This window comes from Vidua chalybeata, chromosome 23 (assembly GCF_026979565.1).
Source record: "Vidua chalybeata isolate OUT-0048 chromosome 23, bVidCha1 merged haplotype, whole genome shotgun sequence".
NCBI lineage: Eukaryota > Metazoa > Chordata > Aves > Passeriformes > Viduidae > Vidua > Vidua chalybeata.
The window spans coordinates 1,004,456-1,142,251 of NC_071552.1; the positions used below are offsets into that span (position 1 = coordinate 1,004,456).

General features: G+C 58.2%; 4 protein-coding genes across 6 annotated transcripts in view; 1 reads left to right on the forward strand and 3 right to left on the reverse strand.

Moving 5' to 3' along the window:
- Positions 1-680: 680 nt before the first annotated feature.
- On the reverse strand, positions 681-96,613 carry DSCAML1 (DS cell adhesion molecule like 1). Of its 3 annotated transcripts, none has more exons than XM_053963544.1 (33): positions 96,533-96,613; positions 87,674-87,991; positions 85,152-85,298; positions 30,354-30,500; positions 28,842-29,120; positions 27,873-28,148; positions 27,052-27,348; positions 24,858-25,130; positions 21,567-21,845; positions 21,236-21,355; positions 20,935-21,111; positions 16,275-16,474; positions 15,903-15,999; positions 15,662-15,790; positions 15,119-15,286; positions 14,877-14,947; positions 13,771-14,011; positions 12,719-12,865; positions 12,489-12,644; positions 11,807-11,946; positions 10,535-10,688; positions 10,226-10,343; positions 9,972-10,135; positions 9,680-9,778; positions 7,813-8,001; positions 7,442-7,729; positions 7,199-7,354; positions 7,048-7,078; positions 6,583-6,686; positions 6,300-6,452; positions 5,902-6,096; positions 4,887-5,198; positions 681-1,552 (listed from the first exon to the last, which is right to left on the reverse strand). In XM_053963544.1, the coding sequence occupies exons 1-33, from the start codon at positions 96,573-96,575 to the stop codon at positions 1,098-1,100; spliced, it is 6,123 nt and encodes a 2,040-aa protein (XP_053819519.1). In that variant the 5' UTR covers positions 96,576-96,613; the 3' UTR covers positions 681-1,097. The 3 variants fall into 3 exon arrangements, with proteins under 3 accessions (XP_053819519.1, XP_053819518.1, XP_053819520.1); XM_053963543.1 differs by having other exon boundaries at positions 6,583-6,701; XM_053963545.1 differs by lacking the exons at positions 681-1,552; positions 4,887-5,198; positions 5,902-6,096; ... (21 more) ...; positions 21,567-21,845; positions 96,533-96,613 and having other exon boundaries at positions 25,071-25,130; positions 27,059-27,348; positions 87,674-87,740.
- Positions 96,614-103,868: 7,255 nt separating this feature from the next.
- FXYD6 (FXYD domain containing ion transport regulator 6) lies at positions 103,869-117,435 on the reverse strand. Its single transcript, XM_053963231.1, has 13 exons — positions 117,309-117,435; positions 110,865-110,927; positions 110,643-110,684; positions 110,457-110,531; positions 110,295-110,331; positions 110,014-110,063; positions 106,746-106,899; positions 106,540-106,628; positions 105,864-105,902; positions 105,686-105,760; positions 105,048-105,084; positions 104,870-104,900; positions 103,869-104,717 (listed from the first exon to the last, which is right to left on the reverse strand). The coding sequence occupies exons 2-12, from the start codon at positions 110,920-110,922 to the stop codon at positions 104,876-104,878; spliced, it is 681 nt and encodes a 226-aa protein (XP_053819206.1). The 5' UTR covers positions 110,923-110,927; positions 117,309-117,435; the 3' UTR covers positions 103,869-104,717; positions 104,870-104,875.
- A 4,199-nt stretch (positions 117,436-121,634) lies between these two features.
- TMPRSS13 (transmembrane serine protease 13) lies at positions 121,635-131,316 on the reverse strand. The gene is made up of 13 exons (XM_053963352.1): positions 131,269-131,316; positions 126,374-126,548; positions 126,027-126,128; positions 125,223-125,345; positions 125,016-125,145; positions 124,731-124,823; positions 124,605-124,648; positions 124,192-124,351; positions 123,936-124,108; positions 123,508-123,606; positions 123,133-123,275; positions 122,880-123,032; positions 121,635-122,776 (listed from the first exon to the last, which is right to left on the reverse strand). Exons 1-13 carry the CDS (start codon positions 131,287-131,289, stop codon positions 122,762-122,764), a joined length of 1,431 nt encoding a protein of 476 aa, XP_053819327.1. The 5' UTR covers positions 131,290-131,316; the 3' UTR covers positions 121,635-122,761.
- Positions 131,317-134,387: 3,071 nt separating this feature from the next.
- The window catches only part of IL10RA (interleukin 10 receptor subunit alpha), a 3,415-nt gene continuing 6 nt past the window's right edge, over positions 134,388-137,796 (forward strand). Inside the window, exons 1-7 of the mRNA XM_053963351.1 lie at positions 134,388-134,451; positions 135,192-135,312; positions 135,402-135,580; positions 135,827-135,993; positions 136,302-136,452; positions 136,613-136,737; positions 136,858-137,796. The exon at positions 136,858-137,796 is cut by the window's right edge and continues 6 nt beyond it. Coding sequence (XP_053819326.1) covers positions 134,388-134,451; positions 135,192-135,312; positions 135,402-135,580; positions 135,827-135,993; positions 136,302-136,452; positions 136,613-136,737; positions 136,858-137,796 — 1,746 coding nt within the window. The remainder of the gene's footprint in view (positions 134,452-135,191; positions 135,313-135,401; positions 135,581-135,826; positions 135,994-136,301; positions 136,453-136,612; positions 136,738-136,857) is intronic.

A 137,796-nucleotide genomic window follows, 5' to 3' on the forward strand; every position in this document is an offset into this window, starting at 1 on the left:
CCCCGTGTCCTGGGGCTCCTGTGCAGTGCTGTGCTGCCCTGAGCCACATTCACCAGGATCCAGGGAGGCAGAGACACCGTGGGTCAGGGCTCTGTGCTGCATTCCCCGGGCTCCAGGCTCTGCTGGATCCCCCAGGGCGCGTTCCAGCGTGACCAAGGACAGCAGTGCTCCTTCTCCTGCTCCCGGGTGGGGCTGGGACACATCCCAGGGAACAAGACCCTGCTTGGAGGAGCTGCTGTGCCTCGCTGGGTGCTGGATCTGATGCTGGAGCCCCCCTGCACTTACCGTGAGCCGCCGGAGCCGTGCTGTGGCTCACGAGGGTCTGGGCAGCCGTTCGCCCCTCTGGATGAGCTGGACCGGCATTCCTGTTTGGCACCATGGTTTGTCCTGGGCTGGAGCTGGACTTGGTACTGCTCTCTCAGTGCTGTGGCACACTCTGGTCATGACTGGTCTGCCCTGCTCCATGGAACCATCCCCAGGACCCTGCTCCAGTTTCTGACCCTCCTCCTGCCCCACAGCTCTGCAGGTGGATACGTGCTTTATTATTCTTTAATATTCAACCCCTTGTCTTTGTATTTCTGCACTTTGGCTGCCCTGGGCTGTCCCTCTCCATCTTCCTGCCCTGTCCTGCCCCAGCCCTGCTCTGCCTAATTCCCTGCTGACTTTACAAACGCCCCACGTATAAACATAACCTTTATTGCACACAGCGCTGGGTTTTTTTTCATAGAAAAAGGTATTAACACATAAGCATTTGCAAATTGAAGCAACTCCTGCTGTTTTCAGAACAGTAAAATAGCATGCAATGTCTCGGAGACGTTCCTTTTTTAAAACCACCGACAAGATCAGGGAGAGAAAAAAAAAAAAAAAAGTCGCTGAGTCTTTCCTTGTGCCCCTTTCAAAATGATGTGAAATATATATATATGTTTACATATATATTATATTTTTAAATCTGTAACATCAAATTCTTTGTGCCCTGGTTTCTTTTTCTGTTCGGAGAAGAAGAAAATAGCTTCATTTATACAAAAGAGTCCGTTATGTACAAGTTTGTTAATTAAATATAAACGGCGCGGGGAAACGAGCAGCATCCGGCGGCGGCCCTACACCAGCGTGTAGGACTTGGAGTAGGCTCCGGCACCCTGTTTTTGAGACCTGCCTACCCCCGACGTGCTCATCTCCAGCAGCGAGTCCCTGGAGCCCCCCACTTTGGAGTGCGTGGGCACCCGCGCCTCGGCAGCGGCGGCGGCCACGGGGGGCTCGGCGGCCACGGGGGGAGCCGGGGCGGCGCTGGCGGCGGGCGCGGGTGCGGGGCCGGCCGGGCCGGGCATGGGGAGAGTCCTCTGAGGTAAGGTGGTTGCGGCGGAGGCCGGGGGAGGCAGCCCCAGGGGCTTGGCGCCGGGCTCCAGCGTCATGTGCCGGGCCTGCGCGTGGTACGCCCGGGCCAGGTTGCGGATGGAGGCTTCCCGCGGCGGCACCACCGGGCACGGCTCGTGCGCGTCGGGCTTGCGGAAGAAGGCCTCCGACTTGACATACAGCGGGAGGTTGCAGTAGTCACCTGCCGAGGGAAGAGCAGGCAGGTAAGGCTCTGCAGGGACCCTCTTTCCCCCCACCCTCTGGACATATTGGCGTTGGGCTACGGAGAACACGTTGGGCTACGGAGAACACGTTGGGCTACGGAGAACACGTTGGGCTACGGAGAACACGTTGGGCTACGGAGAACCTGTTGGGCTACGGAGAACACGTTGGGCTACGGAGAACACGTTGGGCTACGGAGAACACGTTGGGCTACGGAGAATGAGTTGGGCTATGGAGAACCTGTACTATGAAGAACCTGTTCTATCAAGATCGTGTTGTGCTACAGAGAACATGTTGGACTATGTAGAACCTGTGCCATGGAGAACCTGGGCTTCAGAGAACGTGTTCTGTTGAGAACATTTTGTGCTACAAAATGTTGGGCTATGGAGAACCTGGGCTACAGAGAACCTGTTGTGTTGAGAACATTTTGTGCTACAGAGAGCACGTTGGGCTATGGCGAACCTGGGCTACAGAGAACGTGTTGTATTGAGAACATTTTGTGCTACAAAATGTTGGGCTATGGCAAACCTGGGCTACAGAGAACGTGTTCTGTTGAGAACATTTTGTGCTACAAAATGTTGGGCTATGGAGAACCTGGGCTACAAAGAATGTGTTGTGTTGAGAACATTTTGTGCTACAGAGAACATGTTGGGCTATGGAGAACCTGGGCTACAGAGAATGCGTTGGGCTGCAGAGAACGTGTTCTATGGAGAACGTCTCGTGCTACACAGAGCAGGCCCTGCTGTACAGGGAGAACGTGTTGTGCCATAGAGAACGTGCTGTGCTATAAAGAACGTGTCACACTGCCATCCCAAAATTGTCCTGCTCCGTGCAATGCAACGCCTGGGGTGCGTCAGGCTCTAGCGTTCAACGCTGTACACGATGTCCTGTAATGTGTCGTGATGTAATAGTGTTAATTATAATGCCAAATGTACAGTGATAGATGTTATAATGTGATGTAATACTGAATGCACAGTGTCATACACTGTTATAGTAGCAATAACGTGATGCTGAAGGTCTGATACAGGACAGGCACAGATCCTGTTCTGTACAGGACGGGGGAAATGCTCCTTGTGCTCTGTGTCCCACCTGTGCCAGCACCCAGCAGTGGGAGTTGGTGTGTCCTAGACCCAGCTTTACCCTGCCAAGGTGAGTGGCTGTGCTGCCATAAACCACAGATTCTGCTGCGTTGTGTTATGGCATCATCTACAGTTAGTGCCCTAATTTAAGGGTTTTATGTCTATGTATGGATAAGAGCCCGCGTTGTTATATTGGCTGTTATTGGTGTTATAGGGTTTATTCCTGTTCTATTACACTGCTCCCTTTGTGTTCAGCAGCATCACCTCCAGCTGTAGGGCCTTAATTTAAGGATTTATATGTCCATAGATCTAAAACCCTGTTATTAGTTTGCCTTTTATATTTGCAACATATAACACCTCTAGCCCAAGAGCGTTGCTCCTTTAATTGTATATATTGTGCAGTGTGTGCTGTAAGGGCACGCTCCTCTCTTCACAGGATGTGGAGAGAATGTAATTAATGCAGGATCTGTGGTGTTAATATAGGATACAGCACATATACATATGGGATTATATGTGTCAGTACCTTAATTTTAGGAGTTATGGTTATGTGTATATATATAAAGTTTTACATTAAAAGATAAATATTATTTTTATATAAATAAATATTATATGTAATAACATATATTTAAATAATAAATATTATATGTAATAACTATTATATATAATAAATATATATAATAACTATTATATATAATAAATATTATTTATATATTAAAAAGTACATAATCTCTATATAAATACATATAAATGTCTATATTAAAATACAAAAAAAATATATAGATATATACATAAATCTCTATATAAAGATATTAAAATTTACATGTAAGTATTCAAAAACCTATATATAAATGTATCAATTTTTATATGGCAATATATAAATTGCTATGTAAAATATAGAAATTTGTAGATCAATATATAAAATTCTATATTAAGAATATAAAAATTTATGTATATTTTATATACATGTATATATTTGCATATAAACATATAAAAATATATAGTTAAATATATAAAAATAATATTATATAGATTTTTATATATATATAAAGCCCTGTGTTATTATATTGTCTCTTAGAGGTATTATATTGGTGTTATTATAGCACTATTGCCTTAAATCCTGTATGCTTTATAATAGGTTCTGTAAATTCCTTTTTTTTTTTTTTTTAAGGTTACAACTGTGTTATACCTAATACACTCTGTGCTACTTAAACCATGCCATTAAAATATGTGGTCTAATTTCAGGAGAAAGATGATCCCATTATATTGTGTGTTATATAATCAGTAAATAAATTAACTATCAATTCCCACCTATGGTTTTTTCAATCTCTCTTCCAGGTATTGTTCTATTTTGAGGTAATAAAACTCCTGGGGGTGAGAGATTGTCGGGGTTCTAGCACTAAGGATAGGGAAGAAATACTGAGGAATACCAAGGAATACTGATGAACACTAAAGCAGGGGGAAAAATACTGATAAACACTGAGGAATACTAAAAACGAGGCAGGGAAATACTGAGAACACCAAATAATGGGGAAGGTACTGAGGGTCTGGGGCAGTGCTGAAAAATGGGGGGGAGATAACAAGGAATACTGATGGATATTAAAAATGGTAATGAATACTAAGGAAGGGGAAGGAAGAGTAAAGAATAGCCAGGGATACTGAAAAATGGGATGGAACACTAAAGAAGGGAAAAGAATACTAAAAAACCAACAAAAATAATGAAAATATCAATGAATGAGGAAAGAACAGTAAGGATGCCAACAAATAGGAAGGAATCCTAAAGAATGGGAAGGAACAGTAAAGAGTAGACAGGGATATTGAAAATGGGAAAGAATAATGAAAAAAAAACATGGGGCAATATTGAGGGATGTGGAAAGAACAGTGAGGAGTGCTAACAAATAGGAAGGAATACCAAAAAGTGGGAAGGAACAGTAAAATACAGGGGGGAAATATTAAGGTATGGGAAGGAACACTAAAGAATGGGGAGAAATCCAAGGAACTTGGCAAAAACCCCCCGAAGATTGGGTGGAATACCAAGCAATGGATGGACTGCCAAAGAAAGGATGAAATACCAATAAATGGGGAACGACATTAATCAACAGAGAAAGAACATTACAGCGCGGCGAGAAATACCAAGAATGCCGAGGAGTACAGGACTGGGAAGGCCTCTTAAGGATTTTGGGAAGCTCTGGGGCGCTGAGGCCGGGCAGGACCCCCACATAGCCCATGGGAACCTACTCTTGCTGGCGCGGTGTGGGATGGGCACGGCCACGCCCTTGCCGCGCTCGCTGTCCTGGGGCTTGGGCGGGGACGCGGTGAAGCGGCAGATGCCGGGCTCGGACGGGGTGCTCATGGAGGTCATGCTGTCGGCGTTGTCCGTGGTGCCCGTGGTCATCTGGTCCGAGGAGCTGTCGGAGATGAAGCACTCGGTGATCTCGAACTTGGCGTGCTGCAGCTGCTCCTCCAGCTTGGCGTGCTCGTAGGCGCGCGCCAGCTCCTCGTAGGTGGACGAGGCGCTCTCCGTGGACACCATGCTGTTCCGCCCCTTGTCTGTGGGGAGAGGGTGTGTCACCTACCTGCGAGTTCTCCCTGGCCTGGGAGCGCCTTTTTCCATGTCGTGGGAATGCCCAGGCTGTCCCTGCTGGGATACACCTGGCCACCTTCAGGGACAGGACATAGAGCAACCCGGACTAGTGGGAGGGTGTGGATATTCTCAGTTCAGTCAGAGAGAAAAAGAGAAAGATTTCTGCCAGACTAAGCCTGGGAAAAAATCCAAAAAGAATGTAAAAAATCTATTATCTTGCCTTCTGTTCACATTGTTTATAGATATGTTCTACCACGCTGACCTAAGTCCAGTGTACCAACCAGGTGAAATGTTTTTACTCTAAGACCAATGGAATTAAAGTTCACGATGTTCTCTATAAAAGAGAGAAGTGCTTTTGAATAAATGCTCATTTTGCCTTCTTGAAATCATGTGAGTCATTTTGCCTGTCCCTGGCTCAACAGCGTCAGAAGGGTGGAACAAGATGAGCAATAAGGTCCCTTCCAACCCAAACCACTTTGTTTTTTAATGATCCTATCTGTCCCCATAGCTGGGCATCGCCCTGGCTGCTCAGAGCCACCAAGTCGCGGTTCCACAATCCCACTGATAAATTCTGCCGTCACCCTGAACTCACAGTTCGGGGTCTCTGCGAGCCCCAAAGCAGCAGATTGCTGCCAGCAGCCGTGCCAGGGAGGCGGTGGCCCTGCTCACCTGTGTCCTGCGAGAGGCTGGCGCTGTAGCTGTCACTCTCGGTGACCGTGATGCCGTGCTGGGAGCCCACTGTCCTCCAGTCCGAGGTGAGGGTCCGCGCGGGGGTGGACGCCTGGCACTTGGTGAGTGTCCACTGGCTGGAGTACCGGTTGCGGGTGCTGTGCGCAGACTTCACGCTCTTCCTCGACACGGGGTCTACGGCACAAAGGCGGCAGAGTCACGGTGGGGCCCTCCCACTCACAGCCAGGATGCTCTCCTCTCTCCCTGGAGCACAGCCTACCCCTTCTTCCTTCCCAGCAGCTGCTTTTGGGCACAGCCAGTGCTGGAGGAGAGTCCCCCCACACCTGCCCCGTGTGTGCAGCCCCCAGCACAGCCAGCCCGGCCCCACACACACTCACTGGTGCCGGGGCGGATGTCGGACATGTCGATGAGGGGCCCCGTGTTCTGGATCAGGGCCGGGTGATGCAGAGAGACGCCCGTGCAGAAGCTCTGGGGGTTCACTGCCTGGCTGAACTCCGTGTCGGTCACCGGGATGGTGGCTTTGTCATCCCCTGTGCGAGGGAGCTGGAGCTCAGACCTCTCTGGCCAGGCACTGTAGGCACCTGCTGGCCCACACTCAGTCCATCCATGGGACCCCAGCGCTCTGGGGCAGCAGGGGATGGGAGCTTTGCCTGTGCTTACCCAGCTGCTTGATGCCCTCCTTGTCCTCGATGAGGAGCTGCACCCGCGGGATGTCGATGTGCAGGCGGGGGCCCTGTGGGGGCCCCTTCACCGGCGTGTCAAAGCTGCGGTTATTCTTGCTGTGAGGTGAGAGGGGACGCAGACCCGCCCATTACCGGACAGAGCCCCGGCGGCTCCAGCCTGGCACGGGCTGGGGATTGCCACCAGCCAGCCCACCCGGGGCTCAGCTCTGCCCAGGCAAGCTCCAGTGTGGGTGCTGGGAGCCTCGGGCAGGCAGGAGCATCCAGCAGCACTGGGCTGCTGCGCCACAGAGTCACTGCCGCAACCTTGACGGGTGTGAGCGTGAGAAGGTCTGAAACTGAGTGAGGGCTGGACCTGGGCTTAAAAGCAGCCACGACCACCCCCAGCACCACCTATTCCCTGCCTGCCCACCCAGTCCCAGCCACAGGCAGATGCAAGACTCACCTGATCAGCATTTCTGCCAAACTCTTCGCATCTGTGCAGGAGACACAAAAACCAAGAAGTTTTTTTGTAAGGGAGCAGTTTAGGGCACAATGAGGCAGCCCAGGAACACAAACTGGGGTCCCCTTTGCTGTGCCTCTGAATCCCATCTCACCTCGAAGCCTCTTCAGCCGCTTCTCCTTCCTCTTCTTGCGGATGATGAAGAGCAGGGCCACTCCCAGCGTGGCCAGGATCACGGGGCAGGCGATGGTGAAGAGCTTCTTCACGTCATCACCTTCCCCTTGGGCAGACTTGATCGGGGGGATGGTGCCTAGGGCAGAGCACGGGCAGGTGGGCACTCGGCGTGCCGGGACCCCCCGCTCTGGTGGCACTTCCCCCAGCCCGTGTCCCCACTCACTGCCGTCGTAGTCCAGCGTGGCGAACTGCGTGGTCTCGTTGCCGCAGCCGGCGCTGTTGCAGGCCTTCATGCGCAGCTCGTACCAGGTGGCCTCGCGCAGCTCGGTCAAGAACACCTCGCTGGAGCTGTTGGTGCGCAGGCTCTGCCACACCCAGTTGCCCTTGGGCCGGTACTCCAGCACGATGGCGGTGATGGGGCAGCCCCCGCTGCTCCAGCCCTGCAGGTTCAGCCTGGCGTGCGTGGAGTTGATGTGGGTGAAGAGGTGCTGGTCCTTGCTGAAGGAGGGCTCTGCGGGAGAGGAGCTGTCAGGAGGGTGGGGAGGGGACCCCCGTGGCCTCTGGCGGGGCAGGGACACCGCAGGCCAGGCTCACCTCTGCCGTGGGTCTTGGCCTCGATGATCTCGCTGATGCGGCCGGCGCCGACACTGTTCTTGGCCGCCAGCTTCACCTTGTACCAGGTGCCACACTTGAGGCTCTCCAGCTTGAAGGAGCGCTCGGAGGAGCTGATGAACACGTCCTTCCACTCCTCGCTGTTGTCCACCGAGTACTGGAGCACGAAGCCTGTGGGAGCAAGGAGGGGGTCACCTCTGGGCACACAGGCGAGGGGAAGGGGTTATGGCTGGCACAAAGCCTCTGCCCACGTCCAGCACAGCCTTGCAGTGCCAGAGCACCCATCAGACACCAATTCCTGCACTACTCTGCACTCACGAGCGGTGGTGGAAGCTGCTTGCTGTGCCCACCACACAGAGCCAGGCAGGAGCCATGGACAAGAGAAGCGTGGGCACACCCAGAACCTCCTGAGAGCTCTGCCAGCGCCCCTGGTCACACCTCGCCTGCCCCCAGCATGCCCAGGATGGCCCCACTGCTCATTTCCACATGGGAGTGCATGCTGTGATTGACTGGTGAGAGGCTATAAAGGGAAAGCTGGAATTAAGCAGCTCCCTCGGGAGGCTGCAGGGAAGTTGCTTCTGTCATTGCAGACCGCCTCCTCTCCCGTGATGAAGAGTATTAGGAAGCACACTGTGTCCTAGATGAGCAAACCTGTTACGCTGCCATCAACAAGGCACCTGGAGACGGCTGGTCTGGGCTTCCCGGGAGAGCACAGGGACACAGGGACAGCCCCGAGGGCATCGGGGCACCTCGGGACAGCACATCCTTGCTGCCCTGGCCATGCCGACCAAACTTTCCTGGTGCACTGATAGGTTTGGCTATTTCTGCAGGATATTTAGCCAATTCTCAAATAAAAATAGCAGGGAAGAGTAGGCTTCCTGCCTTGCTGTGTGCATAATGAGCTGCACCAGGCAGGGCTGGCAGGATGGCCCCGGTGCCAGCACCACCCAGGTACCACCGTGGCAATGCCAGAGGGTTCACGTGAAGGAGCTCTGTGAACACCCAGCTCCAGCTCGGGCAGAGCAGTGGGGACACTGCTCACACCTTCCCACCGCCAAGGATTCCCTGTGGATGGTGACACCAGAGGCTTCCCAAAGCCATGGGCGTGTGATTCCCAGCCATGTCCACACCAGCCTTGACACCCCCACACCATCCACCCTGGTGCCTGCCACTGCTTATTTATTTATTTTGTACATGCGGTTTGTTTTTAATATTTCTAATCCAATTATAACCAAATTTATCAACAGAGTCCGCTGGAGTGAAAGGCTGCTGGCTGGGGAGATTTGCTTGTAATTACTTTCATGCTTTTAATTAATTGTAAGCGAGGTCTCCTTCCTCGCTCCCCGCTCCCCCCTCTGCACGCAGCTGTTTCAACCTATAATTCATGAGATGAATCAGAGCAGAAAGGAGACTTGGGAAAGCTGGGATGCTCCAGGAGCCCTCCCAAAGCCCCCAGCCTGTCAGGGATGTGGGACACCTGCTGCTCTGCTGGGTTCAGGGTGGCACCAATGCCAGGAGACACGGAGCAGCATTGGGGCTGGCCCTGGCCACCACCACTTTAGCACCCAGTGATGTGCCCTTCATTAGCTACATCAGTCCCTGCAGCTTGTCCAAAACCCCTGACCAAAACCTGACAAACCCCTCACCAGGGCTGGCAGCCCCTGCTAAGAGCTCAGAGGCATCAACCTTACTCTGAATCATTTCTGAGGCATTTTGGAGAGGGGGAAACTGAGGTGCAGATACAAAAACGTGGCACAGTGTGCCTGAAAATATGTTCCATGAGAGCGAAACCAGTCATGGTTCTGGGGTGAGCTGCTGGCAGCAGCCCCATCACTCACAGCAGCCCTACCTCGGATGGAGCTGCCCCCATTGTCCCCAGGGATCCAGGCCAGCGTGATGGACGATGCCGAGGTCTTGGAGACGGTCAGGCGGGGCTGGTCTGGGGGCACTAGGGAGGAGGGAAAGCCCATGAGCACCTCACAGACGCAGAGTGCCCCAAACTGTGCCCCCCAAAAGCGGCAAGGAGACCTCGCCCTCATGCCTGGGCCAGCAGGAGCCCCTGGTGCAGGACAGACCCCGGGCACCGGTCAGTGGGGATGGAGCGTGTCCGTGCAGGGCAGGCACGGAGGTGGAACCCTCACCTTGCACCAGCAGGTTGATGATGATGGTGTCGAAGCCCCAGGTGTTGGTGGCAGTGCAGGTGTAGTAGCCGGAGTCCTCGGCTTTCACCGAGCGCAGCACCAGCGTCCCGTTGGCCTGGATCAGGCGATGGCCGTCCACTGTCACCGGGATGGCAGAGTCCTCGCTGCCCAGGAGGAGAGGGGGCACGTCAGCCGTGTGTGGCACAGCCAGGGCTGGCACTGGCCCCCAGCACGGCTGGCAGCCGCCTCCATACCTGTCCTTGGTCCACTTGATGGCAGGGACCGGCTCCCCGACGGAGTTGCACGGCAGCCTCACGTCCTTCATCCACGGCGTGGTGACGGTGCCTCCGAAGGAGATGATCTTGGCGGGGGCTTGGGGGCAAGGAGGAGGTCAGCCTGGGGGGCAGGCCCCGTGCACAGACCCCTCCCCGAGGTGTAAGGAGACCTGGGACCCCCAGTGCTGCCCCTCCTCTGCCCTGGGGTCACCCAGCCGTGGCTTCCTGCGGGCCACGGGGCAGGGCACAGCGGCGGAGCTGTCCCCCCAGGCTGGCAGCCCACCGTACCTTTGCCCGCAGGCTCGATGGTGACCTTCTCGCTGATGTTCCCGCGGCCGGCGGAGGTGACGGCGGCCACCCAGAGCAGGTACTGCTGCCCCCGGTTCAGGTGGGCGATGCGGTAGAAGAGCTGGTCCGGGCTGGTCTCGTACTCGCTGGGAGCCTGCGGAGGGGGACACGGGAGAAGGTGAAGCTTCTGTGAGACCCTCAGCAGCGGCTCGGCTCCGCTCACATCCCTCAATGCCGGGCAGAGCCAGCTGGTGTCGTGATTCCTCCAGGGAGCCGGGCTGGAGCCCGAGGAGCAGATGGCTGCGCCGGCATCCTTGTTCCCGGGAAAGGACGCTGCCCCGGCCCCGCCGAGCTGCAGCAGAGCCAGCCTGGAGACAACCCCAGCCGGGATGGCCCAAACCCTCTGCGGTCACAGCGAGAGGCCAAGGGGCCCCCAAAAAACCCACGTGGGGTCACCGCATCGCCCACAGCATCTTCTCCAGCCCTGCGGACTGTGTGCAGGCACTGGGGCCAGTCCCCATCACAGCGGGGACAAAGTCGCCCTGCCCCACGAACGCCACGAGGGGAAGCACTGCCTGGCACAGCACCCGGCTGTGCCACCATGCCAGCACCGGGCAGGGATGGGCTCCACGACCCGCGTGGCACAGGATGGGTCCATTAAAACATGACTTGGCAGGTACCTGTGTGCTCACTGTTGGCACACGTGTGCCCTTGTGGGGACACGGATGTGAGCGTACCCCAAAGCAGACACACCTATATGAATATTGTATAGTATACATAATTTTTTTTTTTACCCAAATGACAGTTTTGACAAGATGCCAAGAAAACAATATCAGATCCCAGCGGTTTTACCAGTTGCTTTGATGAAAAGATTATGTTGCCCTGGAAACCAGAGGCTCAGATAGTGAAATGAGTTTGAGAAGGAGCTTTTGATAAGCACTAGTCTGCAGACCTCCCATCAACCTCTCCCTCACCAAGGAGGGATGGGGCCAGGTTGGATTTCTATTTCATTTTCGGTCAGCTGCTGGCATGTTTCCCCCTCTGGAGCAAGCACTGAGCAGGGCAGATGCCAGAGAATGGGAACAGAGAGACGATGGGACCATTCCCTGCTGCACAGTGCCCATGGATGCCCTTGGACAATTCCGCAGTGCACCCCAAGAGGTCTTTGCTGCGGCTGCTGCCTGGCATCAGCTCTCCCTCCCGTTCCTGCTTGGCCAGCTCAGCATTCCCTGGCACACTGTGGCGATTCCCAGCCCCGTTCCCATCGCGTACCGGCTGCCCCGAGCCGGGGCTGGAGCAGAAGATGGTGTACTTCCGAATGATGCCGTTGGGCTTGGCCGGCGGCAGCCAGGACACCACCACGCTGCTGGCAGAGGACGGCACAGCCTTGATCCCAGCTGGGGGACCTGGAACTGAGGAGGGACAGCGTGGCAGAGCTGGTGCCAGGAGGTCTCCAAGGTGTCTGCCCAGCTGGGAGATGTGACGGCACCCTGCTGCGGGGCTGGCATCCCAAGCGCACCCTGGGGAGCAGCTGCAGTGGCGGTGTCACACACAGGCAGGGACAGGTCTGCCTGCAGGACACCTCTCCACGGGTGGCTCCGGTCCCCGTGTGAGCCAGAGGCAGGAGGGTTAATTGCAGCCCAAGCTCTGCTTTAGAAATCATGATTGGCTTTTAATGGCCATCTCCTTAATCTGTCAGCCGTACCCTGCCCAGCTGCGCCTCCCTCCCAGCATCTGGCGCTTCCCTAGGACACAGGCCCAGGGATGCTCTGCTAGCGAGCTAATGGCATTAAAGTAGGGCAGGCGGGGTGTAAATATTTAAATATCCGCACTTAAGGAAAAGGAAAAAAAGGGAAAGGGAAATGCCCTGCCCATGGCTGTACACGGGGGGTTTCCTCTGTGCCCCAGCAGCCGCTCCAGCCCCTGGGCACGAGCGGGTGGCAGAGCCACTTACTGTCCTCCTTGGTCTGGATGTAGAGCACGCTGCTGCGGACGCCGTCGCCCGCCTGGGTGTAGGCCAGCACCTGCACGCTGTAGTTGGTGAATTTCTCCATGCCCCGCAGCTCCACTCGCTCCCGCGTGGTCGTGATGTTCTGCATCTCGCCCCACTCTGCGGGAGACGGGGCCCGTCAGCCCCCGTGCCCCCCCAGGTGCCCCTGTCACCCGCTCCCCACGTGTGCTCACCTCCGTCCATGTAGAGGGACCAGAAGATGACGCGGTACCCCTTGAGCACCCCGTTGAGGGTGCTGCGCGGGGGCTCCGACCAGGAGATCACCGCCACGTCCGAGGTGATGGAGATGGCTCGCACGTTCTCGGGGGGCTGGCTGGGAACTGGGGAGGGGAGGCACGAGGAGGAGGACAATCAGCAGGAGGCTGGAGATGCCAGGCTGAAGGAGCCGTGTCCCACACAGCCGCCCTGGCTGCACCCACACGGACCCCGCTGTGCTGCTGGAAGCCCTCAGCCAGTCCTGCCCAGCAGTGCTCTGCCTCCAACATGCAGTTTTCCTTCTCCTGGGCCAGCGAGGTGGGTGTGAACCCTGTGCTGGTGGTGACAGGGAGGATGCTTCCCAGCGAGGGGAGAGTGGGAGAGCTGACTGGATGCGAGGTAATTAGATCCCATTGCCCCGCAAGAGGTAACTCTAATTTTTATGAGCATTTAAATGATAATACATCACCGTAACGATCCTCTTTGAAAATGATTATTGTTTCATATTACTTAGGTGCAAAAATATAAGCACCATGTAATTAGGGACAGAGTATAATAAACTAATACAGATAGTCCGTTTGAACAAAATGAAGGTAATATAATTATGGAAAAGACACTATTGCTAAAACAGGGCCCCTTGAATACCCCGGGAGGAGTGCTAATGCAGCCAGGAAACGATCACGGTTTGACAGGCTAACGAGAGCCTTAATTAAGTATGAAAAACTGCTGAGCAAACGCACTGCAAAACTTTTTCCTCATTGTTTTTTAAATGACCGAGGCCATCAGTGACCGTGTCCCAGGCGGAAACCTGCCTGGCACTTCAGCACTGCCAAAATCCACCTCGCACCCTTTAGCTGTGCCACGAACCCAGTGCCACGGGTGTCCTGATGGCCCTGTGCTCCCGGTCCCTTCCCAGGGAGCCGTGAGGGGGCACACAGCCGCCGCCCCACACCTGTGTGACGGGATGGGCATCCAGTGAGGGTCCCCTGGGTGGCACCTGGACCTGGTGTGGGCACTGGGCCATCCTTACCGTCCTCCAGCGTGGTGGCGTTGATCTCGCTGGACGAGGGCCCCGTGCCCGCGCGGTTGAACGCCTGCACCACCACCCCGTACTGCGCAAACTTCTTGAGGTTGTCCAGCGTGTAGACCTCGCTGTCCCCCGTGGCCTTCATCTCCACGATGCTGTACTGCCCGTTGCTGCCCGGGCTGTTCTCCCGGTAGCCAATCTGGTAGCCACGGATCACCCCGTTCTGCAGCTCCTTCTTCGGGGCCTGAGGGACGACGAGGGCAGGACAGAGCAGTGTCACAGGGGTGGGAGGCTCACAGGGCTCCGTGCCCCAACCTCCTCTCCCCAGTGGCTTTTTTCAAGGCTTTGAAGGTATCTTCCCTCCCTGCTTTTCACTGAGCGGCAAAATAGCGATAAAAAAGGTCCAGCGGGTCCTTAGAGCCACCAGAGAAGAAAGTGCTGCCTGGACAGCAGCAGTCCTCAGCTGGAGCAGGAGAAATCCCAAGTCTGGCAGCCTGAGAGGCCAGGTTGAGATCAGTCTTAACAATATTTCTCTGAAGCATTAACAAATCAATAGGGTTGATTGCAAATTTATGTTACAATGCCAGGGCGATCCATCTTGCTGAAATACTCCTAAAATGAAGTGACTTATCTTTCAAGTGAATCTTACTTTTCATTAATCTGTTTTTCAGTGCTTAAGGGGAGGTGGGGGGAGAAGCTGGAACCCTAAATTTATTGACTTAGCAGTTCATTCCCAAGTTCTAACTTTATAATCAATTTTATTTTTCATTAGGCAGCTTTGGAAAAATAAATCCAATTCTAAGTTTTATTGATCTCTGCTCAAACACTTTGCAACCCAGCACCTGAGTTTTACATATTTATCCTCTCTGCCCCATGGTTCCCCACGGACACCCTACGAGATAATGAGCTTGTTGTAAAACATGATTGATAAGAGCCCTGAGCAATAAGGTGAGCTGCTTGCCCAGCCTGCAGGTTTTCCTTTTTCCTGAGGAATTCTTCCTGATTCTTGTAACATTGATGACATGCTGGGTCTCAGGACAAGCTGGGACAGCATTTGGCCAAGCCCTCATACCCAAAAAAAGCCCACACACCATCCCAGCCTCGCTCACCTTCCAGGTGACCTGGATGCTCTGGGACGTGATCGGCTGCAAGGTGACATCCATGGGAGGGCCGTCGGGAGCTGAGACAGACCAACACGAAAGGGCACATTGAGAAGGTTCAGGAGCTCCTCACCAGGAATTCCCCTGGCTTCAGGAGAGCTGTACCTCAGCCAGCTTCCCCCCCAGGCTGCAGCCCCTGTGTTCCCCTGCCCACGATGCCCACCACCCAGGCCAGGAGCCCAGGGAGGCACCTGCTTCCTCGGTGCTGATGGTGAGCTCCTTGCTGGGCTCGCTGCGCCCGATCTTGTTGAAGGAGTACATGCGGATGCTGTACACGGAGGCGGGGTGCAGGTCCACGATGTTCGCCTGGTTGATGGTCGGGGAGATGTTGCGTGTAGACTGCTTAAAATCCCAGGAATCTGGAAGAGGCAGAAGGGTCAGAGCCTGAATCCCATCCAGGGTCCGCAGTGCTGAGGGGGCCGTGCTCAGGCAGGTGAGGTCCCCAGGCTCCTCCAGCTCTTGTACCCCTGGAGAGGTGCTGCTTCTCTCTCTTGCTGTTGTGTGCTGGGGTTCAACTTTTTGCAAATATTGTCTCTTTTAATATTCCCTTTCAAATGCTCCCATCCAACCGAAATTACCATAATTCATTAATGCTGCTCTCTCCTTTCTTCATCAAAGGAACCGGGATGCAGAATATTCCCTTGGAGGCAGCGGTGGGGCAGTCCCACACCTGCCTGTGCAGGCCAGCCCCCAGCCCCACTGCGGCGTGGGGAGGGGACATCCCTGTCACCTACCTGACTTGTTCTTGTACTCGATATCGAAGCCGGTGATGATGCTGTTGCCGTCGAACCGCTGCGTCCATCGCAAATTCATACTCCGGGCTTTCACCTCACGGATCTCCAGCTCCGGCGGGTCAGGGGGCTCTTGGGGACACGTGGGCAGGTTAGGGACACAGGCAGAGGAGGCCCCCAGGAGCAGGGGGACCCTCTCAGGAAGGCTTTGCACCGCAGGGCTCACGCAGGGGGGATGGAGTACCTTGGACAGTGAGCTGGATCAAGCCTCTGTCCTCGCCATAGGAGTTGATGGCGTGACAGGAGAAGAAGACGGAGTCCCCGCGGTCGGCTGGTTTCAGCTGCCAGTGTTCCAGGGAGAGGAGCCAATTGAGGCTGAGCCACCCCAGCACTGTGCCCTGCCATCCCTGCCTGCTCCCACCACAGCACAGTCCCTCCCATGGCACTCCTAACACCCCTCTGGGCTCAGCTTTGCTACTCAGGGAGCCCAGCGCAGTGCCAGGCTCTGTGACACCCCCTGGGGACCACCGCACCCTCCCCACACCTTCCCTTCTTCTCTCCAACACGCAGCGAGACCCCCGGCAGCCCTGGCAGGTGCAGGACGCCCAGCCCTCACCTTGAGGGTGGAGATGACCTCGTCGCCGTTGTCCTTGGTGGTGATGGCGTAGCGCATGTTGCGGTCGGGGTCGATGACGGTGTCCCCCTTCTCCCAGCGGATGATGATGGGCCGCTCGCCCCGCGCCGTGCAGTTCAGCTCCTTGGTCTGGCCCTTGATGGCGATGGTGGTGTTGGGGTGGGAGGTGATCATGGCCGGGACTGCGGGGAGCCAAAGTGTCACCTGTGTGCCCGGGGGGACGGGCGGGTGCCACCTGTGGCTGCCGGGCCCCGCAGAGCCCGCGGGCCCACCGAGGACACGGCGCATGCGGCTCTCACCGAGAGGCCCCGCGGCCCGAAGCGGAACCGTCTCGCTGCATTATACAGCTCAGGATCATAAAATAATGAAGCAGATAAATTTTATAATGCATAGCATTACATCGGGGTAGACAATAAAACGTGAAAGACAAATAACCAAGTGCACACTATAATGAAGAGAAAGCCTCCAGTCTGAGACTGCGGGTATGAATTATTGACTAAGGTTTTACACTCCCGAGGATGAGAGGAAGAATGTTTTCCATCACGGATTTGCATAATTCACTCGTATAAACCTGGGCAGAATACAGAGTGTGATTTCCCATCAGCAAGGCCGCCTTTGCATTGCAGATGCCAGAGATGATTTTTTTTTTCCCATAGCCACCCCAATATACAAGCGGGGCCAGTGGGGACACCTTGTGCCGTGGTCACCACCTGGCAGGGGTGCAGAACCCTGAGGTGCTCGAGCAGTGGGTGCAGCACAGATGGGGATGGCTGATCAGTGAGGGTGCTGCACTGATCCCTGGCCTGGCTCTTCCCTGCTCCAAGAGCCAAGCCCTTTGTGCCACCCCAGTGCCGTGCAGTGGGCTGGCTGTGGCAGGCAGCACACAGGAGGAACGGGCTGGGGGACCGAGGGCAGGCTGGGTAAGCAGAAAAAAATGTAATGCATAAACAAACAGCAGTGCTGAGTCCTGCAGTAATGTATGATAATGACAATCCGCAAAGGCAACACACACTGTTCTAATGGGACACAAGAGGCTCTAATGAGCTACGACTCCTCGGCTTTCTGTGGCAATGTAATTCAATTAGCAGCGAAGGAAACCTTTCCTCCGGAGCTGCTGGAGTTTGCGGGGAGCAGGACAGTGCAGTGCCCAGCCTGGTGCCCGTGTGACAATCCTGCCCCAAAGGGAGCACGGCCACGCGAGCTGGCAGGGGCTGGCAAAGAGCAGGGATGTGGGGGCTGCTCAGCCTGGGGCACCGAGGGTTACAAGAAGCAGCCCAAGACTTCTCCAAACTCTGCCCTGTCCCACCCCCAGTGCTCTGACGCCTCTGCCTGCCCCAGCCCCAGGTCAGGGACACACCGGGACAGAGGCAGGCCTGGGAAGGACTGTCCCAGCCCAGCAGCCCATGTCCCATCGGGTGAGGACAGAGCACAGGGACAGCTGGGGGCTCTTGCACTTGCCCCAGAGCAGGGCTGACTGCACAGCACAGCACAAGGGCACACACAGCTGGAGGAGGGGCTCAGCACCCAGTCCTGGCACGATGGCAACCTTGCCAGGCTCCTGCTCACTGTCCCCTGTTCTCCTTTTCCCTGCCATGGAAAAGCATCGAGGGGCCACCCTGCTATTTGGCAAACAGGGACACTGGGGATGTGGTCCCTGCACGCAGCCCTCGTTCAGGCCAGGCTGGAGGGTAGTGCAGCAGCAGAGGGTGTGGGGCCGTGGGGCCGAAGGGGCAGGACAGCCCCTCAGGGCTGCAGCAGCTTTGGCTACACCGGCCCCTTCCCAGCGAGCAGAGGCCCCGGGAGAGGAGCTCCGTTTCAGGCTCTGCTTCACTGAAATGCACTTATTGATGTTTGATTAAAAGCAGCTCCTTGGATGTAAACATATCAACTTCTCTCAATTGCAAGGGTCCCACGGGAGCTGCACGTAGTCCAGAGCAGGAAAAGAGCAGAACAAACCCCAAGAAAACCCCAAGCAGCTGTGAGGCTAGCACAGATTGGGGCATTGGTGCCTAGCACCTGCCCTGGAGCAGCTCTGCAGCTTGCAGAGGGACCACATTGCTTGGGACTGGCTGCAGGGACCTCCAAGGATGGCTGGGGGCTGCTCCTAACCAGTCTGTGATCCCTTCCTGGGTGCAGGGGCATCAATAACCTGGCATGAGCCACAGCTCACGCAGCACTCTGGGCAGACAGGCTTCCTTCGAGGAGAGCTCACCTCCAACGCCTCCTGTGCCCTCCATTCTGTGCCCACCGGGGCGCACCCCACCCACCCAGCCTCTGCCGGTGCCCACGGCCTTGTTAACAAGGCCACAACCAGGGGCTGGTCCCTCTGGCTGGGCAGAGATGAGCCTGGGAACAAAGGAAGGCGACAGCCACCAGCACGCTGCCGTCCCACACCCGGCTGGGGCACGAGCCGCTTGACAGAGCGCTGGTGACAACTGAATGAGAACGGTGACAAGGGTGACAAGGGCTGTGCCTGCCTCCCTCGCCCCCCTCTTTCTTGTTTGGAGCTGGCTCTGTGATGTTAATTTGATTGCACCCGTCTCAGCTTCCTTTCTACACTGATTAGCTGAGTTTCACCTGAAGCATGAGATTAATTCAAATTGCATGGAAGCAATCAGTTATGCTCGTGCTGTGTGGCAGCGAACTTCCAAAGAGGGCTGTGCCATGGCCACGGACAGAGACCCCTCTGCCTGGCCCCTGGCTGGGCCCCTGGCATCGAGGTGCTGGCACGGAGCAGGCAGAGGAGCCCCCTCCCCAATGCCCAGGGTGCTGCCGCTCCGGCACAGCCGGCAGGACCCCCGGGGACGTGACTGTCCCCATCCCACACGCTCCCGACAGCCGGGCAGGTGTGCAGCCATGTGCTAAATGGCATTTATCACGCGCTGCTGGGCCCCTCACCTGCGCCCAGCCCAGCCCGCTGTCCCCTCGGGCACACGCTCAGGTACTCCAGCACTCCCCGCCTTCCACTCCCCACTGGGTGCTGGTGAGTTCCTTGCCGAGGCAGGGAAGGACAGGCTGCCATGCTGTGGGAGCCCAGGGGCCGTGGCACCCAGGAAAGCCTCAGCCCCATGGGTGACATTCCCCAAGCAAATCTGGTGGCTTTCCCCACCCCCCACGCCCTGACAAAGGCAGCATCCAGCTGCTCCTGGCTCTGCCAAGCCCAGGGAGCTCAGGCACACACTGCCCAGCGTGGCACCTGGCTGCCCCAGCTCACCCCTGGCGCCCCTTGCTGTGCCAGCAGGGCAGGGGACGTGTGACACCAGCTGGCTGTGGCACTGGCCTTTCCCCTGCTGACCGCCAGCACGCTTTGTTTGGGCTCTGATTAACTCTCATTTAACTCAGTCCGCAGTGGCCTGACTTTCAGGGAAAGCCAGTGCTGATCTCCCTTTAATTGGGCTGACATTTCGCTAAACAAACAAAAACCCCAAAATGAAACAAAACAAAGAGCCCATCTAATGCTTAATTGGCTGTGGCGCTTTGTCTACCTATTCATCCAAACCTTTTCAAAGGCAGCGAGGGCTCCGAGGGCTCGGGGAGATGCAAAAGCACTCGCATAATAAGGTTATGTGCTATTCAAGTCAGCAAGCAACCTGTCCTGGGATGCAATTACAGGAGATAGCAGGGACACGGCACCAGCTCGGGCTCCCAGACTTCGCATGCTCACTCGGGATTAATCGCCTCGACTTTGTACCTGCACCTCATTGAAGTGCCTTGTTTGAAGTCGCTGGGTTTGATTCATCAGTTGCAGGGATAAATTAAACAGCTGACAGGGAGGGGAACAGGAACCTGGGAAGGCAGAGGCTGGGTGGGGAGGGGAGAAGCCCCTGAGAGAAACAGCTGCTGGTGTCAGGGAAGAAAGCACCAGGCTGGGGAGGGGAGGCCAGGCCGTGGTGGTGACCAGAGAAGGCTGCACGTCCCCTCTGCCCACAGCATCCTGGGTGGACAAGCAGGGGGTGGTGGCTCCCACGGCTTCACCAGCAGCCTCCATCCCCTCTGGCACAGCATGCTCACTGCCTCATTCCCATGGTCAAGGCAAAGTTTAGTCCTTCTGAGCCCAGTCCTGACCCCAGCCCCTCCTGGAGACACCAGGAGTGAGGGTGATTGCTCTGGACCCCCTCCACCACCTCCTTGTGGAGGTTTGAATGCTCCCAGCGGCAACGAGCCCAATAACTAACACGGAGCTGGCAATTATACATTCTGCTGATAGCAACGGGAGAGCAATCCAATAACACACACAGTTCAAACACGGTGTCTAACAACACTTCCCAGCCCATCCCTGTCAAAGCAGCCCAGCTATTTCCTTTCCTCCTGGATGATGTAGATTGATTGCCTGGTTTTATTAAAGACAAAGTGTGTTTAATAGAAAAAGGGAAGCAGGTCCCTGGAGGGGAAGAATCAATGCCCTCCCGTGCCCTGCATTGATCGTGGGGATGCGTGGGGCCGAGGCTGGAGCACGGCTGGTGTGGTTGGAGCCCTCAGAACAGAGAGGGAGGCTGTGCCAGACCAGGCTCTGCTGGTGACCCCATGTTCCAAAGACACCCTCACCGTGCCCACCTCTGCTCCTCGGGTCACCGCTGTGGCCATGCCAGGAGCAGATCCCTGTCCCTGTGACGACGCCCCTGGCACAGCCCTGGGTACTTACTCTTGACGGTGAGGAACATGGACTTGCTGATGTCTGTGCCCACGCCGTTGCTGGCCTGGCAGAGGTAGTAGCCGATGTCCTCCTCCAGCACGTGGCGGATGAGCAGGGAGCTGTTGGGCAGGATCTGGATGCGGCCCGTCAGGGGGATGGGGTGGTACTGCTGGGGGTTGCCACTTCCTAGGAGGGGACACAGAGCCACAGAGTTCAGCTGAGGCAGAGCAGCTCTCATGAGCTGCCAAGCCCGAGGGACTCTCCCCAGTGTGCACTGACATCCCCACACACTGCCATGACCCATCCCTACCTTTAGCGTGCTTCCACATGACTTTGGGAGGGGGGTACCCATCAACAGAGCAGTTCAGCACCCCAGCTTTTCCATAAATGCCATCTTGGTTGTTGGGTTGGACCACAAACCGAGGAGGCACTGAGGAGTTTGGGAGAAAGGACGGTCACTGCAGGAAAATCCCCATCAGATCCCTACCACTCCCCACTGCCTGTGAGCACGGGGGTGCCGTGGCTCAGCCTTGCTCCTCACCCTCCCAAATTCCCTCTGCTCCCCGCTGTGCTGCCCTCCCTCCCTCCCTCTCCCACCAGGACTGGGGGGGATGTGGTGGCCGGGTCACCCCCGGGCTCACCCCGCACGATGAGCTGCCGCTCCCGGCTGACGGTGGCAGCGTCGTTGCTGGCGATGCAGGTGTAGTTCCCGTTGTGCTTGAGGGAGACACTGGAGATCTGCAGGGAGCTCATGAACTCCTTGCTCTCGATGGTGACCCCAGAGCCGGAGAGGATGACGTGCCCGTCCTTCCTCCAGGTGATGTGGATGGGCATGTCCCCAGAGGAGACCACGCAGGGGATGTAGAGGAGCTGCCCGATGGAGGCTGGTGGGAACTCGAAGGGCTGGATCAGCGGAGGGACTGTCGAGGGGAGAGGCAGAGAATGCTGGAGAGCCCATCCCAGGAAAGCCTTCCTTTAGTGGAGATGGGCTGCAGTGGGGCTTGGGGAAGACGCTGTCCCGGGAGGAGAAGCAGCCAGAAACTGACAGGCTTTTGATTCCACCAGGAACAAGGCCAGGGGACAGCAGGAGGTGCCATCAAGCAGAGAACAGCAGGAAGACTTCTCCCACCTGGCAGGGCCACCCTGCTGAGAGTGGTGTAGAGAAACGCTGACCCTGCACTGGGGAAAGCCCCGGCCACCCCCAGCACGTGCCACCCGAAATTCCACCTCAGCATTTATCCACTCCCAGAAAAGCCATTATTAGATGGATGCTTTTCTTAAAGGCGCTGGATTCAGAACCAGCCATTATCTTCCTGATAACTTAATTAGGCAACTGCAGCATCTCTGGCAATGTGGGAGGGGGAAGAAAGCGGAGAGAGGGAGACAATTAGCTTAACAAGGCTCAGCACCTGGTAGATGAGATCCTCGTTCTGCAGTCTCCATAATTAAATTAGCAGCCTGCCAATTGTCCCTTCGGCAGCAGGGAGCTGCCCTCTCGTGCAGGCACGGGGCAGTTCCCTGTACCCCCACGCACTTCCCTGGGCTCCCACCTCCATCCTGTGCCCGTCCCATCACTCAGGTATTGGCACTGCTGCCTGTCCAGAGCACGGCAAGCAGAGGCTGTCACTGTCCCCCAGGTGGGAGCCATGCCACGGGCAGGCAGGTACAGGCAGGGCTGGCCTGTCCCCCTGCCCGTGACAGCAACGTGGCTCGAGCTGCCAGAGCCATGGAGCCAGTGCTGCCTGTTTTCCATAATTAATGAATAATTAATTGGGAATGCACTGCAGTCTATTGCAGAGCAGGGATGGGCTTGTGGACCACGCCTCTCCAAACACGCCCCTCCGGCCGCTCTCCCTGCTTCAGCTTCCCACAGACAGAGCTCACAACTCCCCTTTCCTTCCCAGATTGCTTCCCACTGCGATTCTCCTTTCTCCAGAGCTTCCAGGCTCTCACTTGCCTGCAGCCTGGAGCAACCTGCTCTGCAGAGCCCATCCCAGCAGCTCCAATCCAGAGGTGACCCTGCGAGCAGCCTCTGCCTTCCCGTGGGGTGAAGCATCACCCCTCAGTGCCCTGGCACTGTGTCAGCCCCATGCTCCCCGAAACTGCAGCTACCCGAGCAGAGCTGTGTGGGAGCCCCAGGACAGCAGCAACCCACATGGGATTAATTAAAACCTTCAAAGATGTCTGCAGGAGTAAGGAGCTGTCAGGGCACCTTGGAGGAGGCTGGATTTTGGATTGTGCTGCTGCGGAAGCGCAGGGAAGAGGCTCCAGCAAAGCCCTGCGGAGCGGGGAGGTTTGAAACTGGGAACCTGGGGGTCCCTGGCTAAGCAGCAGCAGCTACACCTGGGCAGGAGTTTCCCTCAGCATGAGATGGGGATGAGGCCTCGTGCACAGGGCTGGGGCTGCCTGCACATCCCTGTTCCTGGGGGGAGCAGTGCCACAGGGAATTGTAAAGCTTTTACTGCTGCGAGATCGGAAGGACCTGCATAACTCACCGGTGGAATTTCATGTGGTCACCAGGCACTTGGGGCTGTAAAAGCTTTATGGTGCTCCACGCCACCCCGCGCTCCTTGTGCTACACAATTTTATGTTTATTCACTCTCTGACTCTCTTCTAGGGCCTTTGCTATTCTTTTCCACAGGTCTTTTATCCAAGGGCCAGAGGAAACGAGGAATTCAGCCAGCGGGGCTGGGTGTAAATCTCCAGCAGTGGAATGAAGACGTCTGCCCTGTGCTGCACCATGCTCCAGCCTGCTCGCCTTCCTCAGCCTGTCACTGGCCACTAATCGAGGCAGTAAATCCACACTGGGAAGGGTTCAGTGGCAGTTGCTTCCCAGGATTCACAAATCCTCAGCTGAACTTCAGCATTCTGCACCCTCCGAGGGCACCTCGCACTGAATCCCGTTATTTAAGTGCTCACAAACACCCTGAGACGATGTTCCCACATCAGCCCTGCCTGTCCCAGCTGTCCCAAGACAAGACCAACATCTCTGGCCTCTTTCCAAGCCTTGGGGCTCCACGTGGACAGGGATTTATGGGAGGTGAAGAAAGCAGGGCTGGCCAAGCCCTGCAGACCCCAGGGGCAAGAAGACCTTCCTGCACTGCCCTTAGACGGGTTATCCACAGCCTCCCCTCCCCTTTGGAAGCCTGGGACAAGAGCATCAGCTAATCAAGTGGCAGCATCTCTAATCAGCTTGCTGCGCTCTCTCGCTAACCTGATTCCTAATAAGAAAATGGTGGCTGGGAGGGGAGGGAGGGGGATCAGAGTAAATCCAGTGCACGAATCCCCCGCTGGGTGAGAGGCAGGATGACAATTGGCCAGCTCTGTCCCCAGCGCCACCGTGTTTGTCTGAATGATTTACAGCCGACAGCGAGCTGGCGACGGGCGGAGGCGACCCGACAACTCCTGAGGATGGGAGATCCGGGAGCACTGCGCGCTCCCAGCGCAATCTCAGCCAGTCACTGGGAGGGAATGCATCCGGCTCAATTCATTAGGACTGATAGCTCCCTCAATGGGCCTGAATAATTGATGGCCTGGAGAAGCTTTTAAGATGTTCTGTGTGCTCGGAAGACCGAGAGTATTATTTTTTTAAAAGCTAGCACACACAGAAAAACATCGGTGAAGGTGATCCAAGCAAAGGTTAGATGTTTTAATACGTTATGTTTACACCACAAATCCTTGCTCCATCACTTGTAAGGGGAAATGGATACGGTGTGGCTCGGGGCAGCTGCTGGTGGCAGGCAGGACCAGGTAGCCAAGCCAGCTCCCGAGGGCTGAGCTCCCATGCCTGGTGACTACAGAGCGTAGCCACCACCTGGCCATGCAGTTCCCCCTGTGGTGCCCCTCTGCCTCCATCCCACTTCAGGGAGATCCCAACAGCAACCTGGATGAGCTCTCCCTGCCATCCAGGGGAAGCGTCCCCACCCTCTCACCTTTGACGGTGACGTGGACGCTCTGGCTGATGGAGAGCTGGGGCTGGATCAGCACGCTGCACAGATACTCTCCTTCATCCATGCCTTTCTGGACATCCATCAGCTTCAGGGTGCCGTTCTCAAAGACCACTTGGCGGTGGTTATCGGGCAGCAGCAGAGAGTCCTTGTACCACTTGATGGAGTAATAGGGGTACCCGATGACCCTGCAGTTGATGAAAGTGTCCCTACCCGCGACCGCTGTTATGTTCTTCATGGCGCGGATGCTCGGGGGACCTACATATTCGGGAGGAAGGAAGAGGCAGGCTAGGTTAATTCCGAAGGGCCATTTGCTTGCATGCAGATCTGCTGCTATTCCAGAACGAGCTTCACAGGCAGAGGAGGTGACCAGGGCAGGCGGGAGCCAGCCTGGTTTGGGCGAGGAGGCGGCACGGGCTCCTCTCAGCTCGTGTGGGGACAGCTGCTCTCGGCTGCAACCTCCAGCTACAGCTACTCTCCCTCGCCTACCAACAGGGCTGTGCTCCCGGGGCACAGCCACACTTCAAACAGCAATCCCACCCCAGTGCTGGGGGAGCTGAGCCCACACACGGCACTGCTGCCCACTGCGGGAGGTCGGATGCTGTCCGTTTTCTGCTCTGGGCACTGTGCCTGCCCAGGGTGCCTCCGCCTGGCTCCTCTGGCAGCACCAGAGATATGGGAGAGATGGGGAGAGCTCCCCCACCATCACAGCCTCTCTCTGCCTCTCCCAGGGGGAAGCTGCCTGCATTGTGCCAAACATCCTTGGCAAGAGCCGCTATGGGAACCTGACTTCCACTGTCAAAAACTCTTCACCTCCTTGAACCCCACCTTTCTGCACCCCCTCTGCCAACCTGTGTGCCACTGCAAAGCCAGACAGCCAGCAGTTTCTGTCTGGCTTTGGAGCTGCCTGAGGACTGGGAGAATGCTGCAGGTGAGCCTTTAAACGAGAGGTTTCATGCATCAATAATTACATTGTTCTCCCAGTCGCTGCATAAAATAGCGAAGTAATCTAAAGATTAACCCTGTCTTGACTCCTCATCCTGAGGGTGTAGCAGGATAACAGCTTAACAGGCACTCAGGATCAGCTGATGGACAGTGTCTTTCATTCTAGGACACGTTAAGAGAAGGAGCAGGAAGAAAGGAATTAGCATCTCGGGCCTGTTTGAGGGACACGCTCTGTGCCGCTGAAAAAGAAACCCGAATCTTATCTAGTGACAGCCCATCAAGAGCTGAGAGAGGGGGAAAAGGGAGACAAGGGAACATCCTCATTGAAAACGCTTGCTCTGGCTTCTCCTGGCTGAGGGATGAACTTCCTCCAAATTCAGCAGTAAACGGCAGCAAAATTCCGACTCTCCTGGGATCCCAGCCAAAAAGCCACTAGATCCATTTCAAACCTGAGACACAGACAAACACAGCCCTTCAACCCTCATTCTCAGCAGACAAATAAAGGCTCCCTTATCTTGTCTCGCTCCCACCTGTAAGCCTGGGAGCTTTAATTGGGGATTATTAATGGGCAGGGGCTTACAGCACACCCCGTGCCTGAGAGCGCTCCCCGGAACGCACCGAGCAACGCGCTGCAGCCGTAATAACACGGTGATTAACGCGGCCATGGCTTTTAGCAGACAAAGAAAATACAGACATGACAAATCAAAGCTCATTTTCCACAATTTCACGTGCTGCCTCATCATCGTTTGTCACGGAGATCCTGGTGCCGCCAGGCGTGGTGGCTGCCAAGGAGTGGGGCTCCTGTAGGGAACGGGGGCAGCTGGTAGAGCACAGGGGACCTGGGACACTTCTGGGCCTGTCACCTCCTTCTCCATGCTTGGGGTCCCTCAGGGGGTGCCTGCCCACCGTGTGCAGACCCCAAGGCAGGGCTTGACAGAGTGAGAGTGGACCCCAATGTGGACAGTGCTGCCCTTTGACTCCTGCAGAGCTCTCTGAGCCTCTGGAATTGCTTTCCACTTTGTTGAACTCCCTGCTTTAAGGATCAGAGAAGCTCAACCCTGCAGGTGTGCAAGGAGTGGGGCAGGGCTCAGGGAGTGAGGCTGGGGTAGCCAGGGAGACCCACATGGCCGGGAAGAAGAGGGAGAGGCGAGGAGGAGCGATCAGCCGGGGAACAGAACCAAAACCAAAAAGCCCAGTAAAAGTCCTATTCTGATATTTAAAAGTAGACAGGCACCTCTTACGTTTATTCGCGCTTGGTATTCGGCGCTGCCCACCGAGTTCCGCGCGGTGCACCGGTACACGCCGCCGTCCTTGATCTGCGGGCTGGTCACGTTCATGTGGCTGACGGTGGTGCCATCGGACATGGTGTACTGGTTGGAGCGGTGCCCGCTGTCCCGCGGGATGGGCTCGTCGTCCAGCGCCCAGGTGACGGTCGGCGGCGGGGCCCCCTTGGCGGCACACATCAGGGAGAACTGCTCCCCGGGGTTGACCACCTTCTCGCTGAAGGAGGAGACGATGCGGGGGGTCCCATCTGGGGGGCACCCAGCGGGACGGGGGTCAGGGAACGGCAGCCACAGGCAGCAGCAGTCACCCGCCAGCAGGACGGCACTGAGCTCCCACCCCAGGTTCCGCCGGGACAGGAGCCCAGCTGGTGACACACGCATGGCTGTGCTGGTGTCCCTGTGGCAGGGAGATGCAGACGGGGGCGAGGGGACACGGTGGCTGATACAGAGGCCAGCTTGAGGGGACACCTCCCTCAGTACAGCCCATCCCTTGTCCAAACACTCGGGGGGTGGGATCAGGGAGGGCTGCCTGGTGAATGGGGTGCCCAGGGGCTGGGGATGGCAAGTCAACACTTACTTTGGCCCTTCCCCATCCCAGCCATGCTGTGCCCCTGCACACAGCGCACAGAGCCCAGGAACAGAGTGGCAGCAGCCTCAGGACCCCCACCCCAGCGCCTGGAGGGCCTGGAGGTCCCTGCCCTCCAGCCATGCACAAAGCTTCCCCTCAGAGAGGGGCAGAGGAAGAAGCCCCCAGCGCGGGAAGCCTGCTCACCCTCCAGCGTGATGATGGAGAAGTCCTGTGCCGTCTGGGACTTGCGGGTGGCGAAGCACTGGTAGGCCCCGGAGTGGCTCTTCTGGGCGGCCGTGATGAGGAGGGTCTCGTTGCTGATGCCCCGGATGGAGATGTAGTCATCCACCGCCACCAGGTCCGTGTTGCGGTACCAGCGGATGACGTACTCGGGGGACCCGCTGAGGGCACAAGAGAGGATGACGGTGCTGCCGATGCCCGTTTTGAGCTTCTTTGGTGTGAGGGTCACACGCAGAGGGTCTGTGAGAGAGGGGAGAGGCGTTGGCGGTGCCGGGCAGCGCCGCGGGAGGCAGCTCATCCCCGCTGCGCGCTCTCTGCTCCTCCTGGCCCGGCAGCAACAGCCCGGCTGTGCGGTAAATGTCACCGCACAATAAGGCAGGTGGCCCTGCCACCGTCCTCGCTGCTGACAGCCCCTGCTTTTAACGTCAGCCCCAGGCCCCCGGCGGGGGTACTGTGGGGAGGTGGCAGGGTGGCTGTAAGAAGATGTGGTCCATGTGACAGGCGCAGTGCTGCGCTGGGGACACACCAGGCTGGCTCCCAGCAGGCTGACGGGGCCTGGCTGGCACCGTGCTCCAGGTAAGGCAGGCACAGTGGCTCTGGTGCTGCCAGGATCCCGGTGACAGGAGGAAGCCCCAGGAAAACAGCACGTGATAAATGCTTGGCCTGCCCAGATGGTATTTACTATTTGGCTAGAGCTTATTTTATGTAAATCGACATAAATTTTATGTAAATCAACAAAGCAAAGCACAGAAGCACCCAACACGTCGGACATGTGCAAGACAGTGGCTTCCAGCGAGCCGAACACTGTGCCAAAGCACAAGGCTGTTGTTTATACAGCTGTATAAACCCCTAAAGCTGTATACTGATAAAGGCTTTACGTGTCAGGAGGCAGCAGGTCTGAGCCCCCCACCGCTCCTCCCCGCCGGCTCTCACCTATGACCGTGAGGGTCCCCGTGACCTCTGCGGAGCCGAAGGTGTTGGTCACCTCGCAGATGTAGGTGCCGCTGTCCTCCACGCGCAGGTCGCTGATGGTCAGCCCCGTGATGCGCTTGGTCCAGCGGCTGTCGGCGGGGAGCGGCCGCCCGTCCTTGATCCACCGCACGGCCGGGTTGGGGTAGCCCGAGGCGATGCAGGGCAGCTCCACCAGCCGGCCCGCCTTCACCTCCTTGGATTGGAAGCTGTCTAACATCGTGGGGATGGACTCCGCCGGGTCTGGGTTGGGAGAGGAATTGGGCTCACCCGGGGAAGAGGAGGAAGTGAGGTGTCTCAGGGACACTGAGGGAGACCCCCTGGCATGGTGACACCGTGCTCAGTCAGCACCATCCACGAGATGGTTCTCCCCACTCCCCTGAGCGGGTGGCTCTGCCACACAGGAGTGCAGGATGCACCCCGTTATCCTTGCTGAGCATGGGGTGCCCTGTCCCACCCGGCCAGCACAGCCCTTAGCAGCCAGGACAACAGGCACGGGCGGAGGTGGGAGGAAAAACACATCCTAAATAGCTGATGGGAGGAATAAACTCAGCATCGGAGGAATTACTCAAGGTGACACCTAATTGGTGCAAAATACACAAATTTTGTGGCACATTTCAAAATTTACAAGCAAAAGGGCCCATCAGGCAGCTGGGAAAGGAGAAAATTAATCACTAAGTCTCAGGCGTGAAATTAAATTCCAGGGGAAAGAAACCTCTTTCATTACTCCCAAGCAGAAGTAAAACGCCGTGACGTGTAAATAATGACAGCGACCAGGAGGGGACCGGGCCAGATCGAACCGCGCGGATTTGGGATGATACACCCGGCGACGCCCACGCACCGCCGGGACGTGGGGCAGGACGGGCCCGGCTGGGACCCGGGGGTCCCCGGGAGGCAAGATTCGGCAAGCCCTGCCTCTCTTCCCTGCCCTCCGGGGGGTTAATTCGAAGAGCCGGTGCGGGAGCACCCGAGGATGGGAACAGCATATGGCAGGGAGCGGGCGCGCTGCGCCGAGCGAACTCCCTCCCTCCCGAGCGGAGTAATTTGGGCAGTCAGCGGAGCCGGGAGCGCCCCGAGACACCCGGCACTCCGGACTGCACTGCCTCCGCCGCAGTATCGCTTGCATGTTCGTCACATCGCGTCAGGCTGCTCACATCGCGGGCTGTCACATCGCATCGCCGCGCGCCCCGTCGCCTCCCGCTCGGGGTGACGCGCGGCACTGCCACCGCCGCGCCCGGCTCGGGGAGGGGGCTGCGTGCCGGGGGGCACAGCCCAGGCACTGCCAGCCCCCTGCGCAGCCCCCACGGCACCTCCCGCCCCGCACCGGGATGTCCCCTCGCTGCGGGGACCCGAGGTGGCGATGCCGGTGCTCTCAGTGCGGGGAAGCAAGCAGGAGAGTGGACAGCGGGCAGGGCTGGGCCCCCTCCCCGGCACTGGACCCGCCCCCCGCCCACGCTGGCAGCCGCACGGGCTCACCTGAGACGGAGAGCCGGGCGCCGTTGCTCTGCCGCGTCTCCCCGCTGTACTTGTGCTTGGTGATACACCTGTAGGTGGACAAGGCATCTTCCTTCTGCACGTCCGATATGTACAAACCTCCATAAGAAGTAATAAAAAACCTATTTTCTGGAGACACAAAGGGAGGAGAAGAGTGAGCGAGCCTCCCCTGGCCCCAGGCTGAGCACCCGGGTCAGGCACAGCCCCTGCACTCCGAGCTGGCACCGGAGCTGTGGCAGGGAAAGAGGGACCCCCCTCCACCTCCCTGCACCTCCACCACATCGGGGTGCAGCTCTGGCTGAAGTTTCAGGCAGGCTGGTGAAGTTGGGTGAGCCGCAGGAACCTCGTGTGTGCAACAGCAGCCCCGGCGTTTGCAGGCACCGCCTCCCTCCATCACTCACCCTGGCCAAGCGCACACACCTGCCCAGGTGTAAAGGTAGCTTTGGGGGGTCTTCACACGCACCTGGGCTGCCAGGGCTCGGATTCAGGCAGGCCGTGGGTGAGCAGAGCGGGTGGCACGCAGCTCCGGCACACGCTGCTGCGCCGCGGTGCCACGCGTGCCATGGCAACGCCGCAATTAAAAGTGAATCCGTCCCGCTGAGTTAATAATTAGCTTAACTTACTTAGAATCATGTGAAAACAAATAAGGGCTTGAGCTGATGTTTGAGCCCCGGGAGGAGGGTGGCAGGAGAGCAGCCCCCTCAGGGCAGCTGGTTTTGGAGCCTGGCACAGGGGGAAGGAGTCTTTGGCTGGCTCCTGACCCCTGTAATTCATCATGAATTATAACAGTAATTAGCACCAATAGAAAGGCCTGTGTAGTGGCTACATGGAGAGCAGGATAAGCCGAGGCTCTGGAGAGGCTCCCTGCCCACCTGGAAAGCACTTTGCCCTGCCCCTCTGTGCCAAGCAAGGCTTTCACCCCCAGCTCTGTGGGGCTTTGGGGTTTATTCCAGTGCCAGTCTCAGCTGGGATGGGATGCTCCATCTGCTCGGCTGCACCGTGCTGCCAGCCAAACCACCCCCTACCAAACCCCTCAACTGCAGAAGGTAATTTAGTGCAGCTGAATGCTCAGAGTGAAAACCTTTAAACCCAGCCTGTAAATCAGCAACATCTGCAAATGGCTCCCTCAAGTCCTGCACAATGCCTGCTAAGCCAGGATCTAGCTGATGAGGCCAAACAACTGTTTCTACTTCCAGCACCTTTTGGAAGCACCTGGATATTCTCAATTTAGGCAAGAAGAAAGCTCCATGGTCAAACTCAGGAGTGCAGAGTAAGCACGAGTGAGAGAGGACAAGAGGCAGAAGCTCCCAGAGCACTCTGGCTCCCACACCCTGGGCAGGACCCCAGGCCCAATTCCCTGCAAATACTGCAGGTGACAGAGCAGCAGAAATCAGGGATCCTCACCCAGGGAACCAGGGAGATGCCCTGGCACGAGCCAAGGCAATGGCAGTGCCAAGCTGTGCTGGCATCACCCATTCCAGCCGTGGCTCAGCCAGATGTGAGTGTTTGACTCCAACTGCTCGATACAAGACAGTGGGGGACTCCAAACGGCAAAGAAACAGCAAATAATTAATCATAACGCCAGTCAGCTGTGGCTAACAGAGGCACAGGCACCCGCCAGGCTGGCACCCTGTGCTGATCCTCCCTGGAAGCAGTGGGAGCAGGAGCTGCCATCCCCACATCTCCAGGGACACCCCTGTGACTCCATCCCTGCTCGTTCTGGGCTTCACCAGCCAAAACCTCAGCCGAAACCTCCGTGCCGTGGCATGTCGGCACCAGTGTGGCAGCACGTGGCCCGCAGCAGCCTGCAGCTGGCCCCGGGGGTGCGGTGGTGCGGGCGTTGTGCTCCACCGCCAGCGGGAGCCGCCCCGGGATCTGTGCGACCCCCGCGGAAGGGCAGGGGGAGTGGTCCCACAGCACCGCAACAGCATGCAAATCAAACATTAATTTTTCATCTCCCATCAAACCAGTAAGCGGAGAACATTGGCTGCACTGGAATTTGAGATGGGGGGAGCCGGTTTCCATGGAAACGGGGCTGTATTTTGCGAAGTGCTGGCAGCCCACACCCTCACACGCGGCCGTGCCTGGGGATCCACAGCCCCGTGCTGCCGTGCTCCGGGCTGGAAACAAAGCCTTGTGCCCGAGATCCAGGCTCTGCATGGGGCTCCAGCCATAACAACCTCCCCGGGGACACGAACAGGCAGAAATCCTGCGGGTTTAGGATCCACATCTCCACCGCGGAGTGACAGGAGGCATCTGCCTCCTGCACGGTGTGGTGCTACTGTTCATCACGTGTGAGATCCACCCAAGCTGACAGCACAGCTTCCTTTGCCTTTTTTTTCTTTTTTCTTTTCTTTTCTTTTTTTTTTTTTTTTCTGGGAGGGGACAAGTGGCTCTGTCGAGGAACGTTCTGCTGGTTCAGGGGAGATGCGGGGCTGTAACTGATGTAAGCGGCTCCAGCAGACCTCACCCAAATGATTTATTGCTGAGTTTGCCAGGCAGATTAACGTCAGAGGTCTCCCAATAAAATCAGATCTCTCTGCCTGCCAGGAGGTGGAAAGGCTTCACAGGAAGCAGAGGACGAAGCACATCCGTGGCCAGGCTGGAGTGGTGTGCCTCTCATAACTCCTCCAGCTAGACTTGAGCTGCTGCCTTTGGAGATACCTCACCAAAGCCCTTGGATCAAACCAAGAGCCCACCACGAGCTAAATTCTACCGAAATTCCCAGGACCTGGCCCCTCACCTGGGGAAAAGTGTAAGGGGGAGAGAGGGGCTCTCCTGCGTGGTCTCGCTGAGTACACACACACACACACACACACCTCTCCCACATCCAGCTGCCAGTGGTGGCCCTGAAACCCCAGCATCATTCCCAAGGGGCTCCCAATTCCAAGAGAAAGATTACAGTCGATGCAGGTTACCAGCTCCTGCTCTATCCAACATAGATTTATCAAAACAACGGGGTCAGGGCTTCAGGAGGGAGCACGTTTTATAGTTCATAAGACTAATGAGATAACTTTCCCCTGGTACTCTGCAGAATCAATAGGTGCCTGCTTTTATGAATTAGCCATACTCGGAGCTTGTGCATCCCAAGGCATCCCGGACAAATCCAATAACTGTTTGGTGCTATTTCTGGCCGCGTTTAAAGTGACAAACGCCTCCCGGGGGAGAAGGCACGGAGGGGGAAGCCCCAAAGAGCAAAGCCTGTAATTTTCCACCGCTGCCACAGCGGCACTTTTCTGCTGTGGCTGCTGCTCCAGGATGCCATTTGCCCGGCATGGAGCTCGCCCGGGGGCAAGGAACATCCTCAGAAAACCCAGCGAGGATGGAAACTCCTGCCCGCCCCATGGCACTGATCACCACCTCCCTCCCGGGGACAGCTGGAGCCCTGGGACGCAGTGCCCAGCGGGGCAGGGGACACAGGGCACAGGAGCGGGCTGGCATCGGTGGCCACGCACCAGAGCTGCCTTTTATCTCAGCAGGCTGAGCCCAGTTCGTGCCACAGCAAATGCTGAGAGCAGGGGGGCCCTGGACCGGGCACTGAGATTAAAGCTCTCGCCATCCCTCCCCGGCGGAGATGTTAAAGAGGAGCTGTAACCTGAGCCCAATGCAAATTTCATAGGACCTGCACAAATCTGACAGATTTATTTACGTGTTTGCCTGCCGTGGGGATCCCAAGGGAGCTGTAGGGCCGTCGCTGCTCCCAGCCCTTCCAAAGGCAGCAGAGCTCTCCCGCAGAGCCGGGGCAGCAGAGCTGTGAGCTCAGCCAAAGGTTCCCACCTGGAAGAGTCACGGGCATTTGTAACGCGAGCGGCGCCAGCTGAGCCAGCAGCTCGGGCTCCGCACCAAGGGGCTCCTCCTCTCCTCCTCATCCTCCTCTCTTCCTCATCCTCCTCTCCTCCTCATCCTCCTCCAGGAACAGTGTCCCTTTTCCCGACAGAAGGACCTGATGGTTTCTGTAGGAGTCAGGGCAGAGGGAGCAGCAGAGGGGGGTGGAAATGCGGGAGTCACGACGGGCTTTGCACCTCTCCTCCCTAATCTCCTTAATAAGCATGGCTCCATCTCCTCCCGTTACAGGATTAACACCCATCTCTCATTCTCCTCCCGCAACAAGATTTTATTTCTAATTACGCTGTAATAAAACTGGGCGCGCTCCCAGGGCTCCTTCCAAATGACTTGTCGACACTCGGCGAGATTGAATCCTACTCGGGCCGTTTCCGGCACCTCTGCCGGCTGTTCATTAGGCATGCATGAGGGAGAGGGTTTAAGAACAGAATTACATTTAAATGGCTTTTCTGAGAGGGAGACGTGAAACAAGAGAGAGAAGCAAAAAGCAGGAAAGGTTTACAAGGACGGTGTCACTGTCACCTCCGTGTCACACCGCTGTCCAGCAGATGTTGTGCCAGGCCCTCCTGGTGCTCTGGGAATCTGACAAGCCAAAAAATCCAAAAGGAAACACTGGAGGGGATTTCTGAGCATCAAATTTTTGCAACAGGATGGCGACCAGGGACATGTGTCACCGAACACTGTCACCCTGCCCTGGGGGGTGCCCAGGACACTGCACACCGACTGCTGTGCTAGTGGAGAGGTTTTCCAGCAAAACCAGGGATTTTCTTATCAGGGCTCAGGGAAACACACACCAGAACAAATATGGGATGGGCATAATCAGGAGCTGGCGCTGCCAATCCTGCATCCAGGTGTGAGCAGCCAGCACGTGGCTGGAGTGGAGCACCAGGAACACCGTGTTTCCCAGATGTTTCCCATCCTCACTGGACTCACTGGCAGTGGGCAGTTTCTGCTGCCTGGATGCTGCTTCCCAGATGCAGGCTCACGAGTTGGCAAAATTGGGAAAACAGATGTTAGGAAAGATCTCTCTCTATTAGCTCCCTCGGAAGTGAGGTATCCTGCAGGGCTGGCAGGAGTTATTAAATCAAGAGTCATTATTTACCCAAGGGCCAGACTTGCAAGTCATGTTCCTAGAAGTAAATCCGGAATTATGCTGCCCACGGAAATGGATTCACACGGGTGTGAGGGAGAGCACAGTTTGCCTCTCCGGGTTTTAATCCACCTCTGAGTCACCGGGGCGCTTGGCAGTGAAACCCAGCAGTGTTTGGGGACACTTGGGTTTGTTTGCGTAAGCGACTTTGGGAGTGACACACTTTCACTGAACCAGAGCACAGAGGAGGAGGAGGAGGAGGAGGAATCCCCTGGGTGGGAGCCACGGGGCCGGGGCTTGCCCATGGAGCAGCCCCCTGTCGCCAGCCACGCTGGCACTGCCAAAAGAGGAGGAATTCGTCTCCCGAGGTGGTCCGGAGCCGCCTAATACCAGCAGAAAATTACAGACCACGATGAAGAGCATTACAAAATGAATAGGAGGGGACTAGAGATTTCCATGGCTAATCCTGTTAACGAGACAATTTCTTATCAAACTCATTATGTGGTGGAAAGCTGGGAGGAGGGAGGGGCTGGGCAGGGAAGCTGGGGAGGGGGAGGGCGATGCCGGGCAAAAGGCATTCCCGGAGCATCGGGACACGGGGCTGGCAGGGGAGCAGGGCAGCTCCCGAGCCCGGCTCCCCACGCCGCACGCCAGCGAGGGTTGGATTTCTATTTCCGAGCAGAGCTGAGTATTACTAGAGTGACATTTACCACAAAATAGTGCCTTCTGCTCCGGCTCTATCACCAGCCCTCTCCCAGCGCTGAGCTGCAGCGGGCTGGGATTACGGCAGGCATAAAAACATATAAAATCCACCAAGAGAACACTCAATTCAAAGAGGGATTTTTGGAGCATCGCGTTTTTCTTTTTTCTTTTCTTTTTTTTTTTTTTTTTAACCTCCTGTTACAACGAGTGTCGTTTTCCTGGAGGAAGCAAACCAAAATACTGCTGTCCACAGGCTGAACCTGTGTGTGCCCTAGCACAGGGTGGGCGGGCTGGGAAGGCAGCGCAGGGTGCCGGGGAGCTGGGCAGGGGCTCTGCCCACCGGCCCCTCCGCGCTGATTCCCGCAGCCCGCTCAGCCACGCGCGAGCAAAGCTGAGCAGCCTGGCGTGGAAAAACGCGGCTGTGGCTGAGTGATTCCCAAAAATCCTCGCCAGCCCCTCCACCTTCTGCCCCCGAGAATCACGGCGGGGGGGTCTTCGCCGCTACTTGTGCACAGCATTTAATTTTCTTTTTTTTTTTTTTTTTTTTTTTTTTCATTTGCTATTTAAAAAACCGCGGAACTAGTCAGATTTCATGCTAATGAGGAGAAAATCTGGATCGAGGACTGTGCAAAAATTTGCATCTCAAAGAGGAAAACAGGAAGTCGCTAAGAAAGGAAATTCCACGCAGAGGTAGCGGGTATGGCCATAATTAGGCTAATGCTGCCTGTGTTCTGTCAGCTCGCTTCCATCAGCCCCGGGGTGCCAGGGGACAGCAGACCTCCCTGCCACCACGCCGTGCTCCCAGCCCCGAGAGGGATGGGGAGGGATGCTGGGCACCAGGCGGGCAGAGTGGGACGGAGGATGGCACGGGATGGAGGATGGCATGGGATGCAGGATGGCACGGGATGGAGGGTGACATGGAATGGAGGATGGCATGGGAAGGAGGATGGCACAGGACAGAGGATGACATGGGATGCAGGATGACACGGGATGCAGGATAGCATGGGAAGGAGGATGGCACAGGATGGAGGATGGCATGGGAAGGAGGATGACACGGGATGCAGGATGGCACAGGATGGAGGATGGCATGGGAAGGAGGATGACACGGGATGCAGGATGGCACAGGCTGGAGGATGACACAGGAGAGAGGATGGCATGGGAAGGAGGATGACATGGGATGGAGGATGGCATGGGAAGGAGGATGACACGGGAGAGAGGATGGCACGGGAAGGAGGATGACACGGGATGCAGGATGACACGGGATGCAGGATGGCACGGGCTGGAGGCTGGAACACGGAACGTGGTGGCCACACTGCCCTGGGAAGGACGGCTCACAAGGAGTCTGGAGATTCTGGGACAGCACCACCGATGGCACGGGACTGCCCGCAGGCAAAGGAAGAAACCCCCAGCCCCAGCCCCAGCTGCCCAGCCCAAGGCAGGGTGACCCCTCCACCACCGCCTGCCTCAGCACAGAACGAGCCGTCGCTGTCCCCCATCTTGAGAGGGGCTGATTTGCAGTTTTGCATCAATTTTCCTCTGATTTTTTAATTGGGTTTTGCGGCTGCTGCAGACATTACTGTGCAAACAATTCCGAATGGCTTGAACCAAGATATTTGCTCATAAAAATCCATCACCAACGCCGAGAATGACAGAAATGGAAAATGCCTAATGAAAACAAAGGGGAAAACAACAGGTACCCTGGTCCTTCGCCATCCATCACCAGCCTCGGATTATTGATGGGAAGGGAAGGAAATTCTCCCATCTGCAATCAAATCTTGAGAAATCTTGAAAAGCCAAACACCACATAGGAGGAAATTCTTTGCCCCCACTTCAGTCTGCAGGAGTTTCGCCATAATTATAATAAGAGTGAGGCTGCTGGATAACACGAGAATTATTTTCCCCACTTACATTGTCAAATGATCATTTTGCCCTGCAGTGAAATCTCAATAATTATAATGCCGAACCGTGAAAGAACAAAGAAATAAAAAAAAGCAGTGTTTTCTTCCAGGCAGAGGGGGGAGGGGGGAGCCGCCATTGCAGAACTCAAAGTGCATCCTTCCTCTAATTATCTTTTCCAGGGCTGTGCATCCCTCACCCTTTCCCCACGGCCTTGAGCCCCCCGATAACTCCCTCAGCTGGAGGGGGCCGTGTGGATGGGAGCAGCCACCTCCATGCCCAGCGTGGCAGAGCCTCCCCACTGAGGAGTGAAGCGGGGAGCGTGGTTTGGGCCCCGTGGCATCGCCCCCCCAGCCCTAATCCCAGCCCCCAGCTCTGCCAGGAGCTCCCCACAGCGGCTGCCCATGGGGTGTGGGGAGTGCCATGGCAAAGCCAGTCGTGGCTCAGTGTCCCTTCACACCCATCCCAACACCGACAGCCCCTCGGCAGGGGAGAATCAAGGAGAGAGAAGAGAAAGGGGACAGAAAGCAGAGGGGGGCGTGGGGGGGTAAAGGAGGCGAACAAGAAAAACAAGACGACAGAACGCTTGCTCCACAGCCCTCGGCTAAATTACAAACCAGTTTACTGAGGTGGAAAGCTGCAGTGAGCTGAGGAGGAATATGTGGAAACCATCTGCAGATTTAAAAATAATCTATTTTACGATCACCCTCGAACATATTCTTTTGCAGAAACCAAATAGGATTTGTTGTTGTTGTTTTGTGCAAACTGTTAGGGAAAAATTACTAGAAACATGCAGGGGGTTTTGCCTTTTTGAGTACTGAGAGGCTAAATATGCCCTTCCTTATGTTTAGAATAGTAACAGTCATCTTAAAATTAACTTGGTCTGCATCAGAGCTTAAAACAGTTGCAATTCAGAGCCTGCAAAAGCAGGACAAACCTGCGCTGGGATATCTAGCGCTTCGAGCTGACAGATGTCTTCCTACATACAGTAAATATAGGTCGTCTTTTCCTACCCAGAGAACTGTAGATCTTAATTAACCAGGCCACTAGCAGCATATGTAATGATTTTTTTCAGCTTGCTAAGTAAACCCTCCCGTGATGAGACGGAAGGAAAATCAGACGCACGTGAGAGGGACCCCCTCTCTGGCTGCCGCGGTCAGCGCAGCCCTCGCGCCGCGGCGCCCGCTCTTATTTCACGCTATAAAATCTGGCTAACGAGATGGGAAGGGTGTGGAGTGCCACATCCTCCTCCCCGTGCTCAGCCCAACTGTGCCCAGCCAGCCCTGAGCTCTGAGCCCTGAGCTCTGAGCCCGGCTCAGAGGGGCTGTGGGGCTCCGCAGGCTAAACCGCGCTTCGCCTCGTAAGCCACTCCGGGATTGAATTATCTCCGGGCTCAGAGGCAAACGGGCTAATGAAATTCATGCTGCATTATGATAAAGTCGTGCCGAGCCCTCGTGGAGGGGCTGGGGTGGGTGAGGGCAGGTGGCAGGGCCTGTCACCCCCAGACAAGTGTCCCTGTGCTCAGGGGCTGAGCCTGGGCTCGCCACGTCCCAGCCCTGGCCCAGGAGGAAGGCAAGAGCTGGGTGAGGTTTTACCAGACCCTGCCTGAACGAGGGCACCCAGCGAGCCCCCCGCCCTCCCAGCAGCTCTCACATGCAGGGTGCTCTGAACTGGTTTTTAAAAACACTGGATTGGAAGGAAGGGAGAGCAGAGCCCACAATCCTCACACAGTCTGGGTTTCTACAGCCAGGAGTGTGCTTGGCAGGGCAAGGACAACACACAGAGCTCCGTAAAGAGCAGGACTGGTGCAGGCTCCCCCCCAAAAAAACTACCCAGAGACTGCGGGAAGGAGTCAAGGTCAGAAGCTCCCTCTGCAACGTGGAGAACTGCAGGAGAGCTGCACATCACTGCCCTGCACCAGCTCTGAAAGAATCCTGCTGAAGCCAAGACCTTGTTTTGATCTGATGAGGAAACCCAAAAGCCTCCCAGAAGAAACTCTGTCACCTGAAGCTCAGGGGTGAAGCGGGGCGATCCCACACTGCCGTTCGCTGCCGTGGTCCCACGTGTCCACGAGACACGGTGCCTCCCATCCCCTCCTCCCCTCCCCGCTACTCACTGGAGAAAAAAATTCAGTGAACGCGACTCGAACAAAGAGTAGAACTTCCTCCCTGCTCATTAGTGCTGGAAAAGCAACAGAAAAAAAATCCCCAGGACATAACCTCCTCTTCAGCTCTGAAGTCTGAGCGGCTTGGAGAGGGTGGTTGGATTTATTCTTTGCCTTTCACCTCGCTGGAGTTGGTCTGCACGCTCTGATTATGGAGGCACAGAGAGGAGCCCACGCCGAGGAAGGGACCCCAAACTCGAGTGCTGGCTCTGCACAGCCACAGATCCCCACACGTGTGGGCACAGCCCCATCAGCACCTGGCTTGGAGGCTGGAGGCAGCTTGGTGCAGCTCACAGTGACCCTCCCCAGCCTGTGGGACACTCTGATCCTTCCTCCCTGTCTCCCACCCTCCAGAGGGGGTGGCTCCAGAAGAAAACCACTTCTCCTCGCTTTCCCTGCAGCCAGGAGCACTCATGGGGCTGGTGCTAGGAGAGGAGGGAGGTGCGGGGTGGGACAGGGGCATCACCTGCTCTCACCTCGCACCAGCGAGCAGCAAACACGGACTGAAATGTGTGTGGGCCACAGCATCCCTCTGGAGAGGGGCCAGAAGGGAGCAAGGTCCCTGCAGCCACAAAAGCCACCAGCGTGCCACCACGAGCCCTTCTCCATTCCCTTCCATTCTCCACTGCTGGAAAGGTTCAGAGAGAGACTGGGGAGCTGCACACGTTCCCAGGGGGAAACAACGCTGGTGTTCCACCAGAGCCAGGCACAAATCCACTGCAGAGCATCTGCCACGGGCGGGGGGTTGCACGGGCAGCTGGGGGGGGGAGCAGCCCCTTCCTGCACCGCACATGATCCCCTGCAGCTTATCAATAATTATTAAGACAAGGCAAATGTATGTTGACCTAGTTAGACGTCCAAGAAGAAAAGCAGCCCCAGTGGCTTTGTTTAGCAACCTGGCAGTCCTGATGGAGGCAGGCCTGGCATGGACCCTTCCCATCAAATAATTCCCTCCTGGCATCAGAGAGCCTCGTGTGAGCACAGGGCACTTGTGAGTAACAGTTTAGGCTTCAAAGCTGGCAGGGAAATACTCTGGGAGTTCACAGCGTGAACCACAAAAATCATTCTGGGCCAGAAGAATTAGTCAGGTGCTGTGGGATGCAGCACAACCCCCTGGACCCAGCTCTGAGCAGCTCCTTGGACACCACAGACACACGGAACAGAGATCCCGTGTCCTCCTGACACTGGCACAACATCCCTGGCCCAGGAGCTCGACTTAGGCAAATCCAGCCCTGCAATCAGATGTGATTTCCTAGCAACGAGCAACGAGATGCTGGGGCAGCTCACCAGGAGAGCAGGAGGCCTCCACATGACTCCAAGTCCTTAAATGAGGTGAGATCTTGTCACACCATGCTTTCACTGCCTTCCAGGTGTCCAGGGGACAGAGGGGGCTGCCCTGGCTCCCTGCACCACTCTTAGCCCGTTCAGGTTTAGTCTGGGGAAAACAGGGAGCAGAACATGAGGGCTTGGCCTGGGTATTGCCACCAGGTTGCCCGTTAGTTTTTGGAGGGGGAATTTCCATTTGTCACCACGGTGGAACAGACATGCACACGGCCCCTGCCCCCCCACGCTGCAATCCACTCAGTTTGGGGTGATCAGGGTGAGCTGGGACCCCATAACTGTCCCGGGACGCAGGAGGTGTGACCTGCACCTCGCTGCCCTGTCTCACAGATTTATGTGAGACTTGAGCTCGCTGGGTGCTGCTCCTGCCTCCTCTCTGCTGCCCTGCAGTGACGTTCAGGATCAATTCCCTTCATCCCGTGCAAGCTCTAAAGGCTCCCGGGGTGCCCCCCCCGACCCTGCCAGGTCGGAGCACGGCTCAGGGCAAGGGACGTGGGGACAGTGGGGACACTGCCATGGCCAGCCTGGGGGACACCTCCTCAGCCCCTGGCCTCCTGCCCAGGGCTCCCTCCTGCTCTGCACGGTTCAGTGGTGCCTTTAGAGCATTGGCTGTGCCAGGACAGCCCGAGGCCTCAGCGCCAGCTCCAGCAGGCACGGCCGGGCTCAGGGACGGGCAGCAGCCCAGCCCAGGGAGCCACCACGGCTGGGTCCCCTCGGAGGGCAGGCACAGAAGGGACCAAGGGACACGGAGGTGCAAAGGGACAGGGTGGCATGGGCTGGGGAGTGCCTCCCCGGCTGGCACGCAGCATCCAGCCTCACACGTCCAGCTCCAAAGGTGACAGAGCCCCTTCTGCCTAGGGCAGGCACCCAGATCTCCCCCATCGGCAGCCTGGGAACGCTCAGCACTTCTCCCCAGCCCAGGTCCCTCTGTCCCTGCAGCGCTGCAGCCAGATCCCGCCTCCAAGTGCCTCTCAAAACTGACGGGATGCAAATTATTCCTCCCTTTCAGCTGCTATTCAAGCCTTGCTGGCCACCGCTCCGAGCAGCTGCTGCCTCGCACACACGCGCGGGAAGGGCGGGCACGGGGCGGTTTTGGGAGCAGGAGGGGCGAGCGCAGCATCCAGCACAGCCGCACAAAGAAGCTCCTCAGCAGCAGCGCTGAGGAAGGCAGCCCGGCCCGCCCGGGGAGTGCAGCAGAGAGCTGTGCGGCGCCGGGCAGGAGGAGCTTTCGCTGCAAAAAGCTGAGCTGTCCCGGGGAGGGTGACACGGGGACAGTGGCACAGGCCAGGCCAGGGATGCTCCTCACTGACAGATGTCAGTGGGTGCACAGGCTAAAGCAGCAGGGCCGGTACCCAGCCAATTCACACATGTTTTATTCATAAAAACGCTGCAAAGTTCACATGCGTTCACTAATTACTCAACCTGCTCCTCTGTCAGGTGAATAATGAGGGGAAAAATAATCAGCAATTTGTTCAAAACCACATGGAGAAATTCCGAGTGCGTTGTGGCAGGGCTGTGCTCTGCATCCCGAAACCTGGGGCTGATGTGATGCTGTAAAAAAAACCTGGGGCACTCACCAAAGGGACCCCAGTGCAGCCCCAAATCCCATCCTGTCCCACACAGCCACGGGCATTTCCAGGTGCTCCAGGGCTGCCACAGCTGCAGCTCAGAGGAGAAATGTCTTTAAAAAGCACCCAGGAGCTCCTGCCTCCTCAGAGCGCTCGGAAGCCCAGCCAGGCCTCGCTCTCTGCAGCGCTGCTAATTACCACGGCTTTCCAGAAGGCAGGAATAATTAAAGCACCTTCCCTTTCCCTGGAGAACGAGAGCAGGAGCCTTAGTGGATGGCACAGGGAAGAGAAACCATTTCCCAAACTTCTCTGGTTTCCCCAGGAGCGGGGCAGAGCAGCGAGGAGCCTCCTGCGGGGAGCTCCCGTCAGCACCCCCAGAAATGGGGGATGGAGCCAGGGAAAACCAGCCAGCACCAGAGAGCTGGAGGGGAAATCTCAGGCTTTGAGCTGAAGGAGCACTGAGGAGCCAGCACATCTGCTCCCGAGGAGCCACTTCAGCCAGGGGACTCCTGCCTTGGCACAGCAATTATTTTAAAATGAAATTATCCTCTGAAAAGGCATGATAGAGCATTAGCCCTGGAAGTTCCCACTTGCCCACCCAAAAACCCCAGTGTGCTGTGTCACCCTGCTGGTTTGGTGGGGAGGGGATGGGTGTTAAGACAAGGCCACCAAGAGGGAGCTCTGTGGCCACTGAGAGGCCTCCTTTGGCCAACGCTGACTTAAGACACGGGCTCTGCAACTGCAGCAAAGTTGCAGTCAAGCATCAGCATCTCCACAGCAGCAAACGGGAGCATAATCACAGAGAGGTGAGGGGAGGGAGGGAACAAAAAGCAGCAATAAATCACTTCCCTGCTGCTACCCGAGGAGATATAATTAAGTTTATGCTTAGAGTGGCATTGCTGACAGTAGTCCTGGAATGAGATAAACACATGGCATGAGGTTAAGCTGTGTGCTGAGTGGCAGGTGACACGTGTGCTCAGGAATGTCCTTGATTAGGGAGTCCCCAGACACGGGAGAGCACCAGGAGATGCCTGAAAAGCTGCACACTGCAAGGCTCAGGGCACCAGTGCACAGCCAGAACGAGCTCTGCAGCCTCTGCTGAGGGTCACAGCTCCAGCCAGCCTCACCCCAGGTGTCCCTGCCCGGGGTGTCCCCCCTGTCCTGCTGCCCACCATCACCCATGGGTGCCCAGCTCGCCAGCCTGAGTCCTGCTTGTGCTTAAGCACAGGCTTTAATTTAAGCACAGGCTTAACTTTAAGCACACGAAATGTCCACTTATCTCCAAAGGATTATTTGTGGGCTCAGCTGCACACAGCAGGGGCTCAGCAGGGGCAGGGCTGGGATGCTCAGTGTCACCTCCCGGGACAAAGGGCAGAGACAAACCCTGCAAAGGGGGTGTGAAATGACAGGGGGTGCCCAGCCAGCTCAGGGGACAGTCACAGAGGCTGGACACTGAGCTGGTCCAGAGCTCCTTACAAAGGCCAAGAACACTGTGAGCACTGCAGACCATCTACTCAAACACACCTGCACATTTTCAAACGCCTTCCTTGATTCTCTTGAGAGAAATTCCACACGCCTGTATTAATTTTCACTTACAGAAAAGGGCTTGGTGTGGGTTTTCTGGTAGCATGCAGTAATTGAAGACAATCCCCAAACAGGAGCAAATTTTCCTAATCTAGCCTTACAGTATATTTCAAACCTTCTTATTTTAAAGTATCAGCAGAACCCTCACTCTGCCCATCCCCAGAGGTTTGATGAACACATTTCTGCAGAGAGTGACGCTGCTCCCAGGGTGCTGTCCCAGGTTTTATTACCTGATGTCCCCTCCACTGAGAGAGAGAGCTCAGGCCTGGCCGCCCACAAAGCCTGGCTTTAGCAGCTCTGGCCAAGGAGCAGAGAAGGACACCCCAAATTCAGCTGAGCATCGTTGGGGTGACACCTAAGCAAGAGCCTCTTCCTGCCCTCCAGACACTGCCAGAGCCATCAGCATCCCACCTCCAGCCCCTGATCCCACCCTGGCCAGGAGGAGCCTCCGAAAGCCAGCGCACGGCCCAGCTCAGCTGAGAGCCTCCAGCTGCCATCTGGACGGATCACAGGATTTTTTTTTTTTTTTTTTCCCATGCAAATATGAAAGAGGGGGTGGGGGAAGGCTGAGGAGAAACGAGGCTGCAAAATGAATTCAGCATCAATTATTCTAAAATATGCGTGTTAATATGGGAAGGGCTCCATGGCTGCATCCATCTCCACTTCTGTTCATTTTGAGCAGCAAAATGTGACCCGGGAAGATGACAGCATCTCGCGTCTCACTTACACAAACACGAGCTGGGCAAGGGGGGATATTAAAACGGGAGACAATGCTGCATATTAAAATGCCACAGATGGAGCTTTCTGCAGCCTTTGCAGTCTGCCTCGGAGATTATTGCTGGGCCATATTGTATTAAAAAATGGGGGGTGGGTGTGTTATTTATTTAATTTTTAAACAAATTCCATCTCCTACTCATGCCGGATGGATAAAGTGAGCTCTTGAGCTCCAGCCAGCTTTGCCAGCAAACCCACATGAAAAATGCATTTTCATTAATACAAACTGTTTGCAGTAGGTAAATTAATTCGGGAAATGGTTTTCATACATGGCAAATTATACATTCAGTGAAAACAGTGGATGACACTCCACAGTCCCGATAAAAGCCCCGTGTTTCCTGTAATGAAGGATTGCCAGGTAAAGGCAGCGAGCTGGAACAATTAAACAAACAAATAAGTCAACAGGCGAGTGAAAGCTGGTGGGGTTGGGAGGTTCTCAGGCTGCTGCAGCCATCCCAGGATCCAGCCCCACAGGTGGAGTCTCCCAGAGAGGAGGAGGAGGAGAGGAAGGAGTAGCCTGGGTCCCTTCCCATCACCGATGTGCGGGCTCGGGGTCCCGTCAGGGAAGGTGCTGTGGATTCCGAGGGCACAGAGGTGACGAGCACAGCAGAGCTGGCCAAGGAGCCAGGGAAAGCCCTGCCAGCACTCCACCACCTCCCAGACGGGGAACAAGCCCAGAGATCAAGCTGTCCCCTCTCAAGTTTCTCTTCTGCTCTCAACCCTTTTAACGTCTCCTTTAGCAGTCCCGTTCTGGGCGCCTGCTGGGGGCGAGGGAAGCGATCTATAATTGATGGCGTGACGCTGTGCCACGGCCCGGCCCCAGCCAGGAGACATCTGTTCTGCACGTAGCCTCGCCCAGGTGCTGTCACGCCGCATTTCCCGCCGTGTATCACAGCCTGCCTCCCCGTGCTCACGTGGGGCCAGCCCTGGGCCCCGACACCCTCAGCTCGGGGTGTCAGGGCCGGGGGAGATTGCACTCGAGGTGTTCTCCGTCCCGTTTTCAGGCGTTTTTCCACAAATTTCCTTCAGCAGCACCAAAGCTGCTGGGCACTTGTGACGGCAGCACCGTGCCCACCCTCACTGTGCCCTTCCAGCAGCACCCCTGCACCCTCTCGGGCAAGTTCCTCCTCTGCCAACTGCCTTTCCCTCCAAATTCTGACTATTAAAACCCTGGGCCAGGCTGAAGGCAGGCACAACACCTTGGAAGTGGAGGAACTCGGAGTGATTTGAAGAGCAGAACAAATCTCCATCCCTGCATTTGTCACGGGGAACCGAACGCCACGGAAGGAGGGGGCAGCATTTCATAACAGCCTGCCACGTTAGAAAACAAAGAGTGATAAAGAATCTTTTAGTCACCTCTTAATTACATATTCCGGGTGCATTAAGAAAGGAGAAACGTATCTCAGGTCACTGCCTGTCACTGCGACAAAGGCCCGTGATGAGTTCTGTATTCAAAATATTTGCACTAATTATCAGCACAGCTCCCCTTTGAAAGCGCTCGGAGGGAAGGCTGGTGTTTCACCCGGGGGAATCAGCTCGCAGCCTGCGCTGCCTGCACTGCACTACACAGAAATATACTCCTGCACGGGTATATTTTTACCAACGTGCCCGGCTATGTATCCATGGAGAAAAACCTATAAATGCCTAATGCTCGTCTTGTGGGGCTGGGGAGCGTGAGCAGCACAAGAGGGGCTCTGCTCCTCTCTCCTGCAGATGCTGGCTGAGCCACCGTGGGCTCTGCTGGGTTTCCAAAGGTGGGAGCAGAGACTCTCACCCCCGGGCGACGGCTCCAGCCACGGCTTGGTCAAACGGAAAACAACCCTCTGCCAATGCAAATGCCCAGGGAAGGAGAGAAACGCGCTGAATGCAAATGGGACTGACCTTTAATTAGTGCATAAGGAGGCACAAGATGGGGAAAAGCCAGAACTTCCCTAGGCACCTTCCCTTTCTCAAGCACAGCAGGAATCACTGCTCCCCCCCCAGCTGTGACTCTGATTTTCCAGGCAGGAGCTCCCACAGAACATCCTCCCCCTCTCTGCCTGCTCCAGTGTCCCAGGAGGGCCAAGAGGAGGGTGAGGGATGGGCAAACAGAGGTCCCACCAGGGGTGCCTGCAGGATCTCGTTGCGGGAACCTGGGGTTGGCCTCTTCTCCCAGGCAGCTTCTGACAGGACAGGAGGACACAGCCTCAAGCTGAACTTGAGGGAGGTTCAGGGTGGACATCAAGAAGAATGAAAGGGTTGTTAAACACTGGGAGGGGCTGCCCAGGGAGATTTGGAGTCCCCATCCCCAGAGGTGTCCAAGGAATGGCTGGACGTGGCACTCAGTGCTCTGGGTGACAAGCTGGGGATTGATCACAGGTTGGACTCGATCTTGGAGGTCTTTTCCAAACAAAATGATTCTGTGCTCCTACTGTAAGTGAGGCAAGAGAAGGGCCACAGGCACCCAGCAGGTGCTGCTTGCCCCCACGTGGCCCCTGTCACCCAGCAGGACTCAGCACAGCTCCTGCCTGTGGATACCGTCCCCGTTTGACACAAACTGACCCTCACCAAAAGCCGAGTAGAGCAACCCTCGGCAGCCCTGGAGCTGCCTGGGGCCAGCAGCATCCTCACCCCACTCCTGGCTGACATCTTGGTGTCATTCTCACAGAATTCCCCATTATTTCCCTGTTTGTTGCCATCCCATAATGCAGGGAGCCCTCCCGGAGCGCTCGCTCCGACCCGGCCGTGTGCTACGGAGCAGCTCCTTCTCCTCAGCCAGCATTTAATCTGAGTGGACAGCAGCAAAACCATGTGGGTATAAATGGGGCAAGGAGAAAACAGCACGCTTCAGGTTCCTCGGGGAAGCATAGGGGACCAGGAGACTTATTAATAAATTCTTCTTTGTTCTGTATTGTCTGTGATAAATAGCCGCACTCAGCATCAATAACCGCAAACATCCTTGGGAGAGAGAGACGTGCAGGAGCCCATCATGCTGCTGAGGGCAGAGAATGGATTCAATTTTGGGGCTGAAGGCAAATTTCACAGCCCTAAACAAAATTATCAGAGGGGGTTGCTGTGGCCACACATGCAGTAAGTGTAAGGTTATGGCTACTGAGGCAGCAGAACGTCACCCGAGAGTTGTAATGCCTAAAGTGAGAGGAAAACAAGGAATAGCCCTGTTCAGGAGGGTGCCTTTGGAAAAATAACATTTATGTTTCTGAATCAGAAGTGTTTTTATTAAGGGAACACAACACTTCTGGAATGTTATTGCCCTAGAGATTACTCAAACTCCCACCCCTTTGCTGGCATCCAAAAGTAAATTTCCACGAGATTTTAAACACTGCTGAGACCTCAATAATTTGGGAGTAGGAGGGAAAAGAGAGCAGTAGCAAGAGACATTCCTAATGGTGAAGACATGAAAAACGCAGCTTTATTTTTTGATGATTGCATTAGATTTTTTTTTTTTTTTTTTTTTTTTTTTTTTTTTATCACAGAGATGAAAAATGAGCAGCTACCACCTCCTAATTCACTGCCTGGGGATTGGATTCCTCTCCGCTGCCATTTGAGGAGAGGCACTGGAAGCAGCTCTGAACAGGAAATGAGTTATACTGGGGAAGAGCCTGTTCCATTGTGGAAAAATGGGGGAAAAACAGTAACCTGGTGTAAAGTGCATATGCTGAGGGCAGCAGCAAGCCCCGGACCGTGCTCAGAATGTAGAATCATAGAGTTGCTAAGGTTGGAAAATCCATCTACAACCACCTGGAATTACCCAGCACTGCCAAGCCCAGCCCAAACCACGTCCCCGGGTGCCACATCTCCTAAACACTCCCAGGGATGGTGACTCCAGCGCTGCCCTGGGCAGCTGTGCCAGTGCCTGACAACCTTTCCAGTGGGGGAATTTCCCCTAACACCCCACCTAAACCTGTTCTGGCGCAACTCGAGGCCCGTTTCCTCTTGTCCCCGACCCCTCGTGGCTGCACCCTCGTGTCGGGAGCTGTGGAGAGCGAAGTTCCCCTCGGAGCGCTCAGCACCGCGGACAGCGCCCGGCCCGGCCGCGGGGACCCCCGTCCTCTCCGCCGCCCTTAAAAACCGGGCTTTTGCCTTATTCATTTAATTAATTTGGGCTTATTTATTTCCAGGAGGGCGAGCAGCGTGTGCCCCGTGCCCCACACTCTCGGCCCTCTCCGAGCGTGCCGGCGCGGCGCAGGAAGGATCGGGCTCCTCGTCCCCTCCTCCCCGCAGAAACCTTTCAGCTGCCAGCGTGTGTTCCCACCCCCAGATCCGGTGACTTCCCCGGGAAGCTCCGAGGAGTAGGCAGTGCCATCCAAGGTGGCCCCGGGGAAGCGTACAACCGCCCGCAGCACGCACGTGGATGTGGGGGGGAGCGAGCCAGAATTCCCGTTTTCCAGATTTCCAAACAGCTTCTCTCCCCTGAGGCATCACCGGGAGATACACAAAAGGACGAGGAGAAACGGTTCTAAACCAGATCAGGGTCCATTTCGAGTAGATGTAAGGAAGAGATTGTTGCGATGAGGTGGTGAAGCACTGGCACAGGTTGCCCAGGGAGAGGTGGCAGATGCCCCATCCCTGGAAACGTTTAAGGTCAGACTGGACAGGGCTCAGAGCAGCCTGGCCTAGTTAAAGCTGTCCCTGCTCGCTGCGGTGGGCTGGACTGAATGGCCTTTAAATGTCTCTTCCAAATGAAACAATTCTATGAGTCCACAAGCCCACCAATGGCCCCAAGCCCCAGGCCAGCTCTGCAGGCACAGAGGACCTTCCCTCCTGTCACTCCAGAGTTTGTGCAGGCACCTGGGATTGCCCGCCCCCTGTGACCATATCAGCTCTTTTCCAACAACATTAAAAGCTCAGCAGTGCTGCTAATGCTCCCTTTGGGCAACACAAGCAAGTTTCAGGCTGTTGTCACAAAAGTGAACGTGTCTTGCTGAGTTTGAACCCGACTGAAATGCACAAGTGCTCAAGGAAGCAATTTGCACAGCAGCCTTGCATCAGGGCATCCCCCTTTTCTTTCTTGTTAATCCTCTGCTCTGTAACCACCTTTTTTTCCCTCATGCTTTCACTTGGAGCACCACGAGTTTGAAAGGATAAAGTACATTAAGAGTTTTAATGCTGAGGAAGACATCAGCCTGACATTTTAATAACACTAATGCTCTGGAATTTGCAGCATTATCGCTGTAGTGCATATCTCAACACCAGCCCCTCCACTGTGGTTCATACAAGCTCTACACCACATTAAACACCACCAGTAAAGAAATCAGCCCCTTCCATGGTGCCTGGGACAATGATTTTCCAGCACACTTGCAGAGACATCCCAGGGATTACCACCTTCCCTCCCATCAGGCTGTAGACAACTGCTCCTCACCCTCTGCCTCCCGAAGAGCTGAGCTGTGACAACTAAAGCAATGATGCAGAGATATAAACACTGCTTCTAACAGGGCTTTTTGTCTCAGCACAAAACCAAGCCCTCTCAAACGCCGGTTTCCCAGCCTCCATCTTGCAGAATCACCCCCCAGTCCGTTGCTTCTACATGCCACAGTTCAGTTCAGCATCACCCGATTTCCTTGGTCCTTTGCCTGTGTCAAGGCTGAAATTCATCCTAAATTCACCCAGTGCGTGCAAACCACGAGGATAGGATGAAGTTTGGATGACGCAGCGAGGGGCAGACGAATGGGAGGGACTCTCTTAAAAACAAAGAGGGCCATTTCTGTCCACAGAAACTGGGTGGAAAGAGACAGACACCAACGAGCTCTGCTGTGAGGGACGCCCACTCCAGCACCCACCACAGCTGCACAACGGGCCTGGACGGCTGCAGGAAATTTTGGGAGCTCAGGGAAAGGCAGCAGCTGCCCCATCCCTGCGTGTCCTGAGTCCCTGAGTCAGCAGCACCCACAGCTTCACCTTCCCCCTGCTCTCACACCTTCTGTCCAGCAAGAGGAGCAGCTACAACTGTGAAATCCAGCAGCAGAGACAAACAGAGAAAGGAAACACTCGGGTTCAGCACTGACACATCCCCCACCGGCATCTTCTGGTGTCTCTGCTCCAGACACAGCAAAGCTCTGGCCATGAAACACCCACTCGAGCCCTGGTTCTGCTTCCTCAGAGGAAGCCAAATTCTGGCCCTTTCTGCCCCACTTTTATGTCTGAGTACAAAAAACCCTAAACGGGCTACAAGCATCAATCACATCCGATGTAAAAATGTAGATGTCTTAAAAAGTTACAGCCCACAAGTCTGTAAAAAAAATACAGCTAAAATGCAGCCAAAGCCCAGGTGTTTTGGGAAGTTCAGACCTAGTGATGGGAGGGCAGAAACTGCTTCCTCTGCTGGCTTTTTGAGACACACACACACTGTTCTGCAAAGCCTAATGGCAGCAGGCACCAGGGGACTTTTCTGGCTTCCAAAACCCCTCTCCTGTGCATGCAGCCCACACACTGAGACTGGGCTTAATGAGCAGGAATTTGAAAGCCGACTTCGACAGAGGCTAAAAACGAGCTTAAGTTTCATGTGCAAAGTCAAATGCAAAAGTAAGTAAGTGACAGGAAGCCCGAAGAGTAAATGAGACTGTTACATCTTGTGTCTAATGAGTGACACCAGGTAACGCTGGCAAATTGCTCACCTAGAGACAGCATCAGTGAATTTCTGATGGATGAACAAGCCTTTTTTTTTCCCCTCATCAGCGCACATCACAGTGAATGATGGAGCATGTTTTCCTGATGGTGCTGGAGATTGTCACAATCATTTGCTAAATCCGGTTCTGCCGGTAACACTGTGGCAGGAGAGCAAAGTGGCGCTAAGTCAAATCCTCAGCTGGCATGAGCTGGAAAAGCTCCCCAAGGGTCAGCCAAAAGCAGCTGAGGGGCTCCCACCCTTGGCTTTCCACAGACAGCATCCTGAGGATAATCAAGGTGCACGAGACAGGGCGACAGCACAAACGGGCAGTGTAAGAACACTGAAGAGGCTCTCAGAGAGAGAGACGGTTCCGCACCGGAGAACAAGGAGATCGTGGCCAATCTGCAGCCAGAATGAGGTGAAAACCACAACCTTTTGTGGGTGCTTCATCCAAAACAGGCCCTGAAAGCTCTGCCATGGCCAGCGTTGGCACGGCGTGGCAGGGCCAGGCAGGCAGCGCTGCCCGTCACGTGGGGAAGCCTCACGGCTGAGCTGCGATGCGTAAAAGGATTTACAGATGTAAAGCCACATCTCGATAACGCTTGGAACAAATCCCTGACATTCTTCACACAGCTCTGCACTAACAGGTTAGGCTCTAGCAGAGTGGAAACGGCAGCTCCCCGCTATTTCCACGTCTCCATCCCCGTTAACTGTTTGAAGCCTTCTCCCCTCGGAAGCAAGGTGGAGCTGGCTCGGTGGAGGCAGGAACTCTCCGTGCTGACAATTATTCTCCATTCAGGACTAGCCATTTGCATGCAGTTCATTTGTGATGCAGAAAAGCTTGAACCTGTCATTATTGCTTGGCATCAGTACAGTGCTGTGAAAAGACACCGCTCGAACATGCGCACAGCGCTGCACCCTATTTTCTTTAATCTAGGCTAAAATGACAATGAGGGAAAGCAGGAGGGAGGGAGGGAGCAAGACGAGAATGGGGAAAGCATCGTTTCCACAAACAGGAGCGATTCTCCGACAAGCCAGGCGTGGGTACTGCCAGCAGAGCTCCAAAGGTTTGTCCAGGGATTATCCTGGCTGCGCTGGAAGCGAGGGGCTCCCCCAGTGCCAGGGCATGCAGGTGGCATTGGTGTGGTCCCCTCTGCAGAGCTGCAGTCTCCTCGGCAGGACTATCCCCCAGGAAGGCTCCAGGAGCCACCATTTTGCTGTACAACACCCTCTGGTCAAGCAGGAGATGCCCAGGGTCCTCCCTGACATGTGCCCTGCACAGCCCCCTGCTGTCCCCAGGCACAGAGAGATGGGGGTGGCAGTCAAGGCAGGGGAGCAGATGGAAAGCAAAAACCCCTTGAAAGCTCTGCTCCCCATGGCCTTTTCCTGTCTCTTCCCAACACGCAGGGATCACAAACGCTTCCTCTCCAAGGCCACGCTGCTGCAGCGTGCAGGGAGGGGGCAGTGCCTTCCTTTGCCGAGGGGAGGGCTGCCAGGGAACAGGGATGGAATGGCTGACACCCTGGAGAGGCCTGGGGGACAGTGGGGGACACTGCCAGGCAGCTCCAGCCCCCAGCCCCTTCATCAGCAAACGCTGCAGACCCCCCCACGTATGCTGATCTTTGTGGCCATCTGTGTTCCGGACGGTGCCAGCACCCAGCCTCTCAACACCTCCCGCCTCCCCCCGATCCAGCACCCGACACCAGGCACAAAAGCACAAAAAATCCCAGCCTTGGCAGACGTGGACCAGCCCGAATGGTCAAAGATCAGCTCAAGCCCTGCCTGTAGCCAAGGCTTTAACAGCTCTGTCAGAACGTCTGTCAGGAACTGTTCTCGCTCCGCAGCGTCTCCCTGTCATGTCAACATCCAATTGCTTTTGGCTAACAACTCGACCTCCGTGACTGCTTGTGGCGAGACACTCCAGATCCCCACCACAAGTGCTGTGGAAAAGCATTTCCCGGTGCCAGCGCTGGCCTGGAACCGCCCCTGTCCGTGCCGAGCCCGGTGCTGTCTCACCGGAGGAGACCTGGCCGCCCCCAGCCCAGCCCACTCCGGGAGGAGGCAGCTCCGCGATGCGCAGGTGATTTAGGAGCCCAGATCCCATTACGATTCCTTGCCAGCAGGGAATCCAACTCCCTTGTTACCTTTCAAATGAGCAGAGCTACACATGAATATTAAACACCACCGCGTTCTAGTCCCAGGGAAAAAAAGCCAGTCTTTGAGAATCCCTCATTAAGATGCACTGGACGCCTTGCACAGGGAGCCCGAGAGCCAATTAAGCGGGACTGTAACAACCCTAAAACGAAGCCGCGCCTCGTTGGGTTCCAAGCAATTGGCGGAGCTGGTGCGGGTGCTCTCCCCACAGTGCCCTGGGTGCTCCCAGACCCGCCCCAGTCCGTCCCAGAACACCACACCCCTGCCCGAGCTGTCGGCCAGGAGCCGCTTCCCACCTCCCTGCCAGGGATGAGGCTCTCCCCAAACCCGTCCCCCTTCCTGCCAGCCCCTCGCCTCCTTGCTCTATTTCCAGCACCTTCAGCAAAGTTTATTTGCTGACTTTCAAACCCCTTTATTTCCACGCTGGATCAAGGTAACACGATCAGACAAGCCTGACGTGTCTCCTGACTTTGGAGGGACTCTCTCCTCCTTCTGCTCCTCGTCCTCATCCTGCCTGCCCAACGCCTTCTGCCAGTGCCACCAGCCCCCCGCTCAAAATCAATTTCTATATTTCAGATACAAAGGTTGTTTTACTTGAAAAATGGAGCTGCCCTTCACAGAGGTAATAGAGAGATCAATACTAGTTACATCAAGTTTCCTCCTGAAGATGAGGAGCTGCTGGCATTTTTCTCCTCCAGATCCAGCCAGGTGGGCTGAGCCTGCATCCCAGACCGAGGTGGGTGCTCTGCCAGAAAGCCCTGGCCCCCACAGACCTTGGGAGCGGCTCCTCAAGGTCCCCTCTCCCTGCCAGCGACAGGAGGGGGTGGCGGGAAATGGAAGAGAAAATTGTGGATATAATTTATAATGCCTCATTAATTTGACAAATGCCGCTTCATGCGTGCTCTCCGTCAGCCCGTCACTGTCCCAGAAGCCACTAGATCAGCAGCTACTTCAGATGGAAAATCTACCTGCAGCCCCTGCTGTTTAGAGGATGGATTCATTGCTGCTGCTCACGTGGCAGCTGGGGCTGTCCTGCATGGTGGCTGCTGCTCCTGCCCCGGGGCTGCGACCCCTGCACGGGGCACAGCGACTCCAGAAGGGATGAGAACCGAGATGGGGAAGGCAAGTATCACAAACAGCTCTCAGAGAAAGCGTTTGACCAGCTGTAATAGCTCCTTACCAAGGCTTTTGCTATAGGAGCAATCCCATAGGAAATGCTTCTTTGCCAAAATGAAGCTTTTGTGGAAACTTCTCATTTCAGTCACGCACTGAATTCAATTTTGTCTCCATCTGAGAGAAAGTTTCCTTTCTTCAAATCTCCCCTGCCCACAGACTGTTTGTTTCTCTACTGGAAAAGCAGTCAGATGGAAAGGGAAAAAGACACTGGGATCGGGTGGATCCTGCCTAATACACACCTGCAGCTTCCCCCTTCCCTGGGAGGATTCCGTCAGCTCCCACCGGAGCAATATTTTGGGCAGAGCCAATGGGAGACGCAGGGAGCACCCAGGAATGGAACTGGTCAATTCTCCCAAAGCCAGGCAGCTCCAGCTGAAATCCTGCTGAGCCAGACTGAGCTTGTACCCACACGAACGGGCCCAGGATTCCAATCCCACCAGGAAAACAGGAAGAGGAGGCTGGAGAAGATGTATGTGCATAAGGCACCGTTAGCACAACTCCACTCACTCTGTGTTAAATAACTCTTCCAGGGCATGAGTTAAATGGCAGCACAGAGCAATCAGGGGACAATAAATCCCTGGTTATAAATTCTGGCACTAGACTGAGATGAAAATCATCACCCCTGGCTGGCCACAACTGGTCCTGGCTCGGGGAGCGGGTGCTTGGGGAGCAGGCCAGGAGGGAGGAATGTCTGCTCCACTGAGAGCCTCCCAGCCCCACTCACCCTCCCCAGGGGCTGCTGCTCACTTTGTGCCCCACTCAAAGACCCCCAAACATCCCCAGGTGCTCCCTGGGGTGGTTTCAGCACAGGTCTGCTCAGCCCCATAGCAAAGAGACTGAATTCCCTTTCCAAGCCCAGAGCCCCTGGGGTGTCCTGCTGCTGGCCTTGTCCTCACATTCCTGCACAAACACCAGCCAAGGAGACAGCACATCCCCAAAGGGCTTGCAGCAGAGGGAGGGATACGAGGTGTCACCGATTTACCTTGCTGCATCTCAGCTCTGCCTGCTGCAGCCGTTATTTCCTGCAAATATATTGCACTGTGGGATGCCTGCGATATTTTATAAAGTTAATAACTTTTTTTTAATTGGATGAGTTTATAGAATCGTGCGAGCAATTAACAATAATTACGTTTAAGACACTTAAATTCCAGGATGCACCACAAACATTGGAATATTAAGCTATAAAAACCCTCAATTGTACATTCAAATTACATTAAGGGTCTGTTGGAAGGAATACACTCTCAAGTTTCAAGAGCCCCACTCTGTTCTGTTTATACAATGAGCTTACATCAGACGTTGCAGCAGCAGCCCTGTCCCCATCCTCATGCAAAGCTCGGGCACCACACGGATCCCACATGGATAACGCTGCTCAGCAGCCCTGGTTTCTCCGGGTGGTGAGGCCCAGGATCCAGGGAAAGCATCCCCTTGGCGTTCAGCAGCCACGGACGCCGCTCTGGGAAGGGAGTTGGGCCGGTGCTTATTTCATTTTAATCACCAGGTGCCAAACTAAATTATTGATGTCGGTTCTCAGTGACAGGTGAGGCATTTTATCACCGTGCCTTTAATAATGCAGGAGTCATGATCCCCAGCACTAAAATGTCAGGCAATTCTCAGGTTGCCCCCGCCACGCCGCCGATGTTTCCCCATCCTGCCCTTCCTCCCAGGGCTCAGCACCGGTGCCCATCTGCTCCCTGGTGACGCTGCCCTCCCTGTGGGACCTGTCCCCACCTGATCAGGAGCCTGGCTGGCGGCAGAGACAGCAGGAAGGTGGCCAGGTGAGAGAAGGGATGAGCAGAGCTTGGCACCTCTGAAAACCAACCCCAAACGCCCCGCTGAGAAGGGAGACCCCCGACAAGGAGGGCACGCTGTGCCCCACGCTGCAAACGGAGCCATTTCACACATCCTGGCCACCAAAAGGGACAGTTTCAGAGCCACCAAGGCTTCATGCTGAGGAACAATAGCTGGCTAATGTCTCCATTTTGAGCCGTGCACACGCAGCTGGCGCCTGCCTCCGGGAGGGAAAGGGCCTCTCCAGAGCCGGCACGGGGAGGGATTCCGTGGGAAGCAGGAGGTGCTCAGGAAGGGAACAGCAAGGATCTGGACATGGGCAGCACTGCAGAGGGAGGTGGGCACCATTGGCAGGGGCAGCTCAGGAGCCCAGGGTGGGAGAGCCCACCTGGGACAGGCTCTGATCCAGCCCAGGGGGCGAGGCCCCGCGGGGCAGCAGAGCAGCAGCCAAGCCCAGGTGGCACAAAGCAAGGGGGATGACAGAACGAGTGCCAGGGATGCAGGGACACCGCCAGCAGGTCCCGTGCCAGGTGCAGGTGGGTCCTGTGAGGGTCAGGGGCTGGATGAGCAGGGGTGGCCAGCACCCTGCCCTGCCTCCAGACCCTTGCTGCACCCAGCACAGGTTTGATCCAGCCTTTGTGTTCCAACAGCACAGCCTGACATTTACAGGGGGAAATTTTATTCCTGCTGTAAATAACCTCTAATAGTGTAGGTCATTACACTAATTACAGAAGATAATTAATTTTCCGATTCTTGTTAGGCCGCTGCATATTCCAAGAAGAGTGCTGTTCATTATTTTGCCGTGCAGTTATGACCTCCCTCTCCTTCCCCTGCCAGCCCCGCCTTCAGGATTTCAGCACTTTGTCAAGTTGTTTATCAGGCAGCCACGGTGCTGTTGTGAAGCTGAGGAGGCGCAGGGGCTCCTCTCTGCCTCCCACCCCACCACAGGGACCACGAGAGCTCTGGGGCTGCTGCAGAACCTCCTCTCTGCCTCAAACGGGCCCTCAGCAACATTCCTTGGCCACGACAGGAGGATCCCAGCAAGACCACACACCCTTCCTGCAGCTGCAGCCACGTGCTGGATGCAGGAGAGGCCACACACCTCCCAGAGCCATTGGGACTTTCCAGCAGCCAAGGAGGGCACAGCCTCTTTGACAGCAGGAAAACTCTGTTCAGTTGCTTGGAAAAGTCCCCTCCAAGAGCCTGACCTGCTGGTGATGATTAATCTGCAGCAGATTGATGATGGTTCTCCCAGGGCAGCGCTCATTACTGAACTCAGCCTGGGAGCAGAACATCTGCAGGACCTCAGTGCACCACAGGGCTCGGTGTAGGGGCAGCCACCACCTCCCACACACACAGAGCACAAAAAAAACAACCTGGCACCAGCAGCTCTCGCAGCTTCATCATCCTCACCCTGCCCAGGACCGTAAAACGTGGCAGTAAACCACTGCACGGTGCTGGAGCTGTGGGATCTGCTCCCCGGGAGTCAAGGAGTGGCAAGGGAAAAGCAGCTTCTCCTTGGCCAAACACCTGTGGAGAGACAGCTCTGGCTGGAGGAGTGTGCCAGAGCCTGGCTGCTCAGTGCTGGAGGCTGCCTGGCTCTCCAGCCACGCCGTAAATCTGGGTATCAGACGGGTTTTAGTGATAATCAATTGTAATAACTAACATGGATCCCTTGACCAGATAAGTGGAATATTATAAGTCCAGCTGCAATTAGCAGGGGCAGATGGATGGGGCTAAGGCAGCAGTCCGGGTGTTTTCCCATCCTACCAGCTGCTCGATGCCCACGATGCTTTTCCATTTGCTCCCCCCATGAATTCACCATCAAAACCCCGTGGTTGTAGTAACCTGACACCACGACCTTGCCAGGGGAGCCAGCAGAGAGGGAAGCTGCCTTCACCTGGCTCAGGTGACACGGGGAACTCGCTGTCACAGGACACTCAGCAGGTCTGAGGGCACAGCCCTGCATCGGAGGGGCCTCGGCAGGGCAGCTGATAACACACACACACCTGCTGTTGGAGCAGAGAGAATGAATTTTTAAAAGGCACATAAACCCCTGATGCTTCAAGGCATCAGCTGAGCGCTAAGGAGGATTAGCGGGAAATATCTCCCGTGGAAAGCTTATTCCACATGATTTCCACTGAAGGGATCCTTTCATCTCCCCCTGGAGCATCTCTTCCCCTGGCCTGATGCGCCTTGGCACTTGCTGAGCTCCTGGAAGACACTGGCGGGGGATGGCCGCCCGCAAAGGTTGACAGCTGTCTCCGTTCCGATGCCGCCTCCTGACTGACACCGATGTGACAGGCAGCGTGACACGGCCCAGACAGGACAGTTATCCATCCCCGGCGGGACAGAGCCGCTCCTGATGGGACAGCTGTCCCTGGGACACTCAGACACCGTGCCTGGCTCCGGGCAGGTGAGGTGGGATGGTGTTTCGCTCCCCGGCTGAGCGGCGCAGTGAGGATTTGCAGCTCTGCACGCAGCCGGCGGTGCAGCCCAGCGCTGGGGGCTCCATGGAGCTCCACACTTCCCCACCATCTGCTCAGAAAGGGAATAAAACCCTGCGCTGGGCATTCCCTGGCAGCTTTTCCTGCCCAGCACCTCTCGGAGCACTCGCCCTGCACCGCTGCGCCTACAAGGAAGCATCAGCTGCCCCTCAGAGCCAGAGGAATGGAAAGGGTTAAAAGGAATGCCGTCTCCCCTTTCCTTTGCCTTGGAAGGAGAGGCATTGAGTGCATTAAAATCTGGGTTAAAAATGGCTCTGCTCTACCTATCTTATCTTCTTTGTACTAAAAGCCCTCAAAGAGCGGCAGGTTTTCACGCAGAATTTCCCCGTCTAATCCCCTTTTGTTAGCTCTGATACTGGCATTGCAATACAAACCTCGTCCGGGCGATTTAGGAGGGATTACACGCCCTCAATCCTACAGCATGTGGGAGAAAAATGTTTCCTCAAATCAAATTTTACACAAACCAGTATTTGAAAATAATCAAAGCGCAAATCCCCGCCGTGGGGATTTCTGGAGGGAGGTGAGTGGGGGGCGGGAGGCAGCAGGAGCTGGTGCCACCAGCACCAAGACACTGTGCCAGGGCACCCACAGGTCCAGACAGACAGGAACTCAGAGCACGCCAGAAAATAACCCACTCTGTGACCCTGAACAAGACATGTGCAGAAACACGAGCAAAGTGAGGGCTTGGGTGCTCCTCACCCCCTTCCCATGCCAGGTGGGTGGCAAGAGGGCATAGAAATCCAGTGCCACTGCAGCCAGGCGACAGCTCTGCCTTCTGCATGGCCAAATGTGCTCTCCAGGGCTCTGCACACGTGTGTTTGGCTCGGCTTTCCCGGTTAAATATTGCTGGTGCTGCTCCTGTAATATATATGTCACAGATGCAACCTCATTTTATTGATCTCTCCTAGCTGCCGGGATATCCATAGTGGAATTAATACGTCTGTCTCACCACAAAAAAAGAAAAAAAAAAAAAAAAAGAAAAAAAAAAAAAAAGGTAAAGCCCATCTGACAGTTTCAATTAAGGAAGCGTGAAAAGCGATTTGCGTAAGAGGCTGGGGCTTGGCGGGGGAGAGCGGGGCAGCCCGCGGGCAGCGCGGCTGTACGCTCACATCTGGGTAAGTGAAGTGATTTCCTACAGGAACTGATGGAGGCCAGACCCGAGTCGGGGCCGTGGCCGTCTCCGCCTGACGAGCCCCGCAGCCCTCCCCGTGCCCGCTGTGCCACCGCGGCACCCGAGGCGACAGCGGGGCCAGCGCCCTGTGCCCGGGCGGGGCAGGACACGGGAGCGAGGGAGGTGCCACAGCCCCCGGACCTCCCGGGACAACCCCCCAGAAAGTCGCATCCAAACTAAGCGTCAGAAAACAGGGCAAATGTGCTTTCCTGCAGAGCTCCCTGCGGTCCTCCTTCCAAACTCCTTCCCTGCACCACGCCAGAGTCCCCAGACACCCTGAGCATCCTCGGCGTGCCACCCCTTCGCTGTGCACTGCAAAAACCCAGCACAGGCTCTGGAAAAGCTCAGCACAGGCTCTGGAAAAGCTCAGCACAGGCTCTGGAAAAGCTCAGCACAGGCACTGGGAAAGCTCAGCACAGGCACTGGGAAAAGCTCAGCACAGGCACTGGAAAAGCCTGGCACAGGCACTGGGAAAAGCTCAGCACAGGCACTGGGAAAGCTCAGCACAGGCTCTAGGAAAGCTCAGCACAGGCTCTAGGAAAGCTCAGCACAGGCTCTGGAAAAGCTCAGCACAGGCTCTAGGAAAGCTCAGCACAGGCTCTAGGAAAGCTCAGCACAGGCACTGGGAAAAGCTCAGCACAGGCTCTGGAAAAGCTCAGCACAGGCTCTAGGAAAGCTCAGCACAGGCTCTGGGAAAAGCTCAGCACAGGCTCTAGGAAAGCTCAGCACAGGCTCTGGGAAAAGCTCAGCACAGGCTCTGGAAAAGCTCAGCACAGGCACTGGAAAAGCTCAGCACAGGCACTGGAAAAGCTCAGCACAGGCTCTGGAAAAGCTCAGCACAGACACTGGGAAAAGCTCAGCACAGGCACTGGAAGAGCCCAGCACAGGCACTGGGAAAAGCTCAGCACAGGCACTGGGAAAAGCTCAGCACAGGCACTGGAAGAGCCCAGCACAGGCACTGGGAAAGTTCAGCACAGGCTCTGGAAAAGCTCAGCACAGGCACTGGGAAAGCTCAGCACAGACACTGGGAAAAGCTCAGCACAGGCACTGGGAAAAGCTCAGCACAGGCACTGGGAAAGCTCAGCACAGGCACTGGGAAAAGCTCAGCACAGGCACTGGGAAAGCTCGGCACAGGCACTGGGAAGAGCCAGCACGCTGCCCGGGGATGCCCAGGTGACACAGCTCTCCCTCCCCAGGATTTCAGGGAGGGCAGCGAGGAGCGGGAGGCGCTGGCATCGTGGCACTTGTCAAGCAAAATTATATCCCCACGTGCCTGGGCTCCCGCCGGGCCCAGGAGAGCTGTGAAATATTCATGTTTCTGCCACGCACAGGAGAAGGCCCTCTCCACAGCACTTTGGAGCAGAACTGGGGGGGAAGGAGGGAGGGAGCGCTGCCATCTCCGTGCCCTCTGCACCCAGGTGCCACCAGCTGTCCCAGGTCCTTTTAGGCCTCTCAGCTCCTCTCTGAGTGCAAACCCCAGCTGAGCAGGGGTTTGGGGCATTCCTGCCATACACAGTCCCCCACAAACCCAGGTCCCAGCCTACGAATGCAGACACACTGCATCAGCTCATTTCTCTCCCCTTCCCCCTGATTTGGGGCAAAGCTCTTAACTCCACCATAAAATTAAAAGTCGTGTGTCCAGATAAATCAATTAAGACCTTGTTTGCAACACCTACAGCTCAAGTCCCCCGATCTAGGGTCTGGCCAGCTGTCGGAACATTTGGCTTCTTCTCAGCAGGACACACAACAACACACGAGTGCTTAAAAGCACTCATCTACCAGAGGAGTAAAGCCCCTTCCTAATCCACTCCCCTGCTGAAGTGGGGCTGCTGGGTGGTCTGCAGAGCTGCTGGCCCCCAGGAGCGGGGAGCACAGCCTGCTGCCCCCGGGAAGAGGAGGAGGAGCAGTGGGAGCTGCTGGGAGCCCCTCTGGTCCAGCTGGGTTTCCTTTGAGACCAGCGGTTCCCCAGCTGCCCTGAGCATCGTTTGCCTCCAGCCAGCTCCTGCCCAGCAGCACTTTGCCACATCTGGATGCTTCTCAGAGCATCACAAGGTGCTGACTGGGTCAGCCCAGACACCACGGGCAGAGAACCAGCCCTGCTCAGCCCCTGGAAGCCGGGCTGGCACCGCAGGCTGCCAGCGTGAACCCCCCGTGGTACCCGGGACTGTTCATCACTGCTGGCAGACCAGCAGAAATAAAGATGCAGGTGAATTAGAAGTCAAACCTCCGGTGGAGCTTGCTGGCTCTCCTCAGGCACAGCAAATGAACACCCCCCTCCCCAGTTTCCCGTGACTCCTGCAGACCAGCTGCTGCTCACACCAGTGCTGAGCTCAGAGCACTGGGGTGCCTTTGGCTTCCACATCCCAAACAGGGCACACACATCACCCCTGCAGGGCGTCCTGTCCCTCATTAATGCTCTTGAGTTGTGTTAAAGCAGAACAAAAAGACCCAGAATCACACGGTGCCTGGTGTGGCCTCCTGCCCGTGCCAGCCTGGAGGTGCCAAAACCAGCCCTGCACCTGGGCACGGTGAGAGTGGGGGTCTCAGCGTGCCAGGGTTTGGGAATCAGTCTGGAAGCTTGGACTTCTACACAAGCCATGGGCTCGCAAGCTCCAGACCTGCTGCCTCCGCTCCTTCCTTAAATCCACGATTAAAACACAGCTTTGCAGCTCTTACACTTGCAGGGAGCAAAGCCGATATTCCCTGAATCCGTGGCCGTTCCCTGCAGCCAGGCACATCTCCCCTGGGAGCCCAGCTGCTCCAGCCTTTGCAGGGTGCTCCCCAGCATCACCAGGGGTTTCACACCTCTGCACAGTACACCCACAAGAATTCCCTTAGTCTTCATCTCCTTCTCTTCCCTCAAGTCCCCCTGTGAAGCTTCCTGCATTGGACTCCAGGGATAAAAAAAAAAAAAAAAAATGGGGAGAGAAAAAGGTAAAACACAAGCAGAGAAAAATCCCACAACAAAACAAAACAAAACAAACCCTCACAACAAACTACGTCCCTCCTGGCAAAACCCAGAGCGCCGCTTACACAACATCTTTACTCGCTCCATTATTTATAGGGCAACTGAAACATTTATTCCTACACGGAACTACCCGGCGTGCCGGGGAAGGTAACAGTGGAAATCCTCCTGGAAGAGGTAACTCCACAGCCAATCAGTAAGCAGGGCAGCAAATTGCTATTAATTATGCTTGCTGGGAACTCTGTCCCGCCCCAGCCCTGCCTCTGTCTTCAATCAAGGAGAAGAAACGTTGGCTGCATAAAATAAACCCCATCCTGAGCACTGGCAAGAAATTAAGTCAAAGCCATCAGGTTCCAGAAGTTCACATCCCAAACCAGCCAGTCCCAGACCCTCAACACTTGTAGGGCCATGGTGTGGAGATGGTTCACAGGGACAGGAGGTCCCTCACAATCAACCCAGATTTTTCCCATTGAGCCCAATCCTTTCCAATGATATTGAGCCTGATCCACCCCATCCCAAAGTACCAGGAAAAGCTGCCAGTGGCTCTTGGCAAAGCCTGGTGGCAATGCCATGCTCTTGTCAGTACAAACAGCTGCACCCCCTGCCCCACAAACATCTTTTTGTGGCCACGGGTTTCAGGGCAGGATGAAGTAATTACTGATGGGTTATGGGCAGGCTGGAGCTGGACTGTCTCAGAGCAAGGCTAATCAATAGCAGGCCATCAAGAGGGCAATCAGTCACCTCTGCTAGGAACTATGCCCCAAGGAGGCCCAAATCCCATTACTCGTGTCTTGGGTCAGACCCAGCGCTGGTCCCCGGAGGCGTGGCTGGATTAAGGGCAGTGCAATCTGCTTTTCAGGGCATGCAGCACAGCAGCCCCGTGCCAGAGCTCACAGCTGGGCCTGCCCCGCCTGCGAGGAGCAGAGTTAAAAACGAAATTAAATTAATACAGGCCAGGAGCCAGCTCGGTGTGGGGGCCGAAAACGAGGGATGTGGGGAGTGATGCACCTGTGAGAGGGGACAGCTCTCTCCTGAAGGACACAGGGCTGGGCTGTGGTGCCAGGCAGCATCAGAGCCATGTGCCCTCGAGTGACAGTCCCCACTGCACTGCCAGGACAAGGGCAAAGGTATCCCTGTGCCCAGGAGCTGCACTGTCAGCATCCTCAGTAGCCTCCTCCTTTCCAGGTGCCAGCGATGGCCGGCGTCCCAGGACCAGCAGGACATGCCATGCTGGAGGTCTCCCCTGCTTTAATAGGATCTGTCGTCTGGCAATCTAATTTGATCGAGGAAAACTAATGAAAACAGGCCCTGGTCTGCAGCACGGATTAGCCCAATCAGCCCAGAGTGGCTACTTTATTGTTCAGCTCCCTGGCACCAGCTGTGCCTGTGTGCAATCAGCCCTAAGAGCCATCAGGCTGCATCCGCCCCAGCTGCCCCAGCAGCCTCCAGTCCCAAAGCTGCGGTGCAGGGGGTGCTGGGCTTTGGCACCCACGTGTAAATCGGGCACAAGGACAAGCACAGGACACTGAGAAGGAAGCATCTCCACCAACACAGGTTTTCATTAGCCTTAAGAGATGTCCCTGGGTTAAAACCAAATCCCATTACTTAGGAGAACAGCGTGTCTGGTGCTGACTGCTGGCGTTGTGAGTGCCCAGAGGTATTAATGGGGCAACACGTCCCAGGACAAGGCTCATCTGTCCCCTCCAGACCCCAGTGTTGGGTCTCCAGGGCTCAGAGATGTGGAGCAAACCCACACAGAGCATCACAGAGTCACCCCAGAATGTTTGGACCTTAGATATCATCCAGTTCCACTCCCTGCCATGGGCAGGAACACTTTCCACTATCCCAGGGTGCTCCAAGCCCTGTCCAACCTGGCCTGGAACAATTCCTGAGATGGGGCAGCCACAGCTTTCCGGTGCCAGTGTGTGGAGGAATGGGGTGGAAGAGGACAGGAGAGGGAAGAAGAGTGTGGGAAAACACCCAGACTGTGGCAGTCCTGAGACTCCTGTCTGGGGACCTCCCTGGCAGCATGAGCACAGGTCCTGGGTGGGTCCCTGCTCAGGCTGGAGGCAGAGAGGAGCTGCACAGGGTGGGAAAATCCCTGTACCAGCAGGAACTGTCTCCTGCTGCCTGCACACATTTGCTCAGCAGAGCAGACACAGCAGACGCTCGGCCCCGCGCGCTCGATCACCGCGCTCCGGCGGCGCCAGGAACCGTGTGATGGCCACAGGTCATGGCTTCTGTTTGTGGCCACCATCCAATGGGTGCCACACACCGGGGTCAGGACCACGAGTCCCGGCCCCATTTCACACGCACGGGCAGAGCAGGAGGGAGCGCTGCTGGGAACGACACCGGCACTGCGGGCAGGACCTCGAGATGTCAGCTGTGACAGCACAGGACACCTGGCTCTGCCACCTCCAGCAGCACCTGGGGCTGGGGTGAGCCTCAGGGCAAGGGCCAGATGTGCTGGCAGCTCAGGGGGGGTTCTGAGCCTCTCTTCAGCCCCAGCTCAGTCCTGTCCCCACACATGGGATGCAAACCCAGGACGCCAAAGAGGTGGGAGGGTTTCATGGGCAGGGAGAACCTCCAAGCACACAGTGCTGGCAGAGAAGTGTGAAGCTTTAGGAATTACAGCCCTGAGCCACCTGGGACACGTGCGTATTGACTCAGACCCGAGCCTTTAATAAGGCAGCTAACAGCATTGCTTTTACATTCATCCCTCTTACAAGCTGAACATGCCCAGGACAAGTTCATGCTCCAGCTGCAGCACTCGCCGGGCTCAACCGAGGGATTACCCAGCCTTGTAGCTACAGCTCACTCCTCTCCCCTTTCTTCCCTCTCTCTGTTCTGCCTCTGTCAGGTCAAGCAGCTCTTCCCTCTCCATGTTTTGGTGTGTGCTCTGCCTGCAGATCACACACCTGCCCCAGGTGAGATGCTCCTGCCCTCTCCTTTTGTAGCTGCTGAGGAGCAGGGCGCACACCACCGCTCTTTTCAAGTCCTTTTAAAGGATTCACCTAAACATTTCCGTTACTGCCGGATGGGCCAGGAAAGCTCCCCAGAAATTCTGCACCTGCGCTCCAGAGCCACTCGCGCTGACAGTGCCAGCACGGCTCAGCAGATTAATGTCACTGCCGTGCTGCACAAATGTCTGCTGATGGAAAAGTGATGGCAAAGGGCAGGAGGAGACTTTGCACGGACATTAACAGAGGCTGGAGTACATTAATATTATCGACGGGCTGTCAGCGAGGCTAAAGAGGCTGTGCCAGCCCTGAGCAGGGGATGGAGGCACGGCAGTGGTGTGGGGACACACGACAGTGGTGTGGGGACACACAATAGTGGGGTGGGGACACATGGCAGTGGGGTGGGGACACATGGCAGTGGTGTGGGGACACATGATAGTGGGGTGGGGACACACAATAGTGGGATGGGGACACACACCAGTGGGATGGGGACATATGGCAGTGGTGTGGGGACACAAAATAGTGGTGTGGGGACACACACCAGTGGGGTGGGGACACACACCAGCGAGTGCACTGCCTGTGGCTGGGGTCCATGGGGTGCTGGGCAGGGGGGGAGCGGTGGCAGCACACAAAGGCGGTGGGAGCGGGGCCGTGGGGGCACAGCAGAGGGGCCCGAGGAGAGGGAGGCAGCCTGCGAGTGCCCTGACCCGTGAAGGAGCAGCCCCGGGCAGGCCCCTCGGCCACCCACATGCTCGCTGTCAGCTCCGCGCAGGCCGCGGCCCTGATGCCTTCGCCTCCCCCTCGCCAGGCTTCCCGCTGGGCACGGAGGGTGATGGAGGGCACAGTGGCGCACTCTGGGGAGCACCTCCCCGTGCCCACCGGCCTGGGGACACATGGGGGACACCACATCCCTGTCCTGCTCTGTCCCCGGCAGCCCCAGCTCCAGGCGACGGCTCCGTGCCAGCGGCGGAGCGCGGTCCTACGGCAGCGCTGAAATACGGCAGTGGGAAGTCCCCTACTGCTCCCTGTGTAGCATTTTATCTTAATAACATTTTATCTTGGATGACAAGCCTGTATAATGTGGTTTAAAAGCCACGGCTACGCTGACACCAGAACAGGGGGAAGGAAAAAAGCTCTTTTCTCCCGTCTAATACATTTGCTGAGGTCACAACTTGCGAACCTCTCGCTGTATCTCGCTCGCCAAGCTGGGAGCTGCTTTGTAGAGCGGCTCAGAGGCAGCGGCGGGAGCTCAGCCCTGCTCCTCCCTCCCACTCAGGGTTCCAGCTCTAAAGGCTCTGGCTCTGGCTTCCCTTCGCAGCCGTGCCTGGGGGAGGTCTGTTCTTCCCCCGTGCTGCGTGCAGTGAGAGCTGGAGGCTTTGAAGGGGAGCTGCGAGGCTTTGCTGCGGTCCCACGGGTGACCTGCCTCTCCCACCTGCCCCAGCAGCGCAGCCCTTGCACGGCCCAGACTGCCTCTAATGGCACGGCACACTGACCGTCCCGGGGCCACGACGTGGAGCAGCACTCCTGCAGAGCCCAGCCCTGCAGCACCCAAATCTCCCGGGCACGGTGTCCCTGCTGCGGCAGGCATGGCACAGCATCATTAGGGAGACAGCTATTCTGGTCTAATTGCCAGTGGTTCACGGCAAACATGGCAGTCTGTGCTCGGAACAGAACCGGGGAATCACCTTAAAGACAAAGGATGCCCAAAAGAAAGAGTAAGAACTGACACTAAACCAGAGAGGGGACAGCAGCACACAGCCAGGTTGACTTGGGGAGGGAGGAGACACTGACCCAGCAATGAGGGTTAAGCTCTTCTTGTGAGAGCTAATTTAAGGTCAGGCGAATCGTGCTGACAGATTATTTTTCACCTAAAACGTTCAGATTGGTGGCTCAGCCACGGCAGCGCAGCAGGACCTGGAGAGCAGCTGGAGGAGCTGCTGGAAGTGCCCTGGGCCAGGCTGGAGAACAGGACAGCCCTGTCCCCATCCCTGTCCCTGCCCAGGACCCCCTGCCCCATGCTGGGGTCCCCCCCACACCACCAGCAGCCACAGCAGCCCAGCAGCCTTTGCCACGAGCCAGGCAAATCCCACCCTGTGCAGCCACTCTGGTGGTGCCCCAGGAGGGACGGGAGTGCCCCCCACCCCAGGCTGTCACTCTGTCACCTCTGCTTTGCTGTGACAGACAGACAAGCCCCAGCTCGCAGGACCATCAATTATTCACTCGCACTATTTCTGAATATTGATGTTAAAAGCAAATTCCCGGCTTGCCCCTCGCCTGCACCTCCAAGGGGATTTTCACGCCACAAGGACCCACGTTCCTGAGGAGCCCCCGGGGGGAGGGACACGTGGAGGGACCTTCACTGCCACCAGGAGCTCTGCTGGCATTGGGGCTGGGGTCTGCACTTCAGGGTGAGATAAGAAACCCCCAGGGCTGGGGAAAATCCCGTCCCACTCCTGAATCCTGAGGGATCCAGCCCAGCTGAAGGAGCAGGGAGGAAGCTCGGGGAATGAAAGGATGTGTCTGTCAGAGACAAAAGGAGCTTGCTCTCCCCCTCACTCGTTCACAAGAAAATATTTGTAAACAAATGCTTCCTGTTTGTGTTTATCCAACTTTGAGAGACTTCAAATGGAAGCCTGCTCCCCATACCATATCATTACCCTTCATTATTGCAATTTTCCAGGCTTTAGGTGCCTGGAGAAGGAAAACACAGGATACTGCACCACTCAGAAAGCTGCAGGAAGTTAAACTGGGAGAGAGGCAAGCCCAAACGACCCAGGGACACCAGGTGGGCACTGACCATGCAGACCCAGCACAGCTCCTGCATCCAGGCTCTTGGCCCTTTGTGCCAAGAAAGAGCAGCAAAGCCTCACAGCCACGGACACCTTGGCTGGCTCAAAACACCAGGATGCTCCAGCTGGATGCTTCTCCAGGCTGGAGCTCCTCACCCAAGCCATGCCAGACCATCCTTACTCCTCCCTTGGCTGAAGGTGCTCTGGTGATAGACTGAGTGCCCACTTATCACCAGTAGGTGCTGGAACAACCGAAGGACAGCTGGCAAATGCTGACAGGAAAGGAACACTCTTTAAACAGGGAAGGGCTCCAAAAAGAAATCTCATTTGTAGATCATTGCCCTGATATCTCAGCATTTTTTACTTCACAATTCTGTTTTATATAGCCCTGTTTATTGCACTGATATCTCATCCTGCAGATTCATCTCAGATCATCGTTAAGGTTCCTCCCCAGCTTGCAGAGATGCCTCTGCCTATCATAAAACTCTATGTTGAAATTTCAGATTAATTAAAAGCTGTAAATTGCAAAGCCAGATGCGATAACTCACATCTTCACCCTTCCAGAAAACAAAACAAAACAAAACAGAACAAAAAACCCAAACCAAAACCAACCGAAAATCAGGAAAATGAGAAAAGTGTGAAAGTCTCTTGGTTTATGGTGTGGCTGTGCCCTGAGATGGGTCCCTCCATCCTCACTGTGACCCAGCCACCGAGGGTCCCCAGAGACACCTGGCATGTGGCAGGGAGTGACACGACGTCCCAGGTGTGCCACCCCAGAGACACCTGGCACGTGGCAGGGAGTGGCATGCACATCCCAGGTGTCACCGTGGTGCCACCCCAGAGACACCTGGCACGTGGCAGGGAGTGGCACGACGTCCCAGGTGTGCCACCCCAGAGACACCTGGCACGTGGCAGGGAGTGGCACGCACGTCCCAGGTGTCACCGTGGTGCCACCCCAGCCAGGCCGGTGACGCTGCCGCCGCTCAGAGCGCAGGGTGGGGCGATGCTGGGCGGGGCACCGTGCCCAAGGGCCCGCGGGCAGCAGGGGAGCCCCGCAGCCACCCCAAATTCCATCTGACCGAGCTCCGCTGCCCCGGGGCGATGCCCAGAGCGGGCCCCCGCAGCTGCGGCGGCGCGGAGCGGGGACAGACGCCATCCCCCGGGGCCGGGGACGCCGCTCCCCGTGCCCAAGGACACTCACGCAGCCGTGACCACCATCTGCTCGCTGGCAGCACGAGCCAGCCCGGCCGCCAGCGCCGCGGCATCGCCCAAGCTCAGGCACGGGGGGCAGCCCCTGCTCCTGCCAGCCCTGCTCCCGGCACCTCCACTTACGCCCCTAAAACCACCCCGAGGGGAGGAGGAGGAGGTGTTTCCTCCAATTTCCCCCCAGTTTCCAGGTGCTCCCAGCTCTCCTGCAGGCTGGTTTGACTGGTGCTCATCCCGCTGCCCTCATCCCATCACGCCTGGGCCCCCAGGAGCGGGGCAGGCAGCAACATCCCTCCCTTGCCAAGCTCCCACTGACTGCAGATCCCTTAATGCATTTCTTGGCCAAGGGTGAGGAGATTAAACACTCCGTAGAAGGCGAGCTGACACAAGCTGACAGACCTGAATCTTCTGCACATGCATAAGTGCCAGTCCTCATCACAAGGATGCTCATTTGCCAGCCTCGTACCTATCACTTGGGCTGGGAGTCAATCTAAATAAAGCAAATTCACGTGTTCTGAGGGGGAGAGGGAGTCGCTGGGCTGTCATAAGGTTGAACTCAGCTGGCATCATTCTAAAGTGGAAGGTGCTGCAGGAGTGGGAAGCAGAGGGTTTCCAGCCTCCCAGGAGTGAGAGCAAGGGAGTTTTGCTTTGCTTGGAAGCTGCTGAGCCAGGAGAAACCAGTAGCCCCAGGCCCAGGCTGCAAGGAGCTGGGCTGTGGAGTCAGAATCACGGGATCATTGAGGTTGGAAAAGCCCTCTGAGATCATCGAGCCCAAGCTGTGCCCGATCCCCACCTTGTCACCCATGGAGTGCCACATCCAGCCCTTCCTTGGACACCTCCAGGAACGGGGACTCCACCACCTCCCTGGACATCCCTATCCATGTGCCAGAGGTGAGATGAGAGCAAAGCCTGGCACGTGGCTGATTCCTCCTGCCCACCTGAGCCAGCCCTGCCAGGACAGCAAATTTCACCTTATTCCACTCTGACACAGAGCCCAGCCACCCCCCAGACTCAGAGACTGGTTCGGGTTAGAAAGGACCTTAAAAATCATCCAGTTCCACCCCCTGCCACGGGCAGAGACACTTCCACTAGACCAGGTTGCTCCAAGCCCTGTCCAACACTTCCAGGTAAAGAGGATCCACAACTTCTATCCCTCTCCTTCCCTCCTACCCTCCAGCGCTTGGTTGCAAGGATTAAGACTCATTTCCAATGAAGTTTTCATTATTTTCTGCTCTCCTTCTTTATTCCCCAACTCATTTGCATTACAAAAAAATTAAACAAAAGCTGCTTTTTTGAATCTCCACTCATTACTCCCATTACATTTGTTAACATCATTATCTTCAGCTGAAGATGGCAACTATTATCAAATGTTGCAGAGCTGCTGCAGACCTCTTGCTATATTACTCTGGAAAATTGCTTTAATGCTTATGCTTTTAGTGGTTTGAAAAAACCAGCTATAGCATTAGAAGCCATAAAGAAGATAAAAAAGTGCATCATCCGATAATAAGTGAGTTTTTTCCCCTTTACACTGAAATATAAATACACGGAGGTAATGCAAGATGCAAAAGCTCTTCCTACTCCTCCTCCTCCTCCTCAGTGACCCAGCATGGACCCTCTGATCTGACCCTCAGTGTCTCTCTGTCCAACACTTTTCTTCAGGAAAAGTGATTATAATGAAAACTGGGATCAAAAGGAAATAACTCTAGGGACAAAATAGTTTGATTTTCCCAGATTTTGGCAAAATGTTTCTGAGGAAGGAGAAAGGCCCGGGGCATGGGTGCTGAATCCCTGGGTTTAGCGGGGAAGGAAAGCCCCAAGGGACAGAGCTGTGCAGGGCAGGCCGAGGTGGCCCTGGGGTCTGACGACAGGGATGTCTCAGGGTCCCACTGCCTCCCACTTCCAACTGGAAGACAGCACGGAGGAGCCTTGGAGCACTGGTAACATCTCTGCTCAGGTGGGCTCAGCTCGCTGGGAGGGCGTTTGAACCAAGGAGAGAGGATCAAACAGGAACGAGCGAAACACGAGCCCGGGGAGGCTGAAGAAGCAGGGCTTGGCAGGGCAGAACGGAACTGGGGCTTCCAAATCTCCCTTCCAAGGAAATGATGTGTCCCCAGGGTCACCAGGAAAACAAAACAGACAGAAGAAACCCTTCCCTGTGGGGGTGGGGAGGTCCTGCACAGGGTGCCCAGAGAAGCTGTGGCTGCCCCATCCCTGGGAGCGTCCAAGGCCAGCTTGGATGTGCTTGGAGAAACCTGGGACAGTGGAAGGTGTCCCTGGGGACTGTGCTGGCCCTCACCCAGGCCATTCCAGCTGTGAGGATGGGACAGCAGAGCTCAGGAGCTGGGACCATGCACAAACCCCACTCCAGCATGGCCCGGGCTGATTTACGGCAGCTGCAGGAGAGGTCAGAGCTCCATGGGCTTTCATCGATCTGTTAATTAAACCCAGGCAAAACAAACCTAATGAACGCAAAAATTTACAGCCCCTGCCATGGGTTCAGGTGCAGCTGGAGCTCGGCCCACTCATCTTCTCTCCTAACAAGTCAGGGTAAGCTGGGCTTTTGAGGGAGATCCGGACCCCGCTCTGCAACAGGAAAGATGTGCTGCACTCCTACCTGCAGCACTAATAATGCTTCTAATAAGAGCAAACTGCCAAAAGTGAGGCAGCACAGAGGTGCCAAACCCTGCCAGAAAGGAGCCCAGAGTGTGTCTGTCCCTTGGCACAGGCCCTGGCACGCTGGGAGGGTGGCACGTGAAGCGTGACTCCACAATGACCCGCTTTAACCACGCGCCGGTGCAAAACTCACACAGCCCCTGCTGCAAGTTCACGCTTGGCCACACAGCCCACGAGACCCACACAAAGAGATTCAAATTATCACTTTGTTTTCCATCAGGCTTTTGGTGTTGATTTAAGCTGCCCAAACAAATAATTACGGTCTTATCTCCATCACGCAGCAGCATTAGCCACAATTCATCATTTTTAGCTTGTTTTGGGCACTGTGCATATATGGACAAATAAAGAAGGAACTCAGCCATTCTCATTTCATAGAACCTGGCATTGCAAGATGGGCATTTGGTTAAATCTGCTCCTGACTAGAACAGAAATGTAATCTCCAAAGGACTCTGCAGGAAAGAGAAACACGTGTGTGTTTTTACCAGCTTTGGGAAATGAGACCAGCGGATCTGCAGAGCTGAGGCGCAGAAACGATGCTCCGCGGGGGCACACGGGGCTGTGGTCCGTACCCTTCCCTTCCCCAGCCTCAGGCAGGAGATTCCCCACCAGATTTCCAGCTGTGGCTGTGCAGCTGCAAACCGGAGCCAGAGGCCTCGGCACCAGAGCCCTGGAAGAGCCAAACCCTGGCTCACCCCGAGAGCCAGGCCGGAGTTAACCGTAACTCACAGGCCATTCCCAGATAAGACACGACAGGTTATGCCAGAGCTCTGCCAAGAGAGATCACGGAGATGATTATGAAGTTCATTCTTGACACCGCCGGGCGCGTGCCGTACATCCCGTGTTTGCAATAGCCATAGCTCCCGTTCAAACAGCCGGGATGTCGGATCCATTATACAAGAGCCGAGTGCAGGGAGCAGTGCCAAGCACGTGGACGTGGTCCGAGGTGCAGGGAGAGTTCACCTGGGGAAGGCAGCAGTCACCTCCCTGGAAGGAGCTGCGTGGTTTGAACCTCGCCCGGCAGGGGCAAATCCCACCCAGGCACCCACAGGCGGGCAGCTGATCGCCAGGAGGTGCTTCCCAAGCCCTGCTGCTGGCAGCGTGGCACAGCTTTGCTCCCAGGATCCGCAGGGGTGTGAAACAAGCTGTAGAAACAGCAGCGCTGCTCCGCGCTCGGGGGGCGGCTGTGAAACCGCAGCGCCAGGCGCCGGCACCCCGAGCCCGCAGCAGCACGCGGCTGGGAGCCACAGGGGCAAGAAATGGCACACCAGGGGCACCTCCAGCGCTGGCCCCAGCTCCTGCTGCCTGCAGCACGCTGCTCCTCCCCGGTGCAAAGGGTTTGCGGGGAGAAGCAGCTCCAAGCCATCAGTCGGGCGCTGGAGCAGGGTCTGGTGAACGCAAAGCCATGACCAGCATGAGGTTTTCATCTCAGCCACCACCAAAACTGCCCAGGGATGGGCAAACACAGACCTGTCCTTCCCCTTAGTCCCCAGGGATGGGCAAACACAGACCTGTCCTTCCCCTTAGTCCCCAGGGATGGGCAAACACAGACCTGTCCTTCCCCTTAGTCCCCAGGGATGGGCAAACACATCCCATCCTTCCCCTTGACCAGCACAGGGGTGATCTCTGTGCCTGCCACCACCATTTGCTCCCCCAGCCCTGTGACAGCATTTTCAGCCCTTCACGGTGCCAAGCTCCAAGCACCAGGCTGGCTTGGGCGAGAGAAACCACTTCTCCTCAAGCTGAGCCTGCCTGTGAAGGGTACCCCTCACTAGGGATGCCTGGCACGGAGGGAAGAGCGGGCACGGGGAGGACGGGGAGGGGCGACGGCACTCAAGCAAAGAGGACCCAGCTGGTTGTGACATGCTCAGCCACGAAAAATTATAGTTTTAAAGCTGCTTTCAGTGGAAAGACCCAGAACAGGCAACCGAGGCTCTGGAAAGGAATATTAAACACTGCAGAAATAAAAGGTATTGCTCAAGAGAAAACATAACAAGGCTGAAACCCAGCGTGGTGCAGCCTTCAGATGAAATGGAGATGAGCTGCGAATGAATTGCTCCCTCTTAAGGGAATTTCTGGCTTTTTAAGGAGGGAGGGCACACCCGTCCTTCGCGGCCTCGCCGAAGGGTGAGGGTGGGGTGGGGTCCAGAGATGCTCTCCAGGGCATGTGGAAGCTCCCTGCCTCACCACGCCAGGAACACAGATCCCACTGGGCCCTGCCGTGCTCTCCATCACCAGGAGAGCCAGCTGGGCACCATCCCACCCTGGGGAGGTTCTGCATCCAAAAAAACAGAGTCAGGGCAGAGCCTGGAACCCCTGGTGCACAGCCAGGGGAGATGCCAGAGCTCCAGGGGTGTTTGGAGAATGCTCCCAGGCACAGGGTGGGATTAATGGGGTGTCCATGCAGGACCAGGCCTTTGATGGTCCTTGTGGGTCCCTTCCAAATCGGAATATTCCACAATTCTGTGATCCCCTGCAGATCCCCCAGCGCTGTACAGGTCCTGCCATACCCCAGCCTCTCCACATGCCCCATTTCCTGGTGACATGTTACACGAGAATCTCAATTTCCAGTTAAAAATAACACCAGTTTCTAACCCTCGAAGGTGCAGAAAAACGTGACCTCTAAAAATCCAGAAACTGAAAGGCAAAGCAAATGAGTCCCAAATTTGTCTACGCTATAAACGTCAATTTCTTTTTGAAAGAAATGAATGTTTTTGATGAATGTTTTCTTGAATGCCTGCTTTTGGCAGTGCTGCCATCTGTGAAAAATCTCTGCCACGCTCGCTATTAAGATTTCATTTCCAAGAAGAGCTCATAGCTGCTTTAATAAATGGTTAAAAGATTGTCAGGGGTCCAAAGGGCCAGCAGCTTGTTTACCACAAGTGGCTTCTGTCACCAAGCAAAGCACCTTTGACTGATAAGCTCAGAGCCAGATCACACGCAGCTTCCTCCCAGCCCTCAGCGAGCCGCGCTTTGAGAAGCACTTTAGCAATGTCGGGCACTTAGGAACCTAATCCCAATCGACTCTGAATGAGATTTACAGTCCTGAATGGCCAGCTCGCTCTGGAGAGGTCCCTGGGTCACGCCGAGCCTTGCAGAGGTTTCACTCCACATCCCCCAGCCGTGGATTGGCCTTTTGACACCGCTCGTTATCAAACGGCACGAACCCGGCTGAGCCCCTCCGGGCTCTGCAGCAGCACCGAAATCCTTCAGGAGGGGGCTGGGGGCACATCCAGCAGCCCCAGCTCGGGCTGTGCCCACCAGCCTGGCGCTGGGGGGGCCCTGCAGACCCCAGGGCAGCCCGGCCCTCCTTGGGGCTGCAGAGCCCGGGTCTGGGCTGAGTCCGTGCCACAGCGCAGGGCAGGGACCCGAGGAGCCTCCCCTGTGTCAGCACCAGGGCTCCACGGCTTATGAAATGGAGTCCTGAAATGGCTGGTGTATTTGTAGATCCTCTGCGTGACTGAATCAAGAGGAACAATAAGATCTTTTTCCAGATTCGGCAAACATCAGTATAATAAAAAAAATTAATTATATGCTTGAACACATGCACCAGAGCAATGCCCTGTATTTTCTCCTAATTGTTCTCCAAGCCTTGCAGAGCCACATTTAAATAAAAATGAAGCAGTTATTTAAACCGCAATTAAAGATGGAGCAATTTATTTTTAAGCTTGAACTATCGTCAGCAGAGCAGGAGGGGAGGAAGGGGGGCTGCACTGGGACCCCTGGTGCCACGCAGGGCACATTCCACCGGCCACTGGAGCCACGCTGCTCCAAGAAGGAAGGCAGAGGAACAGAGCAGAGACTCCCAGCAGCCCCACAAAGAGGTGCTGGCCGCTTCCTCCCCATCCCACAGCTGCTCCTCACTGGCGCAGAGCACAGCAGCCCATCCCTGACCTCACAACCCCGGGGCTGTCCTAGGAAGGACGAGGATTTGGGCTGTACCTGCTGGGAAGGCTCAGCCCGGGCTCCACAGCCTGGGCCAGCTCCTCCCCGCCCCATGGGTGGGGTGTTTTGGGAGGCATCTGCACCCCTGGGCTCCTTTCCTTCCAACCAGGGGATGGTTTTTTTTCCAACCAGGTGCCCATCACCACAACCCCAGGTTCTGCACCCAAAACCCAGCCCTGGGGACTCAGCCCTGTCTGCCCCAGAGAGGTGACCACCAGCAAACATCCTGTGCCTGGAGCAGGGAGCAACCCTCGACAGCAAGAGGTGGCTGGGAGGGAGCCGGGGAGGGAGGGAGGGAGGAAGAGCAGCAACCACAACAAAAACCCACCCTCTCTTTTCATAAGACAGCAGAATTTATCAGCCTGCAGCCCTTCACATCTGTCTCCTCATACAAAATGAAAGAGGCTTTGAAAAACAGAGGAGATGAAATAAAGCCGTCTGTGTGAGGAAGCTGGCATCTCTGCCACTGTCACTGTCACCATGGCAGGAATAATGACCGTGATTGTTTCTGCATCTGGGGATGTGCGCGGGTGCACGGGGAGGAGGGGGAGGACGCTGCACACCCACACCACCCCCTCCCCTGCTCACGAGCCCCCAGCCCCGTTTGGGGCGAGCTGGCCTGCACAGCACAAGATGTGGTGACTTCAGCCCTGCTGCAGCTCCTCTCCCTCGCAGGCCCCAGGGGCAGGTGGCTCAGGCTCACACAAACATGTGGCTAGGGAAGAGCTTTGACCTGTGCAGCTCTCACATCACTTGGCTTTGCTGTAGCAATTACTGCCCGGGCAGGCTCCGCTCCCGGGGGGACCTGGGGCAGCAGGACAGGAGCCAGCAGCGGCTCCTCGCTCGGAGCTGACATTTAAATAGAGGTGGGAAAGGACAGAGGCTGGGGCTGGCTGGAGAACCTGCACAGGCCAGCAAGCCCATCCCTCACAGCTGGCTCTGGCATTGTGTTGGGATGATTCTCAGGGCTCTCCTGAGCAGAGCAATGAGCTGGATTTCAGTGCGTCCCTTCCAGCTCGCCATATTCTGTGTTTCTATTCTCTTCCAGGATTTTCAAGTGGATTTTGGAGCATTCCAAGCCCATCGGGCTGGTAGCAGCCTGCAGGAAGAGGGGTCACTCCCAAGGACCCCTCAGGTGAGGTGGCCCATGGCTGATCATGGGTTGCACCCCCATACAGAGCCCCCCAGCCCCCTGTGCCCAGCACCCACAGTGTCCTGCCCAGTGCACGGAGTGCTGGTCACAGCCTCAGCCTGAGCTGCTCCAGTGCCTTACAGAAACTCCCATCCCAGAGGATTTCAGCTCTCCAGCAGCAGGAAGGTCTTTAAAAAGCACAAAAGCATGAGAATTTAGCAAGTGCCCTGTGAACAGGGAGACAAGAGCACGGCCCTCGTGATTCAGCAGGGACCTGGATGCTCCAGGCTGGGTTCTGGGGTCAGGCAGGAGGGTCCTGGGCTCAGCAAGGTGCACGAGGCACGTGAGGCTCCAGGATTCATTACAGAGCTCAGCTCCACTGCGAGCTGTGCCCCACAGCCTTCTCTTGGGCTGGTGCAGAGCACAGAATCCTCTCACAGGGATGTGCAGTACACACTCCAAGAGTCCCTGAGTGACTCCAGGGAAGCCCAGACACATCTAAGGTTCATCAGCCCCAACCCCCTCCTGCCCACATCACTCCCCTTCTCCCCATGCCACCAGCGGGGTGCTCCAGAGGAATTCCCTCTTGTCCCCACCTTCCTGGCCATTGCCTGAGAAGCCCGTGTGCCATTCAGTGTGACTGGAACGATGCATCCCAGCACGCAGAGCCACCCTGGGATGCAGGAGATCAGCAGATCCTTCCTCCACACATCCCCTCCAGCTGAACTCTTCCTCCTCCTGCTCTCTGCACTCCAGGAAGAGATTTACAGCCCACCTGCCTCCCGTGGGATGTCCAGACCCTCAGGCACCCATCCCACCCTCTCTCTGCCCGCTGTTCATCCCTTCCCTACAGCACAGCTGTGCCTCGGGGTGGCTGGAGGTGCCCTGCAGGACAGCCCTGGCACAGGTGCCCAGAGCAGCTGTGGCTGCCCCATCCTGAAAATGTCCAAGGCCGCGATGGACAGGGCTTGGAGCCACCTGAGGTAGTGGAAGGTGTCCCTGGCCATGGCAGGGGTGGGATGAGATGGTCTGAGGTCACTTCTAGCCCAAACCATCCCATGAGTGTGTGATTCCTTTTGCTGCTCTCAGCCAAAGCTTCCCTTTCCTGCAGCCGCTGCCACAGCACAGCAAAAGCTGCTTTGGGACAGGCGGGGAGCTCAGTGTCACCAAATCCCCACCTGGGTCCTGCTGCAGGAGGCTGGGAGCTGTGGAACTGGGCCACCAGGAGGTGACAGGGGCACCAGGAGGTGACAGGGGCACCGGGGCAGCGCCCGGGCTGTGCACAGGCTGCTGTTTACTTGTTGTGGTCCCTGCGTGTGCCGTGTGTGCATGCGTGTGGAGATTGTCTCCAACGTGACTCTGCATTATCAGGGCTATAATGAGTCCTTGTTAAAGTGGATTTGATGGAATAATTATATTCCAAAAAAACCTGCGGGAAAGCGCTCTCCCCTCTTAAAGGGCAGGATCATCAAACGTTCTCGCCACATTATTTGCAGTCACACCTTCTGCTGCATCTGCTCCTTTTAAAATCTCTAACTCCAATCTGATCTGAATATATAAATCTGAATTATCACAGCAAAAGGAGATGTGCTCACACCTTTTTTTATCTGTTGCCATGGCGATTAGATAAAATTCACGCCAAGTCTCTGGGGAAGGATGAAATGATTTCAGACAGAATCTCACCCCACTTGGTGAGAATAACGCCTGGAGCTACTTCCCTCTGTAACAGGTCTGGGCACATGTCACAGCCAGAGAGGGTGGCAAGGGGTGGGGGAGAAGGCAGGACACCTTTGGAGATCTCGAGGCCGACAGGGGAAAAGGTTTTGCAGCACCCGCAGACAGGGAAGGACAGGACGCCGCTCGCTCCGATCACATCAGGCGGCTCCGCGCTGCGGCTCTGCCCGTCCCGGGCACAAGTGGCAGAAGCCAGCTGGAAGGGCCAAGCCGTGTGCCCAGCGGTGCCCGTGCGGGGATTTCTGCCTGCACACGCCGGCAGGGAGCGGGGCAGGCGGGGCAGCCGGGTCCCCCCTCTCTCGGAGCGGGTCACAGCCACCAGCGCCGTGCTCGGCCGCAGGGGACAGCCGGGGACAGGCCAGGGGACAGCAGGGACACAGCAGCGGGGTGGCCCCGCGCCCGGCACGCTCCAGCTCACAGCCTCCTGCTTTAAACCAGCCGGGGTCATCCCACTTTCGGGCCAAACGCACCCGAAACAGCCCTCAGCAAGTCCTGTCCACCTCAAAGCTCTCCGCGATGCCAAACACACAAACAAGGGCAGCCTTTCGCCTGGCCCTGTTTATTCTGTCCCAGCTTCCAGCTTTTCCCCAGTAACGGGAGCCCGATGTCCCCCAGAATGAGCCCATTGACACAAGGACAATGCCGAATTATCCCGGTCCCGCCTCATCCCCCCGTGCCCCTCGGCACGCAGCTCCTGCCCGGGGGAATGCTGAGCCCAGAAATCCCAGAAATCCCAGAAATCTCAGAAATCCCAGAAATCCCAGAAATCCCAGAAATCCCAGAAATCTCAGAAATCCCAGAAATCCCAGAAATCTCAGAAATCCAGCCTCCCGCCTGTCCCTGGACTTGCCACGTCCTGGGATGGATTACAGTGGGATTTGTGTGCAGTTCCACTTCTGTAATTTCAGAGAAAAACAGTGTAGCAGTGGCGAGGTGCAGAAGAGGACAGAGAACATCTCTGCGGGGGGATTGACCGCAGGGAACTGCGAGGATGCTGCTGCCCTTTAGTGCCCACACCACCAAAGAGCTGCTCAGAGGAGCTTCAGGACCCCAGAACCAGCCCCGGGGACATCAGAGGATGGGACAGAAAGAGCCACACAGGTCAAACAAAGCTCACAGCTGCAGCACCACAAACAGATTAACTCAGGCAGAGATATTTTGGAAACTCCTGAAAGGCTCAGCCCACAAGACACACAAAAACACCTCTAAAACTTCACAGAACTCAATTTTTTTTTTCCCCAGCTCCTTCCTTCTGGCAAGCTTTACGTTTTGCTTTCCAGAGAAGAGGCTTTGTGGATAACCAGTGATTAAGTACATCCTCATCTGCGCAGCCCTCAGAGGATTTGTATTAGGCTGGTGACAAAGGCAGCACCCTTAGAAACGCTGGTACCTTGACAAGTGCTCTATTTAGATTTTTTCCAACACAACCTATCAAGTACACAACACTGAAGAAGCAAATAACTGCTCAGCTCTGGCTTTGCCAGGCTGGAAATGCTCACTGCCTCCAAATCCCACTGCCCTCGCCAGCCCCAGTGCTGCTTTTCCCACTGGCACAGCCTGGACAGGTGACATTTGTGCCCAGCAAGGCAAAGCTGGACAAGGTGACATCCCTGAGCCAGCTGGGGATGATTTGGGAGCGAGTCCACGGGCACGTGTGTGCTCAGAGGGTTGTAAAAGCCAAGCAGTGCCCAAATGAACACCTTGCAACAGCTGGGGAGGGGCTGAAATTGCTCAAACCCCACTTTGTGGTGTCACCAGTAGCTCCCTGTGTTGTTTTTGCAAACTGCAGCTGGACAGGCACCCCAGGAGTGCCCACACACCTGGGCTCCACACTGCCACACAAAATAATAATAAAATGATTAAAGAAAAGCTGTTTACAACGTCGAGTTCTTAAAGCATCTTGCAGCAGGATTTTCTCACTGTCACTCCGTGGAGGAGGGGTGAAGGGTGTGTAAAACTCTCTGTGCTCCCGTCCAGCTCCTCCAATACACACCAGGATGCACCAGGAGCAGCAGTTTGAGGTGTGATTGTCCCCCCAGGCCCTGTCCTGCCCCAGGGGCTGCCCTGCCAGGCAGAGCAGCAGAGCCCTGGGAGCGGGGCTGTGTCTGTGGCAAGGCTGCAACACGAGGCAAGATTGATTCTGATGTGAGCGCCAGCAAGGCAAATGGGTTTTTGAAAACCCTGTAATTTCTCTGCAACCCTTGACTTCTCTAAACACACAGCAGCACAGTCAGGTGGGCACTGAACAAAAATGAGCTGCACTAATGATGATTTACGTGCAGGATAACCTGCCATAAAGAGTTTATCTTTGATTTCGGGGTATGTTACGGTGTTGCCAAGTTAACCAAACAGCACAACTCGTCACCCACACCCCGGAGAGGGAGGCAGCAGCTCTCCAGCTGGGCTCTCGCCAGCAAGGCACCACCAAGGTTCTGCAGCCACCAAGAGAGCAACAAGGTCTGGCTGAAAAAACATGAGAGGTTGGGAGCGCTGTAATCCCAATTAAGGAAAAAAAAAAAAAAAAAAAAAAAAGATGATTCAGTCATAGAATTAAAGTACAATTTGTGTTATAAGAGACCTTAAAGTCCACCTTGTTCCTCCCTCTGCCATGGGCAGAGACACCTCCCACTGTCCCAGGCTGCTCCAAGCCCTGTCCAAGCTGGCCTTGGGCCCTGCCAGGGATGGGGAGCCACAGCTGCTCTGGACAACCTGAGCCAGGGGAGAATTTCTTCCTAGAACCCAAGAAAGCTCACAAAAGGTTTCCCCAGCCACGTGTGGAGGCAGAGGTTGAGCTCACAAGAGCAGCCCCAGGGGAAACACTCACTGCCCCTATTTCTCAGCTGCAGGTGTTTTGGTTTGGTTGGGGAAAAGACATTTACTATGACAACAGTTGCTTCAGAAGAGCTTTTTGCCACCAAGAAATCCAGATGGAGATTTTCCCTGCTCTGCACATCAGGACTGCTCCTCCCCTGCTGCACCTCGGGCTGCTGGGAAGATGCCCAGCCTTCCACAGGGAGCACTGGAGCAAAGTTTTGGGGAAAGCAGCGGGTTTGGCACGCTGGAGTCAGGCGAGAGCAGCACGTTCCAGAGGCAGCTGTGAGCACACAGAGGCAGCACAGCTCCCAGCTCAGGTGCAGAGCTGCAGTCCTTGCACAGCCCAGCGTCTCACCGGGCAGAACCCAGCACCGTGAGCAGCAGGGACCGCCCCACATCCCAGCCCTCCTCACCTCCACCCCGTTCCCTCCCCTCATCCTCCTCACTCAGAATCAGGGCAGACGCAGAGGTTCAGCAGAGGTCAGGAAAAAACATATTTTTGGTAACAGCAAAGCCAGTTTTAGCTCTAACACACCAGCAACAAAAAAAATAAGCTTCAGGCAGATACTATATTTGTAATCCAACGGCAAAACATGTTTGCTTGTGTTGACTCTGCACTGTAACACAATTTATATGTTCTGTCTTTAGGGTAATTATTGCTTTAGAATGTTAAAATCGTTCCACCCTAATTAAATCATCATATTAAAAAATCCACTGCCACAGCAAACTTGGGAGCAAGTCTGGTTAGGATCACGCGAGTGCACGGATGCTCAGTTGGCAAACCCGCCGCTGAGCCCGCCGGCCACACGGGCTCCATCCTGCAGAATCCCAGACCAAAGGATTCCCAAGCCACGGAGGAAACAGCAGCCCAGGCTGTCCTGCTGATGGACCTGCTGTCCCACTCTTCAGAGGCACCAGAGCATCACCTGCGTTGCCCAAAATGCACCAGGAGCGCCCCAGGGGATGGGCACCACCAGCTCCTCGTTCCCACCCACCACACAGAAATCCACCTCGTGTTCCCACACCCACAGAACGGCTGGCAAGGGCACCGTGCCCGTCTGTCCCCTGCCAAAGCGTGCCTGCCCGGGTACCACCAGCCCAGGCACCTCCGGGCACGTGGGCTCTGCTGGATCAGCACCTTGGCTGCACTCAGGGGGCACAGCCCACCAGCAAGAGCCACCACAGCCCCCAGGAGAACAGATCACCCCCCTCCAGGTGAAGCACTTTGCTCCTCCTGCCAGCCCCAGCCCCGCTCCCGCTGGCCTCTGCTCCCCGTGGCAGCGCAGAGACTCGGAGCAGCCCTGGGACTTTCTGACCTGTGAGCAAATATCAAGCGCAGAGCGCTCACTTTGGGCAAAATCCTTTAATTCCCTCTGGATCCCCCGGGGGAAGCAGTTATTGATTGCTTTACCAGCAGCTCACACACGCTGCGCATCGACAGCGGCTCCGCGGAGGAGCCACGGGGTCACCCCGGAACACGGGGACACGGAGCTGGCCCCACGCTGTGCCCAGAACCCGCCACGGCCAGGCAGGAACACCTGCCAAAAAATCCCAGGGAAATACCCCGGGGAAAACACCTGGACCTGCAGAGTCCCTGCGCAGAGGTGGGAGATGCTGTCCCTCCCACAGCCCCTTCCCCACGCAGGGAAGTCAGCTCTGAGTGGGACGTGGCCCAGGCCATGAGGCAGGGACATGGGACGGGCAGGCCAGGCAGGTTCCATCACAGGGAAAAGGGAGGTGATGGCATTTTTACCAAGTTCCTTTCCCCGTGGTCGAATCAGTTGTGAAAATTGACAAGAAAAGGTGGAATTTTGACTGGACCTGACAAGACAAACACCAGCTCTGAGTGCAGCAGTCCGACACGGGCAGCACGGGCAGGTGCTGTCCCTGTTGTCCAGGTGCCAGTGCCAGGTACCCAATGCATCCTGCAGAAACCAGGACGGGGCACGAGTGCTGCCAAAATGACACCGAGCATCCCTCACCCTGGGGACACACGGCCAGAGCAGCCAGGAGAGCTTGGACACCACAGCTCTGCTCACACCAGCAGCACTTCCCAGCTTGGGGCTGCAAAATCACCAATGAAAGCCTTTGCTGGGCGGCACAGCTACAGACAACGAGCCAAAAACCAGAGCCTCCACGACAGCAAATGTCACACATGGCAAAGCAGGTCAGATTTCCAAGAGAACAGGTGCTCCTCTCTTACCTGGGATGATAGAAACGGTGTCTTTCTCCCAGGATACAACACTAACATATTCCTGCACTGAAGAGGGGATGAGGCACTTGAAAACAGCCACGTTTCCACGCATCGACCTTTGGTCCTCCACCCGAACGGTGTACGGTTCCCTGAAAACTGTGGAGGAAAGCAGATGGTTGGTAGCATGACAGTGCTGGAGGAAAACACATTTCCTTTTGCTAGAATCCCACGTTTCCCAAACAAACCAACCCACCCAGCCACACGCTGCTTCCATCCCAAACACCTTCCCGGGGAAGGAGGGGGTTCTCCGCTGGGGAACGCGGTGCTGGGCTCGGGACAGAGGGACACCTGGCCCAGCTGCTGCTGCTGGGACCTGCCACGGTCCCCAGCGTCACCTGAGCTTGCCAGACTCAGTGTGGGGACCGAGGACATTTTGTAGTTGTAATGTGTGTTTCACCTCTGGATGCTGAAAATGCAACCTGGGAGAGACAGCCCGTGGCACGGAGCCTGGGACCCCCCCAAAGCCCCAGCAGGAATATTGAAGGCAAGCAGATGACAATTTTCCATGTTCCCAGCTCGTGCCCTATTTCTCAGGGAGATGCACATCCCTTTGACAGCTCCGTGCTGCTCCCTGGACCAGCAGCAGTGCTCCAGGAGCACCCGCCGGGTGAGATGGACCCACCTCAGCCTCTCCAGCAAGACAAAGAGATGTCACCAACCCCAGCCACACAGACACCACAAACTCCTGGAATTTAAGTACAAAATGCAGTTGAGGCCAGCTCCCTTTTTTACTGTGACAATAATTGTGCCCTGTAGGACACGGACACGATTGCCATCATGACAAATGCACGTTCACTTTGTCATCTAACAGCTGGCCAGAGCAGGAGCACCGCAACAAAGCCCTCAGCAGCCCCAGAAGGAAGGTGTTTTCCCCAGGTGGGAAGAGCCTGTGGGCATTGCATCCCACACCTCACGCAGGCAGGCCAGCAGCGAGAGGGTGGCAGCATTTCCACCCTGGTTTCTGGGCTTTCGGGGCTCCCTGCTCAGAGATGTGCCACAAGGGCACGGGGAGAAGCTGCCACGGAAAGGGGCTGAGGAGCCAAAGCAGATTAACCAGCAAAAGCTTCCTTAATCACCTGGAGATGAGGTTTATTCACAGGCTTTAAAGGCCAGCAGGGACCACGAGGAGCATCCTGAATGCTCCCTGCCACCACGAGCACCCCAGCTGGGGACAGACCCCGGACACAGCCCCACTGCATCCCTGACCTGTGCCAGCCCCACAGCCAGGGCTCCAAGCTTTTCCTGCCAGCAGGAATAACCCACAGCCACAACCAGCCCACTTAAACCTCTCCCCTGGCTGGAGAAATTTGCTCCATGTGCTCGCCAACAGCTTTCCCAAGACTTCCAGAGATTATTTTTTCCCTCAGATTTTCAGTTTCCACTGCATTTTATTTAATTGCTTGCTTTCTCCAGCTGTAATTGGCTCTCTGTGCTGCGCTGCCATTAGGAAGCACTGGAGAGTGACTGGGATGTGGGATGGCCAGGAGGGAGCAGCAGCTGGGGAATGTTCCACAACCATTTCCACTGCCAGAGAGGCGGAGCAGCTCCGGGAGCTGGGGACATCCTGGTGGCCCCACTGGACATCCACATCTCCTGCTAACAGAGGGGGAGGCTGAGCTCCCAGCCCAGCTGCAGGGGTGCATTCAGCCCTGGAGGGAGAGCGGGGTGAGAGCCAGGATTCCCTCTCTGATCCCAGGGCAGCTCCGGGCACGAGGGATCCCAGCAGAGCCAGCCCCACCATGCCCACACGAGGAGAGCAGCAGCTCCACATTTACTACACCCCATCTGCTCCTCCACCACTCTGTGGTTTATAGGTAACCTGAGAGTGCTGGTAAATAATTCACTCTGCAGAAGGGGGTTAATACCAATTTACTCCACAGTACAAGGTATTAAAATAAAAAACCCTGTAGTCACTTCTGTCACGTTCCCTCTGCTAGCCCCACTTTTAATAGGTTACATAATGAAGCCATTCCTGGGCTATTAGCCCTCCTCAGCCTGGTCAATAATTTACTATAATGGCTTTTGGAATCAGCTCTTTGCCATATTCCTCCCTTTTTTTTTATTTATTTAATTTTTTTGTTGTTCTTGATAAGCCTTGGCAAGCTGAGGCTGGGTGCTGCAGTGGGAGCCGGGCTGTGGGACACTGAGGGGGCCCCCAGCACGGACAGATGTGGCCCAGCCCCTCCCACAGCTGGGAAAGGCCTGGGTAAGTGGTTGGGCGAGACAATCCCGGTTCAGAGGGAGAGGAACTCTCCTGCCACCAGGCTGCGGCCACACCACGTTCTCCAGACACTCCTGGAGACCTCCAAGCTGCACATCCCACCCAAGGCTCTGCCCTGCTCCATCCTGCTGCAAGAACCCAAGGCAGCAGCCCCGGTTCTGCCCTTGATGGGCCAGCTGGCAGCCCACGGGGCAGAGCAGGGAGGAACCAGCCCCTCGTGCGCAGCCCAGCGCCCACAGGCGGCTCCTACCTGCTTTAACACGGATGTTTGGGCTCCTGATTTTGCCAGCCGAGTTCTCTGCGGTGCAGAAGTAGTCGTTGTCGTGGATAAAGCTGTTGAAGGCTGATGGCGAGAAGGGGTAGAGCTGCAAAGTCCCATTGGCATGGACATGCCGGATGTGGGGCACATCGTAGATGTCGTCACCTGTGGCCAGGTACCACCGAAGGACGGCGCTGGGTGACCCTGCTGCCGGGCAGGGGATCACCACCCCCACTGTGCTGGAGAAGGTGACCTGCTGCAGGGAGTCGTTCACAAAGTAGAGGCTGGTTCCAACATCTTCAGCGTGTGCTGCGGGCAAAGCAGAGGCCACAAGGGCGGGGGTCACTGCAGGGATCGCCAGAGACCCCCCCCCGGCACAGAGACCCCCTGGCACAGAGACCCCCCCCGGCACAGAGACCCCCTGGCACAGAGACCCCCTGGCACAGAGACCCCCCCCGGCACAGAGACCCCCCAGCACAGAAACCCCTGGCACAGAGACCCCCTGGCACAGAGACCCCCCCCGGCACAGAGAACCCCCTAGTAGAGAGACCCCCTGGCACAGAGACCCCCCAGCACAGAAACCCCAGGCACAGAGACCCCCCAGCACAGAAACCCCAGGCACAGAGACCCCCCAGCACAGAAACCCCTGGCACAGAGACCCCAGAGACCCCCTGGCACAGAGACCCCCCTGGCACAGAGACCCCTGGCACAGAGACCCCCCTGGCACAGAGACCCCCCTGGTACAGAGACCCCCCTGGCACAGAGACCCCCCAGCACAGAAACCCCTGGCACAGAGACACCCTGGTACAGAGACCCCCCCGGTACAGAGACCCCCCAGCACAGAAACCCCTGGCACAGAGACACCCTGGTACAGAGACCCCCTGGAACAGAGACCCCCCTGGTACAGAGACCCCCCTGGCACAGAGAACCCCCGGCACAGCCCCTGAGCCCTGCGTGCAGAGCAGGGGAGCGCAGAGCATCCGTGCACGGCTGGAAGCACACAGGCCACCTTCACAGGCCAGCGCTCCTGCTGCCAGCACGGATCAGGGATCACGGGCACCTCGGCAGGACAGCTGGGGCTGTGCAGGTGAGGATGAACACCCCGGGCAGCCCCCGAGGCTTCCCCAGGGGTGCCCAGCTGGCTCTGAGCACCCACGGCCCCGAGGACACCACACCAAGCACGACCACCAACACTGCTCCTCATGCCAGCCCCGACATTCCGGTGATCCCCGGCCTGGAGCAGCCCCATCCAGCACAGCAGTGCCAACACACCCAGTGCACACCACTGCCAGGCAGGGCAGAGACCTCCCCTGCCACCCGGCCACTGCCTCCAAACCAGGAGAGGGGATGGAAAACTGGGATCAGAGCTGCTCCCCTCTCCCAGAGCCACAGGCAGGGACGCTCACATCCACCCTGCCCTCAGCCCGAGCTTCTCCTGGGCACCCCTGCACCATCCAAACGAGGACTGAGGTGGGTTCAGGGGCACAGTCCAGGCAGAGCTTGTGGCCACCTGCCTGCCCAGGAGCAGCTCTCACCGCTGGAGAACAGCACTTCCCTTCTTGGGAAGTAGGGAATGGACCTCTGCACCCAACTCCTGCGGTCCCTCCTTCCCGCTCTCCAGGACCACGAGCTCCCCCTTCCCAAGCCAAGCCAGCGAAGTTGGCTATAAATAAGGAAGAGGAGGCCCCCAGTCACTTAGATCCGCTTTCTTTTTTTAGCTGCACTCTTTCCAAGTGGGCGGAAGGACAGGGATCTGGGAAGGGCCCTCGGCGGGTGTATTAATAGCGCGGCTGAGCGCACGCCCGCGGTGCCGCAGAGCCAATAAGCAGATCAGCACCGTGCCGCCCGTTCAGAACGAGCCACGGGGGACCCTCCCTGACCTCGATTCCTTAACTTGGGGAGGAGGGGACGGCAGCGGAGGGGAGAAGGAAAGCCTCATCCGCACGCCTGGGCTCCAGAGGCGGCCGCTCGCCCGAGGAAGGGCTGCTTGAGTGGCCACGGTGGCTCCATCTCCGTGCCAAGCTCCTGCAGCCAGGTGCCCGTCCTGCCTGGGAGCTGTGCCACCAGCCCAATGCACACCGTCCTCAACCAGCTCGGGATGGGAGACCCCGAGACACCTCAGCCCTTCTCGGGGCAGAGTCCTCTCCATCCTTCTCCCAGCTGGATGCACAGCCTGGTGCCTCTTTTGGCATCTTACTCTTGCTCTCTGTGTGCACTGCACGGAATCATCCCCAGAAATGACCAAGGTTCCTCCCATGCCCACTCGGAGCCCTCTGTGCCACAGAAGGGATGAGCTGATAGCGAGGTCCAGCTGTGCCACCGCACGAGACAACCAATTTAGAGGTCACTAAATCATCTCCTCGTCTCCCCACGCACCAGTTCCCCGTGTCCACACACAGGTGGAAGGAGACAAAGCCATTTATTTTTCCCTCTCTGGCTGACGAGCACCAAAGACGGACGGACAGAGGAGCAAAGCTCCAGCCGAGCCTTTGCAGAGCCACGGGGCCACCGCTCGGCCCTGCAGATGTCATTTTGTGACATCTCCAGGCTGGTTTGTCGTCATGAATCAGCATTTCCCTTCATCCGAGCGGCGCGGTGCTTCTCCCAAATACATGAAAGGGAAAAAAAACGCACATTTGCAGGCAGAGGAAGGGAAACAAAGCCTGCACGAGCAGCACAGAGCTATTTGTGGCTGAGCCTGAGCTGAGCAGAAGATGGCTGGAGCCAGGGCACAGCAAAAGCCACCTTCAGCCTGGCTTTGGACCAAGGACATCCGGCTGTGCCCGGTGCTCCATGCGGGATCTCTCCCCAGATCCCACATTTCAGCTTGAGAAGGCTCCTGGAGCACCCAGAGCCTGCCAGGGAAACATCTTCATCCTCAGCAGCACCAGGAGGGCTCAGAGCTGGACGGGTGAGGGGCTGGGGCGAGGAGTGGAAAAATACCTCGTAAACAGAGAAATTCAGATTACCCATAAAGCTTTTTCGGGTCAAAGGGGGAAAGGGATTTTTAATGGAAAATGGAGGTTATGGGATTGGCAATAGTTATGTGACAGACGTATAGAGTTAAATCCTCATAATCTCCTTTACCATTTAGCATTGAGCACCATCCTAATTCCATGTTTCATAAAACTGTCTCCAAATCACTGGGAGAGATTAAAAATTTAGAAATAGCACAGCAATATTTTTAAACCAGAAATCACTGCTCACATCTGGTCAGATGTGCTGACCCTAACCTACATATCGAGGGCATTAATTCACATGAACCTGAAAAGAGGAAGGCTGGGAGAGCTGAGATGGAACAGTTTCTGCTGGGAACGCAGCCTGGAGCCCAGCCTGGCTCCAGCTGGGAGCTGCACCGAGCCCAGCACAGGGCTGGACACTCGGGCTGGCTCTGAAAGGCAGGTGTTTTAAGCTATCAGAGCTCAATCTTCCTAAATTGTGGTAAATTACAACCTAGAGCTATTGAAATATTAATATCTCTATTCGAGCTGGGAGAAGCAAGTCATTTTGCTATCATCCCTTCAGAATATTTACTAGCTTTGATGGCTGGACTTCCCGAGCTCCAGCACCTTCAGTGACACAGCAAAGCACTGGGCTGTTCTGCAAGCACCTGCTCGCTCCAGAGAGGGGCCACGAGCTGTCCCCAGGATCTGTCACCACCTCCGGGAGAGGTGCAGGTGTGTGCCCTGCCCGAGCAGCTCAGCAATGCCATCACCTCCCCAGCAGCACAAAACCTCCCGGGGAAGAGCCTGTCCTTTTCTAAGAAGCAGATTTAGGAGCACTCTCAGACAAGGACCGGCTTCGTGCCAGCCAGGGCTCTTCCTCCCGAGATAAGAGGCTTTTCCTGCTCTCCGTGCACGTCCATCACCTGTGCTGGCAGCACACAGCCAGCCCCGAGCCCAGCCAAAGCCTGCAAGCCCCTCAGAGCTGAGCACGGTGCTTTAGCTGGGTGGAAACCTGACAGAGCCGGGGAAATGCTGAGGAATTGGTGTTTCAGGGGGGTTCAGGCCATCCCCTGTGAGCTCACTGGACTGGAGCAGCAGCTTTTCCTGACCCTGGTGGTCTGGCCACCCGGGTGCCCACCCTCCAAGGCTGGCGAGGACCTGCCGGGGCTCCCCCCCCCCCACCACGGAACACCCGTGGGGCTCCAAAGGGGCTGGAGGGGCCAGCAGGGTTTCCCCAGCCCCCGGCCGAGCCGGGCTGCGGGGATGCTGAGGAGAGCAGCAGGCTAATGGCCACCTCGCAGCTCATTTATTATCCTCATTAAGGGTGTTTGACACCTGCCCTGCTCAAGGAGAGAGGGAACCAAAGCCTGGCACGCACCGGGCTGGCAATTGCAGGTAGGTGGCAAGTCCTGATGGTTCCTCCGTGCTGAAGAGAGGACACTAATTCCATCACACCCTGCCTGCACGTGGGGAACGCTGGAGGAGCCTCCGGCCTCCAAGCCCTCATCCCCCGGACACCTTCACAGCCTTTGTGCTAACCAAGGGAGTGACCTTGGAGTTGATGGAGCGAGAAGTGGCACTTCCAAGCACCGTGGGAGGATGAGGAGGGAAGCGGCCGAGGCTGGTCCCTTCCAAGGGGAGCTCAGGGGTGCCTGGGAGAGCAGCTCATCCTCCCGGGATGTCACCTCCTCACAGCCCAGAGGGTTAAAGCCGTGACTCCCGCACGCTGTGCCCCTCGGGGACCGGTCTCAGGGGGGTGGAAATCGTGTCAGGAAATGCCAAGCAGGGCCTGGGGCGTTCAGCTGGTGCCCAGCACAGCAGCAGGTGCTGCCCACCTGGCACTGCAATTTGGCTGCCACACCAGTCCCACCCTGGTGGCACGGCCCCTCTGGCTTCAGCACCACGGCCCTTCCTGACCTGACAAAGCAAAGAGGGAGCGAAGGAGAGCCTGCCTCTGGTCCTCTGTGGGTAAGGGCATGGCTCAAACGTGCTCCAAGAGCCTGCTCCTTAATGCATCTGCATGGAAATTAGGGCCTGAACCACCTCCAGTGATTACGACAGCACCCAGGCTGAAGCTGTAACCCTTGCCTGGGAAAAAAAAGCTCTCCCGGCTGGATTCCTGCTTCCGGAACCTCCCGTGGCTGCTCCTGAGAGGCACCAGCCCCACCACACCATCCCCACAGGAGCTGACCCAGAGCTGGAGATCCCCCAGCCCTGCCCCACCTCCTGAGCCCCCCAGGCTGGGGACCCTCAGCTCTGGGGGTGAGGAACGAGCCCAGGGACCACAGGTGAGGGCCTCTCCCTCCCCTCCAGAGCCCACCTCCATGTCTTGGCCATGTGAACACAACGCCTGAGGTCCCAAGGGGACATCTGGTGACATCACCCAGCCAGAGTGACAGCACCGTGTCCCCAGGGAGGTCAAACGAGCGGGCACGAGGGGTGGGCAAGGGGACCCACCAGAGGCCACGCACGCCTGGCCCTGCACAATGGCCAGGCCATGCTCCCAGGGCATCACAACCCACTCGGTGGCTTTGCAAGGTGGAGAACCAGGATACCCACCATGCAGCCAACAGGAGAACACATCTGGGCAAGCCCTGCCAGCTCCTCACCTCCTCCCCATCACATCCTCTCCCTCGCCTCCTCCCCATCCCCTCCACGCCGAGCTCGCTCCCCTCCCAGGGCCAGGAGCTGCCGCAGCCCTTCCCAGGCGCAGCTGGGAGCAGGCAGGAGCACGAGCCTGGAAATGGAATTCCTGAACGTTTGGTACGGCTCTGCTGGCGGATGATGGCGGCAGCCTGCGTGTGCTGGGGGATATTTCTGCGGGATCCACGGGCAGGGAAAGGGTGACTCCCAAGCCGTGATTATGTAAAGACCAAGGGCTGGCTATAACCGAGATTCCAGAGGCAAGGAACGCTCCGCACCCAGAGCTGCCCCTGCACATCCTCCCCGAACAGCGGCTGCGACGACCCAGCGCCTTCCTCCTTGGTGCCCACCATGGAAGTGGCAGCTCCAAACGTGCTGCCTGCTCGGCTCCATGGCACCCGAGGCGCGGCTCAGCCTCGCCTGCTGCCATGTCAGAATTCCTGCCACAAAGACTTCCAGCTTTATTCTTGCCCTCGGCTCGCCAGCTGCTCCGGAGAAGGACGGAGCGCTGCCCATCCGTCCCCCCAGCACACGGGCCACACGGGCACAGGTCCTGGCACCCCAACACCCCGGTGCTGGAGCCACGGCTGCCCCAAGCCGTGCCCCAAGCTCCCAGCTCCAGGAAGGGCTGTTCCACACAGCACATCCCTGGCACTCGCCCCTCGCACAAGGCACAGCCTCTTCCTGCAGAGGACAAACAGCCAGGAACACCAGGGTGCCTCTATCCACTCCCCATCCCAAGGCAGGAGCAGCCCAAAGCCCACGCCAGGCGCAGGTAAAGGCTCTGGGCGAGCCGCCACGGTGGCTCCTGGTGCTGGGAAATTTTGGCAGGATAAACAAGCGCCGGGCACGGCGAGGAGCTGAGCACTGCAGGCTTCTCCTCCGTGCATTTAATGAGGTTTCCATGTTTCATTTCAGAGACAAACGAGCGCTGTGCCACACTGGGGGGCCGAGATGGGAGAGATTAGAAACCGCGAGCTGCACCGTTCGCTGCGCCCAGCGCGGGAACATCATGTAAATATAATGCCAATATAAATCAGGCGGCAGAGCCATCCAGCAACATCACGCAGGGAGACGCTTCCCTGGCTCCCAGCCTCTCAGTTGTGGCCAGTCCGTTCCTCATCACACCACTCGCCTCCCCTCTGCCTGGCTGCTCTCCCTCGCACTGCCAGACCGTCTTGCTGCTCAACTCTCCGCTTGCCAACCACCCATTTCTGTTTATTTTATAAACAGGGGCAGAAATAAGCAGCTACAGCCCATCAAGGGATTTCTAAACTTCAGGGGTCCCTCGGATCAAATGTTTATCTGCTTTCGGTTTCTACTTGAGCTCTTGTCCTACAGCAGGAGCACGTTAAAAGGATGTGCTTCGATGCCCAGAAATATTAAGTATCTGAAAGGTTTATCATGCATTGAGCAATTCATTTTTTTTATCCTATTATTCTAATGAAACTTCCATGGTATTGCTGTCCTCTCTCTGGAACCGCTTCACGTTAACACTTTGCATCACCAGGACTGTTCAATGCTGAAGACACCTTTTTTTTTTTTTTTTTTTTAAAGAAATAAAATGTAAAACGAGGCCACGAGGAGTTGTGCTAATGGAGGCTTTTAATTTGCTCCTCTCTGAAGAGATAGCTCTGTGGGAAGACATCCCTTTTCCAAGAAGCTGGGGCTAAAAAGATGCAAAAAGCAATAAACCAGTGCATCTCTTTATTATTTTGACTATTGGGGGTCGAAAGGAATCGTGGCATCCTCGACGGTTATTTGTTTCCAGGTTTGTTTTTTTTCCTTTTAGCACAGTAAAAAATGCAAATGTAAGCAAAGCAGACGCTGGCACGTTCAGCTCAGCAGATCTGAAGCACAATAGCGATTTTGGGTAAAGCTCCCAAAAGCAGCTTCACCCCAGCTCGAATAAAGCAGCTATTCCATAATTAATAATTGATGGAATAATTGATCATCACCGCACAACTGGAGGGGGTGCCCTATTAAACCTCAGTAAATATTTTTCATTGGATTAACATTCAGCTAACGGGGTAATGTAATGGGCAGCAAGAGAGGTCTCATGCAAGGAAGCAGCTCCGTCCCCTTTCTTTCACTTTCCTCATTTCCTAAAATTTCCCCCTTGCTGTTCTCAAATGTCAGAGACGATAATTAGGGCAAATGTCATTTTACATCCTCCGGGCAGACAATTTTCCAAGAGGTGGGCGCTTCCAGCACCCGCATCCGCAGGTCGGGTCGTGGGCAAAGAGGTAATTTATTACAGAAACATAATTAAAAATTCCCGCAGATCCGGAAATGGGCAATTCCTTTATGTAACATGGATCGATTGTTGTAACAAACGCAGTGGGATTTAAGTGCCCGTGCTCCACGCAGCTCCTGCCTCTCTTTAATTGCATCTAGAGCAGAGACTCGCTTAGAGTATCACCTCGCTGGATGTGGGCAGCATCCACTTAATGCCCAACTTTAAATTAATCTGTAATCTTCCAGCGTGTGTCTCCTTGACACGCTTGTTCCATGATTCTCCCCATCCCCCGCACACATGTATGATTTATCTATAATCTGATTGATGTCAAGCCGTTGGGTTACACTTCACGCAGCATTCCTAGGGGGAAGGATGCGAATTTTAAGGCATCGCCGGGTTTCGCCTGCTGACGGGATCAGACTGAGAAGCGCTCCGGAGACGCGGAGCGCTCGGTCCCGGCGAGGCCCCGCCGGAGGATGCTGCGCCCGTCGGTGCGGGGTCCCGGCCGCGGCTGGCACCGCCGCCGCGGGGGCTCCGCCGCGGAGCCGCTCCGGGATGCGCCGGCACCGACCGGCCCCGCTCCGCGCACCGAGCCCCGCGCTCCGCCGCGCCGTCCGGGGCGAGCGCTCCGGGAGAGCGCACCGACAATCCCGGGCACTCGGGGAGGGCGCAGCGAGAGCGCGGCACCGAGAGCCGCGGATCCCCGGGGAGGGCGCGCCGAGAGCTCACGAAGGCGCAGCAAGAGCCCCGGGACCCCGGGGAGGTTGCACCGAGCGCCCGGAGACCCCGGGGAGGGCGTATCGAGATCCCAACAGGGATCACCGAGACCCTCGGGACCCCGGGGAGCGCGCACCGAGCGCCCAGGAAGGCGCACCGAGAGCCCCGGGACACCGGGGAGGGCGCACCGAGAGATGTGGGGCCGAGGAACGGAGCACCGAGAGCCCCGGGGAAGGGGCAGCCCGTGCCGCACGCCCGGTCCCGCTGCCGGGGACCCCCGCCGCCCCCGCCGCGGTCCCCACGTACCTTTCGGCAAAGAGTACAGCAGGAGAAAAGTTACCAGCCACATGCCATACAGAGCAGCTCTGGCCCCGGGCTGCGGCGCAATTGCGGAGGTGCGGTGCCCCGGCGTGCCGCGCTCCTGCCGCCGCTGCCAGCCCGGCTGAGGTGCCCAGCGCCGCTCCCGCTCCGCCCCGCTCCGCTCCCGCCCGTGGGCCGGGCTCCCGCCCGCGCCCGCCCCCCCCGCGCCGCGCAGGGCTGGGGGCGGCCGCGGCCCCCGCCGGCCGAGCCCCTTCCTCCTCCTCCTCGGCGTGCGCAAGGGCCGGCAGAGCCCCTGGCCGCCACCGGCCGCCCCCGAGCCGCGCTCGCCCCCGGGCCATCAGCCCCGCGGCCCGAGCGCGGTTCGCGCTCCCCCATCCCCGCAAAGCGGCACGGCGGAGCCCTGCCCCAGGTGAGCCCTGTCCTGGCCGCAGGGCTGCAGCTGAGCAGCACGGCCGGGCCACCCGGGACTCGCGCTGGCACTCCTCCTGCTCCCCGGGCCTCCCGCACGCTGGTCCAGCATCCGGGGGACAAAAACAATACAGCGGTTTGGGTTGGAAGGGACCTTGCAGACCACAGGGACGCCTTTCCGTTTGCTCCAAGCCTTGTCCGGCGTGGCTTTGGACACGTCTGAGGGTGGGAGATCGGGGCTCCGGCAGCCCGTGCTGCTCCCATGAGAGGGGACACAAGCAAGACAGGGCCAGCAGATTGATTACACATTCATCCCTCCAGCCAGCAAATAACAAACAAATACCAGCTAATGCTTTACTTTGGGGTGTATTTATCCAAGGCTTAGCTCAAGCCGAAGCTTGTACTCCCCAAGACTTAGTCACACCAAAGCCAATTTGTCTGGACCGTTAGAGCATTCAGAGTGTCTTTTCTTGAAGTGATTATAGCAGGTTTTCTTTGCTTTCCAAAACAGCCTTTACAAGCCCAATTTGTTGGAAAATAAACAGAAAGAAAGATTAAAGCATTCAGATTTCAAACAAAACAACCAGCAGGAAAAACATTACATTCCGATTTTTTTTAAAAAAGCGCTGTTTAAATTTAATTGAAAACGCAACTATCGTCACAGAAATTGGGAAAACAACAGCCCCATGGCCATTTCCAGCCCTCATGGATTCACTGCAAGCCTTCCCACCTAGAAGTGCCCTGAAGAGCTCACCGAGGGGGTACCCGTGGGTGGGAGGTTCCCATTTCAGAGCGGGGACATGGCCAAAGGACAAGGAGAAGCTGCCGGGATGCAGGGTCCTCCATGCCCACCTCGTGTCCCCTGTCCCCTCCCTGCTCCAGGCCACCCACACCACTCTCAGTGACGAGCACAGCGAGGCCACTGCCACCTAAACCCTGCCCAGCCCTCAGTGCCAGCAGCAGAAACAGGGGCAAACACCGTGCCCGTGCTGTGCGGGTCTGACACACCACAGCCTTCCCTCCTCCTCCTCCTCCTCCTCCTCCTCCTCCTCCCCAAGGATGTGCTTCCTCTTCCTCGGTGCTGCCGAGCTCGGTAGCGCCGTCACCACCCCCTCCCCAGCCCGTTCCCAGGCCACCTCAGCGGCTCGTGGGTGCCGCAGCCCTCCCACGCGGGCACGTGCCGCTCGCCAGCCCCACGCGCGCGCCCCTGGCCGCGCCGCCAGCGTCCCGAGAGGCGGCGAGGCAGCAGCTGATGCACACGCGGTGCCCACACACCCCTCCAGGAGCCGAGGTGCATTTCAGTCGCCACCTACATCGCCGTGCAGATGTTCCCTGATGCTTCGCAGGGAAATTGGTATGCAGGCCCATACCCTGGCAACCGGCAAAGCCCGGGCTCTGGGGAGCCCCGGCCACATGCCAGGCATCTGCCCCCTTCCCTCCCTGGCAGCTGCTGCAGGATGGCAGCACAGCCCGGCCCAGCCTGCTCACAGCGAGCTGTCAGCCCCAGAACCTGCTACAGCACTTTGCAAACCAGCAGGCAACGCGCCGGACTCAGGTGTGATTGGTACCCTCCCACACTTGGGAGTGGATGGAACGGGGGTGCGTGGGCCGGCAGGGCACTCGCTGGCACAGCACCCACGGGGGCCCACAGATCTCTGTGTGAGGCACGTGAGCAGGGGGAGTGAGTGCTGCTCACCCGTTCATTTTTAGCTCCCTTGGCTGCTCTCATGAGTTTCCTCACCGTCCCCAGCTCAGAGGATCAACCCAGCACTCTGACCTCCCCCACCAAGGGCTCCTTCCTGCAGGACAGGAGCAGCACCACAGTGGAAACTTCAGGCTGGCAGGGCGAGCGCTCAGCCCGGGTCACACTCGGGGATTCCTGGCGAGTCCTTGAGCCGCCTGTGCCATTTGCTCTGGCCCTGTTTGCTCCTCCACGGATCGCTCAGCCCAGGCCCTCTGCCAGCTCGCCGAGCCCGGGCGCACGTGCGGGGCTGGCAGCGCCGGGCAGGCAGCCAGAGCTCCCGGAGCAGGAGCTCCTTCCAGCCCACACCTGGGGCTCAGCTCTCACCCAGCAGCCAGCCACCGTTTGGGGCCATCAGCCTCCCCAGGGCCCCGCGTTTGGACGCGCACAGGAAGCGTTTGCGTGACGCCTTTGCATGCGCGTTCAGCCCGGAAAGCTGGTGTCCTGCTAGCAAGCAGAACGGCATCGTGTGCTGTGGTGAGGAAAGGCAGGAAATCTCCACGGTGATTATTTGGGCAGCGCTGACCTGTGCTTTGGCAGCGCAGGCGGCTCGCAGGAAGCCAGGCCAGCAGTGGCTCGTGAGGAGAAGCCCGTCTCAGGCTCCCTGTGGCCACTGCCCTGCCTGCCAGAGGCAGCAGCCAGCCCAGCTGCACGGTTCAGAGGTGAAGCTCACACTGAGGAATGAGTTCCCTGGCCCAAACTCTGCACAAGGCACGGGAGAAATGATAGCAGCACATGGCCACGCACAGCTCTGAGCCCCAGCGGGCTCCGGGAGGAGGGACCCTCTGCACTTCAGCACGGCAGAAATTGCACAGGGGGGTCCTGCTGCCTCTCCTGAGGGTATGGGGCATCCTGCAGCCCTTTGAAAACAGCCCCCCCTTCAATCTTCCCCTTCCCTGGCATTTGTTCTGCCTCCGGGCAGAATTACGCTCAGCTCCAGGCTACCCCAGAGCTCTGGGGATTTACCACAGTGTCCCGTGCTCACACACCCCGTTAGCCTGCGAGGTATTTCCCACTAAAGGCAATTCTTCCACTAATACTCGAAAAACCCACTCTCCATGCAGGCACACAGAGGAAAACAGCCAAGGGGAGGGTCGGCACAGCACCCTAAAGACATTTCTTCCACTAATACTCGAAAAACCCACTCTCCATGCAGGCACACAGAGGAAAACAGCCAAGGGGAGGGTCGGCACAGCACCCCCAGCTCCCGGGGCCAGCCCCCGCCGCAGGCTGTGCCCCGCGCTGGGCACAGGCGCTGCACCCCGCATCCCCCCGGCCAGGGCACACCTCACCTCCCGCCGGGCCCCAGCCCCGCGCCCTCGGCCGCCCTCGCAGACAAATCCCCGGAGGAAGCGGTCATTAACACAACAGGGCTACTTATCTGTCTGGAGCCGATTGCCACAAAGCACTTCCCACGCATCGCCAACTTACCCTCGCAGCACCTCTCCGAGCGAGCACAGCCCGCCGTGACCCCTCGCTGGACACCCTGGCCCACAGGGACAAAGAGCTGCGTCCTGCACAGCCGCTGCTGCCAGCCCAGAACCGCCAGCAGCATGGAGAACAGGCTGTGGGGGTAATTGCAGGACGGCTTTCAGTTGATTTCTGGGTACACCTGTGTGGAAGAGCGCTGGGCATGCCCCGGTAGGAATCCTTCCAGCAAAACCTGCCCTGGGACCCCGGGCCTCTCCTCCCCAGTTGCTCCCAGCCCTGTGTGGATGCTGACGGGGTGGAAGGACCTCTCCTGGCCTGTGGCTGCAGCCCCCAGTGCCTCAGTTTCCCCAGTGGCAGAGGGGAGCAGGTGGCTGCCGCATGGAGTGGCGGGAGGATAAACGCCCTGAAGGTGGCCTTGTGCCTCAGTAAGAGGCTGCAATCCCGTGGACAAACAGGTGCCAGCAGCTCAATGTACCCAATGTACCCGAAAATGACATCCTGCTTGAGCCCTTGGGTCGTGCACTGCAGGAACAGCCGCGTTTCCATAAGGGAGCCCTGGCACTCGTGACTGTGGACACGGAAACGGGGATCAGTTTTAGACTTCCAGCCCAAACCATCCTGTGGTTCTGTTCTCTGCGAAGGGCTCCGCGTCCCCCGTGCCCCGAGCCCGAATCCCTTGGCGGGCAGCCGGGATGCTCGGCTTCCCAAGGAAAAAGCTCTTTCCCGGCAAGAAGCTGGGATTTGGTTCCCTCTAGTGTCGCCGCGCTCCGCTGCTGAGCTCCGGGGGAGCGGGGACAGGGCGAGGGGGCTCCGCCGAGGGGAGCCCCGTGCGGGGAGGGGAGCGGGGACCCTGTCCTCGCCAGCTCCAGCGGCTTTGCACAGTTTTAGCACACTCCAGGGGCTAAACAGGCTGCCCAGGACAGCCGTGGAGGGATTTAAAGCCGGGATTTAAAAGACAGATGTGTACAGATGTGACCTCTGGGGACAGGGTTTAGTGCTGGCCTTGGCAGCGTTGGTTAATGGACTTGGATGGTCTTAGAGGGGTTTTCCAACCTTTGTGATTCCAAGGCACGGTCCTGAGACACATGGGCCGGGTTCACGGGGACCCTCCTTTGCTTCCACGCACGTTCCACTGTGAACCCCACGGTAAATCCCGCCGGGAAGACCCAGCATGTCCATCCCTGGGCTGCACTCCCACAGCATGGCTGCCTTGAGCAGTTACTCCCTAATCACCTCCTCCTTGGGGCAGGTGTGACATGGAAATGGGGGCTGGAACGCCATTTCCTGGGGCTGGAGGCTGATTCCAGCCCGTGGAGCGCTGCTGTTTTTGCAGAGGTGCTGCTGCTGGCTGCGCTGCCTTTTCGGGAGCAGAGCAGAGGGAGGCCGAGGCACGAGGCTGGCTCCCCGCCAGCCCGGCCCCTCTCTCCTCTCTCCAGTGTTCCTCTCTGGCTCCCTGAGTCACCATTTGCTGCTCTCCTCTTTAAAATAACGAGGAGACATTTTGCATTCGCGTTTCCTCATGGGCGAAATGCGGCCCTGGCACCACGGAGCAGGGCTGGCAGCTCCTCCCTGGCTGCTGCTGCTCCGGCTCCAGCCCCTCTGCCTCACCTCCTCGCTTCCAGTCAGGGATGAAGCACGGGCACGGGCCAAGCCACAGCCAGCCAGAGCCCCTCTCCCTCCTACCTGTCCATCCAGAGGCCGGCGAAGCAAACAGGGAATAACCAGCGCCAAGGGGAAGCTGTTTGGATCTGAAAGCCTTCCCAGAGGAAAAGGGCACTCCAGTTGTCCCCTGTATTATTTACCCAATCCCCTTTGTGCCGCAGAAAAGATTTACTCTGAGAAGATTAATGGCTCAAGGGGCTGTGAGAGAAATCCTCCGAGATTGCCTGGTTCAGGGGAGAAGGCAAACACCTCCTCGCCAAGGCCACGCAGCACAGGGAGCACAGGGAAAGGGCTGAGGGGCTGGCCTTGTCCATGGGACACCCTCTGATGGGACACTGACTCACCCTGGGGACAGCAGGACCCTCTCATCGGGCCAGTGGCAGGAGGAAGGAGGCACGGTGGCCTTTCCCTGCAGTGCCCCCAGCTTCCCTGTCCCACAGCTCCAGGGCTCAACATCCAAAACAAACGAGCGTGGAGGCTTGGAGAGCTGCTGGCAGCCCCTCCACCCCAGCTCAGAGAGGGCACATCTCCTGTGCCTCCTGTCACTGGTTTGTGCCTGTCCTCTGCTCCCGGCTCCATCCTGGAGGAGCACGGGGCTGGGCTGAGCTCTGAGGAGACCCTGCCCTCCAAACGTCACAGCCAGTGCAAGGTTTGGGTGCTGGGCCTTGTCCCTGTCCCCCCGTCAGTGTGCCCAGACCTGGCTCAGCCCGGGCTGGGGTGTGGGGCCGTGCAGGTGCGGGCACACGTGGGTGTCCCCAGGGCGTGCAGAATAATGCCATTAATGCCATCTGGTGCCGAGACAGAGCTCCCGCGCGGGAGCCAGACACGGCTTTTCACTCCCCTAATCCCCGGCCCCAGAGCCACGGGGGTTCTGTCTGCGGGGCTCCCGGGGAGGGGAGGCCACGGCTGCAGCTCAGGAGCCGGGGAGGAGGGGAGGCCTGGGGCTCAGGGGTGTGGAACCTGGCTGAGGATGGGCTCGCTTCACACCCTGCTGCTTGCCTGCCTGCTGGGACCCTCAGCTCCTGCTTTAGGGGGACAGAGCCCCACCACACTCAGTGAGGCATGGGCAGGGCAGTTCTGGTGTGGCCAGACCCTTCCGTGCTGTTAAACAGGCCCTTTTCATAGAATCTCAGGATCATTTCCTTTGAAAAACACCTCTAAGACAAATCAAGCTTAACCATTAACCATTTTCTTCCTCGGTCGAAGGACTCCTGCTCCTGCTTGAGCTGTGCAAAGCTGCAATGAGTCTTTATTAGTGGGTCACTGTCAAGTCAAAATTATATTCCAAAATAATCTCCTTACTGTGTTAAATAAGCACCTCAGATTAGACAAATTGCACGGATTTTGCCTAATAACCTTCCTCCAGCTAATCCTATTTTTCTGTCAATGTCTGACCTCGATCGAAGCCCACACGAACCCCGGGAGTTGGTTTCTCCATCCCATGGCTGTGCTGGGTCGGGGTCACTGAAGGCAGCCCCTTGCACACCTGAACAACCACAGTGGCTTCAGGTGAGGGGAGGAAACGCCCTGAGCTGGGGTTTCTCATCCAAACCATTCCCTGGTCAAGCAACCCCCAGACTGACGAGGCTGGGAGTGAGCTCCCCACTGCATCCCTCCCTGAACCCCTCCTTCTCTGCTTGTTTGGGGTGGCCCGAGGTCCCCTTTGGCCCCAGGCTGCGGGGGTGGCGGTCAGTGGGGCACAGGCGGCCCTGTGCCCTCCCGTCACTAGGTGTCTGTGTCGGGCCAGCTCTGCGCACACAGAGGGCACCTCCCTCCTCACTCACCGCCCAATTGCGGGAGAGTTTCGCTCTTCTTTCTTTCCCTTTTTTTTTTGAAAGAGGCGTTCCTGGCTGAATCCGAAGCTGAGAGAGGCTGGGAGCACACACGGAGCTCCGTGCTCCATCCGAGCCCCGTTCCCGACCGAGAAGGATCGCGCTCGGTGCTGCTGTGCTGGCTTGACCTTGGCTGGACACCAGTTGCCCACCGAGCTGCTCCACCACTCCCCTCCCCAGCAGGGCAGGGAGGGATTAAAAAGAGGGAAAATCCCCCAAACGCGTGGGTCAAGATAAAGGCAGTTTATAAAGTGAAAGCAGAGGGAGCGTGAGCGCAAGAAAAGGGGGAAAGAAGAAACCCAGAAGTCTGAAATTCTCCACTTGCCGTCCGCAGGTGGTGCCCAGCCCCTTCCCGGGAAGTCAGGATTGTTCTGTAAGGCAAATGTTGTAACTCACGAACACCCCCCTTTCCCCTCCTTTCCCTTTTCTTCTGTACCTTGGCAGGTGTCGCCTGGTCTGGAACATCCCTTTGGTCACTTTGGGACTGTCCTGGCCGTGTCCCCTGCCAGGATCCTGCCCACCCCAGGGACAGCGCTGCTGCTGTGGGAGCAGCAGGAGCCGGAGCCGGAGCGTTCCCGACACCTTCCCATCTCCCGACACACAGCCCAGCACCGCGAGGGAGAGAATTAACCCCATCCCAGCCAGACCACGAGCACACAAAGAGCCCCGCAGTGCTGCCGGCCGCTGCCTGGGCATCCCAAGGGAAAGGCAAGTGCCGCAGGATCCAGGACCCGCAGCTGGGAGAAGAAACATCCGGAGCAAACCCAGGGCGGAGGCGGCTGCCTGCTCCGTGCCTCGGGCTGCGGGAACCTTTCCTGGGTCTGCGGTGGAAGACGCCTGCAGGGCAGAAAAGTGATTGGCGCCGGGCCAGGAGAGTGGGCGATTCAAACGCCTCGGGCACACAGTTTAACCTCTCGGAGCTTGAACTTTATTAGCCAAGAAACTCTTGCTGGGTCTAAGAGAGGGGGAAGCACGAGGGTAATTTGCGTTCTGGCCTTGCGGGGTAATGGATCCACTGGAGCGGGGTGAGGGGTGGCCACTGGCCAGGACTCCTGGGCTTCGGCTGGAGCTCTGCCTCCGTGGTGGCACTGCAGCTCTGGAGCCAGAGAGAGGGAGGGTGGCATGGCCAGCGTGCCCCAGCACCTCTCCTCCCGGGATAGACCCCCCAGGAGTCCTTCCCTAAGCACGAGTACCCCCAAGCATCCCTGCCCAGCACAGGGAGCCTGGCTGCCGGCTGCAGCCTCCTACCTGCACCTACAGCTCTTCCTCGTTCCCTTGCCTGTGGAGCAAAAAGCAAAAGGAGAAGTGTTACACTGGGCAATGCGGCTGAGAGAGGGGGGAACACGGGCTGAACCCCGGCCCTGTCAGCTGGCAGGACCGGAACAGGCAGCAGAGATGAGGCTGCCTAAAACCGTGCAATACCCACCTCCTCTTCTTCCTCCCTCCGCAGTGGAACCGCTGGCCTGGGGGCGAGAGGAGCGACTGAGGCTGAGCCTCCCCCCACCCCATCACACCCCCCCTGCAGCCCTGGCACTGCCCACAGGCTCCTGCTCAAGCTGCCCCATGGTTGCAAGTGCTGCTGCTTTCCATGGTTTTCTCCCTAAAAAGTGGGCAGCGTCCTTGCAGCAGCTGTGAGCGCAGCCACCCTGCACGAAGCGGTGCCGGTACAGAGCACTGCCAGAACACCCAGGCAGGGCCACAGGGTGCCCTGCACACTCAGCATCGGGTCAGTCTGGGAGCTGCCGAGGTTTGAGGGCTCTGGGAATGCTGGCTCCTCACTCTGGAAATGTCAGAGTTTTCTCTGCTATTTTTAATGAGTGACCTTCCCTCTGAAACCCTGGCGCTGGCAGGGAAACGAAATATTTACGTGGTCTCCCTCCCAGCTTGCCCTGTGCTGGGAGCCTGCCTGGATGGAAAGTTCCCGGGCAGCCCCGGGGGCAGGCTGTGCCCACCCCTGGTGCTGTGGGGGCAGGGTTGGTGACCCCCAGCCCCCTCCCGGCCAGAGGAGGGGCTGAGTGGAGCACGGAGCAGAGCCGAGGGGCGTCCAGCCCACCAGGCACTTACTGAGGATGATGAGGAGCCCGATCACAAAAGCCACGACGGCGAAGATCAGCCCCCCGTTGCGGATGGTGTCATAGTCTGGGGAGGAGGAGAGCCAGGAGGTGTCAGGCCAGCCCGAGAGCGTGGGGCTGCCCGTCCCCCTGCCCGCAGCCCCCGGCCTGCCCGGGGCACACACACTCACCGTAGCTGAACCTGTCCTGGCCCTGCTCGGGCACTTGCTCTGAAAAGAGGAGAAACTCCAGTGAGAGCCACGTTCTCATAATGTGGAGGTGGGAGAGACCGGGGTCCAGGACTGCAAGTGGGAGTGCTGTGACTTCCTTGGCACGCAGCTGAGCCAGGAAACTCCTGGGTCTCACCCCGGGAGCTTTAACGTCCTTGGCAAATCCACGGGATGCACTTGCAGGATGCTCGGGAGCCTTTGAGTTCCAGGTGCAGCTGCAGGCAGGGACCCAGCTCCACTGCCCTCGGGAAGTGGCACTGACTGCAGGACTCCAACAATGGCTCTGTCCCCTCAGTGCACAGGACTGAACAACCCCTGAGGCTCACACCTCGCGCCAGATGCACCCCAACAACCCCCCTCCACGTCAGCGAGCTTGTCACCGTGTCACCGCTCCAGCCGCCTCACCTGCACTAACCTTACCAGCACAGCCCTCTGCTGGGAGCAGCTTGGAAGGAGAAATCACCCCGAGGAGAAGCCAAACACCGGCTGGCACCGATGTGCCACAGGGCTGTGGAGCTCTGAGAATCCAACCCCACGCCTGCCCACCCCAAATCCTCACGGAGAGCTTCCCCCGTGGCGGGAGGGACCAGCGCTGCTCCTCGCATGGAGGTGCCCCCGTGGTGGTCGCTGTCCTTACCGTCACCCATGGCCTCGGCGTGTCGTCCGGCGGGCGCCTCGCTCTGCGAGTGGGCACCCACGGGAACGCGCATTAATTGGGAGACAAACCTCATTAAACATTAATGGCCTCGGTGTAATGTTTATCGCAGTCACGAGGGGAGGCACAGGGCTCCCGCCCGCCTTTGGGAAAGAGGGAGGGGAGGGAAGGGCAGGGGCAGCACCCACCGTGCCAGCCGGTGGGGAGGGCTGGGCACCCCGAGCTGCGCGTCCTTGTCCCAGCCCTCCCTGCCCTTCCCATTGTCAGCCCCGCTGGGCTTCACCTCCCGCGGCGGTGACGAGCCGAGGGATGGGCTCAAATACAGGCTGCGACTGCCTTTTGCTGGAGAGGAGCGGGCAGCACGGCCCGTCCTCCCAGCCTGGCACCGAGGGTGTCCCTCGGCCGGCTCAGCACCTCCGTGCCAGCTCCGAGCCGTCCCGGGGCCCAGCAGCACCGCGGCGCGGCGATGTCCGCGGCGCATCCCTGCCGGCGGTGGGCACCGGGATGTCGTGCCCCTCCCCGGGCGATGCCAGCCCCGGGCCCGGCGTGGCCAGCTGCCAGGAGGGCTGTGCAATCCAGTTTGCTCTAATCGCGCCATCAGCGAGCCGGAGTCACGCGCACAAGCCGATTAACGCCGGCCTGGCCGGGGCGGGGGGGAGCCGGCCCCGAGGGACGCTCCCCTTGGCAGGGCTGGCGAGCGCAGACACCCGGAGCCCGCGGCAGCCCGGCCCCGGTGCCAGGGGGTGCAGCCAAGCCCCGGGAGGGTGCTGCGTGGGGCCGTCGCACCGGGAGGGCTCTGCTGTCACCGCTGTCACGGCGCCCTGGCAGCGCTCAGCATCCGCCGGAGCGGCGCGCCAGCAGCCCGACACAGCGGCTCCCAAAAAGCCGAGGGACAAAAGTGTCCGTGGCCGCGCCCCCGCGCTCCCTTCCCACGGGCTCTGGCTCTTGCTGAGCTGCAGAGGGGAGCAGGAGGGGGCTCGGCCGGCACAAAGCCGGGCGGTGCTGCTCAGGGCGCTGCCCCTGCTTCCCTGGCCCAGCCCGGCCACAATGGGACAGCGTGGGAAGCTGCCAGGCTGCCCTGGGAACGCCACGGCCCTCGAGACAAGGCAGGCAGGCACCGATAGAAACGATATTTTATTCCTTTCCCCTTAGGTCACAGCACAGAGCCCACCAGCCCTCCAGCACAGCAGCACACTCGCCTATTTAAAAGGAGACACAATAGCTCAGTTTATTTTACAACAGTCAGGGTTTGGCCATTTTACACACCACAGGGAGCTCTTTGTTTCGTGGTAACACCGATGGCACACTAGGGACAGCACCGGGACACACACCGTGACACTCGGGGGCCGGGCCGGGGGTCTGCACTGCCCGGGAGCTCTCTGCAACAGCCAGGACAGAGGGAAGGGACACAACACGAGAGACACGGTCCCTCTGCCTGGCACAGATGGGACAGAGCTTCCCCGTGCCACCAAGTGATGCCAAGCATGCAGGGACACAGACCACGCTGGAGGCAGGGCCACCACAGTGGGATGGACACAGCAGAAACTCCTCTCAAAACCATCCTGGGGGACAAGACCCCCTTCCCGGTGTGGGGATGGCACCCTGAGGTGTTCCAGTGAGCCCCACTGCTGCCCCCACCCAAGCTGGCAGTCCCCAGCCCCAGCCGAGCTTTTACCTGCCCATGGACTTGGGGAAGAGCCAAAAATCACAGGTTTGCCTCTGACCCATGAGAGGACACAGGGTGACAATGACCTCTGGGCTCAGCACGTTATCACAGTGCAAGCTCAGGTGTGCAAAAGCCCCGAGAGTCACTCAGTGCCACTGGCTGCTGCTCCACGGGGAGAGGGGACAGCAGGCACCGGGGGTGACACAGAACCACCACGGGACAACACACAGCACTGACACGGGTGGCACAGGGAGTGACAAGGCGCCAGCAGGGGCAGGGAGCACCAGGAGGAGACGCCGCTGCCCCTTCCGTGCCAGAGACAAGCACAGACAGGATCTCTGTTTCTCTTTAGCCCTCAGACTGTGTCACCCACCCAGCTCTGGCTCGAGGGCAGGAGCTGCTTTGTGCTGGTTAGTGAGGTCACTGCTGTGCTGCTGCCCTCACCCACAGTGTCACCGTGCTGGGGACCTCACGGGCTTCTCTGCCACCACGGCCTTGCCTCACACTTAAAGCAGCGTCCCACAGGTTCTGTCCACAGGGACAGAAACGGGGAGTGCCAAGCAGGAGAGGCAGGAGAGCTCCCTTCAGCCTTGGGTCCAGCACCCCAGTGACCCCAGCGAGGAGGGTTGAGCCATGGGATGTCCCTGCCTGCCTCACCCCCCACCATGGCTGTTTTTAGGCTGGGGGCATGCAGGGGGTTATTGCTGAAATGGGGACGGGTGGCCCTGAAATGGCTGGGCAGGTCCCCAGGGCACTGCAGGTCCCCAAGCCCTGCCCAAAGCCAGGGGGGCTGTGCTGCTGGCACTGGGCAGGGAATGGGGGTCCCTGACCCACAGCCCACACTCCCAGGCGTGGAGGGCACCCCAAAGGGCAGCGGCCTGCCAGTCCCACAGAGCCCGAATCACACGCACAGCACGAGAAGGGTGAGGAGAAAGTCACGATTACAACATCAGCAACAACTAGCCCTAGAGGTAATGATCATCTCACAGCAACGTTACACACCACGGGAGGCAGAGAGGACGGTGAGCAGAGTTTAGTCGGGTTAGGAGACAGAGAACCGGTGCTGGAGCACAGAGGGGGACACAGACACGGCGTCTCCTGAGAGGCACCAGCTGCTGGGGTTTCAGTTTCCTCGCAGGCCGCGGGCATCTGCGCTCCGGGTGTCTCTCCTCGGGTCTCTGGCTCTGCGTGGGGAGCAGAGCAGTGGGTCAGGCTTTCCCCACACAGGGCTGGTACCCCAGCAGCACAAACTGCCAGCACGGGCTCCAGCCTTCCCCCTCTCCAAAGCAGGGCACAGCCCAGGAGGTCGGGGAGCTGAGAGTGAGATGCCCCGAGGAGTTCACACCCAGCTTTCTGAACACCCTAAAACCAAAACCACTCAGGGGTGGGGGAGCACCAGAAAAGGAAGTGTAACACAAGGGAAAATCCGGACAGATGCTTCCTCTTCCTGCCTGTGGACACTCTGGACCTTGCCAGCACTGAGTTTCCTTGCTGTGGACCCCACCAGTGCTCACCCCCACCCCATCCCAGGGATGCAGAGCTGCCCAGTCCCACTGGCCTGCTCAGAGCCCCGCAGTCACCCCCACAGGCAGCCCCAGCTGTCCCTCCCGTCCTGACAGCCCCACCCAGCCCGGCCTGGACTCACAGCATTGGCTCCTGCTCAGTTCTCTGCCTTCTGCGCCGCCGTTGCTGCAAAGGGAAGAGCAGAGGGGTTTGTGGTGCCTGCCCAGCAGGGAGAGGGCTGTGACACGGGGCACGGTGGCACAGTGACCCCAGCACTGTGACCTTACCGTTCGAGGTGATCAGGTTCTCTGCCTGAGCCTCCTCGTCCCCTGGAGCCCTGCAAGGAGAGGAGCCCGGTGAGGGCGGCTGGGATCTGTGCCCCACAGCGGGGCTGGCGTGGCCAGGAAGGTGCACGGGGAGCAGGCAGAGCTGCTCCCCCAGTTTTGGGCACCCCAAAGGGACACCCAGAGAGTGCAGCCCCTCTGCCAGCTGTGAGAAGGAGCCCGGGAGGACCAGAGCAGAGAGGCTTCCCAAGGGAGGTGCTCCCCACCTGGCTGCCCTCACTCACCTGGGCTTCTGCTTGAAACTGCACCTGCACCTCCTGCCTGCAAGGGGAGAGAAGCTCGGTGAGCGTGGCCCAAGGGGGAATGGGATGAGGCCTTTCCCACCGCGGGAGCAGCCCCTGCTGCCCCAGCCTGCCAGCCCAGCACCCACCACCTCCCCAACTCACTGATGATGAGGAGAATGCCCACGGTGAACAGGACCACGGCGAACACCAGCCCCCCGATCCTCAGGCTCTGGTAATCTGGGAGGGGGGACACACAGGGCTCATTCCTGCTGGGTTCAGGAAGGGGAGGGCTCTTTGCTGCCCACGGCACACCCACACCCACCCCCACGCTCAGCCAGGCTCACTCACCATAGTTAAAGGGATCCTCCTCCTCCTTCTCCGGGGTGGCCACTGGAAATGAGCAGACAAGGGGCTGTGTGAGGTGAGCGAGCCCCTGGCAGCTCCCCACAAATTCCGGGGCTCTGGGCTCTCATGGCTGCTGCCCCACGCCCCACTCCAGCCCCCCTGGATCCGTGTGGAGGCTGTTCCCCGGCGTTCCCCAGCCTGTGTGGGGGAAGTAGGGGCACCTACCGTCTGCCACGGCCGCTGGTACCAGCAGGGAGCACAGGAAGATGAGCGCTGCCTCCATGGCTGCTGTGAGAGAGGGGAGAAGAGGGTGTCAGCACCCAGATACCCCAGGAGGGCACTGGGACAAGGCCAGGGAGCACGGGGGAGCTACAGGCAGCCCGTGGCTGGCTGTGTGGGCAGGCAGGGCCAGCCCATGCCATGGGAAGAGCCAGGCTGGTCCTAGGAAACACCCAGGGTACCTGGTGCCATGGCTGCGCCCAGCCCAGCAGTTCAAAGGCAGGAAGGAAAGGGTTTGAGCAGCCAGACAGACTTTTTTTTTTTTTGCGGGGTTCTGTGATGTATTTTCGACCATCTCTCACTTGGCGTAAATCTCAGAGCAGTCTCAAGTTTGCTCTGCAGGCAACGGGGCCAACACCCCAAAATCTCCCCCTGTGTACCTCTGGCAGCACTGTCCGTGTGCTGCTGGAGCTCTGGCAGCTTCTGGGGCTGTGCCCATTCCCTGGGGAGCCTGGGCAGTGCCCAGCACCCTCTGGGGGAAGAACCTTTTCCTAATATTCAACCTAAACCTCCACAGAGACACAAAAAAAAAAAAAAAAAAAAAAAAAAAAGAGGCTGGATTTACATTTACCCTAGTTTGCTAAAACACTCAAGCCTAAATCCCGCTGTCTTTGGGAGAAGTTGACATTACTTAACCAGTTTGCTGAGTATTTCCAGCCTCCTAAACTGGGACAGACTCCATTCGCACTTGGGATTATTTTTTTTTAATGTGGTACGTTTCAATTAAAAACTTTCTCAAGAAGATTTAAGAGACACCACGGAAGAAGAGGCAAGAGGAACAATTTTAGTTTGCTCTTTCCACATCTGCTCTTAAAACTTCATTGGTTTTGAGCATCCCAGGGCTCCTCTCAGCACGGCACGGCCCGGCACCCGGCCATCAGCCCCCGGCCCGGCCCCTGATGATGATTTGTCCCAATTAGCATAGCAATTACACTCCCGCAATGAGGCCAGTGGCCCTGGTGGGACCGAGCTCAAAGACACACTTGCCCTCCGGGCTCCCTGCGGCAGCAAGGAGAGAACATAAATAATCTCGGTGTCCCCTCCCAGCGGAGCCTGTCCCTGTCCCGTCACTGGGGACACCCGGCCGGAGCTCGGACCTTTCTCCCCGGCTGTAAGGACGCTGCGGCCGGGCTGTGACGCTCCCTGCCAGCTCGGGCAGGGGGACACGTCCCCAGCTGCATTTGGGATGGGCACCTTCGCTGCTGGGACCGAGCCGGCAGCGCTGCTCTGCCAAGGGAGGGCATTGCTACCCACAGCCTGCCGCCAGCACCCCTTCTCCAGCTCCAGGGGACGGGGGGGAGCTGCTCCGTGTCCTGCCAGCTGGCACGGGGCACTGCAGACCCGCTCGTCTGCTGGGGACACCTGGTGCCAGGAGGAGAGGGCTCGGCTGCCGCAGCCCCTCCGAGCGGGGTGGTGGCAGGCTGGCCGCTGCCCCGGTGTCCCCGCAGCTCCCCCGGGCTCTGCCCGCTGCTGCCAGCGGTGCCAGGCGCTCACCCCGTGCCCCGGCGCCGCGCTGGGTGGCCATACATGGTCGGGAGCACGGGGAGGGCTCGCTGCTGGCTCGGCACTGGAACGGAGGTTATCGGGAGCCCTGCGCGGCCCCGGGAGCGCCGAGTGCTACAGAGCTGCCGCAGCTGCTGCCCTGGATTAGTGCCGATAAGGAAGGGGCCCTCGACACAGCAGGAATTCAGCCCGCTGACGATGCAGAGCCCGCCGTGCCGCTCTTCAGCCCCTGCAGAGCCTGACCTGATTCCTCTGCAACCTCCAGCCCAGCCCAGCCCAGCCCCGCAGCTCAGCTGCCCCGGGACGCCGAGGTCCCCCAGACCCTGCCACGGCCCCTTCTCCTATTTGTGCTCCACGCTGCCAGGAGTGGCACGGAGCAGGCTCAGCGATGCCCACCAGGGCTGGCCCCAGCAGCGCTGGGCTCCACGGCCTCTCCCGGTGCTGCCCTGGGGAGCCGGTTCCATTGCACCCACAGGGCAGGCAGCGCCGGCCCCACCGACACTCCCAGAACCCGCCTCGTTCAGCACAGCAAGCGGCATCCCAGGAGAGCTCCCATCCCTCCCTCCTCTCCCACGGTTTGCCATTCCGAAGGCGATGTGTTTACCCGAACACCCGAGGGTTCCATCCCCCGCTGCTGCAGCTGCTGGGCCATTGTGCAGCGCGGGGCTGCACGGGAGTGCACCCAGACAAACCCCCTCGTTTGCTGAAATGCAGATTTTGGGGTAATTACCAGCTCTTAGAAACACACACAAAGAACCCACAGCTGGGACTCAGTCACTTCGAGCTGCACGTGTCCTTTCTCTCGTGTTCTTTGTCTCTTCACCACTGCAAAATCAGTCACTTCACCCGTACGAGGGCTCTGTGTGTGCACAAGGGCTGTGACCCAGCTCACGGTCTCGTGCCGTGATCCACGTCAATTGGCTCCCGTATTTCTCAAACAAATCATTCATCAGATTTTTGCTGTTTTGCTATTTGCCTGCCACTGGATCATTCCCTGAAGAACACACTCAGGGAATTTTGCATTATTCCCTGTCCCGAGCCCCTCCATGTGGCACTGGGCCCTGCCCAGCCACACACACGCAGCCTCCAACCCTTTGCTCAGCATTTGGCTTCTCGCACGTAGCGCGGCAGAATTTGCTGCTGGGCCGAGCCAAGCACGCAGCACACATATGTTCTTTGTTTTTCTCTCTCAGTTCCTAGAATTCACACACTTGCGCGCGCTCAGACTTATCTCCGCACGAGCGAACCGCCAGCATTGGCAGCGTCCCTGCTCCAAAGGCAAACACGGCGCTGCGCAGTGCAAACGAGCCCAGCTCTCCTCCAAGGAAGCATATGCCTTGCAAAGAGCCACAGGTTTTTTGGGTTGCTCCAAGCTGGCCCACCCACTTCTTCCTGAAGCTGAAATAAAGTGAGAAGAGTGAGCACTGCCGAGGTTTTGCTGCTCTCCCCGCTCCTGCCTTCCCTCGTGCTGAATCCAGCTGCGCCTTGGCACAGGAAAGGAGAGGAAAACAGCAGCTGCCACGTCCCACGGCCCAAATCTTTCCTTGTTTTTCTTCCCATTGGTGACACAAAGTTTGGAGTCACCACCCCGGACACCACGGGCAGTGGCAATGCCTGACTTAACCAAAACATGGGAGTTTCCTGTTAAAACTGCGAGATCCGGTGTGACACGGAGAGAGGCGGAGCAGCACAGGAGCCGAGCAGCAGCGTCCAGAACTCCCCTTCCCTCTCACCCCAGCTCAACCTGCTGCTTTTTGAGGGGAACCAGGTGTCTTCCCACCATCCCTACCCCCACGGAAGAGCCGGTGGTAGGAGGAGGCAGCAGGAATTTGCGGGAGGCTCAGGGGGAAGGAAGCAGCCACACAGAGTGAGGAAGTCCACGGGGTCCGCTGTTCTCTGGGAGGACGTGGATGACAGTGGGTTGGGGGATTAACCCAGTGCTGCCAGGGGCAGCCAGGGCTGGATGTGGCCCGTGGTGAGGGTCAGATCCCCCTGCCCAGCGCAGCCAGCAGTGACGCCAGCGAGGCAGGGTGCCAGCGCAGGGTGACACCCTGGCACCAGGAGCTGCGAGCCACCCGCACCCACGCGAGCTGGCCGGATGATTCAGAGCCCCGCCGCCCTGCCACGCGCACAGCCACCACTCCCTCCATGCAGAGCACAGCCACAGCTCCTCCTCAGCCTCTTCCTCCTTGCCCGTTCCCACTGGCTTGGTGCTGTGCGTGTGTGGAGCCCCGACGAGGGAGAGGAGCAGGCAAATCCGGGCAGACAGACCTAGTCTCTCCTGCCTGGCTCAGCTCTCTGCAGCACAGCAAATCCTGCCAGAGCAAGGCAGGTGAATTTGTAATGCCGTTGGATCTCCTAGTCCCCTTTTCCTTTTCATTGTTTTGCATAGCTCTGCCCTGTCAAATCTCAGCCATCACAGCGCAATTCCGGGCAGCCTCCGCTTTCCGTCAGGAGTCCTCAGGGCATCTCCTGAAGATCAGACCTAGTTAAAATCTCTGGTTTCTGTGCAAAGCCCCCCAGACTGTGACAGCAGCGCTCCGTTGCCCGGGGCGTTTAAGAGCGTGCATGTGTGAATGGACATTTCCAGCTCTGCATAGATGTGCTCTTCTGCCATTTCACGTCAGCATCAATCTGGCTATTAATGTGCCTGCTGTTGTGCCTCGTGCTTCTAAATGAGAGGGGAGAGGAGATTTCCAGCCCTCCATTCTGGTGTGGATGGCCCTTCCCAAATCCGGTGCTGATTCAGAGGCTGCCTGGATGGGAGACACGCTTTGCTGCAGTCTAATTGTCTCTTTTGCTGGTTTGGGGTGTCTCTGAGCGCTCCATCCCTCACCTGTACCCAGAACTCCACTTGCCTCCTGCAGGGCTTCTTCCAGCCTCATGGAACTGACCCTGAACCATTGAGGAGCCTCAGCCAAGACTGCCTGGCCATGTGTGGCTCAGCACAGTCCCCAGCCCCCCCGATGACACCCCAATGAGGCAGCGAGGCCAATCCTTCACTGGGGCAAACCTCCAGTGCAAACCCTGCTGTGCTTAAGGCTGCCTGGCTGGGCTCCAGCAGGCAGAAAACATCACCACCACCTCCCACAGGAGTCTGCTGCTCCTGATCCTCCTTATTTGATTAACCAAGGGCTGTAAACCTGACTGTGCACCTGCCTGGACCCACCACACCCTCGTCTGGCCACACACCAGCTGAATGAGCCCGGCTCTGCAGGGGCATCAGCCACGAGAATCCCACAGGTGAGACAAAGGAGAGGTTCCCTGGAGGATCCTGGTGGTGAGAGTACCCCAAACCATCAGAACACGCTGGCAGAGCAGCGTGCAAGGAGCTGTTTGAGGCTCCTGAGTGTGCCGGGTACCACGGCAGTGCCACGCTCCGCAGCACATCAGAGCGGACATTTTCTCCCTTCTCTCCTCTGCTGTCACCATCAGCCACGACCACCGTGAGCACAAGGCAGACAGCAGTGCCCAGCAGCACGGCTGCTGTCCCCACCAACACTGCCCCAGGCACAGAGTGATGGGCAGGTGGCACAGCCCCAGGGTGGGACAGGACAGGATAGGACAGGACAGGACAGGACACCTCCGTGCTGCCAGTGCCAACGGTGCCTTCTCCATGCTCGGGGACACAACAGCTGCAGAGCTCAGCGGCCTCTTTACACCTTGCAAACACACAAACAGCCTGAAAGGCAAACACGGGGGAGCTGCTGGTTTGCTGTGCCAGGGAGTGCCCTCCACACCCGGCAGAGCCGTGGTTCCCCACCATGTTTTACCTGAATGGGTATGTTGAGACAAAGCAGATAAAATTTCCAGGTGAGTGTGAGCCATGAGGCTGATGGGAGGAAGGTGCAGGCAGACTCACACCTTGCACAGGATATCCTCCAGCAGGTTCCAAACACGCTCTAACAGGTGGCCTGGCTTGGCAGCCATGGCGCTTCATGCTGGCAGCTCTTCACTCCGCCTAGGAACCGTGGTCCAGTTGTGCATGAGCAGGGATTCTCCGGGTTTGTCTTTGTTTCAAACTGGGAGCAAAACCGCCCAGCGGGACTGAAAATCCCAGCAGGACCCACCAGCATCTTGGAGCGCTGCGGGCTTGCCAAAATGGGTGCTCCATTCTAATCCACACACGGCTTCCCCCGAGAGGCTGCTCCTTCACGCTGCTTATTCACATCCACACAAACCACCTGTCACTTTCCCTCCCACAGAAATATCCCTGCAAGATCCAAGTTCCACCACATGGACTCCAAAATCCGTTTCTTTGGAAGCATTAATTACACACCCTGAGAGACACGCTCTTCCCTTCCTCCCTACGCCTTCCCGGGATGAGGCGCTTGGCTGTTTACGCGCGGTGTTACTACAACATTGAACAACAGGAGCCAGAGCGCTGCCAAGGGCTGCGAGAGCGGGATCTCCCCCGCTCCCCGGGATCCCCCCGCTCCCCGGGATCCCCCCCGCTCCCCGGGATCCCCCCGCTCCGCACAGCCCTGCCGGCCTGCGGAGCACCGCCCGTGCCCCGGGTCTCCCCGCGGTGGTCTCGGGTGGGCTCCGCCGGGGCACCCTCCCCAGCACGGGGGGCTGGTAACCAGGCAACGGTGGGATGAGGGAAACCGCGGTACCCGGCGTTGCCATGGCAGCCGCCGGGGCCGGGATGCGGGCGGGTCGGGGCGAGGGGCGATGCCCCGGGGCAGCGGGGCGGGGTCCCGGCCGCCTCCCCGCTGGGAGCGGGCTGGGCTCGGTACCGCAGCCCGGTACCGGGACACGCACCCCCGAGCGGGCGCCCCGAGCCGCGCGCTGCCGGGCGGACCCCGAGCCCCCCGAGCCCCCCGTTCCCTCCCTTCCTCCTTCCTCCCCACCCGCCCCCCGAGACCCCTCGCCGGCCGGACCCACCTGAGCTGGCCGGGCGGAGCCGGGCAGAGCCGGGCTGGCCCCGCGGCTCCGGGCGGTGCCGGGGGAGCGGAGCGGGGCGCGGAGCGGGGCGCGGAACGGGGCTGCCGCACAAAGCGGAGCGGGCGGGCGGGGCGGGGGCGGCGCTGCGGGGCGGGGGGCGCGGGCAGCGGCGGGGGCGCGGCCAGCACGGCCCGGCCCCCGGCGGCTCCCAGATCCCCCCAGAGGAAGGCACGGGGATGCTCAGGGGGATGGAGTCCCTCTGCTCCGGACACCGCTGGGGGTGTCCAGCCTGCGGAAGAGAAGCTCCAGGGAGAGCTCAGAGCCCCTTGCAGCGCCCAAAGGGGCTCCAGGAGAGCTGGAGAGGGACGGGGGACAAGGGATGGATTGGAGAGACAAGAGGGAATGGCTTCCACTGCCGGAGGACAGGGTTAGATGGGATATGTGGAAAAAATTCCTCCCTATGTGGGCGGTGAGGCTTTGGCACAGAGTGCCCAGAGAAGCTGTGGCTGCCCCGTCCCTGGAAATATCCAAGGCCAAGTCGGATGGGACTTGGAGCAACCTGGAATAGTGGAAGGTGTGTCAGGGATTTGGAACTTGATGGCCCTTCCAACCCAAACCATTCACTGATTCTGTGGTTCTGCAAAAGTCATGGTGCCAGCAGGGTGCAGGTGTGGAGGGGAAACGCTCACCTGGCTGTGAAACATCCCTTCCCACAGCACAGCAGGCCTGGACTCTGCCCTGAGCTGTGCTCCAGGCGTGGGGGGAGCCAGGAACAGACTGGGAGCTCAGAAAACACACACAGATGAATTGCAAACACGGCCCAGAGGCCCTGCTGCCTCCTGAGAGCTGGGAAAGGGGCTGCCAGGCCAGGTGGCCCAGCTCACAGGGCTTCAGTCACGTCACTCAGCCAATCTCAGGGTCCACCCAGGTCAGGGTGGGCAGCAGGGCCACTTCCAGCCTGGTCTGGCTCAGTTTCAGGCACACCCAGGACCTGGTACCTGCACTGCCAGCCCTGAATCCAGCAGCATCTGGCAGCTGCAGAAATCCAGACCTGGAGCGGCCCAAGGCAGGCCAGGAACCAGGGCACGCTGCAGCCAGCCAGGGCAAACGTGGTGTGACAGCAGGGCTGGACAAAGAGCCCTGTGAGAAGCTCTGAAAGCCCTGTCACAGAGCTTTGTGGCAAGCCCCAGTTCTTCCCATCCCACAGCCAGGCGTGTTGGGAAGAGCAAGAGGGGCAGGGAGCTCCTTGTTCAGTGCAGGATGTCAGATGGGAACAGGGGGCTGGGGGCACTGCCAGGCAGTAGCTGAGAGCCGTGGGCACCACCCCGTCCCACGCCAGACTGGCACATCTCTGTCTGCCTGGCGGCTGCCCTGGAGAGCCATTTCTTCTTGGAAAAACACCTCAGCAATGCTGTCAGCCCTGAGCTGGCTCATCCCCTGCTAACTCCAACGCAGCTGAGATAGAAATCAGGCAGTGACGGCACCGTTCCACAGCCATCTCCCCGCTTCCAGTAAAACATAAAAAGAAAATTAACCAGCACTGGCATTTCAAGGCAATTATTCAAAGGGTCAAGAGATACAGACACAGAGGAGCTGGAAAACATCAAGTCCTTCTAATGCATAAGGATAACAGGATAAGGCTTTCAGTTGCCCTGCAGAGAGGGAGGCAGGGATCAAGCCATTATAATCAAGTTTTGGGCTTCTCTGACCTTATCTGCTTCTCGGCTGTCATTATCCACAGCACACAGTAAAAGATGCAGGTGTGACCGTGCCCTGGGGGCTGCAGCGAGCACGGTGGGGCTCTGCAGAGCCCTAAGCACAGGTGCCCCATGCAGCAGCAGCCAGGACACAGCTGGATCTGCTCTCCCTCCCTTGGTTCTTTATTTACAAATTCCCAAGGAGCTGCCCAGAGTAGAATAAAAAAAAAAATCATCATAAATTTTCTTTTGCTGTACAAACTCAGGTAAAATAGAGATCCCAATGTGGATGTGGGAAGGGAAGAGGAAAAGCAGCTCCAGCAGTTGCTCATGTTAAACATCTGCTCCCCAGAGCTGTGCTGCTGGAGAGGCTGTACCGAGCTCCAGCTTCTCTTCTGGAGAAACTGGGCCAAAAGTAATGCAGAGGCCGGGCAGGAGATGCTGATTTATGTTAACAAGGGGGCTGGGCTGGTCTCCTCAGCTGTCTGAGAGAACAGGAGCACTGCCACTAGCTCCAGCAGGGCACGGTTTCATCTGAGCCTGTGTCCCTGACCACCCTGGAGCAGGCATCTCCTCCCCGTGGGCCTGGGGCAGGGACAGAGCCACTTGCTCTCCAGAACTTTCCCCTCCAGTTTTAACATCTCTCCCCGTAATGCCAAGCTTGGAAATGGCCTGTTCAGTGGCAACGCCGCCCTTGGCCCCATCGGGGACACGGGAGCACGGAGCAGTGACAAAAGCTGTGTGCAGCCATAAGGCTGCATTTACCCCAGTAACATCATTTTCCATCAGGCCCGGTGGTTCCTCGTGCCCCGAATCCCTGCAGGGGCGGGGATCCAGCACTGGCTGCTCTGAAGCTCCTGCACTGCCCCGCCGAGCACAGCTCCAGCTGAAGCCCATCCGTGCCAAGCGAGGATGTTACTGACCAGGGTAGGGAGCCAATCCCCAGCTAGAGGAAGAGCATTTTTGCAGAGAAACATCATCGCTGAAACCCTATAAACAAATCTGTTTTGACACAGCAGAACAAAGAGCTATAAAAGGAGAGATCGGGAAAACCGCGGCTAATGGGCGGTAATTCACGTGGTGCCCGCCAGGCTGTATTTTTGTAACTTGTGTCCCTTTGGGATGCTGGCCTACGATTTCCAGAGCTCAGAGGAGCTTGGGAGCAGCCCAGGCAGATGTGGGGTGATGCTCAGCACCTCTTGTCTTGGAGGATGCTCTGGAGCAGGACACTGAGCAAGCAAAGGGCTTTACAAGAGCCACAGGTGATGGCCTGCGCTGTCCCAGGAGCTCCTCGGGGCTGGGCTGGCACCAACCACAGCTCTGCTCGCCCAGGAGTGGAGGCAAAGCGGTGCCCAAGGCGTCTGCTTCGTCTGCACAGCGTTTGGGAACAGCAGGACAGCCATGGCCAGGCTTCACAGGAAAATAATCGCTCCTAATCTGCTTAGAAAACTTCATCCCTTGGGAAAACACAGCATACCTGCCTGCGGGCCTGGGGGGGAGACACTGCTGGATGGCAGGTTTAGAAGAAATAAATTAAATTTGTATTAAGGGCTGAAAGCGTTTCTCTGCTGTCAGAGACTTTCAAAAGAGCAGTAACCCCTGAGGAGGAGAAGTCCACAGCAGAGGAGAAGGTCCCACATGTGCTGAAATGTTACCATTCCTGGTCCCAGGAACACAGCTCCAGCAAGATCAGCTCTTATAGGGTTCCAGTTTTTGGGTTATTCCTTCTCAAAAGATCAATTTCTCCAGTAATGAACCACCAGGAGCTGCTGCTCCTCTCTGACTTATCCACAGAAACCCCCAGACCCTCTCTGAACAAACCTGGGCTGGGTCTGTGACTTAAGGCCCACTGCATTCCCACTTTAACCAAACCAAAACAAAACAGGGAAGTCAGGGCCCCGTCTCTAACTCAAGATCAGCTGCTTCTGTTTGTGGAAAATTGTGTTGCCCTGCAGACTGAGGGCAGTCGCTACAGCATGAGCAGCCCCGGTGTGGGGGGAGCAGAGCCCCCCTCTCCCGGCTGGAAGGCAGCAGGGCTGCCCGAGGCCCTTGTCCAGGTTCAGAAGTGGGAGCAGTCCCCTGGCCCTGCACGCTCCCTTCGTCACGGGCGGCTCCTGCGCCGGGGGAGGTTTCTGGGCTGCTGCTCTGAAAAGGGCTTTGAGGTCAGGCTGACTTGGCGCTTCCCAAAAGGCACCGACTCCCTCCCTTTGTTTCAGTTCAGCTCCGGGGCAGCCACCCTGCACTGTCCAACTCCACAGAGGTGAAGCGAGGCCAGGAACGCGCCCGCCCCTTCCCATCGGCGGGCAGGTGGCAGCCCCGGCCCCAGGGAGAGGCAGGTGCTTTCTGCACACCCAGAACCGGCCCAGACCTGCTGTCCCAAAATCCCAGCACAAACCACAGCTGCCCATAACCTTTTCCAGGGGAAGTGGTCAGTGCTGGGAACCCAGGGGATGTTCCCAGGACCTGAGCAACCAAAACCATCCCTTTTCTCCCAGCCATGAGCAGTACCCCGGAGGGTGATGGGCAGGAAGGGCCACTCCATCACAAGCCCCACATGCCTGCTCCCCAGGGATCCTTGGCATGCCACTGCTTCCTTTCCAGCCCATCCCAAAGAGCCATCTCCACGTGGGACACTACCAAAACATTTATTAGAAGAGTGCAGGGTGGCCAGGCTCCACAGGACCCCCCTGCACCTGACTGCAGGGCTGGGGAGGGGAGCAGGCAGGCTCTGCTCACCCTGGGGATCTCCTTGTGTGCCCCAGCATCCAGCAGGAGATGAAGGCACTTGTTTCCTTGAGGGAAATGTCCCTGCTGGGGCGCGGGCAGGGAGGACAGGCTGGCTGTGCCATCCCTGCAGGCGGGAGGCAGCGCTCGGGCACCGCAGAGCTCCCAGCAGGGAGATGCAGGGCTGGCTCACGCTGGGCACTGCCCGCGAGGCTGATCGCTCTGAACCACACTCCAGCGCGGCCTTTGGCTGCCGCTGGTGTTGTCGCAGCTCCCACAGCCACCCCCAGGGCGCAGACTGCCCCAAACGCTCCCGGAGCAGACCGAGAGCGGCTGCAGCCCTGGGAGGGAGCGCCGGCTCAGACCGGAGCCGCGGCATGGAAAAACAAACAAACGGGCATTTCTCTCGCAGACGGGGACACCTCCTAAAAGGCACTTCCTAAATCCCTCTGCAAACACGAGAGCAGCGGCCGCCCCTCCCAGAGGGAGGAATATCCGCAGCTCGGGGCTCCCCTTGGCGGCAGAGCCGCCAGCGTGGCCCCGGAGGTGTGGCAGTGTGGACACAGCGGCCACATCCTGCACCCTAGGGTGGCACAGCTGTGACCTGGCTAAAGGAGAGAGTTCCCACTCCACGGGCACTGCTGGCAGCCCCTCGCCCACTGAGTGTGCCACGGCCCTGCCAGGAAGCACTCGCACACCCTGTCCAGACAGGTCTATTTACAGGAGAGCCACAGACACGGGGCAAGGAGGTGTCCCCCAGCCAGCACGGCCAGCTGCTGGCATGGGCTGTGTCCCCCCGGGCCTGGCTGGGTGCTGTGCCCAGCCACCACCATGCCACCCCTGGCACCAGGCGAGGGCAGGGTCACTTTGCAGGTGCTGTTTTCAGAGTTCGGGGGCAGCCACAGGTCCCTGGCTGCACGGACAGTCCAGAGAGGTGGGGACTTGCTGGTGGCATCGTGCCCTGGCAGCAGCCTGGGGCAGTGGCCCGTGCCAGCCGGAGAGGCACAGCCCAGGCAAGTGTCCATCCTGCCCTTAGTCGTTCTCGCTCTGCAAGGGACAGAGAGGAGAGCGGGGTGGGGTGCCAGGGCTGGGCTGGGGGTGCAGCCCCTCTCCAGGGCCGCCCTGCCCAGGCACAGCCCTGCCACCTCACCTCCATTTTGCTGTATATCCAGCTGAGGAGCTTTGTCACACGCGTGTACACTCCGGGCTTGTTCTTCTGGCCACATCCTGTCCCCCAGCTCGTCACCCCGGCCACGTACCAGCGGCCGTCGTCCTCACACACCAGGGGCCCTCCGCTGTCACCCTGGCTCAGAGGGGCAGAGCAGTGAGGAGGGGAGACAGGAGACACCCCTCTGTGAGTACCCAAAATGGGGCAGCTCTGCCCTGGTGTGCCCCCAGCTCACCTGGCAGGCGTCCTTCCCTCCCTGCAGGTACCCGGCGCACATCATGCGGGGGGTCAGGTAGCCCTCGTACACCTTGTCGCTGTTGCAGATCTTGTAGTCAATCAGCTTCACCTCGGCCTCCCGCAGCTTCGGGGACGTGTTATCTGCAAGGCAGGAAGAGCTGTGGGGCAGGGGGGGTCCTCGTCATCCCCCACCGCCCCCGGCCCCTCACCAGCGAGGGAGGAAGCCGCTGTTTCTCACAGGTCTCATTCCTGCAAAGCCTCGCGGCTGGCAGGGCGATGCCGAGAGTTATCCCTGCGGGAAAGCCCTCGAGGGGCCCAGCGGGGCTGTGCTCGGGGCAGGAGCTGCCTGCGGGGAGCCGCGGTCCTCCCTCACCTTCATTCTCCCTGGTCTTCCCGAAGCCGGTGATGAAGCAGGACCTGCCGGTCTGGAATCGCTGGCCGTACATGGGCAGGCAGGCGGGGCGGACCTGGGCTGGAGGAGGGGATGGGAGCGAGGGATGAGTCACCGGGACAGAAATCGGCACAGCCCCGCAGCCAGGGAGGAGCGTGGGGCGCACGAAAGGCTCCTCTCTCTGCCCATCCCAGCCGTGTGGGGCTGGGGGCACAGCTGAGCCCACGGCTGCGGGTGCCAGAGCCTTCCTGGCCATGGGGACAAGCAGGGTGGCCACGGCAGAGGCGGATGCTGCAGCTGGCAGCAGCCCCGCACACCCCATGGTTCCCAGGGCACACCTCTCAGTCCTGTCCGTCTCCCCGTCCCCCAAACACCGCCCAGCCAAGCCCAGGTAAGCTGAGAGCCCTCACCTGAGAGCGTCAGCGGCCTGGAGAGCTTCATGAGGGCGATGTCGTAGTCGTCGTGGTCGTCGCTGTAGTTGGAGTTGATGATGACCTGGGACACAGGGATGCCCTCCATGGGCTGCTTCAGGTCCGACACCCCTCCGTACACCTTCCAGTCGTCCAGGATCTTCATGCTGTTCCTGGCAGGGCGAGATGGGGCAGCAGGGAGTGAGAGCCGGGCTGTGGGGCTGGGCTGGGTGCCCGGGCTGGCAGCAGCACTCACATGAAGAAGCAGTGGGCAGCGGTGAGCACCCACTGAGCGTCGATGATGGTGCCACCGCAGATGTGGATGGGCCCGTACTGCACGCTGACCTGCCAGGGCCATTTGTTCACAGAGGTCTCCTTCCCACCGATGATCCGGCCAGAAATCCTCTGCCCGCAGGCTGGAGGGGACAGCAGGGCTGGGAGAAAGGCTCGGGGGGAAGGGGAGCACAGAGGGGGACACGCACAGCATCCCCCCCCACCCACAGGAACCACGCTTATTGCAGGGAATGCAACGCTGGTGGTTTTCTATCACCCAGAAAATTTGCTGGAAGACGTCCCATTTGCCCAACCCTGTGCTGAGAAGGGGGGAAGGTGCTCCCAAGCCTGTGAAAAGGGGACCCACCCTCGGCTGTGTCCTAGCCAGCTCCTTACTTGTGCATCGCAGGGAGACGTACTTTCCCGTGAGACACTGGGAGCTGCGGGAGAGAGGAGCCAGAGCCAGCCTCAGCCCCGTTCCTGTGGCACCAGGGCAGGGGGGGCAGCAGGTGACCCTGGTACCTGTTGAGGCTCTGCTGGATGGTCTCTCGCTCCCCAGTCACCGTGAGGCTCTTGCCAGGGACACGCAGGGGGATGTACTCGGTCTGGGACGCACTGGGAGGGGAGAGGACAGGCAGTGAGGGTCCCCCCATCCGGGCACTGACCACTGGTCCCTGCACTGTGCCCAGAGCAGCGCTGGACACGGCGCCTTCCAGGGGGGAAACAGCCCAGCAGACCCTGCACTCAGAGCAGGGGTTTGGCAGGGCCCCAGCACCCGAGCAGAACAGCCCGTCCTCCAGGAATTACTTCTGAAATCCCAGCTGCCGGCAGGTTTTCCTGGAGAAGGACTCGTCCCAGTCACTGCTGCACACCGGCAGCCACTGGCTCTCGGTGCTGGAGTAGACGTGGAGCAAGGACTCCTCGGATGAGAAGCGCACTGTGGGATGGAGCAGGGGGCTCAGGGGTGCTCCCGGGGCTCCCCTCGTTCCCACCATCCCAGCCCCCGTGCCTCACCACAGCCCAGCTCGTCGCTCCTCTGGGAGCAGTCGACGACGCCGTCGCAGCGCACGGCGCCGTCCTTGCAGCTCTCTGCTGGTTCCTTGTACACGATGCCCGTCTGCGACCTCCAGAACATGACTGGAAGCAGGAGGACACCACGCTGAGGCCAGGGCTGGCCATGGGTGAAGGGCTGTGCCCCACTTGGGTGGGCATCTGCAGGCGTGCCGGGCACAGGAGCGTTCCCCATCACTGGGTGTGAGCGTGAGGTGTGTTTGAGCAAGAGTGAGGAGCTGCTGGACACAGGGCTGGGGGAGGACTGGCCACCCTGAGCCCCCCCCGTGCTGCCCAGCTGCTGCGAGCCCCTCTCCCTTCACCCACAGGCGATGCATTCAGCCTGTGAGTGCTTCAAGCCATGGGCAGAGTGGCAGCTGGATGTCAGCAGGACTAAAGGGATTCCCTGGTGTCTGTGCCTATGGACCATGATTCGTCATTCGTCCTGGGGAGGGCAACTGTGGGTGCTGCTGGGTGCCCTGCTGCCCACCAGAGTAAGCCCAGCAGAAGGAAAGCACACGGCATCCCCAACCCCCCAGATACTGGCACCAGCCCATGCAGCAGATCTCCTTTTCTCCTTCCCCAGCTCTGCCTCTCCACCAGGTGTCAGGAAAGCTCAGGGAACGGGAAAAGCACATCCCTGTCCCTGGGCCAGGGGTTTCGCTCTGGCAATTCCCAGTGTGGGTATCCCCAGACTCTGCTGACGCCCAGCTCCTCTGAGGCCCCCTCCAGGAGCCTGGAGCCCCCCCGGGCTGGGACCCCACTCACACAGCAGGATGAGGGCGACGAGCAGCACGATGAGGACGGAGACGCAGAAGACGAGCGCAAGCCGCCGCTGGCTCATGCAGGGAGCTCTGAACATGGAGGATCCTGGCAGCAGGGCAGAGGCAGGGTCAGGGGGCGGCTGCCTCCTCGTGGCCCACCTCTGGGCTGTGGGAGAGCAGGGCCGTGCACACCCCAGCCTGCCCTGGGGTCACAGAGCTCTCCTTTGCCCCCACACCCCTCACACCCCAGGGAAACTCCAGCCCGTGGCTCTCTGTGACCTCCCTGCCTCCCTCCATCCCTCCCCACCCCGGCAGGGAGCAGGGCCATGGCTCACCCGGGCCCATCCTTACGTGTGCTCTCGCAGGCCGAGCAGGGGCTTGGGGCCGGGCCGGACTCGGGGCTGTAGGGTTTGAAGCTGATGCCCAGGACGTTCTCTCGAGGCTGCGGAGGTCGGGCACCGAAGATGCTGCTGACCGTGGAGACATGGAGGAGGCTGGGAGAGACACTGCTGGGCGAGGCAGTGGTCTGTGGGCAGAGGGGACTGTCACCAGCAGTGACTGCTGCCCACCCAAATGCCACCCTGCCAGCTGTGAAGGTGAAAGCAGCACAGCGACAGAGCTACGAGCCTGTTCCTCACACAGCCATGAGCCTCATGGAGAATCACACCCCAGTGCCTCTGTCTGTACCAGAACCCGAGCCACAACCCACCCAGGATGGCCAAAACCCTCATTGTCACTGGGTTTTTCCCCTTCAGGCAGCTGAACTTCCCAAAGCCATCACTGTGAGCCGAGCAATCAGCCGGGTATTTGGCATCGTGACAGTCAAGCCGTGGCCCAGTTCCACGGGGCCAGTGCCCCAATTTATGCATCTATCCTTAATTAGCCATTTGAAAAATACAGTGCAATTTCCAGCTGTCATTTAGTAATACTTAATAATCGGTGTTTTCCAAGCCCTGAAACGTCCTGCACCCTGGAATGCTGCTCTGCAGTTGTGTCACTCCTGATCCATGAATTCACAAAAGAATATGTATCTGTTTCCTTTCCTCAAAATGCACTCTTCCTTTGGTGACAGAAGCCAAAGCCTCTCATTTTCCTCCAGAGAGGACCTGCGAACAAATCTCAAAATAAATGCTGCTTCCTCTGCCTTTTGTAGGATGGATGGGGCTTGGAGCAACCTGGTCCAGTGGGAGGTGTCCCTGCCCACGGAACGGGGCTGGAGCTGGGTGAGCCTTCAGTCCCTTTCCATCCAAACCATTCTGGGGAATGAGAACTTCCGAAGGGGACACCAGGGAGAAGTGGAGCCACCAGCCTGCAGGGATCACTTACCGCCCAGAGATGGGCTCTAACATCCCTCCGGGAGCCTGTCTCTGGTTTTTGGCCCTGCACTGCTACAGATCACCTTTCTCCATGAGCAGGAACCATCCCTTTCCCTGCCGGGCCAGCGAGGAGCGCTCGGGCTGGAGCAGAGCTCTGCAGCGGGCAGGACGGGGACACGGGCACAGCGGGGACACTGCGGGGACCCCCCTCGCCCTTCCAGCTGGCTTTTCTCTCCGCCCGTGTTTCCTGCCGGGAACCAGGAGCGCCGGTGAGCAGGTCGTGAGGCTGCTCGTGCTTTGTGCTGTGCCCTCCCTGGCGATGCGCTGCTGTAACTTCCTGGGCATTATCTGTGAGTCACGGCCCCGGCGTGGCCACGCGTCCCGCGCAGGGTCCGAGCCCAGCCGCACACCGGGGACACACCGGGGACACACCTGAGCTGCACACCGGGGACACACCTGAGCTGCACACCGGGGACACACCTGAGCCGCACACCGGGACACACCTGAGCCGCACACCGGGACACACCTGAGCCGCACACCGGGACACACCGGGGACACACCTGCGCTGCACACCGGGACACACCTGCGCCGCACGGGCTGTGCCTGCCGAGCTCATCCCCTCAGAGCCGGCGGCCACAGCACCCCGGGCTCCAGGCCACCTGCCCTGGCCAGCAGCGGCGTGTGCGGGGCCACCCCCCCCCGGCACAAACCTCCTCCCACCCCCGCGGGCCCTTGGCACAGGCACCGCTGGTGTCCCCGGGCCATGGGGAGCCACCTCCCCACTCGTGTGGAGCTCCCCGGCTCCTGTGCGCGGGGAGGAGCCGAGGGAGGCACTTTCTGTTTCACTGCATCAGCCCCACTCTCAGCCCTTCCCCACCTGAGAGCAGAACAAGCCTGGATCTGCTCCAGGTTTCCCTACACCGGATTTTCCCAGCACTGCTGCAGCCTTGTCTTCTGCCAAGGGTGCCAGGGGAGCCCCTCAGCTTTCTGCCCGAGGCTGGGAGGGCTGGAGGGTGCCTGCAGTGCCCTCCCCGAAGGAGCCTGAGCAGTCACAACACCGATGGGATCTCAGTTCTCCCGCGCCCACATCGTGGGGCATCCCCGGGTACCCCCAGTGCCCGCTGCGGGTCACAGCCAGAGCTGTGGCAGGTCCTGAGCAAAGCAATGTGGGGATAACAGGATGCCAGGAACGCTTCCTGGGAAAAGAATTTCTCCTGCCTTCGTTGAAATGAGGGTTTTGTAAATCCCCTTTTCCCCTGGCATTTGTGCACTATCCCCACTCTGATGTGTCGCATCTCACCCTGCGGCAGCTGTAACCCTTTGCTTATTAGACCAGCAGCACTGCAATCCTCAAAGGATAAACCTCTCCATCGCACGCAGAAAACACAGCCCAGCTTCCCCAGGGAGCCAGCAATGCTGGATGCCACAGCACTCCCACCTCCAGTGTGCAAATATATCAAATTAACACCGAAACGTGCCATAGGTCACTCTGCTCTGAGTGCTCCTCAGCAGGAAGCACATGCCCTTTCTTACACTCAGGTGAACTTTCGGCTTATTTCCTTCAAAGTCTTAAGTCTAAATAATTCTGTGGGCTGCCAGTAAAGGTAGCAGAGCTGTTACCACGGGTGAGCAGTGCAGGGCCAGTGCAGCAGAGAAAACAGTGGTGGTTTTGCAGAGAAGTTTCTGCTGGGGAGAGCGCGTGACCCCGGTGAGCGAGTGATGCTCCTGCCCACAAAGCCTTTACTCATCCTTCGCTGGCTTTTGAGTAAAAGTCAGGGGCAGAGCCGAGCCCGGATCACACGCGCCGCTGTGGTTTGAGCCCTTTCCCCGACGGCCTCTCTGCAAATGCTCCAGCAGCCACAGGAGTGATCCGTGCCAGAGGCAGCTGTGGGGAGGGGGGCACAGCCAGCCCCTGTCTGTGGCACAGAGGGCTGGCTTTCACAGGACAGCCAGGAGGGACACTGGGGGCACTCGGGGACTCCTGGCCAGCTTTGCTCACCTTGCACACTTGCTGCCTGTCTGCAACACCAGCCCTGTGCTAAACCTGTCAGGAGTGCAAACACCACTTCACGCCCCGTCCCTGCTCCGAGGCTCGGAGCAGAGCTGGGCAAGGCTCCCAAACCGAGGGCAGCAGCGCTGAGGCGCCCGTCCCCTTTGCACCGAGAGCTCTCACGTGTGCCGACCTGCAGCTCCCCGCCCTGATGTGGAGGGAAGGCCCCCCAAACCCACGGCAGCCAGGACAATCACCAGGGGAAAGGTGATCCAGGCTGGGCTGGAGGCTCAGCATCCAGGGAAACCAGCCAGCAGTCACCCGCAGTTTCGGAGTGGGAGGGAAAGCGGAAGCCAGGGAACACCTGGGTGTTGCAACCACACCTGGGGCCCAGCCGCGTCTTGGAGGAGCAGAAGGACACAGAGCTCCCAAAATTCCAGAGCATCAAGAGGGGAGAGAGGGAGGGAGGCAGCGTGGCTTAAATAAGCTGGAAGGAGCTGCCTCAGATCCTCCTCCCCAGCTGAGCCTGCCCTCAGCACGGCTCCAGCTGCTCACTGCCCTGTGTCCAGTCTGGGCACTCCTTCACCTGGAGTGAAGCGCCGATTGTCTGCCCAGAGCAGCTCAGCCAGCACACAACGGAGACATTGTCCTCGCCAGGGACAGAGATGTCCCCAGCCTGTGAGAGCCCCTAGGCCCTCTGGGTGACAACGTCCTGCTCAAGTGCCACTGCTGAGTGGGGCCTACCTGGGAGGGGACAAACCCCAGCACCAGAGCAGGGCGAGAGGACACTGCCAAGACCCTGATACACACAGCAAGGTGAAATCCCAAAGCCAGCCAGCGTCACTTTGCAAGTGCAGGTGACCGACTGTCGACCGAGCCAGCCCGATGTGGCCAGGGACAGCTCATCCTGTGCCAGTGTGGGCACCCTTTGGGCACAGACCCAAAATGTTCCAGGGGCTGGGTAACCACCGTTCACCTCACTGCACAAACAGAGGGGCAAAGAGAGGCCTGGAAAGACAACAAGACGCTCCTGCCATTGCAGAGCCAAGGGTGGCTCCTGGCACTCCTGGTGGCCCATCTAACCCAAGTGACAAAGCCAAGGTGGCCCAGTGGAGTTGTCCACTATTGGGCAATTGCCTCTGCATGTGGCCATCCTAGTTCCTGCCCCACTATCACCAAGGTGCAGTGATGCCACCCTGCTTTGGGGCCATCCAGAGCTGGGACCCTCAGAGCCAGCCAACACCCAGCACGAGCCCACTGTGCCCCTGCTCCTGGCCAGCACCCAGGAAAAGGGGCAGGAAGAGGACGGTGTCAGAGCTGGCTCTGCCTCCCTTGGAGCCCCATCCACGCTGTCACGGCTGCCTTTGTTCCGGATGTCACTGGCACAGCACGGTAATTACCCGCTGCCTCGCCCGGTGCCCAGGCAGGATGGATGTTTTCCTCATGACAGGATGCTCAGCAAAGCCCCACATCCAGGGCTGAGCAGGTCCCAGTCAGCCCAGCCCAAAAAGGCACAGGGAAAACTGCCTGGAGAGCAGGCGAGGGGAGCAGCAGGGCTGTGCCCACCAGCGCAGTGCTGCCGGCAAGTGCCGGAGCGCTCAGGAGCGTGCCAAGCGGCACCAGATCCCTCTGGCAGCACCAACCGGTCCCCTCAGGTCACAGCTCCAGTGTGGCAAAGTACCCGAGAGCCTCGACAACGCTGCCAGCACAGGGCAGGCGCCGGGGATGCTGCTGGCTGCCCTCCCTCCACGTGCCAAGGGGTGCCAGAGGCAGCAGCTCCTCAGGCAGCTCCGCCGGCTCCTTCTCCCTCCGGCTGCTGTGAAGGAGCACCCCGGAGAGCAGGAGGGAGAGACCGGTCCCTCCACCAAAGCCCGAGGGGAGAGGTTCCGCCCGGCCCGGAGCGCCCCGCCGGGCCCGAGCCGGGAGCCGCCCGCACTTACCGGGGAGGTTTTGCCGTCCATGGACCGGGATCGGGGCTGGGCTGGGCTCAGAGCTGCGGCACGGCCATGCCAGCAGCGCGGTGCCGAGCAGGGCCAGCTCCGGGGCCGGGGCAGGAGGTGTTTGGCACTCGTACGTCAGTGCCAGCGCCGGCAGCAAACCAGTCGGACCTGCCCGGCTCCGGCGCCGCCGGTTTCCCAAGCGCTCCAGGCGCAGCCTCCGAACACCTGCGCTCTGCCGGCCGGCCCAGGGATGCGGGGCAGGGCCAGCGGGGCCCTGCGGGGCTGCGAGACCCGGCCCCAGGGAACGGCAGCATCCCGCGCTTCCCCGCTGCTCTCCTGGCTGCCTGCCCACCCGAGCCCCCCTTCCTGCCCTCTGTGCCCCCCACGCACTCACCCACAGCTCTCCTGCCCAGCCCAGCGCAGAGGAGGGGATGCACAGCCGTGGCCAACCAGGAGAACCTCGCTGCTGTGACCCAGAAGTCAAGAAGTCCCTGTTCCTAAGGAAATTAAATGCTGTTTCCCTCTGGTTTCTCTAGAGGCCTTTTAATTCCTTTGCTGATGGAGCGATGCTTCTTCCAGGAGCCAGCACAGCCTCCCCTGCAGGCACAACCTGGGGGATGCTCTGCTTAACCAAGAACTCAGGTGGAAACAGGTGAAAATTCCCGGATTAAAGGAGAAATCTAGCTTCATCCTGTGCTTTCTGACAGCCAGACCCATGACCCTCGGTGCCACAGGTTTCTCCTGCCATTATTCTTAGTGTAAATCCTTCAATCATCCAGCTCCCCACCCACCCCTGATCATCAGAAGGGCAGGAGACAAGCGGGGACATCCAGGCTTGGAGGAGCCCTGCTGCAAAGCTCCTTCCTTTTGAGGCTGGAAAGCTTGGGCTGGATCCCTCTGACCCCTCCTGCCCTCAGCTCACAGAGGGGTTCTGAGCCAGCCTGCACTCCCACAGCGCACTCCTCTGTGGTTTTCACGGGCAGGAGTGGTTTTTGGGTTTTTTTGTTTGCTTTTTGTGCCTCTGCAGGCTGTGCCAGTGGTGGCCAGGGGTGGCCGAGCACTGAGCTGCTCCCCCAGGCAGCCCTGAGCCAGCCGTGCCCTCTTAAGCTGCTGTGTCCACTCCAGAAAGGGATTCTCAGAAAGCAGCTCCAGGAATCGTTCATTGCTTGCTACAAAGCCACCTACAGAGAGCAAGTGCCAGGGAACAGGGTGTGTGGCTTGACTCCAGCAGCCTGATGCTAAATGTCAGCACACACACTGCTCCCGGGTGGAATCCTCACCTTTCCTGCGAGCAACGCTGCTGTGAGCCCTCCCTGCACCCTCCTGCCCTCCCAGCCATTAAAGAGGAGCTAAAACACACAGCCAGAGCCGGCTCCAGCAGCCCGGGAGAGCTGCTCCAACCTCCAGGCTCGAGGGAATTGGGATGAGGATCCCTCTGGCCCGCTCTGTCCTGCGGCAGGGCTGTGCAGGACCGGCCCTCCGGGCCCATCCCTGCCCTGCTCGGTGCAGCACCACCTGCCTGACCCTGCTGTCACGCTGGGAACGCTTCCTGAGGGACAGCAGGGAGGGAAATGCACAGAGCCAGGTGCTCCTGGGCTGGCCTGCTCTGTGGTGTGTCCACAGGGAGGCATTTCAGGGTCAGCCAGCCCTCAGTGTCCCCTCTCCTGTGGCACCTGGCCGTGCCCTCCCTGCAGAGCTCGGGCTCCAGCCCGAGTCCCCCTCCCCATCCAAGCATTCTGCAGAACTCTCGTTCCTCCTCAGCCTCTTTCACTTTCCTCTGAACTGCCAACCACTTCTCCCACTTCTCTGAACCCGCAGGGCCAGCCCCACGGCAGCTTTTCCACAGAACTCCCCCTTTCCTGCCTTCGGTCCTGTTGCTTTTAATTGGCATTACCTTACACAAAACACAATCTGTGGCTTTGTGTGGGACTGGCTGTGCTTCATCTCGGGACTCCTCAGCTCCGTGGCTGCCAGACGTGACTCAGGGGCCAAGAGCAGAGTGGCAGGACATCAGCTGGTCTGCCCTGGATGGGGACACAGCCAGGGCAGGGAGGGGATCTGCCGCTGGTGGTCCAGCCAGGCTGCGAGTTTGTGGCAGCTCTTGGCCTTCGTCAGGAAGGATAAGTCAGGGAAAACAGGAGAAATCTCCCACTTCAGGCCTTTAGGGTGGTTCTTCAAAGAGGAGCCTCCATGTCTGTGCCCACCATGAGGCTCTCTGAGTCTGTCCACACCACTTTTGGTTTCTCTTGCTCTTTTTGTCTGTGTTCTTTCCACTGATTCCCCAGTGGGAAATTCCTCTTTTTGAGGAAAATCACTCTCCATCACACGAGGGCCCCAGGAAAGCCCTCAAGCAAGCTCTGAGGCAAAGCAGAGCACACACACACACAGTTGGCTAGGTGGTGACTGGGGTCCCAGCGCCAGCAGACAGGCAGGACACCACCCTGGGCAGACCCCACAGCCAGGGAACACAGACATACCTGGGGGGATGCTCTGGGGACAGTGGCAGCCCCTGTGTCACGCTGGATTTCCAGTGTCACCCCTGTGTGAGGGTGTTTGCAGGACACAGGGTAGCCCAGAGGTTCTCACTCGGCCCCAGAAACGGAGAAGGGGGAATTGCAGGCTGTGGCAGGAGGCTGTGCCCAAAGGAAAGGCAGAACCCCCTCCTGGGGCTCCAGGGCTGACAGAACCTGGCTGGATCCAGCTGCTGGCAGGACAGAACACGGTGCTGTGCTCAGGAAAACCCCTGTGCCAGGTCAGCCTGGGTGCTAACACTCACCTGTGCCGTGCTTTTAACATCTCATTTCACAGCAAAGGCAGAGACATCACTTACTCGTACTTGCTTTTCTCAGCACGGCCCAGCTTTGCTGAGAAAAGCCCCAGAATTGTTCCTCTCAAGCTCTATTGGAAAAGCCCAGCCCAGGCTGAGGCTTTGGCTGGGGGTGAGTGGGTGGACAGCGAAGAGAAGTGGAAGTGGCTGCTCGGTGACTTTCCTGGTGCTGTTTGAACGCCTCCGAGACGTCACTGGGCCAGCCCCTGGGGGAAAAACGAGCGCTCAGCTCCCGCCGGGGCACAGCCCGGCCCCGCGCCCGCCCTGCTGCCACGGAGGATGCTGAGCAGCCATGGTCCCCTCTGCCACCGTCCTGGCGCTGTGCCTGGCGCTGCTCCTTGCCTGCCCCACGCACGGTGAGTCTCTCCTGCTGGTTTTCATCTCCCTGCCGGCCGGGGTGGGTTCCTTGGGATGGGGGATAAGACTGGAGCCACAGCCTGGACACGTTTGCTGGGTGCTCATCCCTCAGATCAGAATTCTGGAGCAGGGCATGGCCAGGGCTCCCTGCTCACCGCTTGCCTTTCACTGCTGGCTGGGAGCCCAAAGGGGCGCCAGCCTCGTTTGTCCCCAGTGGTGTCACCGTGAGGGGCCACGCTCACTGGGGACACAGTGCTGGGCTGGGGGTTTGCCAGCAGGCAGCAGCTGCCAGGGACACCTGCAAGGGAAAGGTGATAGATGTTATCAGCGGGGCTTTTCTGCCAGGTGACAACACGGGGATCAGGCAGGAGGTGTGAAAAAGTCTGGTTTCACCCAGGCAGCAGATGAGCAAAACAGGAAAGCCGAGTCCAAACAGAGCTGGTGGCGAACAGCAGGGGCTGGGGGATGCAAATACAGCTCCTTCCCTGGGGCTGAAAAGCACCGAGCCCCAGCTGGGCTGTCCCAAAAAAAGAAAGAGGAAGGAGAAGAGGGGGCTGAGCAAATCCTGGACGCTGGACAGAGAAATCTGGGCAAAGGTTTGCACGCTTCGGGTGATCAGCGCCGTTACGTCACCCACCACCCATGATGGGGTGATGCTGCAGAGGCCGTCCCGAGGCTCCTGTGGGGCTGAGGTGGGGCAGGGCTCTGCAGCCCCACCTGAGCTCAGTGCGCCCCGCAGGTGAGGAGCTGCCGGGGCCCCGGTCCGTGCGCTTCGCCGCGGAGATGGGGTGGCACCTGCTGAGGTGGGAGCCGGGGCACGGCTCCCCCAGCAACGCCCGCTACGATGTGGAGTACATAGTGTGAGTAACAGCGAGGGGGAACACGGGCTCCTGCCCCGCCCGGGGTCTGCTTCCAGCTCTCTGCTCACCCCTGGTGCTTCCCCCCACAGCTACGGCTCAAGTAGCTCCTGGACAGCCATCCCGGAGTGCAGGAACACCTCGGAGCACTCCTGTGACCTCACCCGCTACACGCCGGACCCGGAGCAGCGCTACCACGCGCGGGTCAGGGCCGTGTCCGGGAACCACACGTCCTCCTGGCAAAGGACCGGCAGCTTCTTCCCACAGCAAGGTGGACTGGGGCCTGCCTCCACCCTGGGCTGGAGCTGGTGGGGTCAGGCTGCCAAGCTGCTTGGAAAGAACCGCGGGATGAACGGGAGCTGGGATATTTCCCCCCACGCCTTCCTGGAGGGCAGGCGGGCTGCGCAGGGGGTGGGACAGCCCGAGGGACGGTCACAGCTCAGTCTGGTGCTGCAGGGGCTGAGAGCTGTGAACAGGAAGCAGCCCTGACCTGCTGTTGTGACTGTTTTGCTTCCAGCTGGCCCGCGCCTGGCGGGCCAGAGCCTCTCCGTGATGGGCAACTCCATCCAGGTGCGGCTGCAGCTGCTCCTCCACTCCGGGAACACCACCCTGGAGTACAGCGACTTCCAGAAGGAAATGACTCGGTACTACGTGTACGTCAGGAGGACACGGGACAACCACACGGTGAGACGAGTTGCTGTTCCCGTGTTGTCCCCGTGTTGTCCCACACGGTGCTGCTCGAGTGGAGAAACAGATTGATAAAGCACTGTCTTCCGTGGGAGTAAATGCTGAGCTTTCTCACAGCCACAGCAGCACAGAGAGGCTTCTCTGCATGCTTTTTGGCAGACTTTTCCAGCTCTTGTAGGTTTGGATCTAGCTGCTGTCATCATTATTGCACCGGGACTTTCCCCAGGAGGCAGGGGAGGAGGAGGAGGAGGGAGGGCAGCAGGAGCTGGGGGCTCTCAGGTGCCAGCCTGTGCTGTCTGTTGCAGATCACCGTGGTGAAGAACAGCACCGAGTTCACCATCAGGGAGCTGTTCTGGGTCACGCAGTACTGCCTGAGCGTGGAGCCCAGCGTGGCCCACAGGCCCGTCCGCGCCACGCGCACCGGCGAGCAGTGCGTCACCACCGGCCACAGGGACAGTAAGTGGGACCCCGGGGAGGGGGGAACCGCGGCATGCAGACCCCCCCCCAGCCTCCTGGCCCTGGGAGGGTGGGGGTCCGCGCCAGGGCAGCCTCTCGGTGCTGTGTGCACTGAGGAATCCCCCTCTCCCCCCTCACCTGGTCACGTCCTCTCCTGCAGGGAGCGCAGAGCTCCTCCCGGGCATCCTCAGCTGCTCCTTCATCATCCTCTCCTTGCTGGGCCTCCTGGGGGCTCTGCTGGCGTGTACCTACATAAGGAAACCTGTGAGGACACCGTCCACCCTGGTAAGGCAGGGACAGTGCCATGCCACCCTTTGGGGCCACGCAGGCTCGGGGAGTGCTGGGAGAGGCAGGCACCAGCCAGGGAGGAAGCGCAGCTCACTCCTCTCTGTCTCTCCCTCCCAGAAGTCCTTCATGAAGCAGAGCTCGCTCTGGGTGGAGCATGAGCCCCCATCCTCGGGCAGCCTGGATGCAGACCCCGTCCAGCAGCTCTTCCTGTGCCAGAAGGAGCCCCAGCTGGGCAGCAGCCCCGACAGCAGCACCAGCACGGCCCAGCTGCCCCTGGAGCAGGGCTGGAAGCTCCCAGCATGGCCCAAGGACCAGCTGGGCCCGCTGGGGCCCACGGGGAGCAGAGACAGCAGCGGCACCAGCACCGACAGCGGCATCTGCCTGCACATCCCCTCCTCCTCCTCCTCCTCCTCCTCCCTGAGCTGCTCCGCGGGCCCCGAGCCCCAGGGCTACAGGCAGCAGCTGCCCACGGCTGAGGACAGTGGGGTGGGCTTGGAGAGCCCCTGCCCTGCTCCGGGCTGCTCCTCTGGCAGCGGGAACGCCAGCCCAGGGGAGCCCTGGCTGTCCCCTGCCACCAGCCAGGCAGATGTGGAGTTCCGGGGCTACCTGCAGCAGTCCAAGGGCACCGTGGAGCCAGAGCGGGCCCCGGGCAAGGGAGAGCCCCTCTCGGGCTGTGCAGGGTCCGTGCAGGGCCAGGGCAGCACCGACACCGTGCTGGACATGGAGTGCTCCGAGCTGGCTGTGTCCAAAGGGTATTTGAAGCAGCCCTCCCCCGAGCATCCCCTCACGCAGGACCTCGCTCCCTGGAGAGCCCCTGCCTGCGACTTCTCCAGCCAGGTGGGGCCCCAAGCCCCCACTCTGCTGAGCTGGGCAGCCCCGGGTGCTCCACTGACCTCCAAAGCCAGCCCTGATCTGAAAAGCCCCTTCGACCTGAACATCTTCAGCAGCACTGCCCTGCCGGGCACGCTGCTGCTCGTGCCCAGCCTCAGCTCCAGCTGGATCACGCCGCCCATCAAGCCCCTGGGCTGGCTCAGCGGGGACAGCAAGGACAGCCGC

What these genes read in the sequence shown, in the direction of transcription:
- DSCAML1 (XM_053963543.1), bottom strand. Translation starts at nt 96,575, where the DNA reads ATGTGGCTGGTAACTTTTCTCCTGCTGTACTCTTTGCCGAAAG. An exon ending in GCTGTACTCTTTGCCGAAAG is followed by an intron (nt 87,992 to 96,532) that starts GTACGTGGGGAC and finishes CTTTGCCCGCAG; the next exon opens with CACACGCTGAAGATGTTGGA. An exon ending in CTCCATCATCACGCTGGAGG is followed by an intron (nt 27,349 to 27,872) that starts GTGAGCAGGCTT and finishes GGTGCCCCCCAG; the next exon opens with ATGGGACCCCCCGCATCGTC.
- FXYD6 (XM_053963231.1), bottom strand. Translation starts at nt 110,922, where the DNA reads ATGGAGGCAGCGCTCATCTTCCTGTGCTCCCTGCTGGTACCAGCGGCC. An exon ending in ACCAGCGGCCGTGGCAGACG is followed by an intron (nt 110,685 to 110,864) that starts GTAGGTGCCCCT and finishes GCTCATTTCCAG; the next exon opens with TGGCCACCCCGGAGAAGGAG. An exon ending in GAACCTGATCACCTCGAACG is followed by an intron (nt 106,900 to 110,013) that starts GTAAGGTCACAG and finishes GCTCCTCTCCAG; the next exon opens with CAAAAGGCAGTCGCAGCCTG.
- TMPRSS13 (XM_053963352.1), bottom strand. Translation starts at nt 131,289, where the DNA reads ATGGACGGCAAAACCTCCCCG. An exon ending in CGTCGCCCTCATCCTGCTGT is followed by an intron (nt 125,346 to 126,026) that starts GTGAGTGGGGTC and finishes TCCTGCTTCCAG; the next exon opens with TCATGTTCTGGAGGTCGCAG. An exon ending in CAGGCCGCTGACGCTCTCAG is followed by an intron (nt 123,607 to 123,935) that starts GTGAGGGCTCTC and finishes CCCCTCCTCCAG; the next exon opens with CCCAGGTCCGCCCCGCCTGC.